We start from the raw sequence: 144,179 nt of genomic DNA, 5'->3' as shown, positions 1-144,179 counted from the left end.
ATCATGTTGTAATAGAAATATCGACTTGCACGTCGATGGTACGGCAACCGGCAGGAGCCATAGGGTTGTCTTTATACTAACGTTTGTGCTTGCAGATGCGTTTACTATTTTGCTAGGAAGTAGCTTTGGTAGTAATAGCATGAGTAGCACGACAACCCCGATGGCAACACGTTGATGGATGATCATGGTGTGGCGCCGGTGACAAGAAGATCGTGCCGGTGCTTTGGTGATGGAGATCAAGAAGCACGTGATGATGGCCATATCATGTCACTTATGAATTGCATGTGATGTTAATCCTTTTATGCACCTTATTTTGCTTAGAACGACGGTAGCATTATGAGGTGATCTCTCACTAAAATTTCAAGGCGAAATTGTGTTCTCCCCGACTGTGCACCGTTGCTACAGTTCGTCGTTTCGAGACACCACGTGATGATCGGGTGTGATAAACTCAACGTTCACATACAACGGGTGCAAAACAGTTGCGCACGCGGAACACTCGGGTTAAGCTTGACGAGCCTAGCATGTGCAGACATGGCCTCGGAACACATGAGACCGAAAGGTCGAGCATGAATCGTATAGTTGATATGATTAGCATAGAGATGCTTACCACTGAAACTATTCTCGACTCACGTGATGATCGGACTTGAGATAGTGGATTTGGATCATGTACCACTCAAATGACTAGAGAGATGTACTTTTTGAGTGGGAGTTCTTAAGTAATATGATTAATTGAACTAATTGTCATGAACATAGTCTAATGGTCTTTGCGAATTACGATGTAGCTTGCGCTATATCTCTACTGTTTTTATATGTTCCTAGAGAAAATTTAGTTGAAAATTGATAGTAGCAAAACTTTGCAGACTGGGTCTGTAAAACCGAGGATTGTCCTCGTTGCTGCGCAGAAGGATTATGTCCTTAATGCACCACTCGGTGTGCTGCACCTCGAGCGTCGTCTGTGGATGCTATGAACATCCGACATACACGTTTCTGATGACTACACGATAGTTCAGTACAAAATACTTAATGGCTTAGAAGCAAGGCGCCGAAAACGTTGTAAAACGTCAAGGAACATAAGTGATGTTCTAAAGATATGAAATTGTGATTTCATACTTGTGCCCTTGTTAAGAGGTACGAGACCTCCAACAAAATTCTTTGTCCACAAAGTAAAGGAGAAAGGCTCAATCGTTGAGCATGTGCTCAGATTGTCTGAGGACGACAATCGCTTGAATCAAGTGGGAGTTAATCTTCCAGATGAGATAGTGATAGTTCTCCAAAGTCACTGCCACCAAGCTGTGAGAGCTTCGTGATGAACTATAACATATCAAGGATACATACAATGATCCTTGAGCGATTCGCGATGTTTGACACTGCGAAAGTAGAAATCAAGAAGGAGCATCAATAGTTGATGGTTTGTAAAACCACTAAGTTTCAAGAAGGGCAAGGGCTAGAAGGGATACTTCGTGAAACGGCAAAACAGTTGCTGCACTAATGAAGAGACCCAAGATTAAACCCAAACCCGAGACTAAGTGCTTCTGTAAGGAGGGGAACAGTCACTGAGGCGGAGCAACTCTAGATACTTGGTAGATAAGAAGGCTGGCAAAAGTCGAAAAAAGTGTATTTGATATACATGATGTTGATGTGTACTTTACTAGTACTCCTAGTAGCATGTGGGTATTGGATACCAGTTCGGTTGCTGAGTGATTAGTAACACGAAATATAAGCTACGGCATAAACGGAGACTAGCTAAAGGCGAGGTGACGATACGTGTTGGAAGTGTTTCCAAGGTTGATATGATCAAACGTCGCACGCTCCCTCTACCATCGGGATTGGTGTTAAACCTAAATAATTGTTATTTGGTGCTTGCGTTAAGCATGAACATGATTGGATCGTGTTTATTGCAATATGATTATTCATTTAAAGAGAATAATGGTTACTCTATTTTCTTGAATAATCACCTTCAATGGTTTATTGAATCTCGATCGTAGTGTTACACATGTTCATAATATTGGTGCCAAAAGATACGAGTTGATGATGATAGTACCACTTACTTGTGGCACTGCCGCTTGAGTCATGTTAGTATAAATTGCATGAAGAGGCTCCATGCTGATGGATCTTTGTACTCACCTGATTTCGAATCACTAGTGACATGCAAATCATACCACATGAGCAAGGCCTTGTTTTCATTGAGATGAAATAAGATAGTAACTTGTTGGAAGTGATACATTTTGATGTATGCAGTCCAATGGGTGCTGAGGCACGCAGTGGATATCATTATGTTCTTACTTCACTGACAATCTGAGTAGATACAGGAGTATTTACTTAATGAATCACAAGTCTGAAATGTTGAAAAGTTCAAATTCTGTTTCAGAGTGAAGTTCGTCGTAACAAGAGGATAAACTGTCTACGATATGATCATGGAAATGAATATCTGAGTTACAAGTTTTGGTACACAGTTAAGGCAATGTGGAAATTGTTTCGCAGTTCATGCCACCTGGAACATCATAGTGTGATGATGTGTCTGAACGTCATAGCCACGCACTATTTGGTATGGTGCATACTATGATGTCTCTTATCGAATTACCACTATCGTTTATGGGTTATGCATTAGAGACAACCGCACTCACTTTAAATAGGGCACCGCATATTTCCGTTGAGATGACACAGTATAGACTAAGGTTTAGAGAAATCTAAACTGTCGTTTCTTGAAAGTTTGGGGCTTCGACACTTATGTGGAAAAGTTTCAGTCTGATAAGCTCGAACCCAAAGCGGATAAATGCATCTTCATAGGATATCCAAAACAGTTGGGTACATCTCCTATCTCAGATCCGAAAGCAAAGTGTTTGTTTCTAGAAACGGATCCTTTCTCGAGGAAAGCTTTCTCTCGAAAGAATTGAGTGGGAGGGTAGTAGAACTTGATGAGATTATTGAACCATCACTTCAACCAGTGTGTAGCAGGGCGCAGGAAGTTGTTCATGTGGCGCCTACACCAATTGAAGTGGAAGCTGATGATGATGATCATTGAGCTTCAAATCAAGTTACTACAAACCTCGTAGGTCGACAAGTTCGCGTACTGCTGCAGAGTAGTACGGTAACCCTGTCTTGGAGGTCATGTTGTTGAGCAACAGTGAACCTATGAGTTATGGAGAAAGCGATGGTGGGCCCAGATTCCGACAAATGGCTGGAAGCCATGAAATCTGAGAGAGGGTCCATGTGTGAAAACAAAGTGTAGGCTTTGGTAGAACTACTTGATGTTCATAGGACTATTGAGTAAAAATGGATCTTTAAAAGAAGACAGACGATGATGGTGATAAGTCACTATTAAGAAAAGCTCGACTTGTCGCAAAGATGCTTTCGACAAGATCAAACAGTTGACTATGATGAGACTTTCTCACTCGTAGCGATGCTAAAGGTCTGTTAGAATTATGTTAGTTGTTGATGCATTATTTATGAAATATTGCACGTAGGATGTCAAAACATTGTTTTCTCGACGGTTTCCTTGAGCAAACATTGTATGTGATACAACCAGAAGGTTTTGTCGATCCTAAAGATACTAGCAAGTATGCAAGCTCCAGTGATCCTTCAATGGACTGGTGCAAGCATCTCGGAGTTGGAATATACACTTTGATGAGATGATCAAAGATTTAGGGTTTGTACAAGGTTTATGAGAAACTTGTATTTCCAAAGAAGTGAGTGGGAGCACTATAGAATTTCTGATAGGTATATGTGGTTGACATATTGTGGATCAGAAGTAATGTAGAATTTCTGTAAAGCATACAAGGTTGTTTGAAAGAAGTTTTCAAAGGAGTACCTAGATTACGCTACTTGAACGTTGAGCATCAAAGATCTATGGAGATGGATCGAAAGCGCTTAATAGAAGTTTCAACAAGATGCGTGCCTTGACAAGTTTTTGAAAGAGTTCAAAATAGATCAGCGAAGAAGGAGTTCTTGGTTGCATTGTGAGGTGTGAATTTGAGTAAGACTCAAAACCCGACCACGGTAGAATAGACGAAGGTCGTCTTCTATGCCTTAGCCGTAGAATCTGAAGTATGCCATGCTGTGTACCGCACCTGATGTGTGCCTTGACTCAAAATATGTTGAGAGGTACAGAGAGTGATCCATGATTGAATCACTAGCAGCGGTCGAAATTTGTCCTTAGTAACTAATGGACTAAGGAATTTTTCTCGATTATGGAGGTGGTTAAAGAGTTTGTCGTAAAGGGTTACGTCAATGCAAGCTTTGACACTAATGCGAATAACTATGAGTAGTGAAACGGATTCGTATAGTAGAGTAAATATTTGGAGTATTTCCGAATAGCACGTAGTAGCAGCATCTATAAGATGACATAAAAGATTTGTAAAGAACGCACGGATCTGAAAGTTTCAGAACTATTGACTAAAACCTCTCTCACGAGCAAGACGTGATCAGACCCCATAACTATATGGGTGTTGGATTCGCTGGAATCACATGGTGATGTGAACTAGATTATTGACTCTAGTGCAAGTGGGAGACTGTTGGAAATATGCCCTAGAGGCAATAATAAATTAGTTATTATTATATTTCTTAGTTCATGATAATCGTTTATTATCCATGCTATAATTGTATTGATTGGAAACACAATACTTGTGTGGATACATAGACAAAACACCGTCCCTAGTAAGCCTCTAGTTGACTAGCTCGTTGATCAAAGATGGTCAAGGTTTCCTGGCCATAGGCAAGTGTTGTCACTTGATAACGGGATCACATCATTAGGAGAATCATGTGATGGACTAGACCCAAACTAATAGACGTAGCATGTTGATCGTGTCATTTTGTTGCTACTGTTTTCTGCGTGTCAAGTATTTGTTCCTATGACCATGAGATCATATAACTCACTGACACCGGAGGAATACTTTGTGTGTATCAAACGTCGCAACGTAACTGGGTGACTATAAAGATGCTCTACAGGTATCTCCGAAGGTGTTAGTTGAGTTAGTATGGATCAAGACTGGGATTTGTCACTCCGTGTGACGGAGAGGTATCTCGGGGCCCACTCGGTAATACAACATCACACACAAGCCTTGCAAGCAATGTAACTTAATGTAAGTTGCGGGATCTTGTATTACGGAACGAGTAAAGAGACTTGCCGGTAAACGAGATTGAAATAGGTATGCGGATACTGACGATCGAATCTCGGGCAAGTAACATACCGAAGGACAAAGGGAATGACATACGGGATTATACGAATCCTTGGCACTGAGGTTCAAACGATAAGATCTTCGTAGAATATGTAGGATCCAATATGGGCATCCAGGTCCCGCTATTGGATATTGACCGAGGAGTCTCTCGGGTCATGTCTACATAGTTCTCGAACCCGCAGGGTCTGCACACTTAAGGTTCGACGTTGTTTTATGCGTATTTGAGTTATATGGTTGGTTACCGAATGTTGTTCGGAGTCCCGGATGAGATCACGGACGTCACGAGGGTTTCCGGAATGGTCCGGAAACGAAGATTGATATATAGGATGACCTCATTTGATTACCGGAAGGTTTTCGGAGTTACCGGGAATGTACCGGGAATGACGAATGGGTTCCGGGAGTTCACGGGGGGGGGGGCAACCCACCCCGGGGCAGCCCAGAGGCCTTGGGGGAGACACACCAGCCCTTAGTGGGCTGGTGGGACAGCCCACAAGTGCCCTATGCGCCAAGGAGAAGAAAATCAAGAGAGAAAGAAAAAAAAAGGAGGAGGTGGGAAGGAAGGGGGACTCCCTCCCACCAAACCTAGTCCAACTCGGTTTGGGGGGGGAGTCCTCCCCCTTGGCTCGGCCGACCCCCTTGAGGATCCTTGGATCCCAAGGCAAGGCCCCCTCCCTCCCACCTATATATATGGAGGTTTTAGGGCTGATTTGAGACGATTTTTCCACGGCAGCCCGACCACATACCTCCACGGTTTTTCCTCTAGATCGCGTTTCTGCGGAGCTCGGGCGGAGCCGTGCTGAGAGAAGGTCATCACCAACCTCCGGAGCGCCGTCACGCTGCCGGAGAACTCTTCTACCTCTCTGTCTCTCTTGCTGGATCAAGAAGGCCGAGATCATCGTTGAGCTGTACGTGTGCTCAACGCGGAGGTGCCGTCCGTTCGGCACTAGATCGTGGGACTGATCGCGGGATTGTTCGCGGGGCGGATCGAGGGACGTGAGGACGTTCCACTACATCAACCGCGTTCTCCAACGCTTCTGCTGTACGGTCTACGAGGGTACGTAGATCACTCATCCTCTCTCGTAGATGGACATCACCATGATAGGTCTTCGTGCGCGTAGGAAAATTTTTGTTTCCCATGCGACGTTCCCCAACAAAGGGTATGTAGATTCACTCTCCCCTCTCGTAGATGATCATCACCATGGATAGGTATTACGTGACGTAGGAATTTTTTTGTTCCCATGCAACGTTCCCCATCAGTGGCATCATGAGCTAGGTCTATGCGTAGATGACATTTCGAGTAGAACACAAAGGATTTTGTGGGTGTTGATGTTCAATTTTCTACCCTCCTTAGTATTTTCTTGATTCGGCGGTATTGTTGGATTGAAGCGGACTGGACCAACATTATTCATACGCTTACGAGAGTCTGGTTTCATCGACTAACATGCAACTTGTTGCATAAGATGACTGGCGGGTGTGTGTTTCTGTAACTTTAGTTGAATCGGATTTGACCGAGGCGGTCCTTGGAGAAGGTTAAATAGCTATTTACATATGATCGTTGTGGATTTGCGTAAGTAAGATGCGATCATACTAGATACCCATAGCAGCCACGTAAAATTTGCAACAACAAATTAGAGGACGTCTAACTTGTTTTTGTAGGGTATACATGTGATCTGATATGGCCAAAGACATGATATGATATATTGGATGTATGAGATGATCATGTTGTAATAGTTAAATATCGACTTGCACGTTGATGCTACAGCAACCGGCAGGAGCCATAGGGTTGTCTTTAATTATTTTGTGCTTGGTGATGCTTTGCTTTATCGCTAGTAGTAGCTTTAGTAGTAACAACATAGTTAGTGTGACAACCTCGATGGCAGCACAATGATGGAGATCATGATGATGGAGATTATGGTGTGGCGCCGGTGACGATGGAGCATGCCGATGCTCTGGTGATGGCGATCAAGAAGCACAAGTTCATGGCCATATCATGTCACTTATGATTTGCATGTGATGTTAATCCTTTTATGCACCTTATTTTGCTTAGAACAACGATAGCATTATAACGTGATCTCTCACTAAAATTTCAATATAAAATTGTGTTCTCCCCAACTGTGCACCGCTGCGACAGATCATCGTTTCGGGACACCACCTGATGATTGGGTGTGATAGACTCAATGTTCACATACAACGGGCGCAAAACAGTTGCACACGCGGAACACTCGGGTTAAACTTGATGAGCCTAGCATGTACAAACATGGCCTCGAAACACAAGAGACCGAAGGGTCGAGCATGAATCATATAGTTGATATGATCAACATGGAGATATTCACCTTTGAAACTATACTCAACTCACGTGATGATCAGACTTGAGTTAGTGAATTTGGATCATGCGACACTCAAATGACTAGAGGGATGTCAATTTGAGTGGGAGTTTATTAGTAATATGATTAGCTAAACTCAATTATCATGAACATAGTTAAAATGTCTTTGCAAATTATGTTGTAGCTTGCGCAGTAGCTCTACTGTTTTTGATATGTTCCTAGAGAAAACATAGTTGAAAGATGATAGTAGCAATTATGCGGACTAGGTCCATAAACTGAGGATTGTCCTCATTGCTGCGCAGAAGGCTTATGTCCTTAATGCACCGCTCGGTGTGCTGAACCCCGAGCGCCGTCTGTGGATGTTGCAAACATCTGACATACACGTTTTTGATGACTACGTGATAGTTCAGTGCGTAATGCTTATTGGCTTAGAATTGAGGCGCCGACGACGTTTTGAACATCACGGAACATGTGACATGTTCTAAGAGCTGAAATTGGGATTTCAAGGTCGTGCCCGCATTGAGAGGTATGATACCTCTGACAAGATTCTTGGTCTACGAAGGATGGGAGAAAAGCTCAATCGTTGAGCATGTGCTTAGATTGTGTGAGTACTACAATCGCTTGAATCGAGTGGGAGTTGATCTCCCAGATAAGATAGTGATTGACATAGTTCTCCATAGTCACTGCCACCAAGCTACCGAGCTTCGCGATGAACTATAACATGTTAGGGATAAAGCGGATGATCCCTGAGTTATTCGTGATGTTTGACACCGCGAAAGTAGAAATCAAGTAGGAACATCAATTGTTGATGGATTGTGAAACCACTAGTTTGAGGAAGGGCAAGGGTTAAAAGGGATACTTCATGAAATGGAAAGCCAGTTGCCACTCTAGTAAGTAAACCCAAGGTTGAACCCATACCTGGGACTAAGTGCTTCTGTTATGAGGGGAATGGTCACTGAAGCGAAACTACCCTAGTTACTTGGTAGATTAGTAGGTTGGCAAAGTCGACAAAAGTATATTAGATATAAATGATATTGATGTGTACTTTACTAGTGCTCCTAGTAGCGTCGGGATATTAGATACCGGTTCGCTTGCTAAGTGTTAGTACCTCGAAATAATAGCTACGGAATAAACAGAAACTAGCTCAAGGCGAGGTGACGATGTGTGTTGGAAGTGTTTGGTTGATTTGATCACCATCGCACGCTTACTCTACTTGCGAGATTAGTGTTGTACCTAAATGTTGTTTGGTGTTTGCGTTGAGCATGAACATGATTGGATTGTGTTTATTGCAATCATTTAAAGAGAATAATGGTTTTCTATTTACTTGAATAATACCTTCAATGGTCATGCACCTAATATGAATGGTTTATTGAATCTTGATCGTAGTATTACACATGTTCATAATATTTGATGCCAAAAGATACAAAGTAGTAATCATAGTACCACTTACTTGTGACACTGCCGCTTGAGTATATTGGTATAACACGGATCAAGAAGTTCCATGCTGATGGATCTTTGGACTCACTCGTTTTTGAGTCGTTTGAGACATGCGAACCATGCCTATTGGTGTAAACGCATGAAGAAACTTCATGCAGATGGATCGTTTGGAATCACCTGATTTTGAATCACTTGAGACATGCAAATCATGGGCAAGATGACTGAAGGCCTCGTTTCTAGTGAGATGGAACGAGCAAGTGACTTGTTAGGAATAATACATTTTGATGTATGCAGTCATGTTGAGACACGCAGTGGATATCGTTATGTTCTTACTTCACTGATGATTTGAGTACATACCAGAGTATTTGCTTAATGAATCACAAAAGTCTAAAATATTCAAAGGTTCAAGCTATTTTAGATTGAAGTTGAAGATCGTCATGACAAGAGGATAATATCTCTACGATGTTATCGTGGAGGAAAATATATCTGAGTTGCGAGTTTGGTAAACATTGAAGACAATGTGAAAATTGTTTCACAACTCATGCCACCAGGAACACCATAGTGTGATGGTGTGTCCGAACGTAGTAGCAGCGGCCTATTGGATATGGTGCATATGTTGGGGAACGTTGCATGGGAAACAAAAATTCTCCTACGCACACGAAGACCTATCATGGTGATGTCCTCTACGAGAGGAGATTTGGATCTACGTACCCTTGTAGATCGCACAACACGAAGCGTTAAGAGATGCGGTTGATGTAGTGGAACGTCCTCATGTCCCTCGATCCACCCCGCGAACCGTCCCATGAACCGTCCCGCGTTCCGTCCGACGATCCATTCTGATCTAGTGCCGAACGGACGGCACCTCCGCGTTCAGCACACGTACAACTCGACGATGATCTCGGACTTCTTGATCCAGCAAGAAATACGGAGAAGTAGATGAGTTCTCCGGCAGCGCGACGGTGCTCCGGTGGTGGTGAAGGATCTACTCCTGCAGGGCTCCGCCCGAGCTCCGCAGAAATATGATCTAGAGGTAAAACTATGGTGTCTAGATCTAAGTTGCACGTGGCAAAAGTTATCTCAAATCATCCCTAAATCACCACTATATATAGGAGGGAGGGGGAGGAGGCTTGCCTTGAGGGCCAAGCCCTCAAGGGTGCGCTGGCCAAGGGAGAGGAGGAGTCCTACTCCAATCCTAGTCCAACTAGGATTGGAAAGTGGAGTCCTTCTCTTCCTTCCCACCTCCCTTTTTTCTTTCGTTTTCTTCTTATGGCGCATAGGCCCTCTTGGGCTGTCCCACCAGCTCAGTAAGGGCTGGTGCGCCACCCTAGGGCCATTGGGCTTCCCCCGGGTGGGTTGCCCCCCTCCCGGTGAACTTCCGGAACCCATTCGTCACTCCCGGTACAATCCCGGTAATGCCCAAAAACCTTCCGGTAACCAAATAAACTCATCCTATATATCAATATTCGTTTCCTGATCATTCCGGAAACCCTCGTGACGTACGTGATCTCATCTGGGACTCCGAACAACATTCGGCAACCACACATATAACTCAACTATACTAAAACATCGCCGAACCTTAAGTGTGCAGACCCTGTGGGTTAGAGAACTATGTAGACATGTCCCGAGGCACTCCTCGGTTAATATCCAATAGCGGGACCTGTATGCCCATATTGGATCCTACATATTCTCCGAAGATCTTATCGGTTGAACCTCAGTGTCAAGGATTCATATAATCCCGTATGTCATTCCCTTTGTCCTTCGGTATGTTACTTGCCCAATATTCGATCGTCGGTATCCGCATACCTATTTCAATCTCGTTACCGGAAAGTCTCTTTACTCGTTCCGTAATACAAGATCCCATGACTTACACTTAATCACATTGCTTGCAAGGTTTGTGTGTGAAGTTGTATTACCGAGTGGGCCCCGAGATACCTCTCCGTCACACGGAGTGACAAATCCCAGTCTTGATCCATACTAACTCAACGGACACCTTCAGAGATACCTGTAGAGCACCTTTATAGTCACCCAGTTACGTTGTGACGTTTGATACACACAAGGCATTCCTCCGGTGCCAGTGAGTTATATGATCTCATGGTTATAGGAATAAATATTGACACACATAAAACAATAGCAATAAAACGACATGGTCAATATAATACGTTCATAGTTTGGGTCTAGTCCATCACATGATTCTCCTAATGATGTGATCCAGTTATCAAGTGACAACACTTGCACATAGTCAGAAAACCTTGACTATCATTGATCAACTGGCTAGCCAACTAGAGGCTTGCTAGGGACATTGTTTTTTCTATGTACCCACACATGTATCTATGTTCTATTCAATACAATTATAGAATGGATAATAAACGATTATATTTAAACAAGAAATATAATAATAACTATTTATCATTGCCTCTAGGGCATATTTCCAACAGTCTCCCACTTGCACTAGAGTCAATAATCTAGTCCTCACATCACCATCGATTTACATTGTAATGAATCGAATACCCATACAGTTCTGGTGTTGTTCATGTTTTGCCCGTGGAAGAGGTTTAGTCAGCGGGTCTGCTACATTCAGATCCGTGTGCACTTTGCAAATATTCACGTCCTCTCCTTCGACGTAGTCGCGGATGAGGTTGAAGCGTCGTTTGATGTGTCTGGTCTTCTTGTGAAACCTTGGTTCCTTTGCTAAGGCAATGGCACCAATGTTGTCACATAAAAGAGTTAATGGATCTAGTGCGCTCGGCACAACTCCAAGATCTGTCATGAACTGCTTCATCGAGACACCCTCCTTTGCTGCCTCCGAGGCAGCCATGTACTCCGCTTCACATGTCGAATCTACTACGACGCTCTGCTTGGAACTGCACCAGCTTATTGCACCCCTATTAAGAATAAATACGTATCTGGTTTGCGATTTAGAGTCATCCAGATCGGTGTCAAAACTCGCATCGACGTAACCTTTTACGACGAGCTCTTTGTCACCTCCATAACGAGAAACATTTCCTTAGTCCTTTTCAGGTACTTCATAATATTCTTGACCGCCGTCCAGTGATCCACTCCTGGATTACTCTGAAACCTGCCTGCCATACTTATGGCCAAGCTGACGTGTGGTCTAGTGCACATAACTGTATACATGATAGAACCTACGGCTGAAGCGTAGGGGATGGAACTCATTTGTTCTCTATCTTCCGTAGTTGCTGGGCTCTGAGTCTTACTCAATTTAATACCTTGTAATACTGGCAAGAACCCTTTCTTGGACTGATCCATTTTGAACTTCTTCAAAACTTTATCAAGGTATGTGCTTTGTGAAAGTCCTATCAGGCGTCTCGATCTATCCCTATAGATCTTAATGCCTAGAATGTAAGCAGCTTCTCCCAGGTCCTTCATAGATAAACTTTTATTCAAGTAATCATTTATGCTCTCCAAAAGCTCCATGTTGTTTCCAATCAGCAATATGTCATCCACATATAATATTAGAAACGCCACAGAGCTCCGACTCACTTTCTTGTAAATACAAGATTCTCCAACCACTTGTATAAACCCCAAATGCTTTGATCACCTCATCAAAGCGCATATTCGAACTCCGAGATGCTTGCACTAGTCCATAAATGGATCACTGGAGCTTGCATACTTTTTTAGCATTCTTTGGATCAACAAAACCTTCGGGTTGCATCATATACAAATCTTCCTTAAAAAATTTGTTAAGGAACGCCATTTTGACATCCATCTACCAAATTTCATAATCGTAAAAGGCAGCTATTGCTAACATGATTCAGACGGACTTAAGCATCGCTACCGGTGATAAAGTCCCATCGTAGTCAACTCCTTGAACTTGTGAAAAACCCTTTGCCACAAGTCGAGCTTTATAAACGGTCACATTACCGTGTGCGTCCGTCTTCTTCTTATAGATCCATTTGTTCTAAATAGCCTTGCGGCCTTCAGGTAGTACTTCCAAAGTCCACACTTTGTTCTCGTACATGGATCCTATCTCGGACTTCATGGCCTCCAGCCATTTGTTGGAATCCGGGCCCACCATTGCTTCTTCATAATTTGCAGGTTCATTGTTGTCCAACAACATAATCGTTAAGACAGGATTACCGTACCACTCTGGAGCAGTACGTGATCTTGTCGACCTGCGAGGTCCGATAGCAACTTGATCCGAAGTTTCATGATCATCATCATCAACTTGCTCCTCAACCGGCGCCGCAGCAATAGGGGTTTCCCCTTGCCCTGTGCCACCATCTAGAGGGATTAGAGGTTCGACAACTGCTACTGCGACAACAGACCTTCCCTGGCAACGGCGCCAGGAATCCTTCTGTCACGGGCTACGCCTATAGGGACTTCCTTGGCAAATATGCAAAGGATTTCCCCGCGGCCGTGGAGCCTTGTGTTGGTGTTCCCTTGAAGAGGAAAGGGTGATGTAGCACAACGGCGGTAAGTATTTCCCTCAGTTTGAGAACCAAGGTATCGATCCAGTGGGAGGCTCGCGCCAAGTCACAAGTACCTGCACAAACACAAAGAGCTTGCACCCAACGCTATGAAGGGGTTGTCAATCCCTTATAGATTGTTTGCAAAGTGAGATCTGAAAGCAAAAAAGTAAACAAAGCAAAGTAAAAGTGAAAGTGGAAACGATAGTTGTGAATAGACCCCGGGGCCGTAGTGTTCACTAGTGGCTTCTCTCATGAAAGCAAGTAGACGGTGGGTGAACGAATTACTGTCGAGAAATTGATAGAACCGCGCAAAGTCATGACGTTATCTAAGGCAATGATTATATCTATAGGCATCACGTCCAAAACAAGTAGACCGATACTTTGTGCATCTACTACTATTACTCCACACGTCGACCGCTATCCAGCATGCATCTGGTGTATTAAGTTCATAAGAACACAGTAACGCCTTAAGCAAGATGACATGATGTAGATGGACAATCTCATATCTATGATAAAAGCCCATCTTGTTACCCTTGATGGCGACAACACGATGCGTGCCTTGCTGCCCCTTCTGTCACTGGGAAAGGTCACCACATAGTATGAACCCAAAACCAAGCACTTCTCCCATTGCAAGAATCATAGATCTAGTTGGCCAAACAAAACCCAAGACTCGGAGAGACTTACAAGGATATCAAATCATGCATATAAGAAATCAGCAAAGAATCAAATATAATTCATAGATAATCTGATCACAAATCCACAATTCATCGGATCTCGACAAACACACCGCCAAAGAGGATTACATCGAATAGATCCACATGAAGATCATGGAGAACTTTGTATTGAAGATCCAAGAGAGAGAAGAAGCCATCTAGCTACTAACTACGAACCCGTAGGTCTGAAGTGGACTACTCATGAGTCACTGGAGAGGCGATGATTTTGATGTAGAAGCCCTCCAACTCCAAAGTCCCCTCCCGCAGGGCACCGGGAAGGGTCTCGAGATGAGATATTGCGGAAACGGAAGCTTGCGGCGGTAGAAAAGTGGTTTCGTGGACGCCCCTATTTTTTCTGGGATTTTAGGGAATATATAAGCAAAAGAGCTAGGGCAGGGGAACTCCAGGGAGGCCACAAGCCTGGTAGCTGCGGCCCCCCTGGCCGCGGCTACAAGGCTTGTGGGCTCCCTATGGGCCTCCTACCTTCGCCCTCAAGTCCCCCGATCTTCTTCTGTTCTGGAAAAATTCATTTCGGGGATTTTATTCCGTTTGGACTCCGTTCCAAAATCAGATCTGAAAAGAGTCAAAAACACAGAAAAAACAGGAACTGGCACTTGGCACTGAATTAATAAGTTAGTCCCAAAAAAGATATAAAAGGTAGATAAAACATCCAAAGTTGACAAGAGAACAACATGAAACAGCTACTGCAACAAAAGACCTTCCAACGGCGCTAGAAATAGGAGTGTTGCTTGATACTCCTGAGCAACAGCACCAAGAATCCTTCAGCTGCAGCTACGCCTTAAAGGACTTCCTAGGCAAGTAGGCAAAGGATTTCCCCTGTCGCCTTGGAGCCTTGCGTTGGTGTTCCCTCAAAGCAGAAAGGGTGATGTAACGTAGCGGTGGTAAGTATTTCCCTCAGTTTGAGAACCAAGGTACCAATCCAGTGGAGGAGTATCTCAAGATCCTACACAAACACAAAAGCTTGCTCCCAACGCTATGAAGGGGTTGTCAATCCCTTATAGATTGTTTGCCAAGTGAGAACTGAAAGCAACAAAGTAACAAAGCAAAGTAAAAGCGGAGGTATAAACGATGGATGTGAATAGACCCGGGGGCCGTAGTGTTTACTAGTGGCTTCTCTCATGAAAGCAAGTAGACGGTGGGTGAACAAATTACTGTCGAGCAATTGATAGAACTGTGCAAAGTCGTGACGATATCTAAGGCAATGATTATATCTATAGGCATCACGTCCAAAACAAGTAGACCGATACTTTCTGCATCTACTACTATTACTCCACACGTCGACCGCTATCCAGCATGTATCTAGTGTATTAAGTCCAAAAGAACAGAGTAACGCCTTAAGCAAGATAACATGATGTAGAGGGATAATCTCAAACCAATGATGAAAACCCCATCTTTTTACCCTTGATGGCAACTACTTAATGTGTGCCTTGCTACCCCTACTGTCACTGGGAAAGGTCACCACATGGTAGAACCCAAAACCAAGAACTTCTCCCATTGCAAGAATCATAGATCTAGTTGGCCAAACAAAACCCAAGACTCGGAGAGACTTACAAGGATATCAAATCATGCATATAAGAAATCAGCAAAGACTCAAATATATATCATAGATAATCTGATCACAAATCCACAATTCATCGGATCTCGACAAACACACCGCCAAAGAAGATTACATCAGATAGATCTCCATGAAGATCATGGAGAACTTTGTATTGAAGATCCAAGAGAGAGAAGAAGCCATCTAGCTACTAACTACGGACCCGTAGGTCTGAAGTGAACTACTCACGAGTCATTGGAGGGGAGATGATGATGATGAAGAAGCCCTCCAACTCCAAAGTCCCCTCAGGCAGGGCACCGGGAAGGGTCTCCAGATGAGATCTGGCGGAAACGGAAGCTTGTGGCGGTGGAAAAGTATTTTCGAGGCTCCCCTGATTTTTTGCTGAATTTTTGGGAATATATAGGCCAAGGATCTAGGTCAGGGGGCGGCCAGGGAGGCCACAAGTCCTGACACCGCCGCCTCCCCCCTGGTGGCGGAGTGGGAGCTTGTGGGCCCCCTGGAGCCCACCTGGCTTGGCCCAGAGGCCCCCTGATCTTCTTCCGTTCGGGAAAAAATCATTTCAGGGTTTATATTCCGTTTGGACTCCGTTCCAAAACAGATCTGAAAAGAGTCAAAAACACAGAAAAAACAGGAACTGACACTTGGCACTGAATTAATAAGTTAGTCCCAAAAAAGATATAAAAGGTACATAAAACATCCAAAGAAGACAAGATAACAGCGTGAAACCATCAAAAATTATAGATACGTTTGAGACGTATCAAGCATCCCCAAGCTTAACTCCTGCTCGTCCTCGAGTAGGGAAGTGATAAAGAATGAATTTTTGATGCTTACATGCTACCTAGCATAGGTGTCCTTTGTAATTCCTCTTATGTGACGTGAATGTTCAGATTCATTAGATTCAAAACAATAGTTTGCTATTGACATGGAAACAATAATAATTCAAGCAAACTAGCAAGGTAATCATGAACTTTCAAAATAACAAGGCCAAAAGAAAGTTATCCCTACAAAAGCATATAGTTTGGCTATGCTCTATCATCATTGCACAACGAATTTAAATCATGCACAACCCCGGTATTGGCCAAGTAATTGTTTCACACCTTTACTTTCTCAAACCTTTTCAACTCTCACGCAATACATGAGCGTGAGCCATGGTTATAGCACTATAGATGGTGTGGAGTATGGTGGAGGTTGCAAGACAAAAAGGAGAAGATAGTCACATTAACTAGTCATATCAATGAGCTGTGGAGATGCTCATCAATAGATATCAACGTGAATAAGTAGGGATTGCCATACAAATGATGCACTAGAGCTACGAGTATGTGAAAGCTCTTAAAGAAATCTAGTGGGTATGCATCCAACTTGCTTGCTCACGAAGACCTAAGGCAATTTTGAGGAAGCCTATCATTGGAATATACAAGCCAAGTTATATAATGAAAATTTCCCACTAACTATATGGTGGTGACAAAACGAGAGACTCTCAATCATGAAGATCATGGTGCTTAATATGCACAAGTGTGGAAAAAGTGGTAGCATTGTCCCTTCTCTCTTTTTCTCTTATTTTTTTTATTTGGTGGGCTCTTTGGCCTTTTTTTTTGGTGGGCTTCTTTGGCCTCTTTTATTTCCTCACATGGGACAATGATCCATTGATGATGATCATCACACTTTCAACTCAAAACTTAGAGCAACTATGACTCTATATGGAATGCCTTCGGTAGTGTACCGTGGCAAAGATCTAGCATGGCATAGACATCAATGGAAACATCATGCTAGCTATCTTACGATCATGCAATGGAAATGTAGACGTGGTGGCACATGTCATGGTGGTAGTTGGATGGCAATATATCTCGAATGATTTTGAAAAAGCCATAGTAGGTAGGTATGGTGGCTGTTTTGAGCGAGGCTAATGGTGGGTTTTGTGCACCGGCGAAAGTTGCACAGCACTAAGAAGATAGTGATGGTGGAAGGTGAAAGTGCATCTAAACCATGGACTCAACATTAGTCATGAAGAACTCATATACTTGTTGCAAAAGTTTTATTAGTAATCGAAACAAAGCATTCAACGCATACTCCTAGGGGAAGGGTTGGTAGGTATAAACCATCGCGCGATCCCGACCGCCACGCAAAGGATGACAATCAATATACTAATCATGCTCAAATTTCATCACATAGCGGTTCACCATACGTGTAGGCTACGGGAATCACTAACTTCAACACAAGTATTTCTAGATCCACAACACCTTACTAGCATGACTTCAATATTACCATAACCACAACTCAAAACTAATTGAGATGAATCAAACTTCTCTAACTATTCAATGCACATGAAGGTGGAAGTTTTCGTATCCCTTTGGATAACTACCCCTTTTGAGACTACTTTCAAAGCATAGATCAACTACCAAGCCACGCACCGCTGTGCTCTAAAAGATATAAGTGAAGCACATAGAGCAAAAGTATCTAGCTCAAAAGATATAAGTGAACCAGATGTGAGCTGAATTGTCTACCAAAAGATATAAGTGAAGCTCGACAAAATCACGGTGAGTGCATGTCTCTCTCTCTAGGTGTGCAGCAAGGATTATTGTGACACAATAAAAATAAAAGACTCCTACGATATAAGACGCTCCAAGCAAAAACACATAACATGTGGTGAATAAAAATATAGCCCCAAGTAACGTTACCGATGGATTGAAGATGGGAGAGGGGATGCCTTCCCGGGGCATCCCCAAGCTTAGGCTTTTACGGCATCCTTGAATCTCTTGGGGTGCCTTGGGAATCCCCAAGCTTGAGCTCTTGCCACTCTTTATCTTTTTGTCCATAAGAACTTCACCCAAAACTTGAAAACTTCACAACACGAAACTTAAACAGAAACTCGTGATAACATTAGTATGAGAAAGCAAACCACCACTTCCTTAGGTACTGTAGCAAACTTAAATTCTACTTATGCTGATGCTGGGTTACTGTATTTTCAATCTTCCATGGCTAATACCCCCCGATACTATCCATAGTTTCATCAAAATAAGCAACCAACAGAACAAAAACAGAATCTATTAACAGCAGACCAGTCTGTAGCAATCTGTATATTTCGTATACTTCTGGTACTCCAAAATTTCTGAAACATTACTACAGTCTGAAGAATTTGCGTCGCAATCAGAAGCAAAAAGAATCAAATCAAAAGAACTTACAGAAAAAAAATGAAAATTCTTTTCGTGAGCAGAAAGTTTCTGTCTTTTCCAGCATGACCAAACGATCATCCTCAAGACTAATCATAACGGTTTTGCTTGGCACAAATGCAAAAAGAAACACAAAAAACACAATCATAACAGAATTATGAAAGTGTTAAGAACACAAAACAGAAAGAAAAAGGATAGATTGGTTGGGTTGCCTCCCAACAAGCGCTTTTGTTTAACGCCCTTAGCTAGGCGAAAGGTGATGAAATCACGTATAGTCATGTTTGGTGCTCAAACCATAGGTAGCCCTCATCATAGATTCATAAGGAAATCTTATTTTCTTTCTAGGAAAGTTCTCCATGACCTTCTTTAAACGAAATTAAAATCTAATATTCCCTTCCTTCATATCGATGATAGCACCAATAGTCTTTAGGAAAGGTCTACCAAGAATAATGGGACATGAAGGATTGCAATCTATGTCAAGTACAATGAAATCCACGGGTACATAGTTCTTATTTGCAACAATAAGAACATCATCGATCCTTCCCATGGGTTTCTTGACAATAGAATCCGCAAGATGCAAATTAAGAGAACACTCTTCAATCTCATGAAAACCAAGAATATCACATAAGGACTTTGGAATCGCGGAAACACTAGCACCCAAATCACACAAAGCATTGCACTCATAATTTTTGATCTTGATTTTGATAGTAGGTTCCCACTCATCATGAAGTTTTCTAGGTATGGAGACTTCTAGTTCGAGCTTCTCTTGAAGAGATTTCATCATAGCATCTACGATATGCGCGGTAAAGGCTTTGCTTTGGCTATAAGCATGTGGAGAGTTTGCATTGGGTTGCATCAAATAAATGCATTCAAACAAGGAGCAATTATCATAATTTAATTCCTTGAAATCCAAAGTGGGAGTTTCGTTACGACCCCAAATTTTGACTTATTCTACTCCACTCTCCACACCTTTATCATCAAGATAGGTGGACTCCGAATCATTGGGGCGTTTTTCAACCAAAGTGGATTCATATCCAGCCCCTCCATAAATAGGTGTGACATGAGAAAACAAAGATTCAAGAGGAGACACACCAAGAACTTTAATATCTTCGTGATTTGCATCACTAGAACGCACCCTTTTAAACCATTCATTCCTAGCGCGAATTTGGGCAGTTCTTTCTTTGCTCTCATTCATGGAGACACGCATAGCTTTCAAAGTTTCATCCAAGTTGACCTTGGGAGGATCACATCTAACTTTCAAAGCATCAATATCACAAGACATCCTATCAACGCTCTTAGCCAAATCGTCTATTTTGAGTGGTTTTTCCTCTACGGACGCATTGAAAATCTTTTGAGAGTTGATGAACTCTTTGATATTACTCTCTAAATCAGAGGGTAATTTGTTGTGATTTCCATAAGTGTTTCCATAGGAATTGCCATAATTGTTAGAGGAGTTACTAGGAAAAGGCCTAGGAACATAGTTTCCTCTAAAAGCATTGTTGTTGCCAAAATTGTTCCTACCAACAAAATTCACGTCCAAACTAGTGTTGCTACTCTCAATCAAAGAAGATAGTGGCATGTCATTAGGATCTACGGTAGCGTTTCTACTAGAAACCAAATTCATCAACTCGTCCATCTTAGCACTAAGCGAGTTAATCTCTTCTATAACGTGCACCTTTTTGCTAGTAGGCGACCTTTCAGTGTGCCACTGAGAGTAGTTGGTCATGATATTGTCTAGGAGTTTTGTAGCGTCTCCTAACGTGATTTCCTTGAACGTTCCACCTGAGGCGGAGTCCAAGATATTGCGAGAAGAAAAATTCAAGCCAGCGTAAAAGATTTGTATAATCATCCACAAACTCAAGCCATAAGCGGGACAATTTCTAATCATAAGCTTCATCCTCTCCCAAGATTGTGCAACGTGTTCATGATCAAGTTGCTTGAAATTCATGATATCGTTACCTAAGGAGATGATCTTAGCCGGCGGAAAATACTTGAATATGTAAGCATCTTTGCACTTATCCCAAGAATCGATACTATTTTTAGGCAAAGAAGAAAACCAAGTTTTTGCGCGATCTCGCAACAAGAAAGGAAAAAGTTTCAACTTAATCACGTCATTATCCACATATCTTTTCTATGGCATATCACAAAGCTCAATGAAGGTATTGAGATGGGATGCGGCATCTTCACTAGGAAGGCCAGAGAATTGCTCTTTCATAACAAGATTCAGCAAAGTTACGTTGATTTCATACGATTCCGCACTAGTGGTGGGAGCAATCGGAGTACTAATAAAATCATTATTATTAGTGCTCGAGAAGTCGCAAAGTTTGGTGTTTTCAGCCATGATGACTTCAACAAACAAACAAGCACACAAGCAAGCAAGAAAACCGGCATAGGGAAACGGCAAAGGCAAAAGAAAACAGCGAAGGAGAAAGGCAAATGAAAACGGCAAATGTGAAGTGGGGGAGAGGAAAACGAGAGGCAACTGGCAACAAAAGTAAACGCAGGAGATGAGTTTGTGAGACCTACTTGGATAGATCTTGATCTCTCCTCCCCGGCAACGGCGCCAAAAATACTTCTGCTACTGCAACAAAATACATTCCAACGGCGCCAGAAATAGGAGTCTTGCTTGATACTCCTCAGCAACGGCACCAGGAATCCTTAAGTTGCGGCTACGCCTTAAGGGACTTCCTAGGAAAGTATGCAAAGGATTTCCCCCGTGGCCTTGGAGACTTGCGTTGGTGTTCCCTCGAAGCGGAAAGGGTGATGTAGCGTAGCGGTGGTAAGTATTTCCCTCAGTTTGAGAACCAAGGTATCAATCTAGTGGAGGAGTATCTCAAGATCCTGCACAAACACAAAAGCTTGCTCCCAACGCTATGAAGGGGTTGTCAATACCTTATAGATTGTATGCCATGTGAGAACTGAAAGCAACAAAATAACAAAGCAAAGTAAAAGCGTAGGTGTAAACGATGGATGTGAATAGACCCGGGGGCCATAGTGTTTACTAATGGCTTCTCTCATGAAAGCAAGTAGACGGTGGGTGAACAAATTGCTGTCGAGCAATTGATAGAACCGTGCAAAGTCGTGACGATATCTAAGGCAATGATTATATCTATAGGCATCATGTGCAAAACAAATAGACCGATACTTTCTGCATCTACTACTATTACTCCACACGTCGACCGCTATCCAGCATGCATCTAGTGTATTAAGCCAAAAGAACAGAGTAACGCCTTAAGCAAGATGACATGATGTAGAGGGATAATCTGAAACCAATGACGAAAACCCCATCTTTTTACCCTTGATGGCAACTACTTAATGTGTGCCTTGCTGCCCCTACTGTCACTGGGAAAGGTCACCACATGGTAGAACCCAAAACCAAGCACTTCTCCCATTGCAAGAATCATAGATCTAGTTGGCCAAACAAAACCCAAGACTCGGAGAGACTTACAAGGATATCAAATCATGCATATAAGAAATCAGCAAAGACTCAAATATATATCATAGATAATCTGATCACAAATGCACAATTCCTCGGATCTCGACAAACACACCGCCAAAGAAGATTACATCGGATAGATCTCCATGAAGATCATGGAGAACTTTGTATTGAAGATCCAAGAGAGAGAAGAAGCCATCTAGCTACTAACTACGGACCCGTAGGTCTGAAGTGAACTACTCACGAGTCATTGGAGGGGCGATGATGATGAAGAAGAAGCTCTCCAACTCCAAAGTCCCCTCCGGCAGGGCGCCGGGAAGGGTCTCCAGATGAGATCTCGCGGAAACGGAAGATTACGGCGGCGAAATAGTATTTTCGAGGCTCCCCTGATTTTTTGCTAAATTTTTGGGAATATATAGGCCAAGGATCTAGGTCAGGGGGCGGCCAGGGAGGCCACAAGCCCTGACACCGCCGCCTCCCCCTGGTGGCGGAGTGGGAGCTTGTGGGCTCCCTGGAGCCCACCTAGCTTGGCCCAAAGGCCCCCTGATCTTCTTCCGTTCGGGAAAAAAATCATTTCGGTGTTTTTATTCCGTTTGGACTCCGTTCCAAAATCAGATCTGAAAGGAGTCAAAACACAGAAAATACAGGAACTGGCACTTGGCACTGAATTAATAAGTTAGTCCTAAAAAGATATAAAAGGTACATAAAACATCCAAAGAAGACAAGATAACAACGTGAAACCATCAAAAATTATAGATACGTTTGAGACGTATCAGTAACCATCAAAAATTATAGATACGTTTGAGACGTATCAGTTACCACGCCACACGCCGAGTTGCCCCGGTAGCTTTAATAAGCTGCTCTATTTTGGACCAGCACCATCAGCACTAGCCCTCCCTGTAATATGTTGAATTACTCCTCGGGTTCATGACGCCCTATGTTTTTCAGTATTAAAAGAATTATTATGTTGGGCAAATATAATACCAATGTTGGACCTTGCCAGACGAGCTTTATCCCAAAACGAGAATCTAGGGGGTCCCCATAACAACCCCAAGCATGTTAGGAGCGCTCATTTATGGAACATAACACCGGTAGCCGAAACTAAGACGACAAAGGTGGAACAAAACACCAGGCTAGAAAGGCCAAGCCTTCCACATTTTACGAAGTATATGGTGATATAACAAGGAACCCATGTTGACACATGGAAGCAACTACACCAGCAACTAGCAACGCTATCCAATGGTTAAGCTAGCGGTAACATAGTCAATCAGTGGTTTGCTAGGTTGTAGATAGGTTGAAGGTTTTCATGGCAATGTTGGGAGGTTGATATTTAATAGGTGGTAAGCAGCGAGACATAACGATAGAAACGAAACAACTAGCATGGAAATGATAGTAATGGTATCTAGGGAAATGACCATCTTGCCTGAGATCCCGCTTGGAAGAAGAACGACTCCGTGAAGCAGACGAAGCGACGTAGTCGAACGGGTCCTCACATTCCGACATGCTTGCGGAACTCTATTGAGACAAAACAAACCAGAAACAAGAATCAACAAACAATAACCACCACGACACATGCACGACATTATGCACAACCTAATATGATGCATGTCTAGTTTAAATATGCAAGGCAGGGCATGCAATTCACAACAGTCAAACGCTACACATTAAGTGAAGCTCAATATGCAACGAGTTGCATATTGACGAAACTCCACATTTAATTATTTGGTTCACTCCCTTTTATTAACACGGCAATATTAAAATATTGTTAACATGGCAAGGGGGTGAAGCACAAATTAAATTACCTATCTAGGCATTTGAAATGAGGCCAGAAACGACATATAACTTCTCCAAACTAACCCATGTGTTAAATTCTAAATCTATCTAGATTTTTCCTACTCACATTTTATGTTCGTTAAATGTCAAAACAAAGTGGTTCACGTGATTCTCCTCGTCCTTCTAGTCCATTTACATATATGGCTCATCTCCAACGGAGCTACGGTTATTTAACTACGACCTAAACCGTTTTGACACGTTGACATGCAAGCCGATGCAAACAGCACAGCTAACAGCCTTAGACATGCATGAGAGTTGGAAAATCATAATCTACGTGAAATTCTAGCCAAGTTTCATATCTAAATTGTCGCGATCCGACGCACGAATTTAAAACTACGGCGGTTTGAAAATATTGCATTTTACTGAAATTAAAGAAAATCACAAGTGCTTAAAAAACACTACTGGGCCTAATCTGCCCTACACGGGCCTAACAGGGCATGGCGCAAGTTAATAAAAATGCGCACGAGTGGGGAATAGGGCTCGGTGCTCACCTCGGCCCAGAGGTCGGATCTGGAGGGGACGAGGCCGAGCTGGGCCGCTCGGGAAGATGGGTCGGCGAGCGCCTCGGCTAGGCAGGGGCGAAGCGAAGCCGGTGGAGCTGGAAGCGGCCCATGGGCGAGGCATGCTAGGACGGTTGACGGGGCGGTGTTGGGGCTTCGGTCGTCCTCCACCTCCCGAGTAGGAGGCCATGGCTTGCCTCCATGGAACAGGGCGGCGGCGCAAGCCTCCCTAGAGGCCGAAACAACATGGGGGCGGGGGGAAACGGGTGGATCTCGGGTCGGCAACTCAGATACGGCGGCGACACGGCAAACAGGTTAGATCTGGCGGCAACTCCGGCGGTTCCTGCACATCCAACGGGGAGAGAGAACTGATGAGATAGGGATAGAGAAGTACGAGGAGGGAGAAGCGGGGGCGAGTGAGGAGCTGCCGGTCCTGGGGTGGCTTGTCACCGGAGATGGCCGCTCTGATGGACGACGAGGTGGGTAAGATCGAGAGGCTCGCGATCGGGAGCTGCGGGGCTCCAGCGCGGCTGCGGGTGGTGGCGCGGTTTCGGGCTCGGGCGGGCCCCGGATGGGCTCGACGGGCCATGGCGGCTGGGAGGGAAGAGGCTGCGCGGCAAGGACGGCTGGCTGGGGGTGGCTGTGCGCGGATCGAGGAGAGAGCTAGGGTTAGGTCCAAAATGGCAAGGGTAGGCTGTTTAAATAAGAAATGGGTCTAGGGATGGGTGTTTTTTGCTTCGATTTCGAACATGCGATCGCTATCGGACAGTCTCGGACGCGGGGATGGCTAGGTGGGTTGGTTGGGCCGTGTAGAGTGGTGGTGATCTAGGATGAGAGGGAAATGAGCAGCCCGTGACACGAATTTTATAAACCGAAAACGTCCGATGAAAAACTGAAGACGGTGCCACTACGGTCGACCATTCGGTTATCAAACGAACTTCGATTGCGACGAAAATTGACAGGCGGTCTACCTACACTATATTAAGACTGCATGCCATGTTTCAACCCAATCCGATAATGTTTTTCAGACACCTTTAAAAACAATAATTTATCGACGTCGCGGGCGCGTGCATGTGTGGTCGGGCTCGAAACGGTCAACGGCAAAACATTGAGAACAGGCAACTACTAACGGATGCAGGTTTTGAAAACAGACGACAACGGAGTGCCGATGCAATGCGGATGATGCGAGTGATGCTAAGATGAATCTGTCAAACAATCTAATCACACGACGGCAACGAAATAAAAAAGGGAATCTTCTGGAGCGTCGACCTCGGGCTGTCACATCTTGTTAGGAGGTTTATTGATGGGAAATATGATCCTAGTGGAAGTCTTTGAGATCATATTATGAAGAAGTGCAACATGGTTGCCAAACCTAAGATAATGGAAATGGAAAGTTTTGGAGGTTTCGTCATCCATTTCATTATGTCATCTTTTCCTCAAGAATTTTCATGAACAACTATAATGTAACAGATTTAAATTGGGGCACTGATGAAATGCTAAAGGCCGACAAAATTTAGCATATCAATCAATTCAAGCATTCACAAAAGAAGAGATGTCAAAAAATTGAGAATGAATATATGAAGCCAAGCTTAATCAGTTTGAAGCTTAAGGCCAATATTCAAAATATTCTCATCAAAATATGCGTGAAAAGGCTCCCAATGAAGAAGAGAAAGAGCCCGATGGATGCCACTTTTGTGGAAAAGGTGGACATAAGCCAACAATATGCATTGGCATTTTGAGATGGCTGAACAAGAAAGGTACTAGCGTTACTACTTTATCGAAGAACCCCTTTATGTTAATTATGCCACAAATACTTGGTGAACTGATTCGGGTGCAATGTTTCATATTGCAAATTTGTGGCAGGGATTCGATAGGAGGAGGACCCTAAAAAGAGGGGACAGAACCATTAGAGTAGTTAATGACGTTGAAGGTGATGCTAAGTCGCTTGGGGACTTCACTCTTATACTCCATACTGGTTTTAAGATTTAATTGTGTAATGTCCTTTGTGTAACCCCGAGGAAACGGAACTTAGTTTATGTTTCACATTTAGATGACGATGGATATGATTGTCACTTTGGGAATAAGCGTTATATAATTATGCATGACAATAATAATTTTAGTCTTGCCTTCAGACAAGACAAACTTTATGTAAATTCTCTTTGTGATTTCGTAAATAATGTGGGTTCTACCTCAAATATGATTGTTCTTCTAAATCATGGCACTATCGTTTGGGCATACTTCGAGGAGGGGGGGGGGGGGGTTGAGCGTCCCATCAAAGATCAAATCCTTGATCTCTTGATTTCTCAGATGCGGATGTCGATCATTGTATGGATTGTATGAATATAAAACTATTCCTAGAACATTAAGTAAGGTGCAAATTGAAGCACATGAGTTTTCGAAATAATCCACAAAGACGTATGTGGTACGTTAAATGTGAGATCGGTGGATGGTTTTAATTCATTCATAACATTCACCGATGATGTATCCCGGTATGGATATATTTGTCCTATCAAAAAAAGAGCAGAGGCATTATTCGCATGTCGTGCATGCGTGCAGGTATAGACGCATGAGTCCTCCTATATGTTGCATGTAGTGTCATATAGCTGAGGCTACACCTAGTGGGAGTCTTGGGCCAAATGATCCATTTCTCTCGCGATGCTTTTCGACCTAGTGTTGTATCTGGAGGAAGGGGGCTTCCTATCCTAAAATGAGCGTTGTACTTTGTTTTCAACCTTTGAAGGACTTTTTTTCAGTTTGCTTGGTTTTCTTAGGAAAAAAGCAAATCCTAGTTATAAAAGTATGAACAATAAGTTAGTTACATACTTTTATAAAGTGTGTGAACACGAATATTGCTTTTGGCTCCCGAGCTCACTGGAGGCCTTTAAATTCAAACTTCAAATTCAGTGAAAATTTGTATTTTAATGTTTCAAAAAATTCGGAAAAAAATTATGTAGATAAATGAAGGTATAATACACAAGTGTGTAAATTTTCAGAACAAAATACGTTGAAATGAGGGCTGTGCAAAAAAGACAAATCTGAGGCTGTTTAACACATGTTACTATTCATCATTTCAGACCATGAATTTGTCTTTTTTGTATAGATCACGTTTTAAAGTATTTTGACCTGAAATTTTACACACATGTCGGTTACATCCTTACATACATGCATATTTCTTTTCAGAATTTTTTAAACCATAAAAATTTGAATTTGAATTTTTCAAAAATAAAGGCCTTCATGGCTCCCGGGAGCCAAAACGCCATTCTCGTGTGAACATACTTTCAAAGTTCATTGTGTACTGAACAAGTGTATAACACATATTAAAAAGAATCAAAGTGTATTAAAAAAAGTTCAATGCATATCTTAAAAATTGTTTAATGTTTATTAAAAGATATTCATAGTGTATTTGAAAATTGTTCATTGGGTATTAAAAATAGTCACCATCTTTTGTAAAAACATTTCACCATATATTTGTAAAAGTTCCATGTAAAAAATGCCGTCAAAATAATTAAATGGAAATAAAAAGTGGCTACCGTGTTTCAGAATTGTTTAATATATTTTAAAAGTATATTTTTAAAACTAACAAACAATATGCATTGGGAAAAAAGAGCATAAGGAGAAAACCAAAAACCTGGAACAAAAAACAACTCGGAAACAAGAAAAACAATATTTGTTTTTAGGGAATACAAGAACACGTACACTGCAGAAGCTCAGCGAACAGACACTGCGGGCAGGGGGTGAAGCCCCCGACTGGGGCGGCTAGATTTACATCACTGTAGGCGTCTGTGTATAAACAAAAGGTAGGAATTGCGTGGACGTAGAGCACACATGGGTGCACGTTCGAGGCTTCGAGCACGTGAACGGAGCGACAGTATTTGGGTAGGTTTGTGTTTGTGATTTGATCCTGATATGGACCCACTTCTCCAGCTACATGAAATCAATCATCCATGATATCCTACAATACAATATACCCGGCCGCAGGCAGCACCACAACCTCATCTCGCCTTGCTCGCCTCACCATCGTCTATATAATACTAGTCCAGCTCCGGCCAAGGATACCCCCAAGCACAGCGAACAGGTTGAGATCCAGAGAGAGAGGAGACTAGAGATACATACTGAGAGAAAATGCCGCTGACTGGTGAGGTGAAGTGGTTCAACGAGTCCAAGGGATTCGGCTTCATCACCCCCGACGACGGCAGCAAGGACGTCTTCGTCCACTTCTCGGCAATCACTGACAACGCCTTCAAGACCCTCGCCGAGGGCCAGCGTGTCGAATTCATCATCGAAAGCGGCGCAAAAGGCCCATCCGCCGTCAAAGTCAAGGCCATATAGTATTAGTAGGTGGAGGAGTATCGGCATCCTTTTGTAATTCTCTCCATCCATCCACGGAAGGGAGGAGAGGTAGCCTTCTTCGGCCGAGTTCAAGAATATGCAGATTTCCGAAGGACTGCTATTTGTTTGTGCTCAGTTCTCACCGGTGCACTAAAAATCTGTACTGTTTCTTTCTTTTATTTTTGCGTCAAATCTACATGGGTTAACTACTATTCCGTTCGGGTTTGCAAGGAATATGGATTTTGTTTAAGTCAAATCTTTGAACTTTCTTCACATCTTTTTAAATCTTCGAACTTTACATGGCTTAACTACTGTTCCGTTTCGTTGATGCATCTAGTATCGTCGGAGGACGTATGAAGGTGTGTCACTGTCGGATCTCATGAGATTTTGTTAGTGCTGGTCTTTAGTGGATCTATTTGGATTCAATTCTCATTCATCTTTGTTTGTGTGGTTACGGGTTTTATCTTTCTGATCTACGACTCTCATCATCGGTGATGGTTGTTGCTTTGTTGTGATGGACTTTTGGGACCTTAAATCATCTCCAAGGCGGACCCTCAAACCCTCCGCATATGTTCTTACCATGTTGTTCGAACACAGTTTGTCATTCAATGCGAGCCTGTATCGACCTGCCAAGCGTATTTTCTGGACAAATCCGAGACAAACGTGAAAAATATTTGTGGGAGTCCGGATATCCACATAACGAACCAAAAACCGCCGCTATCCTCTCCTCTCCGCCGGGATGGCGGTTGAAGGTCGCTGGCTGTAGTGTTTAGTGGAAGTGTTGGCGGAAGTCTATTATCAGCATGGTTCGTTTGACGCTGCATGTTTTTTATGCATAATCTAGTAATAATACTAGTAATATGGATGCATGTTTTGGCGGAAGGTGCGTGCATCTGTTGGCAGAAGCTAGCCTAATCCAGCATTAGTAATTACAGTTTGGCGGAAGGTGTGTCAAGTGTTCAAGTATTGTGTTTGGCCGAAACTAGGTAGTTGTTAGCAGTATAATTAGCCATGTCCTAGTTAGCCTTAGGCGCGTTTGTGTTTGATCAAATGCTATTTTTTAAGATAATAAAAACGGGCATATGTATCTAGCGTTGGATGGCGGTCTCCATGGATTGATTCCCTCTCTTCGCGAACGGATGCAGAAGGAAATTTATGGATTATCGTTAGAGATGTACTTAGCACGAGGACTTTTCGAACGTTTACTATAATAAGGTTTGTCTGGTTTCGATGAGAAAGGGATGTTGAAGACGGTGCGCCTTCAACTCACTTTAGTGTTTGTAGTCATCGCTAGATGGTCCATTGACCTAGTTATAATTTTATCACGTCTAGTCTTCTTTGTATTGCCATAATTGATTATAAATAGAACACAAAGTTCTTTTGCAACCAAAATTGTGAAATATGCTCTTGCTATGTATTTTCGGGATATTGTAGATGTTTTAAACAAGGAAAACGTTTTGAGCTGGAGTGCCGTCTGGAACTTCCGCCAACCTCACGAGACTCGTCCGATCAGGGACGATCGAAAGCTCCGCCCTTTCGCGTGGCCCACACACCACCCGACCCCCCTCTTCATTATCTTCTTCCTCCCGTATCCGACTCCCTCTCCCTTATCTTCTTCCTCCCACATCTTTTCTTCCTTATTTTCCTCATCTCTGATCCCTCGTGCGACGCGGGCAAGCATGCACTACCCTGGACACTCATCTCCTCCTCCTCCTCCTTCCCCTCCACCCACCCTCTCCCTCACCCCTCCTTCCCCTTCGCCCACCCTCTCCCTCACCCTTCCTCCCCTGACGGCGGAGCTGCTATATAGGGGGCAAACGGCAACCATGAGCACCGGTGGCGATGGAACCAGCCTTCAATTTTGCTGCAACGAGCTTGGAAATGAGCTGGAATCCGCCAACTTTTTCGTTGTGATGCAGTCTCCAACATGTAAGCTAGCTGGAACCGGCACTTGGGTTTGCTGGAACTAGCAATATTTTTTGCTACCACTAGCCGATGATGGAGCTACTACCAACACAGGCTTCTGTTACAACCGGTGAAGACCGAGCTGGAACCGATAGAGTTTTTTGCTACAACCGGCAAAACCCCGAGCTGGGACCGGCAATTATTTTTGTTGCATGAATTGGGGAGTTTCTACGGCAACGACGGTGAGCCCTGATTTTTGTTGCAACCGACCACAAAAAAGCTTCCACACACAAGATTATTTGCTACCATGGGGGAAGGTGCATCCGCGTGATATGTTTCCTTGACGGGGATCACAAGGACGACTTTTTTAGCTTACGTGGTGCTAGAACCGGGCCAGCGTTGGTGTTGCAACCGGGCCAGCGCCGGTGCTCTAACCGTCATCGGTGGAAGCTTTTTCATAGCGAGTTGCGGCCTCGTGCTATAACCCTTAAATATTTCCCCATGGGAAAAAGCTACAACCAGCCATGGCGAGTTGCGAACTCGCGCGCAGCGCTACAACCAACGAGGGTAGGGTGGGGGGAGGGGGAGTACTATGCCGGCATGCGGGGGCGACGAGCTGCAAGCGGGAGGCTGCGAGGGACATCAAGCAAGCAAGGCTGTAGGAGGGAACTTGCATGAATAAGAACTTGTATGTAAGAGCTAGGCGACAACTTAATCGGATAGTTAAGCACGTCGTATCGTGCGGGTGCGGCGGCACCTAGCAGTGGCCTATAAATAACTACTTTTATTCTAAAAACAATCCTTTTCGGATGGTTGCTAACTATTTCTATAAGCTCGGTCCACTACTATGGAAACTAGTCTCTAGATACCCCTCATTCCACACGGTTTGGATCAAACTTGATGCGAGTGACTCCATGAACAACAGGATGTGTAGCGTTGAAAATTTTCACTTGTGATTACATATTAAATCAAGTTGTCTTTGAGAAAATGATAGCACATCTGCATTGACGTTGGACTCTCACACGGTTGCGCTAACATGCGATCATGCGGTGTGCTAGGCAATTTTTTGTGTGTGACGTGGCTATTATCACAAATGGATACAGAAATCTAGCATTTGGAATACTTCTCGGCATATAGTTGTCCTATTTACGGGTGAAATGCAAAATCTAGAAAGCCTAGACCTACACAATTGTCCCCTTGCCATGCCTCTCCCCCAAATCTCCATCTCCCCCTCCGCTGAAATCCTCGTTAGGATATCAAGTAACACATATGTATACCAACAATGTGGCAACTACCAACTATATCAAACTATCATCATCATCATTTGTGTTCATCATAGTATCTATAGCCGGGCACCCCACCCCCTCAAACGCCCGGGCGGAAGGCCCGGTCAGTGATCGGTAAAGAAACAACATAGAAGGATGTTGGGAACGTCGCATGGGAAACAAAAAATTTCCTACGCGCACGAAGACCTATCATGGTGATGTCCATCTACGAGAGGGGATTTCCGATCTACGTACCCTTGTAGATCGCACAGCAGAAGCGTTAGTGAACGCGGTTGATGTAGTGGAACGTCCTCACGTCCCTCGATCCACCCCGCGAACCGTCCCACGAACCGTCCCGCGATCCGTCCCACGATCTAGTGCCGAACGGACGGCACCTCCGCGTTCAGCACACGTACAGCTCGACGATGATCTCGGCCTTCTTGATCCAGCAAGAGAGACAGAAAGGTAGATGAGTTCTCCGGCAGCGTGACAGCGCTTCGGAGGTTGGTGGTGATCTAATCTCAGCAAGGCTCCGCCCGAGCTCTGCAGAAACGCGATCTAGAGGTAAAACCGTGGAGGTATGTGGTCGGGCTGCCGTGGCAAAAGTTGTCTCAAATCAGTCCTAAAACCCCACTATATATAGGAGGGAGGGAGGGGAGGAGGAAAAACCTAAAGGTTTGGCCGAAATTGGAGGTGGAGGAGTCCTACTCCAATCCTACTTGGAGTAGGATTCCACCTTCCCACTTGGAAACTCTTTCCACCTTGTGTTTTTTCCTTCTCGAGCCTTATGGGCCTTAGTGGGAACTTATTCCAGCCCACTAGGGGCTGGTTTATCTCTTCCCATAGCTCATGAGACCCCTTGGGGCGTGACACCCCTCCTGATGGTCCCCGGCACCCCTCCCGGCACTCCCAGTACACTACCGATGAGCCCGAAACTTTTCCGGTAATGCACGAAAACCTTCCGGTAACCAAATGAGGTCATCCTATATATCAATCTTCGTTTCCGGACCATTCCGGAAACCCTCGTGACGTCCGTGATCTCATCCGGAACTCCGAACAACATTCGGTAACCAACCATATAACTCAAATACGCATAAAACAACGTCGAACCTTAAGTGTGCAGACCCTGCGGGTTCGAGAACTATGTAGACATGACGCGAGAGACTCCTCGGTCAATATCCAATAGCGGGACCTGGATGCCCATATTGGATCCTACATATTCTACGAAGATCTTATCGTTTGAACCTCAGTGCTAGGGATTCATATAATCCCGTATGTCATTCCCTTTGTCCTTCGGTATGTTACTTGCCCAAGATTCGATCGTCAGTATCCGCATACCTATTTCAATCTCATTTACCGGCAAGTCTCTTTACTCGTTCCGTAATACAAGATCCCGCAACTTACACTAAGTCACATTGCTTGCAAGGCTTGTGTGTGATGTTGTATTACCGAGTGGGCCCCGAGATACCTCTCCGTCACACGGAGTGACAAATCCCAGTCTCGATCCATACTAACTCAACAAACACCTTCGGAGATACCTGTAGAGCATCTTTATAGTCACCCAGTTACATTGCGACGTTTGATACACACAAAGCATTCCTCCGGTGTCAGTGAGTTATATGATCTCATGGTCATAGGAACAAATACTTGACACGCAGAAAACAGTAGCAACAAAATGACACGATCAACATGCTACATCTATTAGTTTGGGTCTAGTCCATCACATGATTCTCCTAATGATGTGATCCCGTTATCAAGTGACAACACTTGCCTATGGTCAGGAAACCTTGACCATCTTTGATCAACGACCTAGTCAACTAGAGGCTTACTAGGGACAGTGTTTTGTCTATGTATCCACACAAGTATTGTGTTTCCAATCAATACAATTATAGCATGGACAATAAACGATTATCATGAACAAAGAAATATAATAATAACTAATTTATTATTGCCTCTAGGGTATATTTCCAACAGTCTCCCACTTGCACTAGAGTCAATAATCTAGTTCACATCACCATGTGATTCCAACGAATCCAACACCCATATAGTTATGGGGTCTGATCACGTCTTGCTCGTGAGAGAGGTTTTAGTCAACGGTTTTGAAACTTTCAGATCCGTTCGTTCTTTACAAATCTTTATGTCATCTTATAGATGCTGCTACTACGTGCTATTCGGAAATGCTCCAAATATCTACTCTACTATACGAATCCGTTTCACTACTCATAGTTATTCGGATTAGTGTCAAAGCTTGCATCGACGTAACCCTTTACGACGAACTCTTTAACCACCTCCATAATCGAGAAAAATTCCTTAGTCTATTTAGTTACTAAGGATAACTTTGACCGCTGATCAGTGATTCAATCCTGGATCACTCTGTGTACCTCTTAACAGACTTGCTGCAAGGCACACATCAGGTGCGGTACTCAGCATGGCATACTTTAGAGTCTACGGCTAAGGCATAGAAGACGACCTTCGTCTATTCTCTTTATTCTGCCGTGGTCAGGTTTTGAGTCTTACTCAAATTCACACCTTACAACACAGTCAAGAACTCCTTCTTTGCTGATCTATTTCGAATTCCTTCAAAAACTTGTCAAGGCATGCATCTTGTTGAAACTTCTATTAAGCGTTTTGATCTATCTCCATAGATCTTGATGCTCAACGTTCAAGTAGCTCAATCCAGGTATTCCTTTGAAAAACTCCTTTCAAACAACCTTTTATGCTTCACAGAAATTCTACATTACTTCTGATCAACAATATGTCAACCACATATACTTATCAGAAATTCTATAGTGCTCCCACTCACTTCTTTGGAAATACAAGTTTCTCATAAACCTTGTACAAACCCAAAATCTTTGATCATCTCATCAAAGTGTATATTCCAACTCTGAGATGCTTGCACCAGTCCATTGAAGGATCGCTGGAGCTTGCATCCTTGCTAGTATCTTTAGGATCGACAAAACCTCCTGGTTGTATCACATACAATGTTTGCTCAAGGAAACTGTCGAGCAAACAATGTTTTGACATCCTATGTGCAATATTTCATAAATAATGCAGCAACTACTAACATAATTCTAACAGACTTTTAGCATTATTACGAGTGAGAAAGTCTCATCATAGTCAACTGTTTGATCTTGTCGGAAACATCTTTGCGACAAGTCGAGCTTTTATTAATAGTGACTTATCACCATCATCGTCTGTCTTCCTTTTAAAGATCCATCTTTACTCAATAGTCCTATGAGCATCAAGTAGTTCTTCCAAAGTCTGCACTTTGTTTTCATACATGGATCCTCTCTCGGATTTCATGGCTTCCAGCCATTTGTCGGAATCCGGGCCCACCATTGCTTTCTCCATAACTCGTAGGTTCACTGTTGCTCAACAACATGACCTCCAAGACAGGGTTACCGTACCACTCTGCAGTAGTACGTGCCCTTGTCAACCTACGAGGCTTGTAGTAACTTGATCCGATGCTCGATGATCACCATCATCAGCTTTCACTTCAATTGGTGTAGGCGCCACAGGAACAACTTGATGCGCCCTGCTACACACTGGTTGAAGTGATGGTTCAATAACCTCATCAAGTTCTACCACCCTCCCACTCAATTCTTTCGAGAGAAACCTTTCCTCGAGAAAGGATCCGTTTCTAGAAACAAACACTTTGCTTTCGGATCTGAGATAGGAGATGTACCCAACTGTTTTGAATATCCTATGAAGATGCATTTATCCGCTTTGGGTTCGAGCTTATTAGACTGAAACTTTTTCACATAAGTGTCGAAGCCCCAAACTTTCAAGAAACGACAGTTTAGATTTCTCTAAACCTCAGTCTATACTGTGTCATCTCAACGGAAATACGCGGTGCCCTATTTAAAGTGAATGCGGTTGTATCTAATGCATAACCCAGAAACGATAGTGGTAATTCGATAACAGACATCATAGCATGCACCATACCAAATAGTGCGTGGCTATGACGTTCAGACACATCATCACACTATGATGTTCCAGGTGGCATGAACTGCGAAACAATTTCCACATTGTCTTAACTACGTACCAAAACTCGTAACTCAGATATTCATTTCTATGATCATATCGTAGACAGTTTATCCTCTTGTTACGACGAACTTCACTCCTGAAACAGAATTGAACCTTTCAATATTTCAGACTTCTGATTCATTAAGTAAATACTCTTGTATCTGTTCAAATTGTCATTGAAGTAAGAACATAATGATATCCACTGCGTGCGTCAGCACCCATTGGACTGCATACATCAAAATGTATCACTTCCAACAAGTTACTATCTTGTTTCATCTCAATGAAAACAAGGCCTTGCTCATGTGGTATGATTTTCATGTAACTAGTGATTCAAAAACAAGTGAGTATAAAGATCCATCAGCATGGAGCCTCTTCATGCAATTTATACCAACATGACTCAAGCGGCAGTGCCACAAGTAAGTGGTACTATCATCATTACCTCGTATCTTTTGGCACCAATATCATGAACATGTGTAACACCACGATCGAGATTCAATAAACCATTGAAGGTGATTATTCAAGCAAATAGAGTAACCATTATTCTCTTTAAATGAATAATCGTATTGCAATAAACACGATCCAATCATGTTCATGCTTAACGCAAGCACCAAATAATAATTATTTAGGTTTAACACCAATTCCGATGGTAGAGGGAGTGTGCGGCGTTTGATCATATCAACCTTGGAAACACTTCCAACACGTATCGTCACCTCGCCTTTAGCTAGTCTCCGTTTACGCCGTAGCTTTCATTTCGTGTTACTAATCACTTAGCAACCAAACCGGTATCCAATACCCTCGTGCTACTAGGAGTACTAGTAAAGTACACATCAACATCATGTATATCAAATATACTTCTTTCGACTTTTGCCAGCCTTCTTATCTACCAAGTGTCTAGAGTTGCTCCGCCTCAGTGACCGTTCCCCTCATAACAGAATCACTTAGTCCCGGGCTTGGGTTTAATCTGGGGTCTCTTCATTAGTGCAGCAACTGCTTTGCCGTTTCACGAAGTATTCCTTCTAGCCCTTGCCTTTCTCGAAACTTAGTGGTTTTACTAACCATCAACTATTGATGCTCCTTCTTGATTTCTACTTTCATAGTGTCAAACATCGCGAATCGCTCAAGGATCATTGTATCTATCCTTGATATGTTATAGTTCATCACGAAGCTCTCACAGCTTGGTGGCAGTGACTTTGGAGAACCATCACTATCTTATCTGGAAGATCAACTCCCACTTGATTCAAGCGATTGTCGCACTCAGATAATCTGAGCACACGCTCAACGATTGAGCTTTTCTCCTTTACTTCGTGGACAAAGAATCTTGTCGAAGGTCTCATACCTCTTAACAAGGGCACAAGCATGAAATCACAATTTCATCTCTTTAGAACATCTCTTATGTTCCGTGACATTTCAAAACGTCTTCGGCGCCTTGCTTCTAAGCCATTAAGTATTTTGTACTGAACTATCGTGTAGTCATCAGAAACGTGTATGTCGGATGTTCACAACATCTACAGACGACGCTCGAGGTGCAGCACACCGAGTGGTGCATTAAGGACATAAGCCTTCTGCGCAGCAACAAGGACAATCCTCGGTTTGATAGACTCAGTCTGCAAAGTTTGCTACTATCAACTTTCAATTAAATTTTCTCTAGGAACATATAAAAACAGTAGAGCTATAGCGCAAGCTACATCGTAATTCGCAAAGACCATTAGACTATGTTCATGACAATTAGTTCAATTAATCATATTACTTAAGAACTCCCACTCAAAAAGTACATCTCTCTAGTCATTTGAGTGGTACATGATCCAAATCCACTATCTCAAGTCCGATCATCACGTGAGTCGAGAATAGTTTCAGTGGTAAGCATCTCTATGCTAATCATATCAACTATACGATTCATGCTCGAACTTTCGGTATCATGTGTTCCGAGGCCATGTCTGCACATGCTAGGCTCGTCAAGCTTAACCCGAGTGTTCCGCGTGTGCAACTGTTTTGCACCCGTTGTATGTGAACGTTGAGTCTATCACACCCGATCATCACGTGGTGTCTCGAAACGAAGAACTGTCGCAACGGTGCACAGTCGGGGAGAACACAATTTCGTCTTGAAACTTTAGTGAGAGATCACCTCATAATTCTACCGTCGTTCTAAGCAAGATAAGGTGCATAAAGGATTAACATCACATGCAATTCATAAGTGACATGATATGGCCATCATCATGTGCTTCTTGATCTCCATCACCAAAGCACCGGCACGATCTTCTTTTCACCGGCGTCACACCATGATCTCCATCATCATGATTTCCATCAACGTGTCGCCATCGGCATTGTCGTGCTACTCATGCTATTACTACTAAAGCTACATCCTAGCAATATAGTAAACACATCTGCAAGCACAAACGTTAGTTTAAAGACAACCCTATGGCTCCTGTCGGTTGCCGTACCATCGACGTGCAAGTTGATATTAACTATTACAACATGATCATCTCATACATCCAATATATCACATCACATCGTTGGCCATATCACATCACAAGCATACCCTGCAAAAACAAGTTAGACGTCCTCTAATTGTTGTTGCATGTTTTACGTGGTGACCATGGGTATCTAGTAGGATCGCATCTTACTTACGCAAACACCACAACGGAGATATATGAATTGCTATTTAACCTCATCCAAGGACCTCCTCGGTCAAATCCGATTCAACTAAAGTTGGAGAAACCGACACTCGCCGGTCATCTTTGAGCAACAGAGTTACTCGTAGCGATGAAACCAGTCTCTCGTAAGCGTACGAGTAATGTCGGTCCGAGCCGCTTCGATCCAACAATACCGCAGAATCAAGAAAAGACTAAGGAGGGCAGCAAAACGCAAATCACCGCCCACAAAAACTTTTGTGTTCTACTAGAGATTACATCTGCACATGAACCTAGCTCATGATGCCACTATTGGGAACGTCGCACGGGAAACAAAAATTTTCCTACGCGCACGAAGACCTATCATGGTGATGTCCATCTACGAGAGGGGATTTCTGATCTACGTACCCTTGTAGATCGCACAGCAGAAACGTTAGTGAACGCGGTTGATGTAGTGGAACGTCCTCATGTCCCTCGACCTGCCCCGCGAACCGTCCCACGAACCGTCCCGCGATCCGTCCCACGATCTAGTGCCGAACGGACGGCACCTCCGCGTTCAGCACACGTACAGCTCGACGATGATCTCGGCCTTCTTGATCTAGCAAGAGAGACGGAGAGGTAGATGAGTTCTCCGGCAGCGTGACGGCGCTCCGGAGGTTGGTGGTGATCTAATCTCAGCAAGGCTCCGCCTGAGCTCCGCAGAAACGCGATCTAGAGATAAAACCGTGGAGGTATGTGGTCGGGCTGCCGTGGCAAAAGTTGTCTCAAATCAGCCCTAAAACCCCACTATATATAGGAGGGAGGGAGGGGAGGAGGAAAAACCTAAAGGTTTGGCCGAAATTGGAGGTGGAGGAGTCCTACTCCAATCCTACTTGGAGTAGGATTCCACCTTCCCACTTGGAAACTCTTTCCACCTTGTGTTTTTTCCTTCTCGAGCCTTATGGGCCTTAGTGGGAACTTATTCCAGCCCACTAGGGGCTGGTTTATCTCTTCCCATAGCCCATGAGACCCCTTGGGGCGTGACACCCCTCCTGATGGTCCCCGGCACCCCTCCCGGCACTCCCAGTACACTACCGATGAGCCCGAAACTTTTCCGGTAATGCACGAAAACCTTCCGGTAACCAAATGAGGTCATCCTATATATCAATCTTCGTTTCCGGACCATTCCGGAAACCCTCGTGACGTCCGTGATCTCATCCGGGACTCCGAACAACATTCGGTAACCAACAATATAACTCAAATACGCATAAAACAACGTCGAACCTTAAGTGTGCAGACCCTGCGGGTTCGGGAACTATGTAGACATGATCCGAGAGACTCCTCGGTCAATATCCAATAGCGGGACCTGTATTCCCATATTGGATCCTACATATTCTACGAAGATCTTATCGTTTGAAACTCAGTGCTAGGGATTCATATAATCCCGTATGTCATTCCCTTTGTCCTTCGGTATGTTACTTGCCCGAGATTCGATCGTCGGTATCCGCATACCTATTTCAATCTCATTTACCGGCAAGTCTCTTTACTCGTTCCATAATACAAGATCCCGCAACTTACACTAAGTCACATTGCTTGCAAGGCTTGTGTGTGATGTTGTATTACCGAGTGGGCCCCGAGATACCTCTCCGTCACACGGAGTGACAAATCCCAGCCTCGATCCATACTAACTCAACGAACACCTTCGGAGATACCTGTAGAGCATCTTTATAGTCACCCAGTTATGTTGCAACGTTTGATACACACAAAGTATTCCTCCGGTGTCAGTGAGTTATATGATCTCATGGTCATAGGAACAAATACTTGACACGCAGAAAACAGTAGCAACAAAATGACACGATCAACATGCTACGTCTATTAGTTTGGGTCTAGTCCATCACATGATTCTCCTAATGATGTGATCCCGTTATCAAGTGACAACACTTGCCTATGGTCAGGAAACCTTGACCATCTTTGATCAACGAGCTAGTCAACTAGAGGCTTACTAGGGACAGTGTTTTGTCTATGTATCCACACAAGTATTGTGTTTCCAATCAATACAATTATAGCATGGATAATAAACGATTATCATGAACAAAGAAATATAATAATAACTAATTTATTATTGCCTCTAGGGCATATTTCCAACAAAGGACGCCTCAAGCGGGCCACAAACTTCCGGATTGATCGATACCCCTCATATCGAGCACAAATATGTGGCAGATATGAGGATGTAGAGGCGCATTGTAATGTTGGGGAACGTCGCATGGGAAACAAAAAATTTCCTACGCGCACGAAGACCTATCATGGAGATGTCCATCTACGAGAGGGGATGAGTGATCTACGTACCCTTGTAGATCGCACAGCAGAAGCGTTACAGAACGCGGTTGATGTAGTGGAACGTCCTCACGTCCCTCGATCCGCCCCGCGAACTATCCCGCGATCAGTCCCACGATCTAGTACCGAACGGACGGCACCTCCGCGTTCAGCACACGTACAGCTCGACGATGATCTCGGCCTTCTTGATCCAGCAAGAGAGACGGAGAGGTAGAAGAGTTGTCCGGCAGCGTGATGACGCTCCAGAGGTTGGTGATGACCTTGTCTCAGCAGGGCTCCGCCCGAGCTCCGCAGAAACGCGATCTAGAGGAAAAACCGTGGAGGTATGTGGTCGGGCTGCCGTGGAAAAGTCGTCTCAAATCAGCCCTAACCTCCGTATATATAGGTGGGAGGGAGGGGACCTTGCCTTGGGGCTCAAGGAGCCCCAAGGGGGTCGGCCGAGTCCAAGTGGGAGGACTCTCCCCCCCCCCAAACCGAGTTGGACTAGGTTTGGTGGGAGGGAGTCCCCCTTCCTTCCCACCTCCTCCTTTTTTTTCTTTCTCTCTTGATTTTCTTCTCTTTGGCGCATAGGGCACTTGTGGGCTGTCCCACCAGCCCACTAAGGGCTGGTGTGTCTCCCCCAAGGCCTATGGGCTTCCCCGGGGTGGGTTGCCCCCCCCCCCCCGGTGAACTCCCGGAACCCATTCGTCATTCCCGGTACATTCCCGGTAACTCCGAAAACCTTCCGGTAATCAAATGAGGTCATCCTATATATCAATCTTCGTTTCCGGACCATTCCGAAAACCCTCGTGACGTCCGTGATCTCATCCGGGACTCCGAACAACATTCGGTAACCAACCATATAACTCAAATACGCATAAAACAACGTCGAACCTTAAGTGTGCAGACCCTGCGGGTTCGAGAACTATGTAGACATGACCCGAGAGACTCCTCGGTCAATATCCAATAGCGGGACCTGGATGCCCATATTGGATCCTACATATTCTACGAAGATCTCATCGTTTGAACTTCAGTGCCAAGGATTCGTATAATCCCGTATGTCATTCCCTTTGTCCTTCGGTATGTTACTTGCCCGAGATTCGATCGTCAGTATCCACATACCTATTTCAATCTCGTTTACCGGCAAGACTCTTTACTCGTTCCGTAATACAAGATCCCGCAACTTACACTAAGTTACAATGCTTGCAAGGCTTGTGTGTGATGTTGTATTACCGAGTGGGCCCCGAGATACCTCTCCGTCACACGGAGTGAGAAATCCCAGTCTTGATCCATACTAACTCAACTAACACCTTCGGAGATACCTGTAGAGCACCTTTATAGGCACCCAGTTACGTTGCGACGTTTGATACACACAAAGCATTCCTCCGGTGTCAGTGAGTTATATGATCTCATGGTCATAGGAACAAATACTTGACACGCAGAAAAACAGTAGCAACAAAATGACACGATCAACATGCTACGTCTATTAGTTTGGGTCTAGTCCATCACGTGATTCTCCTAATGACGTGATCCAGTTATCAAGCAACAACACCTTGTTCATAATCAGAAGACACTGACTATCATCGATCAACTGGCTAGCCAACTAGAGGCATGCTAGGGACGGTGTTTTGTCTATGTATCCACACATGTAAATGAGTCTTCATTCAATACAATTATAGCATGGATAATAAACTATTATCTTGATACAGGAATTATAATAATAACTATATTTATTATTGCCTCTAGGGCATAATTCCAACAGTCTCCCACTTGCACTAGAGTCAATAATCTAGCCCTCACATCACCATGTGAATTACATCGTAATAAATCTAACACCCATACAGTTCTGGTGTCGATCATGTTTTGGCCGTGGAAGAGGTTTATTCAGCGGGTCTGCTACATTCAGATCCGTGTGCACTTTGCATATATTTACGTCCTCTTCCTCGACGTAGTCGCGGATGAGGTTGAAGCGTCGTTTGATGTGTCTGGTCTTCTTGTGAAACCGTGGTTCCTTTGCTAAGGCAATGGCACCAGTGTTGTCACAGAACAAGGTGATTGGATTCAGTGCGCTTGGCACCACTCCAAGATCCGTCATGAACTGCTTCATCCAGACACCCTCCTTAGCCGCCTCCGAGGCAGCCATGTACTCCGCTTCACATGTAGAATCTGCTACGACGCTTTGCTTGGAACTGCACCAGCTTACTGCACCCCCATTAAGAATAAATACGTATCCGGTTTGTGACTTAGAGTCGTCCGGATCTGTGTCAAAGCTTGCATCGACGTAACCTTTTACGGCGAGCTCTTCGTCACCTCCATATACGAGAAACATCTCCTTAGTCCTTTTCAGGTACTTCAGGATATTCTTGACCGCTGTCCAGTGATCCACTCTTGGATTACTCTGGAACCTACGTGCCATACTTATGGCCAGGTTAACATCCGGTCTGGTGCACAGCATCGCATACATGATAGAACCTATGGCTGAAGCATAGGGGACGGAGCGCATATGCTCTCTATCTTCATCAGTTGCTGGGCACTGAGTCTTACTCAATCTCGTACCTTGTAAAACTGGCAAGAACCCTTTCTTGGACTGTTCCATTTTGAACCTTTTCAAAACTTTATCAAGGTATGTGCTTTGTGAAAGTCCTATCAGGCGTTTTGATCTATCCCTATAGATCTTAATGCCTAGAATGTAAGCAGCTTCTCCTAGGTCCTTCATAGAGAAACTTTTATTCAAGTAACCTTTTATGCTCTCCAAAAGCTCTACGTTGTTTCCAATCAGTAATATGTCATCCACATATAATATTAGAAACGCCACAGAGCTCCCACTCACTTTCTTGTAAATACAAGATTCTCCAACCACTTGTATAAACCCAAATGCTTTGATCACCTCATCAAAGCGTTTGTTCCAACTCCGAGATGCTTGCACCAGTCCATAAATGGATCGCTGGAGCTTGCACACCTTGTTAGCATTTTTAGGATCGACAAAACCTTCGGGTTGCATCATATACAACTCTTCCTTAAGGAAACCGTTAAGGAACGCCGTTTTGACATCCATCTGCCAGATTTCATAATCGAAAAATGCAGCTATTGCTAACATGATTCTGACGGACTTAAGCATCGCTACGGGTGAGAAAGTCTCATCGTAGTCAACTCCTGGAACTTGTGAAAAACCCTTTGCCACAAGTCGAGCTTTATAAACGGTCACATTACCGTCAGCGTCCGTCTTCTTCTTAAAGATCCATTTGTTCTGAATAGCCTTGCGGCCCTCAGGTAGTATCTCCAAAGTCCACACTTTGTTCTCATACATGGATCCTATCTCGGACTTCATGGCTTCTAGCCATTTGTTGGAATCTGGGCCCACCATTGCTTCTTCATAATTTGCAGGTTCATTGTTGTCTAACAACATGATTGATAAGACGGGATTACCGTACCACTCTGGAGCAGCGCGTGATCTCGTTGACCTGCGTGGTTCAACAGAAACTTGAACTGGAGTTTCATGATCATCATCATTAACTTCCTCCTCAACCGGCGTCGCAACGACAGAAGTTTCCCCTTGACCTGCGCCACCATCCAGAGGGATGAGAGGTTCTACAACCTCGTCAAGTTCTATCTTCCTCCCACTCAATTCTCTCGAGAGAAACTCCTTCTCGAGAAAAGCTCCGTTTTTAGCAACAAACACTTTGCCCTCGGATTTGAGATAGAAGGTGTACCCAACTGTCTCTTTTGGGTAACCTATGAACACACACTTTTCCGCTTTGGGTTCCAGCTTTTCAGGCTGAAGCTTTTTGACATAAGCATCACATCCCCAAACTTTAAGAAACGACAACTTTGGCCTTTTGCCATACCACAGTTCGTATGGTGTCGTCTCAACGGATTTTGATGGTGCCCTATTTAAAGTGAATGCAGCTATTTCTAATGCATAACCCCAAAATGATAACGGCAAATCAGTAAGAGACATCATAGATCGCACCATCTCTAACAAAGTACGATTACGACGTTCGGACACACCATTACGCTGTGGTGTTCCAGGCGGTGTTAACTGTGAAACAATTCCACATTGTCTTAAGTGAGAACCAAACTCGAAACTCAGATATTCACCCCCACGATCAGACCGTAGGAACTTGATCTTCTTGTTACGATGATTTTCCACTTCACTCTGAAATTGCTTGAACTTTTCAAATGTTTCAGACATGTGCTTCATCAAGTAGACATAACCATATCTACTTAAATCGTCAGTGAAGGTGAGAAAATAACGATATCCGCCACGTGCCTCCACGCTCATCGGACCACACACATCGGTATGTATGATTTCCAACAAGTCACTTGCACGCTCCATTGTTCCGGAGAACGGAGTTTTAGTCATCTTGCCCATGAGGCATGGTTCGCACGTGTCAAGTGAATCAAAGTCAAGTGACTCCAAAAGTCCATCAGCATGGAGTTTCTTCATGCGCTTTACACCAATATGACCTAAGCGGCAGTGCCACAAAAATATGGCGCTATCATTGTTAACTCTAAATCTTTTGGTCTCAATGTTATGTATATGCGTATCGCTATCAAGATTCAATATGAACAATCCTCTCACATTCGGTGCATGACCATAAAAGATGTTACTCATAGAAATAGAACAACCTTTATTCTCTGACTTAAAAGAGTAACCGTCTCGCAATAAACAAGATCCAGATATAATGTTCATGCTCAACGCAGGTACTAAATAACAATGATTTAAGTTCATCACTAATCCCGACGGTAGCTGAAGTGACACTGTGCCGACGGCGATTGCATCAACCTTGGAACCATTTCCTACGCGCATCGTCACTTCATCTTTCGCCAGCCTTCGTCTATTCCGCAGTTCCTGTTTCGAGTTGCAAATATGAGCAACAGAACCGGTATCGAATACCCAGGCACTACTACGAGAGCCGGTTAAGTACACATCAATAACATGTATATCAAATATACCTGATTTTTCTTTGCCCGCTTTCTTATCTGCCAGATTCTTGGGGCAATTGCGCTTCCAATGACCCATACCCTTGCAATAGTAGCACTCCGTTTCAGGCTTAGGTCCAGCCTTGGGTTTCTTCGGCGGATTGGCAACAGGCTTGCCGCTCTTCTTCGAATTGCCCTTCTTGCCTTTGCCGTTTCTCTTGAAACTAGTGGTCTTATTCACCATCAACACTTGATGCTCTTTACGGAGTTCAGACTCTGCGACTTTCAGCATCGCAAACAACTCGCCGGGAGACTTGTTCATCCCTTGCATGTTGTAGTTCAACACAAAGCTTTTAGAGCTTGGCGGCAGTGATTGAAGGATTCTGTCAGTGATAGCTTCTTGCGGGAGTTCAATCCCCAGCTCAGCTAGACGGTTTGAGTACCCAGACATTTTGAGCACATGTTCACTGACAGACGAGTTTTCCTCCATCTTGCAAGCATAGAATTTATCGGAGGTCTGATACCTCTCGATCCGGGCGTTCTTCTGAAAGATAAACTCCAACTCCTGGAACATCTCAAATGCTCCATGACGCTCAAACCGACGTTGAAGTCCCGGTTCTAAGCCATACAAGACTGCACATTGAACTATTGAGTAGTCCTCCTTACGTGCTAACCAAGCGTTCTTAACATCCTGATCAGCCGTAGCGGGTGGTTCATCTCCTAGCGCAGCATTAAGGACATAATCCTTCTTCCCAGCTTGTAAGATTAGCTTAAGATTACGAGCCCAGTCTACAAAGTTGCTTCCATCATCTTTCAACTTAGCTTTCTCTAGGAACGTATTAAAATTCAGGATGACTATTGCGTGAGCCATGATCTACAACACAAATATATTCAAAGTGGACTTAGACTATGTTCAAGATAACTAGAGTTCAACTTAATCAAATTATATGCTAAACTCCCACTCAAAAAGTACATCTCCCTAGTCATTCGAGTGGTTCATGATCCACTTACACTATCCCAAGTCCGATCATCACGTGAGTTGAGTATAGTTTCAGTGATAAGCATCCCTATGCTAATCATATCAACTATATGATTCATGATCGACCTTTCGGTCTCATGTGTTCCGAGGCCATGTCTGCACATGCTAGGCTCGTCAAGCTTAACCCGAGTGTTCCGCGTGCGCAACTGTTTTGCACCCGTTGTATGTGAACGTTGAGTCTATCACACCCGATCATCACGTGGTGTCTCGAAACGACGAACTGTAGCAACGGTGCACAGTCGGGGAGAACACAATTTTGTCTTGAAATTTTAGTGAGAGATCACCTCATAATGCTACCGTCGTTCTAAGCAAAATAAGGTGCATAAAAGGATTAACATCACATGCAATTCATAAGTGACATGATATGGCCATCATCACGTGCTTCTTGATCTCCATCACCAAAGCACCGGCACGATCTTCTTGTCACCGGCGCCACACCATGATCATCCATCAACGTGTTGCCATCGGGGTTGTCGTGCTACTCATGCCATTACTACTAAAGCTACATCCTAGCAAAATAGTAAGAGCATCTGCAAGCACAAACGTTAGTATAAAGACAACCCTATGGCTCCTGCCGGTTGCCGTACCATCGACGTGCAAGTCGATATTTCTATTACAACATGATCATCTCATACATCCAATACATCCAACATGATCATCTCATACATCCAATATATCAACTCGTTCCGTAATACAAGATCCCGCAACTTACACTAAGTTACATTGCTTGCAAGGCTTGTGTGTGATGTTGTATTACCGAGTGGGCCCCGAGATACCTCTCCGTCACACGGAGTGACAAATCCCAGTCTTGATCCATACTAACTCAACTAACACCTTCGGAGATACCTGTAGAGCACCTTTATAGTCACCCAGTTACGTTGCGACCTTTGATACACACAAAGCATTCCTCCGGTGTCAGTGAGTTATATGATCTCATGGTCATAGGAACAAATACTTGACACACAGAAAAACAGTAGCAACAAAATGACACGATCAACATGCTACGTCTATTAGTTTGGGTCTAGTCCATCACGTGATTCTCCTAATGACGTGATCCAGTTATCAAGCAACAACACCTTGTTCATAATCAGAAGACACTGACTATCATCGATCAACTGGCTAGCCAACTAGAGGCATGCTAGGGACGGTGTTTTGTCTATGTATCCACACATGTAAATGAGTCTTCATTCAATACAATTATAGCATGGATAATAAACTATTATCTTGATACATGAATTATAATAATAACTATATTTATTATTGCCTCTAGGGCATAATTCCAACATGTAATGCCCCAAGTGTAGAACCTTCCCTTTTTGGACCTACATCATGTGGGACCACCTTGTCAAAGATTATGATGTTAAGTTGGTTCCATGATTTCATGTGTGTTCCTTGCTATTTCCTTCTCATGCATGCATGCATAGCATATCATTGCATGCCCATGTGCTCTTGTTGTTGCAAAGTGGCCATTGGATTACATGTGGTATTTGTGGTCATGATGTTGGATGTGATCTTGTGATAACATGTGATGATGGTGTGTAGAAATAGTGGTTGCTTGGGATTCCAAAGCTCTTTGCAACTTTCAAACCCTTTCCCTTTCCTATTTTCTTTTGTTCAAGATTCCATCTTTACAAGAGCTGTTTTAAAATGTCTTGTATTTAGAGGTTATTGTGGGGATGATGATGTGATGATGTGGAGTTTTTATTGTGGTCTTGAGGGTGTTTATAAATCACAAAACAGTATACTTAGTGTTGTTTTGTATTTATATAAATGCCGTATAAAATTCCTTTTGCATTTTATTTTAAAAGCTTAGGTATTTTTAGGCCCAGGGATATTTTTGTTTTGATTTTTATTTCAGCAGTAGTCCTGAGGTTTTTTTTTTCTTTCTCTGGTTTTGTTACCTAATTAGAAATAAACTCCAGGTTGGTTTCCTTTTCTTTCCCTTCTCTGGTGGGATCACTCCCACCCAGGGAGGCCCAGTATTTCCTCCCTGGCCCTTACCTTTCGCGCAGGAGTCCAGCCCGCGGCCTCCCTCCTCCACCTGCTAACGCCGTCCCCCTCGCTGCACCTTTCCGTCAGAACGAGAGAGAGAGAGGAGGTTGACGGTGCCGTGGCACAAACGTCGAGGGTCCCCTATTTAGCTGGGCGTCCGAGCCTTCCCCTCGGCCTAGGGTTCCTCTCCTTCCCTATCCCGCCGCCGCCACCTCTCTTCTTCCCCCTCCATCTCTCTTCGTTCTCCTTTCCTGGTAAGTTCCTGTAGGGTAGCAGAGAGAAACAGGGAGCTCCACGCCGCGTCTACGCCGACGTGCTCCGTCGAGCGGCAAGGCCGCCATGTCCGGGGGCTCGGGGTGGTACCCGGCGCTCCATTCCCGCCGTCGCTGAGGACGAGGAGCGTCCTCACCGACGAGCACGAGTCCGTCTACGGCTCGGCCCCGGTGGTCTCTCCGTCCTGCTTCGGTTCGACAGGGCAGGAACTTCCCCGAGAACCTTCTTCCTCTCCGGTCTTCCTGCTCCTCCGATCGGTTCTCCTTCCGTTCCCAAGGTGAGCAGATGACCTCCCCTTCCTTCTTCCTCCTCGGTTCTGTCTTGGATTCGCCGTGGTGGTGCGCCGTTCTTCTGTGTCAGGTAGCGGTAGCAGGTGCAGTAGCTGGGCGATGTTGTGTGTGTGTGTGTGTGTGTTCGTAGCAGGGTTCTTCCCAGCGTAGCAGTAGATCAGCAGCAGATCGAGTAGGAGTCGAGGTGCCTCAGTATCGCAACAGGGAGCCACGATGTCTTCTCTGTGCCGGCGAGCAGCAGTTTTCGCGCAGGTGCATAGCAAGTCAGTTGGGAGTGTTAGCTTACCTGTTTCAGTTTCCCCCCTCTACCAGTATCCGTTTCGTAGCCCAGTGGTGTGTGTGTGTGGTGCCTGTAGGAGGGCGTGGGTTCGAATCCCCCCTCGGCACTTTCTTTTTTAGGTTGTTTTGTTTGCGGTTTAGAGAACTGCAGGGAGACCTTACCCTGCTTGTTCCACCTCCCTCGTCAACAGCCGTAGCAGCAGCGCAGTGGAGTTGTCTGTGGGTGTGGAACCAGGGGCTCTGGGGTTCGAATCCCAGAGAGACCCAATTCTTTTTCCTATTTCTTTCTTGCTGTTTTTTTGTTGTTTTCCCTTGCCTTGTGTGCTACTCCATGCCTAGTTCAATGGGGTTCCAATGCCTTATTTTTTTTAACTCCCTGTTGTTTGATGGAGGTGTGAGAGAGGGCATGTATGTAGGGTTTGTGTGGTGGTAGTAGTGGTGTGGATCTAGGTGCTTGTGAGTTGGTGCTGAGGTTGAGTGTGTGTGCAAGTGTGTGTGTAACCCTACACACATGCTTGTGCAATTGCACAAGCCTTGAAGTTTAAGCTTTGGTGGAAGTAGTTTGTGATGTGTGTGTATTAGCATGTGGTTGCACTAGTATAGATATGATGTGAGTGTGTTTCCCTTATGCTTGGAGTTGGGTTCTTGCTCCAAGTGATGCTAGTGTGTTTGATGTGTGTGAGAGCCTCACCCATGACAAGGCATGAAGTGCATTGATGTGCACATGAGTAAACAGTGTGTGATGGTGTTGGATTCATGATGGGAGTGTAGCTATTGTATGTTCTAACTAGATTGAGTAGGACTAGCTTTATGTTATGCTAGATATTTGTGTGTGTGTGGACCTTCCCACCTTTGCAAGTGGTGCACCTCCTCATGTTTAATATGAGAGAGAGCATGTTGTGTGTGTGGGGTTGGCTTGTGATAAGCATTGGTGTTGTTTATGTGCATGACACAAACATGGGGTTCAAACCCCCATGTCACTTTGTCATTGTGCACGTGAACTCTACCTTGTAAGTGGTTGTCTTAGTAGGGTGTTTTATGGAGTTGCATATTCAGTTTTGTTGCAAGTTTGATCTTTGATTCCATGGAATAGGTGGAGCCCAAGGGCATGAGTTTTTGTGTGATAGTAGTAGGGGTTTTCTCTACACCATAGTGGTGTCAATTACCTCTTGGTGTTATGTGTGTGCAAACTATGCCTAGACAAAGTGGGCATGTGGCTGAAAAATTCCAGATTAGGGAACTCTGAAATTTCACTAAGTCTGGGATTCTGGAAACATTTTCTTCCCCTATAGATGAGGATGTGCTGGTCATTCTGTTGAGAACTAGCCTTAGTTCAGTGCTAGGATTTTGAACCTGGTATGTTTGTGAAAGTCCCTGTCAAATTTAAAGTCATTTGGAGTCCAGTAGGTTGTGTTGTGATTGCTGTCAAACATCTTCAGAACAGAGACAGAAACTCAGGTGGAGGAATTTTCACCAAGTCCCTGAGATCTGATGGTTTTGGGAAAGTTTGTGGCCTTGTATCTTCTAGAGTTTAATTCCTTTTGCTGTGATTCTTGCTGGTGCTTGTAGTGTTCTTGGTTGGCAACAACCACATATATTATTTTTCATGTTTGAAGACCTGTAGCTATGTTGCATGTAGCTCCCAAATAGCTAAGATGCAGATTATGACAGATTGAGTAGTTTTGTCATTTTGAGCAAAGTATGTGCTCAATTGATGTTGTGGTGTTCTACCTTGCTCCAATTCATTCATGTTGGGTTGTTACATGTCTTGGCAACCTGGGAATACCAGATTTGTGCCAATTGTGAGTGTGGTGTTGAATCTTTCACCTAGAGCTTCATATCTTGTTCCGTTGATTCCCGTTGATCCATAGCTCCGTTTGCAATGTTCTTTATATGGTTTTGCACCGTTTTCACGAGCCGCATCTGTTCGTGTCATTCTCATGCATGTCAAAATAGCTTAGTGTGCAGTTCTGTCCAGAAACTTGCAGTAGTAATTTTTTCTTGTGCTAGTGGTAGAAGTAGTGGTGCATGCTCATTTTTCATCTCATGCATCATGTGATTGTTGCATCTTGTGGTGCTGCTGTTCATTGGTTGTTATTCTTATGTTGGGTAGCACCGGGATCGGAGAACGAATACGTGGAGTCAGGAGAGTACGTGCAGGACGAACCAGAACCACTCCAAGCTGAGGATATCACAGGCAAGATGATATGACCTTGATTCCATTTCTAGACTTGTTATGCTAGTTTCGTTTCCATGTCATATTGCTTGCTGCCTACCACTGAATTTAAATTGCCTCTTCATATGCCATGAGCCCAAACACCGTACTCCTTCCTAGCAAACTTGTATGGCTAAGTAGGCTTGCACAGCTTCTAATGTTAGCGTTGCCAGTTGCAGGTGTTTTGACTCATGTGATACCATGAGCTTGATATCATTATGTTTAATTAAGTTATTTATTTAATGCACCTATATACTTGGTAAATGACGGGAGGCCTAGCCTTTTGCCGGGTGCTTTGTTCCGTTATTGCCGCCTTAGTTACCGGTTACCGGTGTTTGATTCCATAATGATCGCTCCTAACACGTTCGGGGTTGTTATGGGGACCCCCTTGATAAATCGCGTAGTGCTAAGGCTTGTCCGGCAGGACCCAACATTGGTGTTAATTTGCTAATAACTTAATAATAATCTGCATAGGGAGTAGCTACCCCAAAGATCTTTAATCAACAAACCCGAGCCAGTGCTCCTCATGAGTGTTGGTCCAAACTGGTCTGCCTGCGGGGCCACCACAAGGAAACTTGAGGTTTGGTACCTGTAGCTAGTTCCATCCGGCGTGTCTTGAGACTGAGATACGCGGCTCTTATCGGCGTCGTCGACACGTCGGGAGGTCCTCTAGCCTTGTCTTACCTTAGCGGTATATCTTGCGTATAGGAATCCGAGTGAAGCTTTGGGTTCCCCCAGAGTTGAGGTTTTCCTCTAAGGAATCCGACGAGATCACGAGATTCGTGATAGAGGATGCCTTTGCGGCCTGTGTTCGTTTATGATGGACTAGTTGGAGCACCCCTGCAGGGTTAATCTTTCGGAAAGCCGTGCCCGCGGTTATGTGGCAACTTGGAATATTTTGTTAACATCCGGTATTAGGGAACTTGAACATAAATTAATAAAACTGCCAACTGTGTGCGTAACCGTGATTGTTCCTTCGAAGATCCCTCTTCGATCGGTAACATGGTGGTGTTATGAATGTCGTAGGTAGGTGTACAGGATCACCTCGTGATCAAGTAAATCCGACCACTAGTGTAGACCACCTTTACTTCTATTTTGCGTAAGTTAGCCACCTTATCAAGCATAGGTTGCTGCAGCCTGATACACTTCATCCTTACCCTACCTAATAACATGACTAGTCCTGGCACCAAGGTCTTAGATTGCTGAGTCCCCGTGGCTCACGGATTCCTCCGAAACTACCAGCAGGTACAGGTATCCCAGAGACAGATGATCCCGACGTCACCCAGCTGGCGTGGCAGTACGACGAGGAGACAGACCGCCTCTACGTGAACTATCCAGAGGACTGAGGCGTGGTCGTGATCGTGGGCCTGCAGCAGGGTAGCATAGCATTTTCCATGTTTTGTAGTCCGTAGCGGAACTACCTTGATTGTATCTGTGTTGTACTCTGAGTTTAATAAGAAGACAGTTGAATCCCGAATTGTCTACTTTTATTATCATTTGTGCTATGTTACTTGCTTGCGAAACGCTTAGATGCGCTTCTTTCCTATTCAGGGGCCTCGACCCCCAGATCGGAAAGGACCGCATCTTGGTCGTTACACGCATCCAACATGTGAGACCCGATAGTTCTACCCCACCAAAAATTGCACCAAATCCACCCCTCGATCTACCGTACGCAATGGCCATCTCCTCTCTTCTTTGTCCTCCGTGCCAGATGTCTTGTAGCTCCACTGCCACACTTGCTTTGCAGCCGTTCTGAGCCTCATCATTGCGAGCTGGCACAGTAATCATTTCTCCCGTGCTCCCCTCCACAGACATCAACGCGAGCCCATATGCCACCATTGTACGTCTGAGAACTCTCGGGCTGCCCCTTGCACTCTATGTGTTCGACAAAATCCGACCCATTTTTGTATGATTTATTTGTAGGGAAACCGATGAATTTTGATGCTTCATTAGACGAGGAGTATGGATGATGGAGTTTGGTAAAATGATTGAAGATGAGCTATTCGATTCGTCAGATTCGGATGAAGAAGTGGACATGATCATGCTCATGAGCATGAAAGAGGAAATGGACCTGAAGATGGAGCATACTCTAAACTTCAAGATCTCAATCAAAGGGAAAGAGTGATCATTTGGGTTAGGATCTTCGGAACACGACTACTGCACAAGGACTACTTTGCTCCGGACCCAATTTTTCCGGATGATCCATGGTTTCGTCGTTGTTTTTGTATGTGCAAGCCATTATTTTTGTGCATTGTGGAGGGAATAGAGGTACATGATGACTAATTTAATCTCATAAGGGATTCTTTCTACGGTAAGCATAAAAGCACACCTTCCCTAAAGATGTTTGCACTTGGTACGGCCATAGATGTCAGTGTTGAGATGGTACACATGGGGGAGAGCACATGTGTGGAGACTACTGTCAGGTTTGTAAGCGCCATGGTGTAGGTGTTTGGAGTAGAGTATTTAAGAATACTAAATGTGCAGGACGTGGAAAAGTTATTGGCTATTGGAAAGGCTAGAGGGTTTTCACGAAATCTCGGATCAATTGATTGCATGCATTGGAATGGAAGAACTACCCGAAGGGGTTGCAGAGAATACATCAAGGTCACACTAAAGAGGCCACATCATACTGGAAGCATGTGTTTGGCATGCTTTCTTTGGAATTTTGGGTTCTCACAACAACATCAACGTGCTTCAACGATCTCATGTGTCAAGGAGGCTTTGTAATGGGAACCGCCATCGTGCAACTAAACTGTCAACAGTCACGACTACAACATGGGATATTTTCTTGCTGATGGCATCTATCCTAAGTGGGTGGCGTTTGTGAAGACCATATTTGAACCACAACACAACAAATAAATCCACTTTGCAACAATGCATGAAGCAACTGGGAAGGATGTTCAGAGGGCATTCTGAGTGTTTCAGACTCATTGGGGAATTGTTCATGGAGTTGCAATGATGTGAGAATCAAAAACTCTATGGCACCTGAAGATATGTTGTGCTATTCTTCACAATACGATTGTCGAGGATGAGGATGATGGTGTAGCCCAAACCAATGATTTTGAAGCGCTTGGAGAACAAATTCAAATCCTGAAAGATCAAGATGCAAATAATCTTACAAACTTTTTGTAGATGCGTCAGAAACTTTGAGATCATTAGGTGCACGCTCAGCTACTCAGTGATCTATTGAAGAATATGTGGACCCATAATGAAAACCAAAGAGCTAATGTTTGAGTTGTGCACTTAAAAAAATTATGTAAGAACTATGTATTTTCGGTACCAACATTTATTATTTACATGTGACATTGGAGCGTATGATGGATGTGCATTGATTTGCATGTATTTGAGAGTCCATATTTTAGATATATGAATGACAGGTATGATATACGAGGGATGATATGACTGCATCCACGCGCGTGCTCAGACGCGTCCGCGAACATGATTTTCCAATTCCGGTTGTAGATGCTCTTGTTCATGCTACGCATGCATGAAGTTGTTTGGCGGCAATTCCTTTGCAACAAATACCTACGCTCAAAGTTTTTTTTCTAGGTGGTGACTAAACCAAGAGATTTTCCCTTTTGAAACTGTCTAATGAGAGTAACTGGTTTAGTCAAGGAGATTTTGTAGTTGGAAACAACCAAACTACTCCCTCCATCCATTTTTGGAGGGCCAAAATTTTGAATATCTCAAACCGAGGTACTCCATGAAATCTAGAAAAAAATTAGGGATTCACGTGTCATCGAAACTTTCATTAATTGTGCAAATACCTTCCTCTTTCCTCATATTAATTTTTCTCCTGTAATTGTGCTCCAAGTTCAATTTTATTCTCCCATGGATCAAATTTGACATGCATTGGCTTAGATTCCAACATAAAACGGTCCGGATGCATGTATGTCATTAAGTTCCTCTATTCTTAATGCCCAATCGTTCTTTACGTGAGAGGATTAAAGGTTGCATGCATGGGTTAGCTCATTTGGCCTTGTATAGATAAAAAAAAAGATTTGGGGTTAGGCCTTGTAAAAATGGATGGAGGGAGTACACACCCTTTAGTACAAGTGCATTTTTTGATATACGAGGTGTCGAGTTTCAGTGGCATTGGCACAAGTGTATTTTTGTTGTATATGAATAACCTTTTCTCACTTTTATTTGTCCTTTTGTTATCTTTTTAACACAGGTGTCTTTTTGTCGTGTAAAAAGGGCGTTTTTCACTTTTCTCGGTCTTTTTTCCTTGCCTTTTAGGCATAATTGCATGTTTGCTTGCCTAGCTAGTTCAAAACAACGATATTTTTGCTATATAGTTATTTTTCATATTTTAATATAATTTATCAAATTAATTAGATATAAAAATTAGAGCCATGTGTAGCTACCACCATGGGTAGCAAATTATTTCTGATTTTAGAAAAATACTTGGCTAGAATATGCTCAGTTAGGCCTAGAATAACCAAACTGTTATACTCCCACCCTCCATTTTTTACACGGCTAAACTTTTGAATATCTCATATTAAGGCACTCTATGAAAGGTTGAGAAAATTTAGGGATTCACGCGTCATCAAAGCATTCAATAATTTTGCTCCTATCATTGTGCTCCATGTGCTTCATTTTTATTCTTTCATGGATCAAATTTGACATTCATTGGCGTAGCATGCCAACAGAAAACGGCTCAGATGCATGTATGACACTAAGTGCTGCTACTTGTAAACTATGTTGGGTTTTTCTTCAAAGAGGAGAGGAGATATAGCATAGTAGAGATAAGTATTTCCCTTAATGAGAACCAAGATTATCGAACCAATAGTAGAATCACGAAAACTCTCGTCGGCAACACCTACACACAAGAAATGAAATGCTTGCACTCAACACGGGCAAAAGGGTGTCAAGCCCCTTGAACTCGTTGCTTGTAAGGATAAAATACAGATAGATATATAATATAAATATAAAACTTAAATGTAAATAATAAAAGGAAGCGAGGTATTTTTATTTTTTTATATTTATGTTTAAGTAGACCTAGGGTTCATAATGTTCGCTAGAGGCTTCTCTCTCGAAGATAGCATGCGGCGGGTAACATCTGTATTTATGTTGTAATGTTGCTGTTCTCCTTGGTACCTGCACATATATTTTTAGGGTATGGTAGATCGTTGTTCAAATGGTTTGCAAAAAGAAAGAAATATACTTGCTGTATGAGGCGCTGATTTATACATGGCAATATTGTTAACACTGACTACTACTGTTCGTATGCATATGGACATGAGATTGGTATCTTCTACATCATGTGTACACAGACATTTTTTACAGTCACCTATCCTGAATCTCCTAGGCTCCTATCACATTAGCCTAATCTTAATCTTTGTTAGTTTAGGTGATGTTATTATTGATTTTGTTCTGCATTTTGAGAGTTATCTATTTCACTTTTTTATTGTCAAGATGAAAGTGATGGCGCGGCTTTAAAATATCGTTGCATTTAAACAATGAATTCGAACTAACATGAGGTTGTTTAAACTTTTAAATTAGTTTTCACATAAATATCTGAAACTTGCATGAAATTAGACGTATTTCTGTTTTTGGGTAAAGTATTAAGCATGCCTCTGCTTTCTTCAGGTGCTTCCGTAGTTTGTTTATTTGTCCACATTTTTATATTTAGAACATAGTATCCTAAGTTTCCTGGCTCAAATGCTTTTATCATTTTCTCATATTGATATTGATTTGCTTGATATATTATACACCTGAGTACGGAGCTGCTAGGTGGTTATGTGCCAAGATCCAATGTAGCGAGGATTGGGTGGCGAGGCTGGCACGACGGCTCATGGACCGGTTGGTCAGGATGCTGGTGGACGTCACTGACGAGGACATAACCTGGACGACAGGTACAAGAAGCATCAAATCTCAAGTTTTTTGTTCTCTAGCTTCTTACACACTTTTAAGGTTTAACAAGTCGCCATCTATGAGGAGACCAAAAATTCAGTTAGCTATAGTGCTCTAAATTCATCATCACTATCCACTGGCAGCCAAACTCCAGATCCCCTCGACCCCTCCGTCTTTGCTTCTCCTCGCACACACGGGTACGGTGGCGGTTCCGCGCAAGACTTTGATCTACGATGCAGAGCACATCGATGTGGAGCGGCACGACGTACCAGAGCACTGTTGTGGGCCTGGTTGCATCACAAACTAAGTAATTTACACCCCGAGAATCGCGGTCTGGCTATCTGGGGCGACCTCGCTGGTGACTGGTGGTGCAAGGCCCGACGACGGCCTTGCCCGCCGGCCGGGAGGGGATCTAATCGACGCGACAACCTGGTTCCCAGCCCGGGAATGGGATCGTCTCCAGCCATCAAAACTGGGGGTCGATTCTGGTCACTGTCTAATGACGAATCTGAAGAGGAGGAGGTGCAGACGAACGCGGCGGCTTCTCCAACTCCATCTGATATAGTCTGCGAATCAATTCTTGTCGGATACTCCGAAGATCAAATCGCTAGAGGCATTGACGGTCTTGTTCCATTGGCTGACGAAGCCTGGAAGGGCTTTGGTGACACTGAAGAGGACAAAGTCGAGGTAGTCCGACGGGTTATCCATTGACGCACATCGCAGAACGCCATTAAGCCATGGAAAGGACCTCTACCAAAGGTGCGTTTACCAGCCATAACTCTAGTGGATTGCTTTCTAAAGTGCAAAAATGAGCCTATTAGAGGTAAACACGGGCGACCGGCGGTCAAAGGACGGCAGCCGGCGGTCACCGCGATCCGATCGGATTGCCAGATCCGAGAGGGAAAAGCAGATCGTTTGAATTTTTTGTTGCGCCAAGATGGGCCAGAAAAGACGGGTCTTGGACAAGTGGCGGCTGGGTATAAGGCCCAGTTTGCTATGGTACATGTTCAACCGGAGGATCGATCGGTGTCCTCGGTTGATAAATTCCAGAAGGCAACGTTGGGATAGGATATGGATCGGCCAGGGTTTTGCCTGGAGTCTTATCTCGTCCAAAGCCAGGATTCCCGTCTCGATCTGGGAAGGCTCGACGTATCCCGTCCTTGCTATCGATGGCGGCGCCTCGTCCTAATGCTCCTGCTTTGGCGCAGGCAGAACAGGAGACGACGTCTTCCATCGCTGCAGCTATGGGAGCAGGAGGACTTGGGTCTGCGGGTGTGAGAGAAGGACAGTGGCCTCCTGATGCTGCTGACCAGCGGGAGCACCAGGGTAGGGTCTCAAACCTGCTCGTAGAGGAGGGCCTGGTGCTGCTCATCAGGGACGTGGCTACAATCAGACTGGCAGAGGCGGTCCTGCAGCCATGGGAAACAGAGGTGGCAGTGGGCATCAGGGGTACATGAATTACCCTAATCAATGGAATGATTTCAACAGCCGCTCGAACTGGAATGCAAGAGGGGGTCATGGTGGAGGAGGAAACCAGTGGCATCGCCCTTTTCAACCCCCGGAAGGGAATTTTGTTGAAGGTGCTAGAGGGGAAAACTTTCGGCAACGAGGTGGTGCCGGAGTTCGTAACTACGGTCGAAATAATTCAGGTCTGATATGGAAGGAAGTCTTACCACTACAAGAAATATGCCCGTTTATGACAAAAATATATTGACCGTGCTCAATTGGTCATAGATCTATGACCAAAAAATACCAAATGGTCATGCGGTATCCAAGGGAGTCCAAACTGTACACCTTTGTGACCATTTCTGTCAAAAAGGTCAAAGTATTATCTATGTCAATAGGTCATAAAGCATATAACACTATCCATGGCCTTATTTTGGGTCCAACTTGACCAAATTAATAAGGTCATAGGCTTGAATAAGGGTGATTGGACAAACAACTCTATAATTTCACATATGTCATGCATGCGTGCAGTAATGTTGTCTATGTGTCACACATACTTGTCAAATCAACCTATCCGTGGGGTGAAGAGAGTATACGAGGAATACAATTGTCTTTGGAAGGATCAAGATATGACACTGTGGCCAACCGACATGTGGGACGTGCTAGCATGTAGGGCTCACCCACGATAAAGCCTTGGAGGTAGCGCCTCCCCACTCGAGAGATCAGCGTCAATTTTGGCTTTTTCCAATTCTTCTTCCCTTGGACAACACAAATCTAGGGCGCACAATGAGCTTTTGAGGTTACGAGAGATTAAAGAGCGATAAAAAAATCGAGGTCACACTCCGGCCGCCACTCAATCAACATACTCCAACTGCCGCTACCTTCCCTCGCCACGGTCATCTCAAATATGCCCCCTGTGCACCCGCCACTCTCAATTTGCTTCTTTGACGTGCGTTTCACACCTGTGGCTGTTTGTTTGGGACATATGCCATGGTCTCATTAAAAAAGACTGTTAATCCATGATGGATTAATGATGAAATTATTGGAAGGCATCATAGATTAGTCAAAATATGTGAACGTTTCATAATTTCAATCACAACGAACTGCTCTCATAGGAAACTGAAATAGGGCCACTGACACCCACCCACTGGCAAAAAAAATGAAGTCCAAAACTAGCTGAAGAAATGCGCGCGGAGAAGGAAAATTTGGAGTAAGTTGCGCGGGGAGACCAAATTTTTAGTGCGAGCCCATAATTCCAAAAGCCCACACGGCCACACCCGGGCGCCTCTATCCCGAAACCCTAGCAAGTTCCAGCCGCCATCGTCCCCATGTTCCAGCCGCCTCCATCTCTCCCGATCATTCCCCACCCCGTCCAAACCCAATCCACATGTTCCAGCCGCCATCGTCCCCACTTCGGATCCAGAAGGCAGGCCATGGCGGCGGCTAGATCCGTGCCGGGACAGGATCTACATGAGCAGTTTGCGGTCGGAGGGCCTGGTCGGCCGGCGATGGATGCCGGCGACGGAGGTCTCCTCTCCACGGATCTTTGATGGAGCGGGTGCTTATTTTCCTCTCCACGGATCAAGGTGCCTCCTGACTCCCATCCCTCCTCCCTACGATTCATTTCGTTCTCCTCATGCCCTGTTCCTCTTTTTATGTTCGTGTTGCAGGCATATCCACTGGATCCATGCGCTCAGTGATTCCTGAGGAGAACTCGGCCATGGCGGAGGAAGACCGGCGGAACAGGCGCGGGCTCGTCCGGCGGGAGGCGGAGGAAGACCTCCTCCAGGAGCTCGTCCGGCAGCGACGGTCCCGTCGTCGATGGCGGCGGCGGCGGTGGCATGGAGGCTAGGGTTTCTGGTGGGGTGGGGGATTCATCAGAGGAGAAAGGAGCCTCGCTCACGGATTCTTCTCGGTTCAACCAGCGAACACTCCGACAGGTGCGGCCACAGCGACAGTGAGAGTGCGCTGCTCCTGCTGTTACTCCGTTTTGTGTAGGTCGGCCTATTCTTCATGGCCCAGCTTTCAGATTTTGACATGTCACACACACTCACACTGTCACACACACGTTGCACCATAAGCATTACACGATTCTTGCACCTGCTTGCGACTTTGAGATGATTTGCCAAAGTTATAGTCAACACATGGTTGCATTATAACCGATGAGTTAGGTCTACTGCCATAGGTTCGCTTTCCTAATTGCAGATGTACATGCATAAACGGCTCCATTACTATGATATGGTAATAGTTTGAGTGAGCTGACAAATATTTTATCATGGTTAAATTCGATGTTCCTTGCATAACAGCTCTGCTCGTCTTCTTGACGTCGTCGGTTACACAAACAAAAAAAATTGTTACTCCGATATGGATACATCATGTGTCATATACCAGTAAAAAATGTATCTCTAAGTAAGTATATTTGCCCAAAGTATACATGCGCAGTTATCATGCAGTTGATGTGAAATGTTAGATAAATAAAAACATTGCTGCCTTACTTACCTATTGACTTGCTTGCTTGCTTTGTGCCACAACATTTCAGTGCAACCTACTGAGTTATATTTGACTTGCTGCTACTACTATGGTTTGCCGGTAATTAGAAGCATTTGTATTATTCAGTGCCAAAATGTAAGTAGGAGTATTTGTATTATTCAGTACTAGTATCCAGTGTGAAGAAATTCTACTCAGTGTTGGTCTACTACTATGGTTTGCTGGTAATTAAAGATCTATCTAGGTACTTTCTGCGTGGGTCATGCATGCTCTGTACTTTCTTTGTTAGTATTACCAAATCCATTATTCATAACAGCCCCCTCATAGGCAACTTATGCCTTTTTTGTAGTACTACACACTCATTTACACATGTTTGATGTTTCCATCCAGTGACCCGAAAGAGCACACAAGAAGAGCACACAAGAAAAAGCGCTCGCCCAATCAAACAACACAAGTCTATATTGTAGGTTTCTCTCGTGATGATGGCAGCGCCTCTACTGTGTCCGCCAATATTTCAATCGCATGTGTAGGAGGAGAAGGCTTGACGCGCCGTCGGCACTGACTCTAGCGCCCATGGATCTGGCCACCAGCTCATCTGAGGCAAGCACCAAGGCTTCGTAATTTAATTTAGTATGATTGATAACGTAAGGATGTTTCTCTCTTTGTAGTATTTATAATAGTTGTCAGCTAGCTATCACTATCTTTGTTCGCTCTATTAGTTATATTTCTACACTGATTGGCAACTTAGTCCCCCCTAGCACAATATGTGAAATAGATTAAGCAAAGTTTCAGACTTGTCAGAAAAGAAATTATGGTAGTAAAATTTGAGCATATCACTGATTACATTTTGTTTTCTGTTTCATATTTTGCCATCCATGTACTATTTCTGCAACATTCAGACTGGATTGTAGGGGAGAACAAACTTGTCACATTCACACTGATTATGTTATGTTGTATCTAAATGTGGTCTAGATTGTAAAAACTTACGTGAATATATCTAAATGGTTGAGATGATGTTATAGAATTTAAACGTTTTTACTAACCTTGAGAATGGGCAGGAAATGTTATTTGTTATTTGTCAAAATAATAAAATTAGTGACTTGATTGTTTTTCCCTCAATAAATTAGATGACTTGATTGTTTTACTAACGTTGTGCATCCGTTGCGGCCGCTGCAGCTTCCACCTGCAGAAGAGCACCTGCTCCTCGTGCGGCTACCCCGCCGACCGCATCCGGAAGTGTAAGTCCATCCCACCCCCAGATCCCGCGGTTACTCTGCGCATATGTGAATCAACCTCGCGAATCCGTATGTATTTCACCTCCACTTCTGGCTCCTCTCCTCTTTTGTACACTCACACATCAAGGCTCTCGCCTGTTTAAAAAGGTGCCCTGAAGAAATCATGAACGAGTCAGATTCTTTCTTCAAATCCATCGCTTTGGATATTCTTGATCAACGGGCTGTCTGAGCAATATAAGTATTTTTTAGGATGTATAAAATCTTCATGTATGATGACTATGTACAATATACATAGCTTCCTTTAAAGAAAATATCTAGATTTGGCCCACATGTTATTACTGTTTGAATTGTTACTAGAGACGCAGAACAAAATTTGAGGAGTACTTGTTATTGCTATTTGAATCTGAGGGAGTACTTGTTATTACTGCTTTAGGATGTATAAAATATCTATGTACAATCTGAGGGAGTACTTGTTATTACTGTTTGAATTGTTACTAGAGACGCAGAACAAAATTTGAGGGAGTACTTGTTATTACTGTTTGAATCTGAGGGAGTACTTGTTATTACTGCTTTAGGATGTATAAAATATCTATGTACAATCTGAGGGAGTACTTGTTATTACTGTTTGAATTGATTTACACACTACTTCTCTAGCATCCTAGATAATCCTAGATGTTCAGTAAACTAAAAGTGTTTTCTCTATTCTCTGAGATGCACTTCCTTGCATCATTCCAGAAAGCACAGGAGGAGAAGCTATTCTTCCTCAGAATCTGATAGTGAATCAGAGAGCGACAGTGACCGTAAACACACGAAGAGGAAGGACCGCAAAAGGCACAGGAAACATGGCCACTCTGACTCTTGATGGTGCTAGGAGGCGCAAGCATAGGTCAAAGAAGAGGTATTCAGACTCTAGTGATGAGAGTGACAACAACAACTACAATAGTGAATCTGAAGAAAATATACATTGTATTGTATATGCTACTGAAATAAAATATACATTTTATTTGCAATCAATAGATGACTATGCAGGATGATGTATTGTATTTGATGTGATATGCTACTGAAATAAAATATACATTTTATTTGTAATCTTTTATTCTGTTGTACTTATTTTTAATGGGCCTATCCTGAGATATGCGTGCTTCTAGCAAAAAAAAATTGCTTCAACCCAAACAAACCAGACATTTTCAATAGTAAAATAGGTATTGAGCCAGGCCCATGTAGCTAGATTGGTGGACAGGGATCTGAAATTTATGATGATTCCATTTGGTCACTACCAATGCCACGTCAGATCCTACGTGGCTCACACAAATAAGTAATGACCAAATCAAAATTATAGTCGATAGAGACCCGCGACCAAAATTTTAAAAAAGGTCATGTTTGTTCATTCTTGACGGCCAACTGTTGACGTTGTAAATTTGGTCAAAAAAGGTCAATAAACGACAACAATGACGAATCAATGACCAATATAGGGAGTCATAATTGACATTATTTCTTGTAGTGTACCTTCCGGCGGAGGGGAGGTGCAGAAAAATAATACTTCCACTGAGTCTTCGCATCATAAAAATTCCGAGGACAGGGAATTGGCGAGAGCAAATAAGGCTGCTCGCAAGAAGGAGAAACTTACGTGCTATAGATGTGGGGTGTCGGGGCACTTTGTGGTGGATTGCACAACTATCTTATGTGACATTTGTTTGAAGCCTGGACATACGGATGGATCATGTCCCTTGCTTCTAGCTCCCAAGCCAATTATGAACATCTATGGGGTTTGTCATAGCAAACTAATGTTCTTTGAGATGCCAGGATCTTCTTCTGTCCTTGCTCCTCCTCATCTTGAGAGTTCAAGGACGGGCATGGTAAAAGTTACTAATGGTGAGTTTTCTGCCGAACAAGTTTCTCAAGAGATGAAAAGACTTGTTTCTAAGACATATAGTTGGGATCCGATAAGGGTAGATAATAATTCCTATCAGGTGGAGTTTCCTAGAAGAGAAGACCTACAACGCTTACTCACATTTGGTGTTAGTAAGGTCAGTGGGAGCAAATGCCTACTTGAGTTTGAGGAATGTATTAAACTTGCACCACAGGGTACTCGGTTACAGAAGAGGTGGATCAGGTTTTCAAGTATTCCAGAGATACTTCTCAATGACTTCCTTATCATATGGAGCTTGGGTTCTTTGATTGGGAAGACTGAGAAGGTGGATATGCCATTTACTCATAAAGGGGGATTGCCAGATTGCTTGTGATGGTGCTTGACGTTGAGCAGATACCAGATTTTGCTCCATGGTCATATGATGGGGTGCACTATGATCTCGATGTGGAGGTCGAGGTGGTCCATCAGGAATCACATGATGGCGATGTACACATGGCTGATGGCGAGGATAGAGATAGAGATCGTGGTGATGCTAATTAGGATAAGAATCCAGAGGCACCTACGGATAACATCAGCCCATCCTTGCCTAAAACTGATAAACCAACTGTCACAGGAGGTGCTCCGTCCTCTTCTCACTTGCATATGGCTGAACTAAGGTTTGGGTCATTCCAGGTAATGTCAAGCTTAGGAGAGGAGGTTGGTGCAAAGGTTTTGGATCAGCCTATTGTTGAGGAGGGATCTGTTGCCCTCGGTACCTCACATGCGAGGGGCTCCACTATGCAGATTCCTAATGAGAAGGATATTATGCAGTTTAGTGCAACCACAACGAAAGTGGATTCCAACTTGTCTATTACTGCTGATCTGAAGGAGAAGCACATGGATGATGCAGCCACACCGAGACTGGATTCAACTTTGTATACCCCTACTGTTCTGAAGGAAAAGCATATGATGTCGGCCATGAGGGCTGATTCTTTGCCGGAGCAGGAGTGCTCAAAGGAGGCAACTCCTCTCCCCTCTCCTAATAGTGTTACTGATGGGCCAACGTCTTGGTGCAAGGACAATCGCTCTTCAAACAGTAAGCAACAAATATACTCTGTTATATCTGATAATCCTATCTTTGATTCCCCTCTTGATCAGCATTATGTTGAAAATGCGACAACAGGGAAGGTTAACAATGAGTTTTCCAAAGAGGATGTGATCTCTTTTGGTGGGATTCCTGATCCGTCTGCGGATGATAGACGCTTCAGTCAGCAGATTCACGAGAAGCCTGATGCAGATGATATGTCGATGGGGCATGCTATGAGGGCTGCCAAGATGCGAGACGTTGAGATGACTACAGGTATGGTTATTGAAAATGCTCCTTCAATTCTAAAATTATCTGATTTAGAGATATTGAACAAGGCTAGCGACATGGAATTTCTCTGGGTTCATCGAGTAAAAACATAGCTAAATCCATCAATGACATGCTTGATTTAGAGACTCATAGAAACATTGAGTTTATTAAAAATATAGCTGCGTTGAAACAAATGACTGAATCGGATATTAATGATTTAGGAGGGGTACAGCTCCAGAATATATGTGATTCATTATTACATGAAGAGGGCGAAGAAAACGAAGTGGATAATATGGATTTGGAGGGGTATATGGCCTCTTCGAATGACGATGTTTATCCACAACCAATAATACCTTTTGAGGATACCAACTGTATTCAGGGAAAACCAAACAGACCTTGGAAAAGGAAGGTTTTTCCTGTATCAGCGGTAAGGAGAAGTGCGAGAGTGAAGCAAAAGAAAAAAAATTCTATGATGAAATATGAAAGGAATTTTTTGGAATAGTCGAGGTCTTGCGGACTTGGCTAAAAAAGATTCCTTAGGGAGGCATCTCTAGAATATAAGCTAGATTTTATGGCTATACAAGAAACTGGAAGAGATAATTTCACACCTCAATTTTTAAATTCTTTATTAGGAGGGGTCGAGTTTGATTGGCATTGTTTGCCACCAAGGGGATGATCCGGTGGGATCTTACTTGGGGTCAAGTGTGAGACTCTAGAGGTGATGAACGTGGTATATGGGGAGTTCACCGTCAAATTTCGTGTGAGGTCGAAAGTTGATGGTTTCAAATGGGCTCTGGTCGCTGTATATGGGGCGGCACAACCACAACTAAAACCTGATTTTCTAGCAGATCTGGTTAGAATTTGTGGGGACGAAACGCTGCCAATTTTAGTGGGAGGAGATTTTAATATCATCCGAAGGTAGGATGAAAAAAACAACGATAATTTTGACACTAGATGGTCAATGATGTTTAATATGGTTATTGAGAGCCTAAATCTGAGAGAGATTGAGCTTACTGGTAGACAATTCACATGGGCTAACTCATTACCTGTGCCAACATATGAAAAGTTGGATTCTCTAGTGTTGAGTGGGAGCAGAAGTACCCACTTGTTAATGTGCAGGCTTTACAGAGAGCTATTTCAGATCACACGCCTCTTTTGGTTGACTCAGGGGAGCCCAACCATATGGGCAATAAGAATTCTTTCTCATTTGAGCTAAGCTGGTTCGAAAAAGAAGGGTTCATGGATCTCATAGCTAACGAATGGGCTAGAGATTTAGGAGGTGCTACCAATGTAGAAATTTGGCAAAACAAAATCAGAAATTTACGCCAATTTCTTAGAGGGTGGGCGAAAAATCAGAGTGGTATTTATAAAAAAGAGAAAGAAAGACTCACCACTCTCATTGAGGATTTAGACATTAAGGCTGAGTCAGTTCAGCTAAGTATGTTTGAAAGAAATATTAAGATTGACGCTGAGATCAAACTACAAAAACTTTTGAGAGAGGAAGAGCTCAAATGGGCTAGTAGAGCTAAGGTGATGAACGTCGCCTATGGGGACGATAACATTAAATTCTTTCATATGATTGCAAATGGCAAACATCAAAAGAATAAAATTATCTAGTTAGAACAAGATGAAGGAACAATTATAGGTCATGAGAATTTAAAATCATATATCTCTGAATATTATAAGAGTCTTTTTAGTGCGCCTGTGGAGTCGATGATCTCCTTAGATGAAAACAAGGTTAACGATATACCTCAACTCAATGTACAGGAGAATGAGGTTTTATCAGCCCCGTTTACAGAAAAAAGGTGTATGAAGCAATTACTAACATGAAACAAAATACTGCCTCGGGACCTGATGGGTTTCCTGCAGATTTTTATAAAAAGTGTTGGCATCTCATCAAGGGGGATCTCATGCCTATGTTCCAAGATTTATTCAATGGACAATTGCAGTTATTCCACCTTAATTTTGGAACAATTACGCTGTTGCCAAAAAAGGCGGACGCTATGCGTATTCAACAGTTTAGACCAATTTGCTTACTTAATGTCAGTTTCAATATTTTCACAAAGGTGGCCACTAATAGATTAACGAAGATAGAAGATTCTGTGGTTCAGCCAACACAGTCCGCGTTTATGCCAGGGAGACACATCTTGGAGGGTGGGTTGTCTTGCATGAAACGGTTCACGAAATCCACACAAAGAAACTAGACTAGGTTATTTTTAAAGTGGACTTCGAGAAAGCGTATGATAAAGTCAAGTGGTCTTTCCTGCAACAAGCCTTACGGATGAAAGGATTCAATGAAAGATGGAGAAAGCAGGTCGATACTTTCATCCATAAAGGTAGTGAAGGAGTGAAGGTTAATGATGATGTTGGTCACTACTTTCAAACGCAAAAGGGGTTAAGACAGGGTGATTCAATGTCTCATGTGTTGTTTAACATAGTAGCAGATATGTTGACAATACTGATTGATAGGGCCAAACAAATGGGCCAAGTAGGTGGTTTAATTCCACATTTGATTGATGGGGGTATTTCCATTTTACAATATGCAGATGATACAATTATTTTCATGGAGCATGATATGCAGAAAGCGATTAATATGAAATTGGTCTTACGTTTATTTGAACAACTGTCGGGATTGAAAATAAACTTTAACAAAAGCAAACTCATTTGCTTTGGAAAAGCAAAAGAGGAATAGGATGCTTATAGACAGTTATTTGGATGTCAAATAGGAGCACTTCCATTTAACTACCTTGGCATTCCTATTCATCATAGGCGATTAACAATTAAAGAATGGAAATGTATTGAAGAACGATTTAAAAAGAAATTAAGCTGCTGGAAGGGTAAGCTTATGTCCTATGGAGGAAGGCTTGTTTTAATAAATTCGGTGTTAACAAGCCTACCCATATTCTTATTGTCTTTCTTTGAGATACCCATAGGGGTACGAAAAAGATTACATTTTTACAGATCTCGGTTCTTTTGTGTAATGACTAAGATGCGGTCCTTACCGATCTGGGGATCAAGGCCCCGAATTGGAAAGGAGCGCATCTAAGCGTCTCGCAAACAAGGTATCATAGCACATACATAATAATAACAGATTGACAATCAGGGGTTCAATTGGCATCTCATAAATATATCAGAGTACATCACGCATACAATCAAAGTAGTTCCGCTACGGACTACAAAACAAGGGAAATGACTATGCTACCCTGCGTGCTGGCCCACGATCACGACCACGCCTCAATCTTCTGGATAGTTCACGTACAGGCGGTCGTTCTCCTCATCGTACTGCCACGCGAGCTGCGTGCCGTCGGGATCACCTATCTCTGGGGTACCTGAACCTGTTGGTGTTGTGAAGGAATCTGTGAGCCACGGGGACTCAGCAATCTATGACCTCGGTGCCAGAACTAGTCAAGTTATTAGGTTGGGTAGGTGGAGTATTTAGGTTGCAGCGTCCTAAGCTTGATTTGGTGGCTAACTTACGTAGAACTTGCATGAAGGTGGTCTATACTAGCGGTCGATTATACTTGATCACTAAGTGATCCTAAACACCTACCTACGTCAATCATAACCCCACCGTGTTCCCGATCGAAGAGAGATCTTCGAGGGGACAGTCACGGTCACGCACACAGTTGGAAATTTTATTAGCTTATGTTTAAGTTATCTAATACCGGATGTTAACAAAATATTCCAAGTTGCCACATGACCGCGGGCACGGCTTTCCGAAAGGTTGAACCCTGCAGGGGTGCTCCAACTAGTCCATCACAAACGTACACAGGCCACAAAGTAATCCTCTATCACGAATCTCGTGATCTCGTCGTATTCCTTAGAGGAAAACCTCAACTCTGGGGAGAACCAAAGCTTCACCGGGATTCCTATACGCAAGATATATCGCTAAGGTAAGACAAGACTAGCAGGACCTCCCGACGTGTCGACGACCCTGATAAGAGCCGCGTATCTCAGTCTCAGGACACGTCGGATGAGCTACACGCACGATGGCCTGATAGAAATCACTCAAGTTGCCCTGAGTTGGACCCGAGCAGTGCCCAGTTTGGACCAACACTCATGAGGAGCACTGGCCCGGGTTGTTGATTAAATTCCTCGGGGTAGCTATTCCCTATGCAGATTATTATTAAGTGATTAGCAAATTAACACCAATGTTGGGTCCTGCCGGACAAGTCTTATCTCTACGCGATTTATCGAGGGGGTCCCCATAACAACCCCGAACGTGTTAGGAGCGATCAATATGGAATCAAACACCGGTAGCCGGTAACTATGGCGGCAATAACGGAACAAAGCACCCGACAAAAGGCTAGGCCTTCCCTTATTTACCAAGTATATAGGTGCATTAATTAAATAATAGAATTTAAGATAATGATATCAAGCTCATGTTATCACATGAGGCAAAGCACCTGCATCTAGCAACGCTAACATTAGTAGCTGAGGAAAGCCTACTTAGCCATTCAAGTTTGCTAGGAAGGGATCAATGTTTGGGTTCATGGCATAACAAGAGGAAAATATTTCAGTGGTAGGCATCGAGCATATGACAAGGAAACGTAATCTAGCATAACAAGTCTAGAGATGGAATCAAGGTCATATCATCTTGCATGTGATATCCTCAGCTTGGAATGGTTCTTGTTCGTCCTGCACGTACTCTCCTGAATCCACGTACTCGTTCTCCGATCCCGGTTCTACCCAACATAAGAATAACATCCAATGAACAACAACACCTCAAGATGCAACAAGCACATGATGCATGAGATGAATATGAGCATGCATCACTATTTCTATCAGTAGCACAAGCATAAGGAGTAAATACATGTTCCTAGACATAACTGCATCCTAAGCTATTTTGACATGCATGAGGATGACATGATCAGATGCGTCTCATGAAAACGATGCAAAACCATATAAAGAACATCACAATTGGAGCTACGGGAATCAACGAAACAAGATATGAAGCCCTACGTGTCAAAATCATCACCACACACTCAAATGGCACAACTCTGGTATTTCCAGGTTGCCAATACATAAAAACAAACCATCATGGATGGCGTGGAGCAAATAAGAACACCACAACATCAACTAATCACTCACAAACAACAAAATGTCAAAACTACACAATCTGCCATAAACTGCATCATAGCACTTTGTGAGCTACATGCAAAGCACCTACATCCACCCAAATATGACAAATAATATATGTGGATGTAGCTATCCAAGAATACTACAAGCACAAGCAAGAATCACAGAAAAAGTAATTAAACACAGAAAGTTACAAGGCTGCAAACTTGCCCAAAAATATGAGTTTTCAGGGACTTAGTGAAAATTCCAGATTCTCACTTTCTGTCTATGCTCTGAAGCATTTTGACAGCGGCCAAAACAATATCTACAGGACTCCAAATGGGATGAAATTTTACAGGGGGCTAGACAAACATACCATCTCAAACTTTCCAGTTGAAAGCAAAGGCTAGATCACAACACATTGACCTGCACAACCTCATCAATAGGAGAAGCAAATATAAAAAGATTCTCAGACTTGGTGAAAATCTGATATTTTCACTAATTTGGAGTTTCAGCCACATGCCTACTTTGAGTGGACATAACTTGCACATATGGAATCCTAATCATGAGATGAAACCAATATGAGGTAGAGGGGGTCACCCTCTACTAGCACAACCAAGAAGCAAACCTTTGTGCTCAACAAATCACATGGAACCAAGCTCTAAACATAGAAGAAAAACGAAATATGTCATCTCCAGAAAATGTTTCAATGGCAAAACTGAGTTCACCAATGGATTCCTTGGGAGATTGTACCCCCAAAACATATCTAATATGCATGCACTTACTTGGAGCAAGTGACCACAAACTAGGAAGGAAGAATCTACAAGAAATCATACATGGTGAATAGTGCAACATTTCATGTGCTATTCACTAGATCAACTCCTACATAGCTACTAGTCCTTGTGCACAATGACAATAGTGACATGAGGGTTTTGACCCCATGTATGTGTCATAGCACATCAACACCACAATCTAATCTACCAAGTTGATCACACAAACACAATACATCATGCCCTCTCACATATGGTCATGTGGAGGTGCACAAAGGTTTTGCAAAGGTGGGGCTGATCCACACGCCTACTACCAAGCTCTTGTTCAACACACAAAATGCAAGGCATCTAATTAAGCAAAATGATCATGGAGCATCAACACATATATCTATACATCTATTAATGCCACATGAGCCAAACTCATGTGTGTGTGGTACTCAAATACACACACCACAATAACACATGCACAAATACACAACTACCTACTCTACACAAGTATGTCTAGGCACCTACACCTACATCACATGATAACACCCACATATACACACACAACCATGTATGCATATATCCACACATGCACAAAACACATCTACCAAGTATATGCACAACACACACACATACACTCTGCCACCACCACTACTAGCAGGAAAAAGATATAACCAGGTTTACTTTTAATGCCTATTGGTTAGGCACAAGAAGTAGCAAGATCTAATCAAGGAATAAATAAAGAAGAAGGGAAAAAAATAAGTGGACAGGCCTGGGATTCGAACCCAGGGCCTCTGCCTCACTCCTACAGGGCCCAACCACCACACTACTACCACTCTGTTCGACAAAGTGAGGGGATCCAGCAGGGTAACTTGTCCCTGGTGCTACTGTGCCAAAGCAAATACACAAGTAAAAAGGATGCCGACGGGGGGACTCGAACCCACGCCCTCCTGACAGGCAACAACACACACTACCACTGGACTACGAAGCGGCTACTGATAGAAGGAGGGGATCTAACTAGGCATACAAGCAAAACACCTGGTACTCTGCTTTGCACGCCGACGACAGGGAGGACGCCGTAGCAGAACTGCTGCTGCTGCTGCCCACGACGGGTTACACTACCTATCCAATGAAGCACTACGAGGGGGAAGGAACCCCTGCTACACCACACACACAGGCATGAGCCCATCCTACCTACTGCATCACAACATCAAGGCCCTGCTGCCGAACTACTACAGACAGGAAGGCACGGCGAGCGCCATGGAGGATCTAGCCCGAACCAAGAGAAGAAGAAAGGGGGCGATGCTCCTCACCTTGGGGAAGGAAGGAGAGGAACCGATCGGAGGAGAGGGCGATGGAGAGGAAGAAGATCGGCGACGAAGACGCTCCTGGATGTAGAACCGAAGCAGAACGAAGGGGCTCCGGGTCCGTGATGTCAGTTGTGCTTCCCTTGCAACGGCGCCAGGAATAGTCGTGTCGACGGCACCGGGAATCCTTCTGCTGCGGCTACGCCTTAAGGGACTTCCTAGGCAAATATGCAAAGGATTTCCCCCGTGGCCTTGGAGCCTTGCGTTGGTGTTCCCTCGAAGCGGAAAGGGTGATGTAGCATAGCGGTGGTAAGTATTTCCCTCAGTTTGAAAAACCAAGGTATCGATCCAGTGGAGGAGTATCACAAGAGCCTGCACAAACAGAAAGAACCTGCTCCCAACTCTATGAAGGGGTTGTCAATCCCTTATAGATTGTTCGCCAAGTGAGAACTGAAAGCAACAAAGTAACAAAGCAAAGTAAAAGCGGAGGTGTAAACGATGGATGTGAATAGACCCGGAGGCCGCAGTGTTTACTAGTGGCTTCTCTAATGAAAGCAGGTAGACGATGGGTGAACAAATTACTGTCGAGCAATTGATAGAACCGCGCAAAGTCTTGACGTCATCTATGGCAATGATTATATCTATAGGCATCACGTCCAAAACAAGTAGACGGATACTGTCTGCATCTACTACTATTACTCCACACGTCGACCGCTATCCAGCATGCATCTAGTGTATTAAGTCCAAAAGAACAGAGTAACGCCTTAAGCAAGATGACATGATGTAGATGGACAATCTCATATCAACGACAGAGCCCACCTTGTTACCCTTGATGGCAACTACTTAATGTGTGCCTTGCTGCCCCTACTGTCACTGGGAAAGGTCACCACATGGTAGAACCCAACACCAAGCACTTCTCCCATTGCAAGAATCATAGATCTAGTTGGCCAAATAAAACCCAAGACTCGGAGAGACTTACAAGGATATCGAATCATGCATATTAGAAATCAGCAAAGACTCAAATATATATCATAGATAATATGATCACAAATCCACAATTCATCGGATCTTGACAAACACATCACCAAAGAAGATTACATCAGATAGATCTCCATGAAGATCATGGAGAACTTTGTATTGAAGATCCAAGAGAGAGAAGAAGCCATCTAGCTACTAACTACGGACCCATAGTGTCACGCCCAAGATGCGACCCTATCCTCAATTTGGCACGAAGGCCTCGTCAGGGATAGAAGCGCATCTCGTCGTGTCGCAAGAATGGATATCGTTACAATTACATGTACTGAAAAGAAGAGATATATATACAGAGTTGGCTTACACTCGCCACAAGCTACATCAGAGTCACATCAGTACATTACATAATCATCCAGAGTAAGAGCAGGGTCCGACTACGGACGAAAACAAACGAGAAAAAGAAGAACGACGTCCATCCTTGCTATCCCAGGCTGCCGGCCTGGAACCCATCCTAGATCGAAGAAAAAGAAGAAGAAGAAGCAACTCCAAATGAACAATCAACGCGCTCACATCAAGTAACCTTTACCTATACCTGCAACTGGTGTTGTAGTAATCTGTGAGCCACAGGGGACTCAGCAATCTCATTTCCAAAGGTATCAAGACTAGCAAAGCTTAATGGGTGAGGTATGGTTAAGTGGTGAGGTTGCAGCAGCGGCTAAGCATATATTTGGTGGCTAAACTTACCAGTACAGGAATATAGGGGGAGAAGATCTACGCATAACGGACGTGACTGCTGATGATCAAATGAATGATCCTGAACACATACCTACGTGAGACATAACCCCACCGTGTCCTCGATCGGAGAAAGAACTCACGGACAGTCACGGTTACGCACACAGTTGGCATATTTTAATTACGTTAACTTCAAGTTATCTAGAACTAGTGTTAAACAAAGCTTCCACGTTGCCACATAACCACGGGCACGGCTTTCTGAAAGATTTAACCCTACAGGGGTGCTCCAACTAGTCCATCACAAATTACCACAAGCCGCATAGAAATCCTCAATCACGAAGCTCGCGATCTCGTCGGATTCCCTAGTGGAAAACCTCAACTCTGAGATTACCCAAAGCATCACCGGAATCCCGATGCACAAGATATCTCGTCAAAGGTAATACTAATCCAGCAAGGCCGCCCGGCGTGTCGACGATTCCGATAGGAGCCGCGTATCTCGTTCTCAGGACACGACGGATAAGCGACGCGTACAATTGCCAAACCTCGAGTTTCCTCGCGGTGGCACCGCACAGTGCTCTGTTTTGGACCAGCACCATCAGCACTGGCCCTCCCTGTATTATGTAGAATTACTCCTCGGGTAGCGCTAACTCCCTATGCATCTCAATATTATCAAGTTATTATGTTGGGCAAATAGTACCAATGTTGGGCCTTGCCAGACCAGCTTTAATCTAAAACGAATTATCAAGGGGGTCCCCATAACAACCCCGATCGTGTTAGTGTTGGAATTATGCCCTAGAGGCAATAATAAATATAGTTATTATTATAATTCCTGTATCAAGATAATCGTTTATTATCCATGCTATAATTGTATTGAATGAAGACTCATTTACATGTGTGGATACATAGACAAAACACTGTCCCTAGCAAGCCTCTAGTTGGCTAACCAGTTGATCAAAGATAGTCAGTGTCTTCTGATTATGAACAACGTGTTGTTGCTTGATAACTGGATCACGTCATTAGGAGAATCACGTGATGGACTAGACCCAAACTAATAGACGTAGCATGTTGATCGTGTCATTTTGTTGTTACTGTTTTCTGCGTGTCAAGTATTTGTTCCTATGACCATGAGATCATATAACTCACTAACACCGGAGGAATACTTTGTGTGTATCAAACATCGCAACGTAACTGGGTGACTATAAAGATGCTCTACAGGTATCTCCGAAGGTGTTTATTGAGTTAGTATGGATCGAGTCTGGGATTTGTCACTCCGTGTGACGGAGAGGTATCTCGGGGCCCACTCGGTAATACAACATCACACACAAGCCTTGCAAGCAATGTGACTTAGTGTAAGTTGCGGGATCTTGTATTACGGAACGAGTAAAGAGACTTGCCGGTAAACGAGATTGAAATAGGTATACGGATACTGACGATCGAATCTCGGGCAAGTAACATACCGAAGGACAAAGCGAATGACATACGGGATTATATGAATCCTTGACACTGAGGTTCAAACGATAAGATCTTCGTAGAATATGTAGGATCCAATATGGGCATCCAGGTCCCGCTATTGGATATTGACCGAGGAGTCTCTCGGGTCATGTCTACATAGTTCTCGAACCCGCAGGGTCTGCACACTTAAGGTTCGACGTTGTTTTATGCGTATTTGAGTTATATGGTTGGTTGCCGAATGTTGTTCGGAGTCCCGGATAAGATCACGGACGTCACGAGGGTTTCCGGAATGGTCCGGAAACGAAGATTGATATATAGGATGACCTCATTTGATTACCGGAAGGTTTTCGGAGTTACCGGGAATGTACCAGGAATGACGAATGGGTTCCGGGAGTTCACGGGGGGGGGGGGGGGGGCAACCCACCCCGGGGAAGCCCATAGGCATTGAGGGTGGCGCACCAGCCCTTAGTGGGCTGGTGGGACAGCCCAAAAGAGCCCTATGCGCATCGAAAGAAAAATCAAAGAGAAAATAAAAAAAAGGAGGAGGTGGGAAAGGAAAGAAGGACTCCACCCACCAAACCAAGTAGGACTCGGTTTGGGGGGGGGAACCTTCCCCCCTTGGCTGGGCCGACCCCCTTGGGGCTCCTTGAGCCCCAAGGCAAGGCTCCCCCTCTCCCACCTACATATACGGAGGTTTTAGGGCTGATTTGAGACGACTTTTCCACGCCAGCCCGACCACATACCTCCACGGTTTTACCTCTAGATCGCGTTTCTGCGAAGCTCGGGCGGAGCCCTGCTGAGACGAGATCATCACCAACCTCCGGAGCGCCGTCACGCTGCCGGAGAACTCTTCTACCTCTCCGTCTCTCTTGCTGGATCAAGAAGGCCGAGATCATCGTCGAGCTGTACGTGTGCTGAACGTGGAGGTGCCGTCCGTTCGGCACTAGATCGTGGGACTGTTCGCGGGAGGGTTCGCGGGGCGGATCGAGGGACGTCACGACGTTCCACTACATCAACCGCGTTCACTAACGCTTCTGCTGTACGGTCTACAAGGGTACGTAGATCATGAATCATATAGATGATATGATTAGCATAGGGATGCTTACCACTGAAACTATACTCAACTCACGTGATGATCGGACTTGAGCTAGTGTAAGTGGATCATGAACCACTCAAATGACTAGAGAGATGTACCTTTTGAGTGGGAGTTTAGCGAATAATTTGATTAAGTTAAACTTTAAATTATCTTGAACATAGTCTAAGTCCACTTTGGATATATTTGTGTTGTAGATCATGGCTCACGCGACAGTCACCCTGAATTTTAATACGTTCCTAGAGAAAGCTAAGTTGAAAGATGATGGAAGCAACTTTGTAGACTAGGCTTGTAATCTTAAGATAATCTTACAAGCTGGGAAGAAGGATTATGTCCTTAATGCTGCGCTAGGAGATGAACCACCCGCTACGGCTGATCAGGATGTTAAGAACGCTTGGTTAGCACGTAAGGAGGACTACTCAGTATTTCAATGTGCAGTCTTGTATGGCTTAGAACCGGGACTTCAACGTCTCTTTGAGCGTCATGGAGCATTTGAGATGTTCCAGGAGTTGAATTTTATCTTTCAGAAGAACGCCCGGATCGAGAGGTATGAGACCTCCGATAAATTCTATGCTTGCAAGATGGAGGAGAACTCGTCTGTCGGTGAACATGTGCTCAAAATGTCTGGGTACTCAAACCGTCTAGCTGAGCTGGGGATTGAACTCCCGCAAGAGGCTATCACTGACAGAATCCTTCAATCACTGCCGCCAAGCTAGAAAGGCTTTGTGTTGAACTACAACATGCAAGGGATGAACAAGTCACCCGGCGAGTTGTTTGCGATGCTGAAAGTCGCAGAGTCTGAACTCCGTAAAGAGCATCAAGTGTTGATGGTGAATAAGACCACTAGTTTCAAGAGAAACGGCAAAGGCAAGAAGGGTAATTCAAATAAGAGCGGCAAGCCTGTTGCCAATCCGACGAAGAAACCCAAAGATGGACCTAAGCCTGAAATAGAGTGTTACTATTGCAAGGGTATGGGTCACTGGAAGCGCAATTGCCCCAAATATCTGGCAGATAAGAAGGCGGCCAAAGAAAAATCAGGTATATTTGATATATATGTTATTGATGTGTACTTAACCGGCTCTCGTAGTAGTGCCTGGGTATTCGATACCGGTTCTGTTGCTCATATTTGCAACTCGAAACAGGAACTGCGGAATAGACGAAGGCTGGCGAAAGATGAAGTGACGATGCGCGTAGGAAATGGTTCCAAGGTTGATGCAATCGCCGTCGGCACAGTTTCACTTCAGTTACCATCAGGATTAGTTATGAACTTGAATCATTGTTATTTAGTGCGTGCGTTGAGCATGAACATTATATCTGGATCTTGTTTATTGCGAGACGGTTACTCTTTTAAGTCAGAGAATAATGGTTGTTCTATTTCTATGAGTAACATCTTTTGTAGTCATGCACCCAATGTGAGAGGATTGTTCATATTGAATCTTGATAGCGATACACACATACATAACATTGAGACCAAAAGAGTTAGAGTTAACAATGATAGCGCCATATTTTTGTGGCACTGCCGCTTAGGTCATATTGGTGTAAAGCGCATGAAGAAACTCCATGCCGATGGACTTTTGGAGTCACTTGACTTTGATTCACTTGACACGTGCGAACCATGCCTCATGGGCAAGATGACTAAAACTCCGTTCTCCGGAACAATGGAGCATGCAAGTGACTTGTTGGAAATCATACATACCGATGTGTGTGGTCTGATGAGCGTAGAGGCACGCGGCGGATATCGTTATTTTCTCACCTTCACTGACGATTTGAGTAGATATGGTTATGTCTACTTAATGAAGCACAAGTCTGAAACATTTGAAAAGTTCAAGCAATTTCAGAGTGAAGTTGAAAATCATCGTAACAAGAAGATCAAGTTCCTACGGTCTGATCGTGGGGGTGAATATCTGAGTTTCGAGTTTGGTGCTCACTTAAGACAATGTGGAATTGTTTCACAGTTGACACCGCCTGGAACACCACAGCGTAATGGTGTGTCCGAACATCGTAATCGTACTTTATTAGAGATGGTGCGATCTATGATGTCTCTTACCGATTTGCCGTTATCGTTTTGGGGTTATGCATTAGAAACAGTTGCATTCACTTTAAATAGGGCACCATCAAAATCTGTTGAGATGACACCATACGAAATGTGGTATGGCAAAAGGCCAAAGTTGTCGTTTCTTAAAGTTTGGGGATGTGATGCTTATGTCAAAAAGCTTCAGACTGAAAAGCTGGAACCTAAAGCGGAAAAGTGCATCTCCATAGGTTACCCAAAAGAGACAGTTGGGTACACCTTCTATCTCAAATCCGAGGGCAAAGTGTTTGTTGCTAAAAACAGAGCTTTTCTCGAGAAGGAGTTTCTCTCGAGAGAATTGAGTGGGAGGAAGATAGAACTTGACGAGGTTGTCGAACCTCTCATCCCTCTAGATGGTGGCGCAGGGCAAGGGGAAACCTTTGTCGTTGCGGCGCCGGTTGAGGAGGAAGTTAATGATGATGATCATGAAACTCCGGTTCAAGTTTGTGTCGAACCACGCAAGTCGATGAGACCACGTGCTGCTCCAAAATGGTACGGTAATCCCGTCTTGTCAATCATGTTGTTGGACAACAATGAACCTGCAAATTATGAAGAAGCAATGGTGGGCCCAGATTCCAACAAATGGCTAGAAGCCATGAAGTCCGAGATAGGATCCATGTATGAGAACAAAGTGTGGACTTTGGAGGTACTGCCTGAGGGCCGCAAGGCTATTCAGAACAAATGGATCTTTAAGAGGAAGACGGACGCTGACGGCAATGTGACCGTTTATAAAGCTCGACTTGTGGCAAAGGGTTTTTCACAAGTTCAAGGAGTTGACTACGATGAGACATTCTCACCCGTAGCGATGCTTAAGTCCGTCATGTTAGCGATAGCTGCATTTTTCGATTATGAAATCTGGCAGATGGATGTCAAAACGGCGTTCCTTAACGGTTTCCTTAAGGAAGAATTGTATATGATGCAACCCGAAGGTTTTGTCGATCCTAAGAATGCTAACAAGGTGTGCAAGCTCCAGCGATCCATTTATGGACTGGTGCAAGCATCTCGGAGTTGGAACAAACGCTTTGATGAGGTGATCAAAGCATTTGGGTTTATACAAGTGGTTGGAGAATCTTGTATTTACAAGAAAGTGAGTGGGAGCTCTGTGGCGTTTCTAATATTATATGTGGATGACATATTGTTAATTGGAAACAACGTAGAGTTTTTGGAGAGCATAAAGGATTACTTGAATAAAAGTTTCTCTATGAAGGACCTAGGAGAAGCTGCTTACATTCTAGGCATTAAGATCTATAGGGATAGATCAAAACGCCTGATAGGACTTTCACAAAGCACATACCTTGATAAAGTTTTGAAGAGGTTCAAAATGGAACAGTCCAAGAAGGGGTTCTTGCCATTTTTACAAAGTACGAGATTGAGTAAGACTCAGTCCCCAGCAACTTATGAGGATACAGAGCATATGCGCTCCGTCCCCTATGCTTCAGCCATAGGCTCTATCATGTATGCAATGCTGTGCACTAGACCAGACGTTAGCCTGGCCATAAGTATGGCAGGTAGGTTCGAGAGTAATCTAGGAGTGGATCACTGGACGGCGGTCAAGAATATCCTGAAGTACCTGAAAAGGACTAAGGAGATGTTTCTCGTGTATGGAGGTGACGAAGAGCTCGCCGTAAAAGGTTACGTCGATGCAAGCTTTGACACAGATCCGGACGACTCTAAGTCGTCAAACCGGATACGTATTTATTCTTAATGGGGGTGCGGTATGCTGGTGCAGTTCCAAGCAAAGCGCTGTAGCAGATTCTACATGTGAAGCGGAGTACATGGCTGCCTCGGAGGCAGCTAAGGAGGGTGTCTGGATGAAGCAGTTCATGACGGATCTTGGAGTGGTGCCAAGCGCACTGAATCCAATAACCTTGTTTTGTGACAACACGGGTGCCATTGCCTTAGCAAAGGAACCACGGTTTCACAAGAAGTCCAGACACATCAAACGACGCTTCAACCTCATCCGCGACTACATCGAAGGGGAGAACGTAAATATATGCAAAGTGCACACGGATCTGAATGTAGCAGACCCGCTGACTAAACCTCTTCCACGGCCAAAGCATGATCAACACCAGAACTGTATGGGTGTTAGATTTATTACAATGTAATTCACATGATGATGTGAGGGCTAGATTATTGACTCTAGTGCAAGTGGGAGACTGTTGGAATTATGCCCTAGAGGCAATTATAAATATAGTTATTATTATAATTCCTGTATCAAGATAATCGTTTATTATCCATGCTATAATTGTATTGAATGAAGACTCATTTACATGTGTGGTTACATAGATAAAACACTGTCCCTAGCAAGCCTCTAGCTAGCCAGTTGATCAAAGATAGTCAGTGTCTTCTGATTATGAACAAGATGTTGTTGCTTGATAACTGGATCACGTCATTAGGAGAATCACATGATGGACTAGACCCAAACTAATAGACGTAGCATGTTGATCGTGTCATTTTGTTGCTACTGTTTTCTGCGTGTCAAGTATTTGTTCCTATGACCATGAGATCATATAACTCACTAACACCGGAGGAATACTTTGTGTGTATCAAACGTCGCAACGTAACTGGGTGACTATAAAGATGCTCTACAGGTATCTCTGAAGGTGTTCGTTGAGTTAGTATTGATCAAGACTGGGATTTGTCACTCCGTGTGGAGACTGGGATTTGTCACTCCGTGTGACGGAGAGGTATCTCGGGCCCACTCGGTAATACAACATCACACACAAGCCTTGCAAGCAATGTAACTTAGTGTAAGTTGCGGGATCTTGTATTACGGAACGAGTAAAGAGACTTGCCGGTGAACGAGATTGAAATAGGTATGCGGATACTGACGATCGAATCTCGGGCAAGTAATATACCGAAGGACAAAGGGAATGACATACGGGATTATATGAATCCTTGGCACTGAGGTTCAAAGATAAGATCTTCGTAGAATATGTAGGATCCAATATGGGCATCCAGGTCCCGCTATTGGATATTGACCGAGGAGTCTCTCGGGTCATGTCTACATAGTTCTCGAACCCGCACGGTCTGCACACTTAAGGTTCGACGTTGTTTTATGCGTATTTGAGTTATATGGTTGGTTACCGAATGTTGTTCGGAGTCCCGGATGAGATTACGGATGTCACGACGGTTTCCGGAATGGTCCGGAAACGAAGATTGATATGTAGGATGACCTCATTTGATTACCGGAAGGTTTTCGGAGTTACCGGGAATGTGCCGGGAATGACGAATGGGTTTCGGGAGTTCACCGGGGGGGCAACCCACCCCGGCGAAGCCCATAGGAATTAATGAGACACTCCGGAATAATGAAGAATGAAAGGTCTAGCCAACTATGAGAATTAATTCGAATAGATCTTGAAGAAGGAATATAACTGATGAAAATCATACTTACGTCATAGTTGAAAAGAATTAAGGATCTCCGGAAAAGATTAAAGAGCCAGGTAAGATCCTGGGAAAACCTGTGGGTTATGGGCCCACTCAAAGAAACCACCGTTGGAAAAGATTGCTTAGAAGAGAGATATTGCACCGGTATAAGAGAACTTGATGAGGTTAGCACCTCGAAAAAATTAAAAGAATTGAAAACGAGAAACTACTGAAATATCATCAACGCTCCGGATGAAAAGAGAGCAATGAATAGCAAGAAGACTGATAAGAATTTCCAACATGGGAAAGAATTACAAGGACGAAAAGGATATGATGAATACGGACAATTGCATTGAGTTCACCGGAAAAGACAACAAGACTGAATAAGGATGAACATGAAGCTCGTGAGAATCTTCACAATGAATCACCGGATAGGACACAGAAGAAAAGATAGCGGAAGCACAAGAAAGAAAACCCTTGGATGAAAATTGAATCACTGAGAAAAAGGGTGGGAGGGTCGGGAAAAACAAAGACAACTAGAGACATATGAGATGAACTCCGGAAAGAATTGAGAGAATGATGTGCAAAAAATTAGAGAGGATTGAATCCACTTGGAGAGAAACACACCGGTTGAAAAGACTCGACATAATAACTCCGGTTGACAAAATTGATGAGACAATTGAACGAACACAAGAATTTGCATTCTCACATAAAAAATATGAGAACACCTATTAGGAAAGATCTGTAACCACCACTTGACATCGAAGCAACTTGAATTACCATAGTTCAACAAAACAAAGGGTCTGGCTTATGAAACAAGCCAGAACAAACTCATGAGGAAGATTTCATCCGATATTTTCGTGGACAGGATCGCACGGGCATGATTTACAGTAGCCATCAAGTGCAAGGCAGTGCACCTGACATACGAAGCGTCCCCGAGTCATAGCAAGCTACAAGGACTCTTTAAGACACAACGTGTACCGCTGTAAGTCGACCGTGAACAAACGAATCCACTAGATGTCGAACCCCAACCTAACATCAAGCATTTGTTGGAAGATTGTCCTATAAGCAACTATTTGAATTCCCACCTATGAATTCCCAAAATATCTGGTCATGCAATCTGGTACACGAATACAAGGAGTAATAATCACACAACTCCTATACTAACCCGTCACCTGTATCACATCCGTCAACACACAACCAGAATCTCGGACCTTCATCTACTACAGACCCTCGTGATCACAACGATACAAAGTATGGCAGTACTCCCGAACAATCTGCACCAGTACTGGGGACATCGGGGTTATCTCGCCACTACTAGTATTGAAGCAATTACGAACATCCTTCGTCCTGAGATACTAAGAAATCTGAATGATAACGATGTGCTCAAGAATCCCCTGGAGCTCAACTCCCCGAAAGAAAATCAAGTCAGACATGAGGCACCAAGACAGAACTCCGTCACATCAGCATCATATAGATTCCAAAAATATCCGTGTGATCCTAAAAAAAATTGAGTGGCAAGAGGAGTAGAGTAAATTATTACGTCAAGATTCCTCACCAGAGCATAGAAGAGGAGAAAAAAGAGTCCTACTCTCCGATATATAACTAAGACTCAAATAGTTTTTCACTAGACTCGACTCGGCCAAGTTCGATCAATCAAGGGGGCTCCTAGGTCGGTCCTTGCTCTGATACCAACTTGTCACGCCCAAGATGCGACCCTATCCTCAATTTGGCACGAGGGCCTCGTCAGGGATAGAAGCGCATCTCGTCGTGTCGCAAGAATGGATATCGTCACAAGTACATGTACTGAAAAGAAGAGATATATATAGAGTTGGCTTACACTCGCCACAAGCTACATCAGAGTCACATCAGTACATTACATTATCCTCAATAGTAAGAGCAGGGTACGACTACGGACGAAAACAAACGAGAAAAAGAAGAACGACGTCCATCCTTGCTATCCCAGGCTGCCGGCCTGGAACCCATCCTAGATCGATGAAGAAGAAGAAGAAGCAACTCCAAATGAACAATCAACGCGCTCGCGTCAAGTAACCTTTACCTGTACCTGCAACTGGTGTTGTAGTAATCTGTGAGCCACAGGGGACTCAGCAATCTCATTTCCAAAGGTATCAAGACTAGCAAAGCTTTATGGGTGAGTCATGGTTAAGTGGTGAGGTTGCAGTAGCGGCTAAGCATATATTTGGTGGCTAAGCTTACGAGTACAAGAATTAGAGGGGGAAAGATCTACGCATAACGGACGAGAGGTACTAATGATCAAATGAATGATCCTGAACACCTACCTACGTCAGACATAACCCCACCGTGTCCTCGATCGGAGAAGGAACTCACGAAAGAGACAGTCACGGTTACGCACACAGTTGGCATGTTTTAATTAAGTTAACTTCAAGTTATCTAGAACCAGTGTTAAACAAAGTTTCCACGTTGCCACATAACCGCGGGCACGGCTTTCCAAAAGATTTAACCCTGCAGGGGTGCTCCAACTAGTCCATCACAAATTACCACAAGCCGCATAGAAATCCTCAATCACGAAGCTCGCGATCTCGTCGGATTCCCTAGTGGAAAACCTCAACTCTGAGATTACCCAAAGCATCACCGGAATCCCGATGCACAAGATATCTCGTCAAAGGTAAAACTAATCCAGCAAGGCCGCCCAACGTGTCGACGATCCCGATAGGAGTCACATACCTCGTTCTCAGGACACGGCGGATGAGATAGATGTCGGGATCGCTAAACCTCCGGGTGACCAGAGGGGTGACGGACATCGCTCAGGTGGGGCCAACACCTGCAGATGACAACTCTCTACGAGTCATTCCTCAAGGGCCCAGAAATGATCATGACCCTGACCAGTGATCATGATTACCCGAAAATCCTGAAAGACATGATGAAGCACATTTGTCTTGAAGGAGATGCAGTCTACAAAGGCTACCCATTCATGGAAAGTGGAGTAGAACTTTGGCACGTGGAAGTACACCTCCACCATGTGAAAGGAGTTTGTCCAAAGACTATGGGGCAATACTTTTTTATTTCACGTGTAACACAAGCAACCTTCTTTGATGCTGTTCGTGAAGCTGCCATGGAAGCCATACGTCAGACCGGAGAAATACTTGAAACAAGACTCCGTCATACCCAGGAATACCTAAGTGAAGTACGTGCGGAGATGATGGAGATGAAGCTCATGACCACCGTGATGAAGCAAAAGATGGATGATTTCAAGGAGCACCTCGGAAAGTTCCAGTGGAACTAAAGTACCTCCAAGAGAGGCAGATGAATAAAGTTGGCAGAAATGCTCGACCATACCGAACAAAGTGGATGGCAGCATTTGTAATAGAGTACTTTTGAATTGGAGTTTTTGATAAGAAAATTAAGGATGTAATAAAGGATTGATTGTGAAATGCATATGATTTATGGAAGAAGCTATGATGGATCAGCAAACGTTTTCTTAGGAGCATACGAAAACCTGAGAGTTGTGAAGATACGATAGATGTTTCGTTCAGCTTGCAGAACCAATGGATTATCCGAACTTCGTTCATGGACAAGAGAAATTCTGCAACGCTTGTGAGGATGCCCAAGTGTTAGAATGCGAGATTCGCTAAACCTTATACAGAGAAATGATTTGGGTGCGGAATGGATTGATCACCATGACGACTTACTCTTATCATTTATCTTGCTATTCGGAATGGTAAATGTGAGAGACTTACCCATAGTGAGAGACGACGTTCTTTGAAGCTTTTGTTTAAGCCTTAGAATGGTATGATGAACGCCCCAAGTACATGGCATTTGTTGTCACGCGTAGGAAATTTTACGGTGAGGATGAAACCAAGACCCCTCTCTCTGCAGGATAACCACAAATGGTAGACCACCATGAGAACCATCGATATGTTATTTAGAATTGACCACGAGACTGTCAGTTAAGAAGACCCAGTGACGGAAGAAGCTTATATCAACGGAAGATATGAAGACTGTGTGATGTCAGTTGCCAAAAACCCCAGAGGATCGTTAAAGCATTTTGAGGGACCAGTACCTCTCATTTTAAGTGTGGTAGCATCCCACCTTGCCGGAGATTGGATTTGTTAGAAGACCCCCGAACCCTAGCCTTTCTTTCTAGCCTCTTCGACTCTCGAGGACGAGATTCATTTTAAGTGTGGTAGTTTGTAACATCCCAAAATTATAAATTTTGGAATGTTAATATAATTATTAGATTGATTGCTTGTTTGTTTGCTGAGTGATTGAAACTCGTGTGAAATTTGAAACTTTTGAAAACTTTTGAATGAGAGGGAATAAAATGACTTTCCCCTTCTCCGATGAATTCAAATTAAAGCTTTTAAAAGCAACGAGAGAAGATGACATGACTTCTTCAATTATACGGAATTTGAACGGAGACATTTGCATTTGAATTCTTTGCATTTCCATTCGTTTTTCTTCGTGCAACGAAATGTCGGGAAACGCATTCTGTCAAACAGAAAAGAGCGGAGGAACATGACCCTCAAATACCCGGGCAATTTGAATGTTATTTGCAACCTCAAACTTAGAGGATCATTTGAGAATTATTTGCAAAAATAAATAATACTTTTAGGGATTTTGGAAAAATAATTTTTTCTAAAGTTTTTATTTTGACTTTAAAAAAAATGTTATTCGGAAAGAGACTTATTTTCTGATTTTTTGGGTATATAATACCATATATGGATATATTGATTTATTTTTCCTTTTAGCCTTTATATTTTTTTTCTGTTTTGGCTAGGTTTAAAATAAAACTTTTCTTTAACCGCCACTGGCCCGAGCCCCTTTTCCGTGGGATCAAATCCCAAGCCCACAACCGACCCGACCCCTCTCCCCCACGTCTCTTTCTTTCCTCCTCCTCTCCTCTCTTTTTTTTCTCCCCGTCACTTTCCTTCTCCTCTCCCCTCGTCTCTTCCTTCTTTCTCTGCACCACCGCAGCCCTCCCAGGAACCACGGGATCCTCTCCCCGAGTACTCCCTCCCTTTCCTTCTACCCCAAGCCCCATGGCCTATATAAGCTGCACCCCTCCACCCCGTTCCCACCCTACCCCGCCGCCTCCCCTCTCCCCTGCCGCCACCAGCCCCAGCACCACCCTGCCGTCGCTGCACCACCGCCACCAGCGCCCCCTTGCCACCCGAGCCGCTGCACCCCTCCACCACCCTGCCATCGCTGCACCACCCGAGCCGCTGCACCCCTCCACCGCCGTCCCTTGCCACCCCCCGCCGCCCCTTGCCACCCCCGCCACCCCTCCACCACCCTGTCGTCGCTGCACCACGAGCTGCAGCCACTGCACCCTTCGGCCTCGCCTCCAGGAACAACACCAGCACCCCGAGCCCTCTCTCCCCGAGCCGCCCGACGCCTCCCCGCGGCGGAGAAGGACACCGTCGCCGCCTCCCCAACGCCACTGCCGCCCTGGAGCTCCCCCTCTCCCTCGCCGGCGACGCCATCTTCCTCCACCCCCGGTGCAACACTGCCCAGCAGGTAGTTTCTCTCTCTCTCTCTCTGTTTTTTCTTTTGATCCTTTCTTAGCCATTAGATCTTCATGCAACGGTTCAGATTAGAACTTTTGTACCTCTTCGGTTTAACCCAGAAAACCAGTGGGTTTTATTTTCACTTAGGAATTAAGCAGCACCTTTGTTAGAGCTTGGCCGTTTGCCCGAAGCGTAGAAACAAACACCCCTCCGCAGCTTGCCACGTGTTAGTACTAGTAGCAGCAATTGTTTTTCTGTTTTGACTGCAAAAACAACAACTTTCAATCTTGTTTTGGCCACAACTTTTGATCCCGAAGTCCAATGAATTTGATTCTTTTTCCAGTAGCTCACAAATTTCCTGTAGGTTTTAAAAACATATAATTCGTCTATGTTTGAATTTTGTAAATATAAGTTAGAGAAGATTTAGTTTAAAGCTTGTTCTGCCTATTCCAGGAGTTTAAAAATAGATTTTTATTTGATTCCTTTTGGTACTGATCACTAGTGATCTTATGTATCAGTGGTAAAAATTTCAGATTTGTTTGAGTATTTTAACTCATTATTTCATGTGAAACAATTTCTGTTTCACCGCTTTTAGGATTTCGGCTAATTCGTTTTATACTTTTGTTTTAAAATATTTTCTTTATTATTTCAGAAACATTATTATTGTTTTGGTTATGTTAGTTAACAGTAGTTTTGCAACAAGTCTTTATTTTATGTTTATTTGTTTTAATGAAATCAATTATAGCTCTGTACTAACGTGCAATTGTTTTCACCATTGTTTCAAATCCCGTTTGGGAATACTTTCAAAAAGTTTTGTGAAAAATACTTTATTTTATCTTAGTTAAACTTATATCTTAGTTCCTTGTTAATATTTTTCTGTTGAACAAAAATCATTTAGTGTTTGACGTAGTAGAAGACTCCCTAGTCTTATTTGAAGTTTCTTTCAGAATTCCTATTCGCTCTCTCTTTTGTTTTGATTGCTAGAATGATTGCTAGTATGAGTGCTTATGTGGATGATATGTTTGTTATATAGATCTCATCGGAGAGTGATGAGTAGTCTATCAAGTTATTTTCTCGAGAAATTCTTCTTTGTCAATATCACAGGCAAGTCACTTTGATCATACTTTCACCTATGTTTTATGCATCGTAGTTCTACCATCCTATACCCAATTGCATGCTGCCTAGGTACTTGGAAACTTTAGTATAGTTGTAGTATCATGTGGTAGGAACACAACTACCCCGACACTTGGCCCCGGGACGACAATTTCTTAAAGCTATGCTTGAGTAGACGGGTTATCGGTTGAGTGTATACCACGAGTGATGCGAAATTGATATAATAATCAAGACCGGACTAAGACAAGATTTTCAAGACCTCGGACGCAATGCAACACTGGGTGAAGGACGGTTGATCGGCTCCCTGGAAAACCCAGTGGATGCCCGGGATGCTCGAGAGGCCATGTGATCCTGCGGAAAGCTTCACCCAGGCTCAAAGAGACGGACGGATATTTTCAAGACCCAAGGCTTACCTGCACAGCCACAAGTCATTATGGGCTCTGGCTTGGTTGGACATCGCGGCGACTCTGGACAGGCAGTGCTAGCAGATGTAGTCGAACGGTAGGAATGGATGGGCACCGACAGGGATTCAGAGGGACCCGTTGAAAGACCATGTTTTGATCATCCGGTCTTCAAACACCCTGAAGTGCGAGGACATACACGGAGGCGATCAAATCTTGTGGGGAACGTGTGCAAAACTCTACAGAGTACTCAAACCTAATCGATTAGCCGTGTCCACGGTCATGGACAACTTGAGCCAAAGGAACTGAAGTTATCTGGATTTCTCAACACCATTATATATACTTGATGAGGGTAATTATTGACAACTCGGGTACGAGAACTGGTTGGCGGAACCATCTCGTTAACAACCAACCTTGTAGTAACATTTTGCTTTCAACCCCTCTTGTTGTAGGATAAAACTTGCTTTGAGTCGGGTCGCTACAACCTGCAACTAGCAACGCTAACACAGGGTTAAGCAAGCGGTAACATAGCCAAACAGTGGTTTGCTAGGTTGAACAGGTTGAGGGTAATCATGGCATTGTTGGGAGGCTGATATTTAACATGTGGTAGGCAACGAGACATAAACGATAGAAGCGATAAACTAGCATGGCAATGATAGTAATGGTATCTGGGGAAATGATCATCTTGCCTGAGATCCCGCTTGGAAGAAGAATGCCTCCGTGAAGCAGACGAACCGACGTAGTCGAACGAGTCCTCACATCCGACACGCTTGCGGAACTCTATCGAGACGGGGAAACCGGAAACAAGCATCAACACACGATATTCACCACACGATGCACAGCACATATGATGCATGAGCTACTGAATACATACAAGTCACGGCAAGACAATCCACACAATCAAACACTACACATTAAGTGAAGTTCAATATGCAACGAGTTGCATATTGACGAAACTCCACGTTAATTATTTAGTTCACTCTCGGTTATCTACACGGCAATATTAATGTTGTCAAACATGCAAGATGTGAAGCGGATATTAAACTACCTATCTAGGCATTTTAAGTGAGGTCGGAAATGTCATATAGCACCTCTGAAACAACCTCACATGTTTATTTACAATTCTGTCCAGATCTGAGTTAACACCTTTAATTAGTTGTTAAACAGAAAAACAAATAGGTTCACGTGGTTCTACGCGTCATGGCAAGCAAACTACACATAAGGAACATCTCCAACGGAGCTACGGATCAAAAGTTACAAGCACCGCAAGATATGATGGCATGAATGCAAAATGTGTGCAACGGCAGCTACGAGCACTTCAAAACATGCAACCAGCAATATAAAATGAAACTACATGAGTTTCTAAGCAAGTTTCATGTAGGACACGATCAAAACGGAGCTACGGTTCGAAAACTACGAGCAAAACAAGAGATGACTACAATCTGCCAAAATCAGCCACATAGCATATTCTACGCCCCACAACTACGGCTACACAACTCCGGTATGCTCAAGCAAGGCATGGCACGAAAGAGGGCAAGAAGAACTACTACAAACAACTAACAACAACTAGCATGGCAGCAAGGAACACTAGGGAAATAAGTCACAAAGTGGCTTCCCACACACTATTTCAGACTTAGTGAAAATTACACCTCATGAAAGTGCAGTTTTCGATCTGAAGCAATATTGACAGCAGCAAAATCCTAAGCTACAGGTCTCCAAATGGCATGAAAATTCACAGCATTCTATAGAAACATAAGGGGTACAACTAACTCCATTGGACCAACCTCAAAAGAGCTACAGATCACAAGATCAAAGCAAGACAAGACAGCAACAAAATATAACAGATTCCAGACTTAGAAATATTTCAGCTCCTCCAAATCAGCACTATTTCTAGCAACTTGAGAGCAAGCAAACAACACCTAAACATGCATTTCTATTGCAACTAAAAATACCAGGGGCTAAACAAAACATCTAAGAAGAACTCCCTAGTTGACAACTCCGTCAAACGAAGAACGGATTAAATCCTACGAATTAAACAAAAGGGCATCACGGCAAAATACCGCGCGAACTAACTTCCTCAAAAGCTAAAAATAATTGCACAGAAAAATCCATGGGATTTTTCTACCCCGAATACATATAAAATATGTGGGGTTTGCAACACAAAATAAAGCCACACATTAATGCGAGAAAAACACCTAGATACGGGAAAATAAACTACCGGCAATCCTTACACGCAAAAATACAAATGACTGGTCTAAAATACACGGAAAAATAGACCCAAAAACGTAGGCATTTTATCTAAGGCATACGGGCTATCCGGACACGCGCGAGAAATATATACGAGACGTATCCTATTAAAACAGCACGTTGTTCTAGGCATCCGACATGCCAAACGACGTCAAACTATTATGCATGTTTCAAATTCGTATTCTACGCGCGAAACTACCACAAAACCATATATAATACGCTTCGTTCCGAGTTACGGATTAAAAGATACGCGCGTTTTAATATCCGACTATTTACTAGAATTACTTAATTCCTAAAAACATCCTAAATTACCTAATGGGCCGAGCTGTGGTGCAACATAGCAAAACAGCGCACGGGACGAAAGTCAGAAGGGGCTTGGCGTCTCACCGTTGGGCCTTTCGGCCTGCTCGGAGGAGTAGCCCGGCTAGGCCGGTCGGGCCCCGAGGCTAGGCGCAGGAGATGGGCCGACTCGGGCCAGGGAGGCTGGCCAGCTAGGCCGGGACGGAGGAGGCCCACGGGGCGAGCGACGTGCTTGTCTCCTCCCGTGCCCGAGGGCACGAGGACAGGACATGGTAGCGGCGGTCTCCGCCGGCAAGGGGAGCTCGGCCCCGGACGGATCGAGGCCAAAGCGGGGCGGCGCGGTGGGATCCGGCGGCGGGGGGGCGCAGAACTGGCCGGCGAGGTCCTCGCGGCGGCAGGGCGAAGCCACGCGAGGGATGCGGCGCTGAGGAAAGCTCTGGTGGCCGGCAGTAGGGATGCAGCGAGATCCCGGCGGGCGGCGGCCTTGGCCGGCGGCTGGAGGCGCAAGGCGGCGGGGGCTGGCAAGGGAAGGCAAGGCAAGGGCCGGTGGCGGCGGCCGAACTGAGGCCGGAGGCGGGAGGAGGAGGTTGCAGGGAGCTCGGAGGCGCACGCGAGCGGCGACGGCGGATCTGGGCCCGGCGGGCCTTGGATGGGCTCGGCGGGCCCGCGACGGCTGGTGGGGGGAGAGAGGAGAGAGAGAGGCGGCTAGGGTTAGGGGAGGCACGGTTTTCGAGGCAGAGGGGGTTGGCTGCCTAAAATTTAGGAGGGGGTCTATATATAGACAAACGGGGGGCTCGGTTAACCGGAATGGCGCTCCGGATCCAACCGCGGGGTCGGATTCGGATGATTCCGAACGCGAGTATGGGTACACGGCCGTGTAGAGGGAATATCCAGAGACGAGAGGGAGAACGGGCGGCGCGGCACGAATTTTAAAACACCAACAAACGTGCGACGAATAACCGAAGACGGTGCCGCTACGGGCAACCGTTCGGGTACGAGACGGTCTCCGATCGCGACGAAATTCGATAGGCGGCCTCGCTATAACTAATCACGACCGCACGTCAAATCTCAACCCGATCAGAGAAAGTTTTTCGCTCACTTTTAAAAACAGGGCTATGACGGTGCCGCGGGCGCGTGCGAGTGCAGTCGGACTCAGAACGGACAACGACGAGAACCGGCAACTAACAACGGATTCATGTTTTGAAAACTGGCGGCACAAAGATGCCGATGCAATACAGATGATGCGCGTGATGCGATGATGATGCGACAACAGAATATAGACACACGACGAAAACGGAAAGAAAAGGGGAATCTTCTGGAACGTCGGCATCGGGCTGTCACAACTCTCCTACACTACAAGAAGATCTCGCCCTGAGATCCAAGAATGAAAGGGGAGAGGATGAGAAGGAACAAGAGGTAAAAACTTAGTCACTTCTTTGACAAACGAGTGAAACCAATGATCCTTGAAGGTTGCAAGGAGATGAGGAATGACATGAGAAAGAAGCAAGAATTCACGGAAAATTACGGCAGCACTTCGGTAGGAAAATGGGACAAAAAAATCGATAAGATGGAAGAAATAGACAATATTCACAACAAACAAGTAAATAGAACAAGGGAACACCATGATCTTGATAGAACAAGATAATAGACCCAAAAGAGCAACAACACAATGCCTCCGGAACAAGAGAATATGAACTAGCTCATACGGAAGAAGAGTATGAAGAAAAGAATGACAACTACTAACTCCAATGAACTTGGCAAGTATCCTTGCAAGAAGAATTGGACGAAGTTGTTGGAAAAACAACAATGAAAAGAACAAGATAGTAGTGCGCTTGTGAAAATCATCTCAACAAATATGAGGTGACAGCCAACCACAAAAGAAACAATGATAGATTGGGACCAACAAGATATGAACACTTACTTACACCAAGAGGATACAATGAGAACTGGGACTAATGACAAGCACCATGATAGCAACAATCCATATGAAAAGCTTTAGGTGATATCCAAACCAAAATAGCTGAATGAAGAAATCATGGGTTGAAATATTTCATGATCATAGAATTGGTGGATTTAATTATCTCATTCTTGAAAGGAAAACTCTTCGAGGCTCCTACACTAACAAGAATGCTATAATACCACCTCAAAGGACAAAGGAAGAACAATTTGCACATAGAAATGCAAGAGAAAGGATACTTGAGGTTCTCCAACAAGAATCTTGAAGAACACTTAAGAAGGAATGAAATCTTGATGAACCACCATGAAGGACCACCGTATACGAATGAATGATGCAAAATTATGAAGGTAGAAAAGAATAAGATTATGAACTGCCAAGATTTGGATGAAGCCTCACAAAGAGATACTTGATAAAACTTGGAACTCCGGAAAAGAAAAGATAAGAACACTTGAGAAAAGAATCGATATCATTAGCCACTCCGGAAGAAGAATTCAAATCATTTGATGAAACAAGAAGAAGAATTATGTTAAGCTAATCCTTCATCAAGTTAAATTGACGACAATCAACGGATTTAGCATACAACTTATTCCTCTTGAAAGAATCTTGAAGAGACACAGAGATAAATAAAGCACAAAATAGAAGAAATCTTGAAAGAGGCACCGGTGAGGATTGAAATAAATGAGGCAACCACGAATTAATGGAGATGCAAGAGAATGAAGAGATCATGAACCACCTGAGAGAAAAACTAGAACAAGGCATCGGATAATCGAGAGACGAACGAAGAGGCAGCAGCTAGGAAGATTTGAGGATGAAAGCTGAAAGCTGAGAACGAAAAATCTTCTAAAATGATGGCCTTCGGAGGAACGAGAAATAAAACAACTCAGAAATGCACCGAATAGCAAGAAAATGACTTTGATTCTTTTTCCAGTGGCTCACAAATTTCCTGTAGTTATTAAAAACATATAATTTGTCTATGTTTGAATTTTTTAAATGTAAGTTAGAGCAGATTTAGTTTAAAGCTCGTTCTGCCTATTCCAGGAGTTTCAAAATAGATTTTTATTTGATTCCTTTTGGTACTGATCACTAGTGACCTTATGTATCAGTGGTAAAAATTGCAGATTTGTTTGAGTATTTGAACTCATTATTTCATGTGAAACAATTTCTGTTTCATCGCTTTTTGGATTTCGGCTAATTCGTTTTATACTTTTGTTTTAAAATATTTTCTTTATTATTTCAGAAACATTATTATTGTTTTGGTTATGTTAGTTAACAGTAGTTTTGCAAAAAGTCTTTATTTTATGTTTATTTGTTTTAATGAAATCAATTCTAGCTCCGTAGTAACGTGCAATTGTTTTCACCATTGTTTCAAATCCCGTTTGGGAATACTTTCAAAAAGTTTTGTGAAAAATACTTTATTTTATCTTAGTTAAACTTATATCTTAGTTCCTAGTTAATATTTTTCTGTTGAACAAAAATCATTTAGTGTTTGACGTAGTAGAAGACTCCCTAGTCTTATTTGAAGTTTCTTTCAGAATTCCTATTCGCTCTCTCTTTTGTTTTGATTGCTAGAATGATTGCTAGTATGAGTGCTTATGTGGATGACATGTTTGTTATATAGATCTCATCGGAGAGTGACGATTAGTCTATGAAGTTATTTTCTCGAGAAATTCTTCTTCGTCAATATCACAGGCAAGTCACTTTGATCATACTTTCACCTATGTTTTATGCATCGTAGTTCTACCATCCTATACCCAATTGCATGCTGCCTAGGTACTTGGAAACTTTAGTATAGTTGTAGTATCATGTGGTAGGAACACAACAACCCCGACACTTGGCCCCGGGACGACAATTTCTTAAAGCTATGCTTGAGTAGACGGGTTATCGGTTGAGTGTATACCACGAGTGATGCGAGATTGATATAATAATCAAGACCGGACTAAGACAAGATTTTCAAGACCTCGGACGCAATGCAACACTGGGTGAAGGACGGTTGATCGGCTCCCTGGAAAACCCAGTGGATGCCCGGGATGCTCGAGAGGCCATGTCATCCTGCGGAAAGCTTCACCCAGGCTCAAAGAGACGGACGGATATTTTCAAGACCCAAGGCTTACCTGCACAGCCACAAGTCATTATGGGCTTTGGCTTGGTTGGACAACGCGGCGACTCTGGACAGGCAGTGCTAGCAGATGTAGTCGAACGGTAGGAATGGATGGGCACCGACAGGGATTCAGAGGGACCCGTTGAAAGACCATGTTTTGATCATCCGGTCTTCAAACACCCTGAAGTGCGAGGACATACACGGAGGCGATCAAATCTTGTGGGGAACGTGTGCAAAACTCTGCAGAGTACTCAAACCTAATCGATTAGCCGTGTCCACGGTCATGGACAACTTGAGCCAAAGGAACTGAAGTTATCTGGATTTCTCAACACCATTATATATACTTGATGAGGGTAATTATTGACAACTCGGGTACGAGAACTGGTTGGCGGAACCATCTCGTTAACAACCAACCTTGTAGTAACATTTTTCTTTCAACCCCTCTTGTTGTAGGATAAAACTGGCTTTATGAAAAACTTAGCTCTACCGACCAAATATGCATGTAGAGATAGTTGATTATTATTTTACCCCCTCTCTTATGTGACTTGCCGGCATATTCAATATGATGACCTACACGGCTGCAACGTCTCATGTTGCAGATATTTCTCTTCGACGAGTAAGAGTATGATTCAGGGTTACGGTCTACACTCAACTTGCCGTTGGTGTTTATTGGGACTCCACTCCCTTGACTGCTTCCGCTGAGATATTTAAGGTATATATCAGTTTTACGCCATTTACATGTGATTGCACTTTGATATATACATTGATGTACTGTGTGTGCCAGCATACTGATCCAGGGATGGCACAGAAACACAGAGGCTTGACCCGTTTTGAGTCAGGTCGCTACAGAGATGGTATCAGAGCACATGTTGACTGTAGGACGTCACCCTAGAAACTGGAAATTTCTTAGGAAAGGATCTCTCAAAAATTTTATTTTCAAAGAACACCTTTCACTCCTCATCTTTTTTGATTTCATAAAACGTTCCCTCTCACCTCAAATAGTTAGACAATACCCTTACCCCTTCGACCTCATGAAGAATCAACGGAGTTCTACTTCAAAGTAAAGAGGATTTCACCATGCATTTGAAGAGTTGAAGCTGCACCAATTGAAGACTCTCAAGACCTGAAGAATTCGAGGACCCTGAAGCGTTTGAATATTTATATGACCATTAGAAGTCCAAACCCCTTTTATGTACCCACGGTAGATACGATGAATTGTGAGCCGTCATTGGTGTGTGTTTTCCGACGGCCACAAATAAAACCCATTCTCAAAAATATTGTTTGTATTGTGTGTATGTCCCTCTCTTACCCGTCTCATCCCGAAAACCTCAACCCTACCAGATGGAGTATGAAGCTGGACTTGTAGTCTCTGGACCAATGACCCAGTCGGAGGCTGAAATATGGATTCAGAACATGGAGAACCACTTCGGGAGCAACTTGATCTCAAGGAAGTATGAAGTGGAACACGCTCTCCAGTACTTTACACAAAGTGCTGCAATCTGGTGGAAAATGCATCATGCCATACAAGGATTTAGTGGAGCGGAAAGTTGGGACGAATTCAAGAACACTCTATTAAGATCCCGTCTCATTCGGAAGTGCTATGATAATCCGAAGGAGAAGACTTGTGCATGCAAGATATGTGGAGAAATGGGACACACCCAGAAGAACACAAGGATGGATGCACTCATTGTGAAGAAAATCACCCAGTTGAGGAGTGCCCAACTAGTCAGGTGACTTGTTTCTTGTGTGAAGGAACCACCCACTACCCAGCTCAGTGTCACATTTACCCCAAGGTGCAACAAGTTGTCAAGCAGCAGAAAGAAGTAGTGAAGGAAATCCTCAAGAAGAAGATTCTAGAAGGACAGGTGATGATTGAAAATATTGAAGACCCTGATGGACAAGGTCTGGCCAGATTTTTCTCCAATGCATGCTACTCATGTGGAGAAGAAGGACATTATTCACAGGACTGCACGAAGAGAAGCCAAGAGTATCTGGGATACTTCCCGACGGAAGAAGTGGAGTTTGATCCACTCGAAATAGAAGAACTGGCCAAAATGAAGGAGTCCGGAAAGAAGAAAAAGTACCCTCGGAAGAACCAAATCTCTGCAGACATAGACCTGAGTCATGTCAGATGTTAGAAGTGTATGAAATTTGGCCACCACAAATACATGTGCTCAGGAAGGAAGCCGGAAACCCAAGGAGCAAAAGCAAACACTAAGAAGCCTCGAGACTTGTCAGAACTCATTTGCTTTTGTTGCCGGGAAGCAGGACATTTTGATAGCGATTGTCCACAAAGGAAGAAAGCTAGAACGGAGTAGTTCAGTTTTGACCATGGCAATAAGTGTAAAAGCACTCTTGTTTTTCATGAGAGCATGGAGTGAAATTTTTGTAACAAAAGTCCCTGAGATTGTAATAACATCATGAATAAATGGAATTTATTATCTCATGATTGTCTATGTTGAAACTGTATGCGTTGTCTCTCTACGAGCAAAGATCTCTGCACAATTATGAGGATATGAGAAAATATGGTTTATGCAGGCATGAGGATAATTCATTTAAGTGTGGTAGTAATCGGTAAAACCACAGGATCCATTGAGTAGGAGTGTACCGTGATTACCAAGGAGACATATACATTCCTCTGAGTACCTATTTACTGACACCTGCAGATGACAACTCTCTACGAGTCATTCCTCAAGGGCCCAGAAACGATCATGACCCTGACCAGTGATCATGATTACCCGAAAATCCTGAAGGACATGATGAAGCACATTTGTCTTGAAGGAGATGCAGTCTACAAACGCTACCCATTCATGGAAAGTGGAGTAGAACTTTGGCACGTGGAAGTACACCTCCACCATGTGAAAGGAGTTTGTCCAAAGACTATTGGGCAATACTTTTTCATTTCACGTGTACCACAAGCAACCTTCTTTGATGCTGTTCGTGAAGCTGCCATGGAAGCCATACGTCAGATCGGAGAAATACTTGAAGCAAGACTCCGTCATACCCAGGAATACCTGAGTGAAGTACGTGCGGAGATAATGGAGATGAAGCTCATGACCACCGTGATGAAGCAAAAGATGGATGATTTCAAGGAGCACCTCGGAAAGTTCCAGTGGAACTAAAGTACCTCCAAGAGAGGCAGATGAATAAAGTTGGCAGAAATGCTCGACCATACCGAACAATGTGGATGGCAGCATTTGTAATAGAGTACTTTTGAATTGGAGTTTTTGATAAGAAAATTAAGGATGTAATAAAGGATTGATTGTGAAATGCATATGATTTATGGAAGAAGCTATGATGGATCAGCAAACGTTTTCTTAGGAGCATACGAAAACCTGAGAGTTGTGAAGATACGATAGATGTTTCGTTCAGCTTGCAGAACCAATGGATTATCCGAACTTCGTTCATGGACAAGAGAAATTCTGCAACGCTTGTGAGGATGCCCAAGTGTTAGAATGCGAGATTCGCTAAACCTTATACAGAGAAATGATTTGGGTGCGGAATGGATTGATCACCTTGACGACTTACTCTTATCATTTATCTTGCTATTCGGAATGGTAAATCTGAGAGACTTGCCCATAGTGAGAGACGACGTTCTTTGAAGCTTTTGTTTAAGCCTTAGAATGGTATGATGAACGCCCCAAGTACATGGCATTTGTTGTCACGCGTAGGAAATTTTACGGTGAGGATGAAACCAAGACCCCTCTCTCTGCAGGATAACCACAAATGGTAGACCACCATGAGAACCATCGATATGTTATTTAGAATTGACCACGAGACTGTCAGTTAAGAAGACCCAGTGACGGAAGAAGCTTATATCAACGGAAGATATGAAGACTGTGTGATGTCAGTTGCCAAAAACCCCAGAGGATCGTTAAAGCATTTTGAGGGACCAGTACCTCTCATTTTAAGTGTGGTAGCATCCCACCTTGCCGGAGATTGGATTTGTTAGAAGACCCCCGAACCCTAACCTTTCTTTCTAGCCTCTTCGAATCTCGAGGACGAGATTCATTTTAAGTGTGGTAGTTTGTAACATCCCAAAATTATAAATTTTGGAATGTTAATATAATTATTAGATTGATTTCTTGTTTGTTTGCTGAGTGATTGAAACTCGTGTGAAATGTGAAACTTTTCAAAACTTTTGAATGAGAGGGAATAAAATGACTTTCCCCTTCTCCGATGAATTCAAATTAAAGCTTTTAAAAGCAACGAGAGAAGATGACATGACTTCTTCAATTATACGGAATTTGAACGGAGATATTTGCATTTGAATTCTTTGCATTTCCATTCGTTTTTCTTCGTGCAACAAAATGCCGGGAAACGCATTCTGTCAAACAGAAAAGAGCGGAGGAACATGACCCTCAAATACCCGGGCATTTTGAATGTTATTTTCAACCTCAAACTTAGAGGATCATTTGAAAATTATTTGCAAAAAGAAATAATACTTTTAGGGATTTTGGAAAAATAATTTTTTCTAAAGTTTTTATTTTGACTTAAAAAAAAATGTTATTCGGAAAGAGATTTATTTTCTGATTTTTTGGGTATATAATACCATATATGGATATATTGATTTATTTTTCCTTTTAGCCTTTATATTTTTTTTCTGTTTTGGCTAGGTTTAAAAAAAAACTTTTCTTTAACTGCCACTGGCCCGAGCCCCTTTTCCCTGGGATCAAATCCCATGCCCACAACCGACCCGACCCCTCTCCCCCACGTCTCTTTCTTTCCTCCTCCTCTCCTCTCTTTTTTTCTCCCCATCACTTTCCTTCTCCTCTCCCCTTGTCTCTTCCTTCTTTTTCTGCACCACCGCAGCCCTCCCAGGAACCACGGGATCCTCTCCCCGAGTACTCCCTCCCTTTCCTTCTACCCCAAGCCCCATGGCCTATATAAGCTGCACCCCTCCACCCCGTTCCCACCCTACCCCGCCGCCTCCCCTCTCCCCTGCCGCCACCAACCCCAGCACCACCCTGCCGTCGTTGCACCACCGCCACCAGCGCCCCCTTGCCACCCGAGCCGCTGCACCCCTCCACCACCCTGCCGTCGCTGCACCACCCGAGCCGCTGCACCCCTCCACCGCCGCCCCTTGCCACCCCCGCCGCCCCTTGCCACCCCCGCCACCCCTCCACCACCCTGCCGTCGCTGCACCACGAGCTGCAGCCACTGCACCCTTCGGCCTCGCCTCCAGGAACAACACCAGCACCCCGAGCCCTCTCTCCCCGAGCCACCCGACGCCTCCCCGCGGAGGAGAAGGACACCGTCGCCGCCTCCCCAACGCCACTGCCGCCCCGGAGCTCCCCCTCTCCCTCGCCGGCGACGCCATCTTCCTCCATCGCCGGTGCAACACTGCCCAGCAGGTAGTTTCTCTCTCTCTCTCTCTCTGTTTTTTCTTTTGATCCTTTCTTAGCAATTAGATCTTCATGCAACGGTTCAGATTAGAACTTTTGTACCTCTTCGGTTTAACCCAGAAAACCAGTGGGTTTTATTTTCACTTGGGAATTAACCAGCACCTTTGTTAGAGCTTGGCCGTTTGCCCGAAGCGTAGAAACAAACACCCCTCCGCAGCTTGCCACGTGTTAGTACTAGTAGCAGCAGTTGTTTTTCTGTTTTGACTGCAAAAACAGCAACTTTCAATCTTGTTTTGGCCACAACTTTTGATCCCGAAGTCCAATGACTTTGATTCTTTTTCCAATGGCTCACAAATTTCCTGTAGTGTTTAAAAACATATAATTTGTCTATGTTTGAATTTTGTAAATGTAAGTTAGAGCAGATTTAGTTTAAAGCTTGTTCTGCCTATTCCAGGAGTTTAAAAATAGATTTTTATTTGATTCCTTTTGTTACTGATCACTAGTGACCTTATGTATCAGTGGTAAAAAGTTCAGATTTGTTTGAGTATATGAACTCATTATTTCATGTGAAACAATTTCTGTTTCACCGCTTTTAGGATTTCGGCTAATTCGTTTTATACTTTTGTTTTAAAATATTTTATTTATTATTTCAGAAACATTATTATTGTTTTGGTTATGTTAGTTAACAGTAGTTTTGCAACAAGTATTTATTTTGTGTTTATTTGTTTTAATGAAATCAATTCTAGCTCCGTACTAACGTGCAATTGTTTTCACCATTGTTTCAAATCCCGTTTGGGAATACTTTAAAAAAGTTTTGTGAAAAATACTTTATTTTATCTTAGTTAAACTTATATCTTAGTTCCTTGTTAATATTTTTCTGTTGAACAAAAATCATTTAGTGTTTGACGTAGTAGAAGACTCCCTAGTCTTATTTGAAGTTTCTTTCGGAATTCCTATTCACTCTCTCTTTTGTTTTGATTGCTAGAATGATTGCTAGTATGAGTGCTTATGTGGATGATATGTTTGTTATATAGATCTCATCGGAGAGTGACGAGTAGTCTATCAAGTTATTTTCTCAAGAAATTCTTCTTCGTCAATATCACAGGCAAGTCACTTTGATCATACTTTCACCTATGTTTTATGCATCGTAGTTCTACCATCCTATACCCAATTGCATGCTGCCTAGGTACTTGGAAACTTTAGTATAGTTGTAGTATCATGTGGTAGGAACACAACAACCCCGACACTTGGCCCCGGGACGACAATTTCTTAAAGCTATGCTTGAGTAGACGGGTTATCGGTTGAGTGTATACCACGAGTGATGCGAGATTGATATAATAATCAAGACCGGACTAAGACAAGATTTTCAAGACCTCGGACGCAATGCAACACTGGGTGAAGGACGGTTGATCGGCTCCCTGGAAAACCCAGTGGATGCCCGGGATGCTCGAGAGGCCATGTCATCCTGCGGAAAGCTTCACCCAGGCTCAAAGAGACGGACGGATATTTTCAAGACCCAAGGCTTACCTGCACAGCCACAAGTCATTATGGGCTCTGGCTTGGTTGGACAACGCGGCGACTCTGGAGAGGCAGTGCTAGCAGATGTAGTCGAACGGTAGGAATGGATGGGCACCGACAGGGATTCAGAGGGACCCGTTGAAAGACCATGTTTTGATCATCCGGTCTTCAAACACCCTGAAGTGCGAGGACATACACGGAGGCGATCAAATCTTGTGGGGAACGTGTGCAAAACTCTGCAGAGTACTCAAACCTAATCGATTAGCCGTGTTCACGGTCATGGACAACTTGAGCCAAAGGAACTGAAGTTATCTGGATTTCTCAACACCATTATATATACTTGATGAGGGTAATTATTGACAACTCGGGTACGAGAACTGGTTGGCGGAACCATCTCGTTAACAACCAACCTTGTAGTAACATTTTTCTTTCAACCCCTCTTGTTGTAGGATAAAACTGGCTTTATGAAAAACTTAGCTCTACCGACCAAATATGCATGTAGAGATAGTTGATTATTATTTTACCCCCTCTCTTATGTGACTTGCCGGCATATTCAATATGATGACCTACACGGCTGCAACGTCTCATGTTGCAGATATTTCTCTTCGACGAGTAAGAGTATGATTCAGGGTTACGGTCTACACTCAACTTGCCGTTGGTGTTTATTGGGACTCCACTCCCTTGACTGCTTCCGCTGAGATATTTAAGGTATATATCAGTTTTACGCCATTTACATGTGATTGCACTTTGATATATACATTGATGTACTGTGTGTGCCAGCATACTGATCCAGGGATGGCACAGAAACACAGAGGCTTGACCCGTTTTGAGTCAGGTCGCTACAGAGATGGTATCAGAGCACATGTTGACTGTAGGACGTCACCCTAGAAACTGGAAATTTCTTAGGAAAGGATCTCTCAAAAATTTTATTTTCAAAGAACACCTTTCACTCCTCATCTTTTTTGATTTCATAAAACGTTCCCTCTCACCTCAAATAGTTAGACAATACCCTTACCCCTTCGACCTCATGAAGAATCAACGGAGTTCTACTTCAAAGTAAAGAGGATTTCACCATGCATTTGAAGAGTTGAAGCTGCACCAATTGAAGACTCTCAAGACCTGAAGAATTCGAGGACCCTGAAGCGTTTGAATATTTATATGACCATTAGAAGTCCAAACCCCTTTTATGTACCCACGGTAGATACGATGAATTGTGAGCCGTCATTGGTGTGTGTTTTCCGACGGCCACAAATAAAACCCATTCTCAAAAATATTGTTTGTATTGTGTGTATGTCCCTCTCTTACCCGTCTCATCCCGAAAACCTCAACCCTACCAGATGGAGTATGAAGCTGGACTTGTAGTCTCTGGACCAATGACCCAGTCGGAGGCTGAAATATGGATTCAGAACATGGAGAACCACTTCGGGAGCAACTTGATCTCAAGGAAGTATGAAGTGGAACACGCTCTCCAGTACTTTACACAAAGTGCTGCAATCTGGTGGAAAATGCATCATGCCATACAAGGATTTAGTGGAGCGGAAAGTTGGGACGAATTCAAGAACACTCTATTAAGATCCCGTCTCATTCGGAAGTGCTATGATAATCCGAAGGAGAAGACTTGTGCATGCAAGATATGTGGAGAAATGGGACACACCCAGAAGAACACAAGGATGGATGCACTCATTGTGAAGAAAATCACCCAGTTGAGGAGTGCCCAACTAGTCAGGTGACTTGTTTCTTGTGTGAAGGAACCACCCACTACCCAGCTCAGTGTCACATTTACCCCAAGGTGCAACAAGTTGTCAAGCAGCAGAAAGAAGTAGTGAAGGAAATCCTCAAGAAGAAGATTCTAGAAGGACCGGTGATGATTGAAAATATTGAAGACCCTGATGGACAAGGTCTGGCCAGATTTTTCTCCAATGCATGCTACTCATGTGGAGAAGAAGGACATTATTCACAGGACTGCACGAAGAGAAGCCAAGAGTATCTGGGATACTTCCCGACGGAAGAAGTGGAGTTTGATCCACTCGAAATAGAAGAACTGGCCAAAATGAAGGAGTCCGGAAAGAAGAAAAAGTACCCTCGGAAGAACCAAATCTCTGCAGACATAGACCTGAGTCATGTCAGATGTTAGAAGTGTATGAAATTTGGCCACCACAAATACATGTGCTCAGGAAGGAAGCCGGAAACCCAAGGAGCAAAAGCAAACACTAAGAAGCCTCGAGACTTGTCAGAACTCATTTGCTTTTGTTGCCGGGAAGCAGGACATTTTGATAGCGATTGTCCACAAAGGAAGAAAGCTAGAACGGAGTAGTTCAGTTTTGACCATGGCAATAAGTGTAAAAGCACTCTTGTTTTTCATGAGAGCATGGAGTGAAATTTTTGTAACAAAAGTCCCTGAGATTGTAATAACATCATGAATAAATGGAATTTATTATCTCATGATTGTCTATGTTGAAACTGTATGCGTTGTCTCTCTACGAGCAAAGATCTCTGCACAATTATGAGGATATGAGAAAATATGGTTTATGCAGGCATGAGGATAATTCATTTAAGTGTGGTAGTAATCGGTAAAACCACAGGATCCATTGAGTAGGAGTGTACCGTGATTACCAAGGAGACATATACATTCCTCTGAGTACCTATTTACTGACACCTGCAGATGACAACTCTCTACGAGTCATTCCTCAAGGGCCCAGAAACGATCATGACCCTGACCAGTGATCATGATTACCCGAAAATCCTGAAGGACATGATGAAGCACATTTGTCTTGAAGGAGATGCAGTCTACAAACGCTACCCATTCATGGAAAGTGGAGTAGAACTTTGGCACGTGGAAGTACACCTCCACCATGTGAAAGGAGTTTGTCCAAAGACTATTGGGCAATACTTTTTCATTTCACGTGTACCACAAGCAACCTTCTTTGATGCTGTTCGTGAAGCTGCCATGGAAGCCATACGTCAGATCGGAGAAATACTTGAAGCAAGACTCCGTCATACCCAGGAATACCTGAGTGAAGTACGTGCGGAGATAATGGAGATGAAGCTCATGACCACCGTGATGAAGCAAAAGATGGATGATTTCAAGGAGCACCTCGGAAAGTTCCAGTGGAACTAAAGTACCTCCAAGAGAGGCAGATGAATAAAGTTGGCAGAAATGCTCGACCATACCGAACAATGTGGATGGCAGCATTTGTAATAGAGTACTTTTGAATTGGAGTTTTTGATAAGAAAATTAAGGATGTAATAAAGGATTGATTGTGAAATGCATATGATTTATGGAAGAAGCTATGATGGATCAGCAAACGTTTTCTTAGGAGCATACGAAAACCTGAGAGTTGTGAAGATACGATAGATGTTTCGTTCAGCTTGCAGAACCAATGGATTATCCGAACTTCGTTCATGGACAAGAGAAATTCTGCAACGCTTGTGAGGATGCCCAAGTGTTAGAATGCGAGATTCGCTAAACCTTATACAGAGAAATGATTTGGGTGCGGAATGGATTGATCACCTTGACGACTTACTCTTATCATTTATCTTGCTATTCGGAATGGTAAATCTGAGAGACTTGCCCATAGTGAGAGACGACGTTCTTTGAAGCTTTTGTTTAAGCCTTAGAATGGTATGATGAACGCCCCAAGTACATGGCATTTGTTGTCACGCGTAGGAAATTTTACGGTGAGGATGAAACCAAGACCCCTCTCTCTGCAGGATAACCACAAATGGTAGACCACCATGAGAACCATCGATATGTTATTTAGAATTGACCACGAGACTGTCAGTTAAGAAGACCCAGTGACGGAAGAAGCTTATATCAACGGAAGATATGAAGACTGTGTGATGTCAGTTGCCAAAAACCCCAGAGGATCGTTAAAGCATTTTGAGGGACCAGTACCTCTCATTTTAAGTGTGGTAGCATCCCACCTTGCCGGAGATTGGATTTGTTAGAAGACCCCCGAACCCTAACCTTTCTTTCTAGCCTCTTCGAATCTCGAGGACGAGATTCATTTTAAGTGTGGTAGTTTGTAACATCCCAAAATTATAAATTTTGGAATGTTAATATAATTATTAGATTGATTTCTTGTTTGTTTGCTGAGTGATTGAAACTCGTGTGAAATTTGAAACTTTTCAAAACTTTTGAATGAGAGGGAATAAAATGACTTTCCCCTTCTCCGATGAATTCAAATTAAAGCTTTTAAAAGCAACGAGAGAAGATGACATGACTTCTTCAATTATACGGAATTTGAACGGAGATATTTGCATTTGAATTCTTTGCATTTCCATTCGTTTTTCTTCGTGCAACAAAATGCCGGGAAACGCATTCTGTCAAACAGAAAAGAGCGGAGGAACATGACCCTCAAATACCCGGGCATTTTGAATGTTATTTTCAACCTCAAACTTAGAGGATCATTTGAAAATTATTTGCAAAAAGAAATAATACTTTTAGGGATTTTGGAAAAATAATTTTTTCTAAAGTTTTTATTTTGACTTTAAAAAAAATGTTATTCGGAAAGAGATTTATTTTATGATTTTTTGGGTATATAATACCATATATGGATATATTGATTTATTTTTCCTTTTAGCCTTTATATTTTTTTTCTGTTTTGGCTAGGTTTAAAAAAAAACTTTTCTTTAACTGCCACTGGCCCGAGCCCCTTTTCCCTGGGATGAAATCCCATGCCCACAACCGACCCGACCCCTCTCCCCCACGTCTCTTTCTTTCCTCCTCCTCTCCTCTCTTTTTTTTCTCCCCATCACTTTCCTTCTCCTCTCCCCTCGTCTCTTCCTTCTTTCTCTGCACCACCGCAGCCCTCCCAGGAACCACGGGATCGTCTCCCCGAGTACTCCCTCCCTTTCCTTCTACCCCAAGCCCCATGGCCTATATAAGCTGCACCCCTCCACCCCGTTCCCACCCTACCCCGCCGCCTCCCCTCTCCCCTGCCGCCACCAACCCCAGCACCACCCTGCCGTCGTTGCACCACCGCCACCAGCGCCCCCTTGCCACCCGAGCCGCTGCACCCCTCCACCACCCTGCCGTCGCTGCACCACCCGAGCCGCTGCACCCCTCCATCGCCGCCCCTTGCCACCCCCGCCGCCCCTTGCCACCCCCGCCACCCCTCCACCACCCTGCCATCGCTGCACCACGAGCTGCAGCCACTGCACCCTTCGGCCTCGCCTCCAGGAACAACACCAGCACCCCGAGCCCTCTCTCCCCGAGCCACCCGACGCCTCCCCGCGGAGGAGAAGGACACCGTCGCCGCCTCCCCAACGCCACTGCCGCCCCGGAGCTCCCCCTCTCCCTCGCCGGCGACGCCATCTTCCTGGAGGCGAGGCTAATTCGTTTTATACTTTTGTTTTAAAATATTTTCTTTATTATTTCAGAAACATTATTATTGTTTTGGTTATGTTAGTTAACAGTAGTTTTGCAACAAGTCTTTATTTTGTGTTTATTTGTTTTAATGAAATCAATTCTAGCTCCGTACTAACGTGCAATTGTTTTCACCATTGTTTCAAATCCCGTTTGGGAATACTTTCAAAAAGTTTTGTGACAAATACTTTATTTTATCTTAGTTAAACTTATATCTTAGTTCCTTGTTAATATTTTTCTGTTGAACAAAAATCATTTAGTGTTTGACGTAGTAGAAGACTCCCTAGTCTTATTTGAAGTTTCTTTCGGAATTCCTATTCACTCTCTCTTTTGTTTTGATTGCTAGAATGATTGCTAGTATGAGTGCTTATGTGGATGATATGTTTGTTATATAGATCTCATCGGAGAGTGACGAGTAGTCTATCAAGTTATTTTCTCGAGAAATTCTTCTTCGTCAATATCACAGGCAAGTCACTTTGATCATACTTTCACCTATGTTTTATGCATCGTAGTTCTACCATCCTATACCCAATTGCATGCTGCCTAGGTACTTGGAAACTTTAGTATAGTTGTAGTATCATGTGGTAGGAACACAACAACCCCGACACTTGGCCCCGGGACGACAATTTCTTAAAGCTATGCTTGAGTAGACGGGTTATCGGTTGAGTGTATACCACGAGTGATGCGAGATTGATATAATAATCAAGACCGTACTAAGACAAGATTTTCAAGACCTCGGACACAATGCAACACTGGGTGAAGGACGGTTGATCGGCTCCCTGGAAAACCCAGTGGATGCCCGGGATGCTCGAGAGGCCATGTGATCCTGCGGAAAGCTTCACCCAGGCTCAAAGAGACGGACGGATATTTTCAAGACCCAAGGCTTACCTGCACAGCCACAAGTCATTATGGGCTCTGGCTTGGTTGGACAACGCGGCGACTCTGGACAGGCAGTGCTAGCAGATGTAGTCGAACGGTAGGAATGGATGGGCACCGACAGGGATTCAGAGGGACCCGTTGAAAGACCATGTTTTGATCATCCGGTCTTCAAACACCCTGAAGTGCGAGGACATACACGGAGGCGATCAAATCTTGTGGGGAACGTGTGCAAAACTCTGCAGAGTACTCAAACCTAATCGATTAGCCGTGTCCTTGGTCATGGACAACTTGAGCCAAAGGAACTGAAGTTATCTGGATTTCTCAACACCATTATATATACTTGATGAGGGTAATTATTGACAACTCGGGTACGAGAACTGGTTGGCGGAACCATCTCGTTAACAACCAACCTTGTAGTAACATTTTGCTTTCAACCCCTCTTGTTGTAGGATAAAACTTGTTTTGAGTCGGGTCGCTACAACCTGCAACTAGCAACGCTAACACAGGGTTAAGCAAGCGGTAACATAGCCAAACAGTGGTTTGCTAGGTTGAACAGGTTGAGGGTAATCATGGCATTGTTGGGAGGCTGATATTTAACATGTGGTAGGCAACGAGACATAAACGATAGAAGCGATAAACTAGCATGGCAATGATAGTAATGGTATCTGGGGAAATGATCATCTTGCCTGAGATCCCGCTTGGAAGAAGAATGCCTCCGTGAAGCAGACGAACCGACGTAGTCGAACGAGTCCTCACATCCGACACGCTTGCGGAACTCTATCGAGACGGGGAAACCGGAAACAAGCATCAACACACGATATTCACCACACGATGCACAGCACATATGATGCATGAGCTACTGAATACATACAAGTCACGGCAAGACAATCCACACAATCAAACACTACACATTAAGTGAAGTTCAATATGCAACGAGTTGCATATTGACGAAACTCCATGTTAATTATTTAGTTCACTCTCGGTTATCTACACGGCAATATTAATGTTGTCAAACATGCAAGATGTGAAGCGGATATTAAACTACCTATCTAGGCATTTTAAGTGAGGTCGGAAATGTCATATAGCACCTCTGAAACAACCTCACATGTTAATTTACAATTCTGTCCAGATCTGAGTTAACACCTTTAATTAGTTGTTAAACAGCAAAACAAATAGGTTCACGTGGTTCTACGCGTCATGGCAAGCAAACTACACATAAGGAACATCTCCAACGGAGCTACGGATCAAAAGTTACAAGCACCGCAAGATATGATGGCATGAATGCAAAATGTGTGCAACGGCGGCTACGAGCACTTCAAAACATGCAACCAGCAAGATAAAATGAAACTACATGAGTTTCTAAGCAAGTTTCATGTAGGACACGATCAAAACGGAGCTACGGTTCGAAAACTACGAGCAAAACAAGAAATGACTACAATCTGCCAAAATCAGCCACATAGCATATTCTACGCCCCACAACTACGGCTACACAACTCCGGTATGCTCAAGCAAGGCATGGCACGAAACATGGCAAGAAGAACTACTACAAACAACTAACAACAACTAGCATGGCAGCAAGGAACACTAGGGAAAGAAGTCACAAAGTGGCTTCCCACACACTATTTCAGACTTAGTGAAAATTACACCTCATGAAAGTGCGGTTTTCGATCTCAAACAATATTGACAGAAGCAAAATCCTAAGCTACAGGTCTCCAAATGGCATGAAACTTCACAGCATTCTATAGAAACATAAGGGGTACAACTAACTCCATTGGACCAACCTCAAAAGAGCTACAGATCACAAGATGCAAGCAAGACAAGACAACAACAAAATATAACAGATTCCAGACTTAGAAATATTTCAGCTCCTCCAAATCAGCACTATTTCTAGCAACTTGAGAGCAAGCAAACAACACCTAAACATGCATTTCTATTGCAACTAAAAATACCAGGGGCTAAACAAAACATCTAAGAAGAACTCCCTAGTTGACAACTCCGTCAAACGAAGAACGGATTAAATCTTACGAATTAAACAAAAGGGCATCACGGCAAAATACCGCGCGAACTAACTTCCCCAAAAGCTAAAACTAATTGCATAGAAAAATCCATGGGATTTTTCTACCCCGGATACATATAAAATATGTGGGGTTTGCAACACAAAATAAAGCCACACATTAATGCGAGAAAAACACCTAGATACGGGAAAATAAACTACCGGCAATCCTTACACGCAAAAATACAAATGACTGGTCTAAAATACACGGAAAAATAGACCCAAAAACGTAGGCATTTTATCTAAGGCATACGGGCTATCCGGACACGCGCGAGAAATATATACGAGACGTATCCTATTAAAACAGCACGTTGTTCTAGGCATCCGACATGCCAAACGACGTCAAACTATTATGCATGTTTAAAATTCGTATTCTACGCGCGAAACTACCACAAAACCATATATAATACGCTTCGTTCCGAGTTACGGATTAAAAGATACGCGCGTTTTAATATCCGACTATTTACTAGAATTACTTAATTCCTAAAAACATCCTAAATTACCTAATGGGCCGAGCTGTGGTGCAACATAGCAAAACAGCGCACGGGACGAAAGTCAGAAGGGGCTTGGCGTCTCACCGTTGGGCCTTTCGGCCTGCTCGGAGGAGTAGCCCGGCTAGGCCGATCGGGCCCCGAGGCCAGGCGCAGGAGATGGGCCGACTCGGGCCAGGGAGGCTGGCCAGCTGGGCCGGGACGGAGGAGGCCCACGGGGCGAGCGACGGGCTTGTCTCCTCCCGTGCCCGAGGGCACGAGGACAGGACATGGCAGCAGCGGTCTCCGCCGGCAAGGGGAGCTCGGCCCCGGCCGGATCGAGGCCAAAGCGGGGCGGCGCGGTGGGATCCGGCGGCGGGGGGGCGCAGAACTGGCCGGCGAGGTCCTCGCGGCGGCAGGGCGAAGCCACGCGAGGGATGCGGCGCTGAGGAAAGCTCTGGTGGCCGGCAGTAGGGATGCAGCGAGATCCCGGCGGGCGGCGGCCGTGGCCGGCGGCTGGAGGCGCAAGGCGGCGGGGGCTGGCAAGGGAAGGCAAGGCAAGGGCCGGTGGCGGCGGCCGACCTGAGGCCGGAGGCGGGAGGAGGAGGTTGCAGGGAGCTTGGAGGCGCACGCGAGCGGCGACGGCGGATCTGGGCCCGGCGGGCCTTGGATGGGCTCGGCGGGCCCGCGACGGCTGGTAGGGGGAGAGAGGAGAGAGAGAGGCGGCTAGGGTTAGGGGAGGCACGGTTTTCGAGGCAGAGGGGGTTGGCTGCCTAAAATTTAGGAGGGGGTCTATATATAGACAAACGGGGGGCTCGGTTAACCGGAATGGCGCTCCGGATCCAACCGCGGGGTCGCTTTCGGACAATTCCGAACGCGGGTATGGGTACGCGGCCGTGTAGAGGGAATATCCAGAGACGAGAGGGAGAACGGGCGGCGCGGCACGAATTTTAAAACACCGACAAACGTGCGACGAATAACCGAAGACGGTGCCGCTACGGGCGATCGTTCGGGTACCAGACGGTCTCCGATCGCGACGAAATTCGACAGGCGGCCTCGCTATAACTAATCACGACCGCATGTTCAAATCTCAACCTGATCAGAGAAAGTTTTACGCTCACTTTTAAAAACAGGGCTATGACGGTGCCGCGGGCGCGTGCGAGTGCGGTCGGACTCAGAACGGACAACGACGAGAACCGGTAACTAACAACGGATTCATGTTTTGAAAACTGGCGGCACAAAGATGCCGATGCAATACAGATGATGCGCGTGATGCGATGATGATGCGACAACAGAATATAGACACACGACGAAAACGGAAAGAAAAGGGGAATCTTTTGGAACGTCGGCATCGGGCTGTCACAACTCTCCTACACTACAAGAAGATCTCGCCCCGAGATCCAAGAATGAAAGGGGGAGAGGATGAGAAGGAACAAGAGGTAAAAACGTAGTCACTTCTTTGACAAACGAGTGAAACCAATGATCCTTGAAGGTTGCAAGGAGATGAGGAATGACATGAGAAAGAAGCAAGAATTCACGGAAAATTACGGCAGCACTTCGGTAGGAAAATGGGACAAAAAAATCGATAAGATGGAAGAAATAGACAATATTCACAACAAACAAGTAAATAGAACAAGGGAACACCATGATCTTGATAGAACAAGATAATAGACCCAAAAGAGCAACAACACAATGCCTCCGGAACAAGAGAATATGAACTAGCTCATACGGAAGAAGAGTATGAAGAAAAGAATGACAACTACTAACTCCAATGAACTTGGCAAGTATCCTTGCAAGAAGAATTGGACGAAGTTGTTGGAAAAACAACAATGAAAAGAACAAGATAGTAGTGCGCTTGTGAAAATCATCTCAACAAATATGAGGTGACAACCAACCACTAAAAGAAACAATGATAGATTGGGAGCAACAAGATATGAACACTTACTTACACCAAGAGGATACAATGAGAACTGGGACTAATGACAAGCACCATGATAGCAACAATCCATATGAAAAGCTTTAGGTGATATCCAAACCAAAATAGCTGAATGAAGAAATCATGGGTTGAAATATCTCATGATCATAGAATTGGTGGATTTAATTATCTCATTCTTGAAAGGAAAACTCTTCGAGGCTCCTACACTAACAAGAATGCTATAATACCACCTCAAAGGACAAAGGAAGAACAATTTGCACATAGAAATGCAAGAGAAAGGATACTTGAGGTTCTCCAACAAGAATCTTGAACAACACTTAAGAAGGAATGAAATCTTGATGAACCACCATGAAGGACCACCGTATACGAATGAATGATGCAAAATTATGAAGGTATAAAAGAATAAGATTATGAACTGCCAAGATTTAGATGAAGCCTCACAAAGAGATACTTGATAAAACTTGGAACTCCGGAAAAGAAAAGATAAGAACACTTGAGAAAAGAATTGATATCATTAGCCACTCCGGAAGAAGAATTCAAATCATTTGATGAAACAAGAATAAGAATTATGTTAAGCTAATCCTTCATCAAGTTAAATTGACGACAATCAACGGATTTAGCATACAACTTATTCCTCTTGAAAGAATCTTGAAGAGACAGAGAGATAAATAAAGCACAAAATAGAAGAAATCTTGAAAGAGGCACCGGTGAGGATTGAAATAAATGAGGCAACCACGAATTAATGGAGATGCAAGAGAATGAAGAGATCATGAACCACCTGAGAGAAAAAATAGAACAAGGCATCGGATAATCGAGAGACGAATGAAGAGGCAGCAGCTAGGAAGATTTGAGGATGAAAGCTGAAAGCTGAGAACGAAAAATCTTCTAAAATGATGGCCTTCGGAGGAACGAGAAATAAAACAACTCAGAAATGCACCGAATAGCAAGAAAAGGGATTACTCAAGATTGGAATAAATAAGATGATGACACCAAGCTAAGATGACAATCTTCACAAGAATGGCGCAAGATTTGATAGAAACACTCCTTCGAATAGCAAGCTGAGAATGATGACGAGGAACACACGAAGAATTAATGAGACACTCCGGAATAATGAAGAATGAAAGGTTGAGCCAACTATGAGAATTAATTCGAATAGATCTTGAAGAAGGAATATAACTGATGAAAATCATACGTACGTCATAGTTGAAAAGAATTAAGGATCTCTGGAAAAGATTGAAGAGCCAGGTAAGATCCTGGGAAAACCTGTGGGTTATGGGCCCACTCAAAGAAACCACCGTTGGAAAAGATTGCTTAGAAGAGAGATATTGCACTGGTATAAGAGAACTAGATGAGGTTAGCACCTCGAAATAATTAAAAGAATTGAAAACGAGAAACTACTGAAATATCATCAACGCTCCGGATGAAAAGAGAGGAATGAATAGCAAGAAGACTGATAAGAATTTCCAACATGGGAAAGAATTACAAGGACGAAAAGGATCTGATGAATACGGACAATTGCATTGAGTTCACCGGAAAAGACAACAAGACTGAATAAGGATGAACATGAAGCTCCTGAGAATCTTCACAATGAATCACCGGATAGGACACAGAAGAAAAGATAGCGGAAGCACAAGAAAGAAAACCCTTGGATGAAAATTGAATCACTGAGAAAAAGGGTGGGAGGGTGGGGAAAAACAAAGACAACTTGAGACAGATGAGATGAACTCCGGAAAGAATTGAGAGAATGATGTGCAAAAAATTAGAGAGGATTGAATCCACTTGGAGAGAAACACACCGGTTGAAAAGACTTGACATAACAACTCCGGTTGACAAAATTGATGAGACAATTGAACGAACACAAGAATTTGCATTCTCACATAAAAATATGAGAACACCTATTAGGAAAGAACTGTAACCACCACTTGACATCGAAGCAACTTGAATTACCATAGTTCAACAAAACAAAGGGTGTGGCTTACGAAACAAGCCAGAACAAACTCATGAGAAAGATTTCGTCCGATATTTTCGTGGACAGGATCGCACGGGCACGATTTACAGTAGCCATCAAGTGCAAGGCAGTGCACCTGACATACGAAGCGTCCCCGAGTCGTAGCAAGCTACAAGGACTCTTTAAGACACAACGTGTACCGCTGTAAGTCGACCGTGAACAAACAAATCCACTAGATGCCGAACCCCAACCTAACATCAAGCATTTGTTGGAAGATTGTCCTATAAGCAACTATTTGAATTCCCACCTATGAATTCCCGAAATATCTGGTCATGCAATTTGGTACACGGATACAAGGAGTAATAATCACACAACTCCTATACTAACTCGTCACCTGTATCACATCCGTCAACACACGACCAGAATCTCGGACCTTCATCTACTACAGACCCTCGTGATCACAACGATACAAAGTATGGCAGTACTCCCGAACAATCTGCACCAGTACTGGGGACATCGGGGTTATCTCGCCACTACTAGTATTGAAGCAATTACGAACATCCTTCGTCCTGAGATACTAAGAAATCTGAATGATAACGATGTGCTCAAGAATCCCCTGGAGCTCAACTCCCCGGAAGAAAATCAAGTCAGACGGGAGGCACCAAGACAGAACTCCGTCACATCGGCATCATATATATTCCAAAAATATCCGCGTGATCCTAAAAAAAATTGAGTGGGAAGAGGAGTAGAGTAAATTATTACGTCAAGATTCCTCACCAGAGCATAGAAGAGGAAAAAAAAGAGTCCTACTCTCCGATATATAACTAAGACTCAAATAGTTTTTCACTAGACTCGACTCGGCCAAGTTCGATCAATCAAGGGGGCTCCTAGGTCGGTCCTTGCTCTGATACCAACTTGTCACGCCCAAGATGCGACCCTATCCTCAATTTGGTACGAGGGCCTCGTCAGGGATAGAAGCGCATCTCGTCGTGTCGCAAGAATGGATATCGTCACAAGTACATGTACTGAAAAGAAGAGATATATATAGAGTTGGCTTACACTCGCCACAAGCTACATCAGAGTCACATCAGTACATTACATGATCCTCAATAGTAAGAGCAGGGTCCGACTACGGACGAAAACAAACGAGAAAAATAAGAACGACGTCCATCCTTGCTATCCCAGGCTGCCAGCCTGGAACCCATCCTAGAACGATGAAGAAGAAGAAGAAGCAACTCCAAATGAACAATCAACGCGCTCGCGTCAAGTAACCTTTACCTGTACCTGCAACTGGTGTTGTAGTAATCTGTGAGCCACAGGGGACTCAGCAATCTCATTTCCAAAGGTATCAAGACTAGCAAAGCTTTATGGGTGAGTCATGGTTAAGTGGTGAGGTTGCAGCAGCGGCTAAGCATATATTTGGTGGCTAAACTTACGAGTACAAGAATTAGAGGGGGAAAGATCTACGCATAACGGACGAGAGCTACTAATGATCAAATGAATGATCCTGAACACCTACCTACGTCAGACATAACCCCACCGTGTCCTCGATCGGAGAAGGAACTCACGAAAGAGACAGTCACGGTTACGCACACAGTTGGCATGTTTTAATTAAGTTAACTTCAAGTTATCTAGAACCAGTGTTAAACAAAGTTTCCACATTGCCACATAACCGCGGGCACGGCTTTCCGAAAATATTTAACCCTGCAGGGATGCTCCAACTAGTCCATCACAAATTACCACAAGCCGCATAGAAATCCTCAATCACGAAGCTCGCGATCTCGTCGGATTCCCTAGTGGAAAACCTCAACTCTGAGATTACCCAAAGCATCACCGGAATCCCGATGCACAAGATATCTCGTCAAAGGTAAAACTAATCCAACAAGGCCGCCCGATGTGTCGACGATCCCGATAGGAGTCGCGTACCTCGTTCTCAAGACACGGCGGATGAGCTAGACGTCGGGATCGCTAAAGCTCCGGGTGACCAGAGGGGCGCCGGACATCGCTCAGGTGGGGCCAACACTCATGAGGAGCACTGGCCCGGGGGTTGATTAAATTATCCTCGGGGTCCGAAAAGTCCCTATGCAATTTTATTAGGTGTTTAGGCAAATGTTGTACCAAAGTTGGGCCTTGCCAGACCAGCTTTAATCTAAAACGAATTATCAAGGGGGTCCCCATAACAACCCCGATCGTGTTAGGAGCGCTCAATTATGGAACATAACACCGGTAGCCGGTAACTAAAGGGGCAAAGGTGGAACAAAACACTAGGCTAGAAAGGCCGAGCCTTCCACCTTTTACCAAGTATATAGGTCCATTAATTTAAATAGCATTTAATATGGTGATATAACAAGGAACCCATGTTTTCACATGGAAGCAACTGCACCTGCAACTAGCAACGCTAACACAGGGTTAAGCAAGCGGTAACATAGCCAAACAGTGGTTTGCTAGGTTGAACAGGTTGAGGGTAATCATGGCATTGTTGAGAGGCTGATATTTAACATGTGGTAGGCAACGAGACATAAATGATAGAAGCGATAAACTAGCATGGAAATGATAGTAATGGTATCTGGGGAAATGATCATCTTGCCTGAGATCCCGCTTGGAAGAAGAATGTCTCCGTGAAGCAGACGAACCAACGTAGTCGAACGAGTCCTCACATCCGACACGCTTGCGGAACTCTATCGAGACGGGGAAACCAGAAACAAGCATCAACACACGATATTCACTACAAGATGCACAGCACATATGATGCATGAGCTACTGAATACATGCAAGTCACGGCAAGACAATCCACACAATCAAACACTACACATTAAGTGAAGTTCAATATGCAACGAGTTGCATATTGACGAAACTCCACGTTAATTATTTAGTTCACTCCCGGTTATCTACACGGCAATATTCATGTTGTCAAACATGCAAGATGTGAAGCGGAAATTAAACTACCTATCTAGGAATTTTAAGTGAGGTCGGAAATGTCATATAGCACCTCCGAAACAACCTCACATGTTAATTTACAATTCTGTCCAGATCTGAGTTAACACCTTTAATTAGTTGTTAAACAGCAAAACAAATAGGTTCACATGGTTCTACGCGTCATGGCAAGCAAACTACACATAAGGAACATCTCCAACGGCGCTACGGATCAAAAGTTACAAGCACCGCAAGATATGATGGCATGAATGCAAAATGTGTACAACGGCGGCTACGAGCACTTCAAAACATGCAACCAGCAAGATAAAATGAAACTACATGAGTTTCTAAGCAAGTTTAATGTAGGACACGATCAAAACGGAGCTACGGTTCGAAAACTACGAGCAAAACAAGAAATGACTACAATCTGCCAAAATCAGCCACATAGCATATTCTACGCCCCACAACTACGGCTACACAACTCCGGTATGCTCAAGCAAGGCATGGCACGAAAGAGGGCAAGAAGCACTACTACAAACAACTAACAACAACTATCATGGCAGCAAGGAACACTAGGGAAAGAAGTCACAAAGTGGCTTCCCACACACTATTTCAGACTTAGTGAAAATTACACCTCATGAAAGTGCGGTTTTCGATCCGAAGCAATATTGACAGAAGCAAAATCCTAAGCTACATGTCTCCAAATGGCATGAAACTTCACAGCATGCTAGAGAAACATAAGGGGTACAACTAACTACATTGGACCAACCTCAAAAGAGCTACAGATCACAAGATGCAAGCAAGACAAGATAGCAACAAAATATAACAGATTCCAGACTTAGAAATATTTCAGCTCCTCCAAATCAGCACTATTTCTAGCAACTTGAGAGCAAGCAAACAACACCTAAACATGAATTTCTATTGCAACTAAAAATACCAGGGGCTAAACAAAACATCTAAGAAGAACTCCCTAGTTGACAACTCCGTCAAACGAAGAACGGATTAAATCCTACGAATTAAACAAAAGGGCATCACGGCAAAATACCGCGCGAACTAACTTCCTCAAAAGCTAAAACTAATTGCACATAAAAATCCATGGGATTTTTCTACCCCGGATACATATAAAATATGTGGGGTTTGCAACACAAAATAAAGCCACACATTAATGCGAGAAAAACACCTAGATACGGGAAAATAAACTATCGGCAATCCTTACACGCAAAAATACAAATGACTGGTCTAAAATACACGGAAAAATAGACCCAAAAACGTAGGCATTTTATCTTAGGCATACGGGCTATCCGGACACGCGCGAGAAATATATACGAGACGTATCCTATTAAAACAGCACGTTGTTCTAGGCATCCGACATGCCAAACGACGTCAAACTATTATGCATGTTTCAAATTCGTATTCTACGCGCGAAACTAACACAAAACCATATGTAATACGCTTCGTTCCGACTTACGGATTAAAAGATACGCGCGTTTTAATATCCGACTATTTACTGGAATTACTTAATTCCTAAAAACATCCTAAATTACCTAATGGGCCGAGCTGTGGTGCAACATAGCAAAACAGCGCACGGGGCGAAAGTCAGAAGGGGCTTGGCGTCTCACCGTTGGGCCTTTCGGCCTGCTCGGAGGAGTAGCCCGGTTAGGCCGGTCGGGCCCCGAGGCCAGGCGCAGGAGACGGGCCGACTCGGGCCGGGGAGGCTGGCCAGCTGGGCCGGGACGGAGGAGGCCCACGGGGTGAGCGACGTGCTCATCTCCTCCCGTGCCCGAGGGCACGAGGACAGGACATGGCGGCGGCAGTCTCCGGCGGCAAGGGGAGCTCAGCCCTGGCCAGATCGAGGCCAAAGCGGGGCGGCGCGGTGGGATCCGGCGGCGGGGGGCGCAGAACCGGCCGGCGAGGTCCTCGCGGCGGCGGGGCGAAGCCACGCGAGGGATGCGGCGCTGAGGAATGCTCTCGTGGCCGGCAGTAGGGATGCAGCGAGATCCCGACGGGCGGCGGCCGTGGCCGGCGGCTGGAGGCACAAGGCGGCGGGGGCTGGCAAGGCAAGGCAAGGGCCGGCGGCGGCGGCCGAACTGAGGCCGGAGGCGGTGCTCGGGAGGAGGAGGTTGCAGGGAGCTCGGAGGCGCACGCGAGCGGCGGCGGCGGATCTGGGCCCGGCAGGCCTCGGGTGGGCTCGGCGGGCCCGCGACGACTGGTGGGGGGGAGAGAGGAGAGAGAGAGGCGGCTAGGGTTAGGGGAGGCACGGTTTTCGAGGCAGAGGAGGTTGGCTGCCTAAAATTTAGGAGGGGGTCTATATATAGACAAACGGGGGGCTCGGTTAACCGGAATCGCGCTCCGGATCCAACCGCGGGGTCGGATTCGGACGATTCCGAACGCGGGTATGGGTACGCCGCCGTGTAGAGGGAATATCCGGAGACGAGAGGGAGAACGTGCGGCGCGGCACGAATTTTAAAACACCGACAGACGTCCGACGAATAACCGAAGAAGGTGCCGCTACGGGCGATCGTTCGGGTACCAGACGGTCTCTGATCGCAACGAAATTCGACAGGCGGCCTCGCTATAACTAATCACGACCGCACGTCAAATCTCAACCCGATCAGAGAAAGTTTTACGCTCACTTTTAAAAACAGGGCTACGACGGTGCCGCGGGCGCGTGCGAGTGCGGTCGGACTCAGAACGGACAACGACGAGAACCGGCAACTAACAACGGATGCAAGTTTTGAAAACTGGCGGCACACAGATGTCGATGCAATGCAGATGATGCTCATGATGCGATGATGATGCGACAACAGAATATAGACACACGACGAAAACGGAAAGAAAAGGGGAATCTTCTGGAACGTCGGCATCGGGCTGTCACAATAACATTGAGACCAAAAGAGTTAGAGTTAACAATGATAGCGCCATATTTTTGTGGCACTGCCGCTTAGGTCATATTGGTATAAAGCGCATGAAGAAACTCTATGCCGATGGAATTTTGGAGTCACTTGACTTTGATTCACTTGACACGTGCGAACCATGCCTCATGGGCAAGATGACTAAAACTCCGTTCTCCGGAACAATGGAGGGTGCAAGTGACTTGTTGGAAATCATACATACCGATGTGTGTGGTCCGATGAGCATAGAGGCACGCGGCGGATATCGTTATTTTCTCACCTTCAGTGACGATTTGAGTAGATATGGTTATGTGTACTTAATGAAGCACAAGTCTGAAACATTTGAAAAGTTCAAGCAATTTCAGAGTGAAGTTGGAAATCATCGTAACAAGAAGATCAAGTTCCTACGGTCTGATCGTGGGGGTGAATATCTGAGTTTCGAGTTTGGTGCTCACTTAAGACAATGTGGAATTGTTTCACAGTTGACACCGCCTGGAACACCACAGCGTAATGGTGTGTCCGAACGTCGTAATCGTACTTTATTAGAGATGGTGCGATCTATGATGTCTCTTACCGATTTGCCATTATCATTTTGGGGTTATGCATTAGAAACAGCTGCATTCACTTTAAATAGGGCACCATCAAAATCCGTTGAGACGACACCATACGAACTGTGGTATGGCAAAAGGCCAAAGTTGTCGTTTCTTAAAGTTTGGGGATGTGATGCTTATGTCAAAAAGCTTCAGCCTGAAAAGCTGGAACCCCAAGCGGAAAAGTGCATCTCCATAGGTTACCCAAAAGAGACAGTTGGGTACACCTTCTATCTCAAATCCGAGGGCAAAGTGTTTGTTGCTAAAAACGGAGCTTTTCTCGAGAAGGAGTTTCTCTCGAGTGAATTGAGTGGGAGGAAGATAGAACTTGACGAGGTTGTCGAACCTCTCATCCCTCTGGATGGTGGCGCAGGGCAAGGGGAAACCTCTGTCGTTGCGACGCCGGTTGAGGAGGAAGTTAATGATGATGATCATGAAACTCCGGTTTAAGTTTCTGTCGAACCACGCAGGTCGACGAGACCACGTGCTGCTCCAGAGTGGTACGGTAATCCCGTCTTATCAATCATGTTGTTGGACAACAATGAACCTGCAAATTATGAAGAAGCAATGGTGGGCCCAGATTCCAACAAATGGCTAGAAGCCATGAAGTCCGAGATAGGATCCATGTATGAGAACAAATTGTGGACTTTGGAAGTACTGCCTGAGGGCCGCAAGGCTATTCAGAACAAATGGATCTTTAAGAGGAAGACGGACGCTGACGGCAATGTGACCGTTTATAAAGCTCGACTTGTGGCAAAGGGTTTTTCACAAGTTCAAGGAGTTGCCTACGATGAGACATTCTCACCCGTAGCGATGCTTAAATCCGTCAGAATCATGTTAGCAATAGCTGCATTTTTCGATTATGAAATCTGGCAGATGGATGTCAAAACGGCGTTCCTTAACGGTTTTCTTAAGGAAGAGTTGTATATGATGCAACCCGAAGGTTTTGTCGATCCTAAGAATGCTGACAAGGTGTGCAAGCTCCAGCGATCCATTTATGGACTGGTGCAAGCATCCCGGAGTTGGAACAAACGCTTTGATGAGGTGATCAAAGCATTTGGGTTTATACAAGTGGTTGGAGAATCTTGTATTTACAAGAAAGTGAGTGGGAGCTTTGTGGCGTTTCTAATATTATATGTGGATGACATATTGCTGATTGGAAACAACGTAGAGTTTTTGGAGAGCATAAAGGATTACTTGAATAAAAGTTTCTCTATGAAGGACCTAGGAGAAGCTGCTTACATTCTAGGCATTAAGATCTACAGGGATAGATCAAAACGCCTGATAGGACTTTCACAAAGCACATACCTTGATAAAGTTTTGAAGAGGTTCAAAATGGAACAGTCCAAGAAAGGGTTCTTGCCAGTTTTGCAAGGTACGAGATTGAGTAAGACTCAATGCCCAGCAACTGATGAAGATAAAGAGCATATGCGCTCCGTCCCCTATGCTTCAGCCATAGGTTCTATCATGTATGCGATGCTGTGCACTAGACCGGACGTTAGCCTGGCCATAAGTATGGAAGGTAGGTTCCAGAGTCATCCAGGAGTGGATCACTGGACAGCGGTCAAGAATATCCTGAAGTACCTGAAAAGGACTAAGGAGATGTTTCTCGTGTATGGAGGTGACGAAGAGCTCGCCGTAAAAGGTTACGTCGATGCAAGCTTTGACACAGATCCGGACGACTCTAAGTCGCAAACCGGATACGTATTTATTCTTAATGGGGGTGCGGTAAGCTGGTGCAGTTCCAAGCAGAGCGTCATAGCAGATTCTACATGTGAAGCGGAGTACATGGCTGCCTCGGAGGCGGCTAAGGAGGGTGTCTGGGTGAAGCAATTCATGACGGATCTTGGAGTGGTGCCAAGCGCACTAAATCCAATAACCTTGTTCTGTGACAACACGGGTGCCATTGCCTTAGCGAAGGAACCACGGTTTCACAAGAAGTCCACACACATCAAACGACGCTTCCACCTCATCCGCGACTACGTCGAAGGAGAGGACGTAAATATATGCAAAGTGCACACGGATCTGAATGTAGTAGACCCGCTGACTAAACCTCTTCCACGGCCAAAGCATGACCAACACCAGAACTGTATGGGTGTTAGATTTATTACAATGTAATTCGCATGATGATGTGAGGGCTAGATTATTGACTCTAGTGCAAGTGGGAGACTGTTGGAATTATGCCCTAGAGGCAATAATAAATATAGTTATTATTATAATTCCTGTATCAAGATAATCGTTTATTATCCATGCTATAATTGTATTGAATGAAGACTCATTTACATGTGTGGATACATAGACAAAACACTGTCCCTAGCAAGCCTCTAGTTGGCTAGCCAGTTGATCAAAGATAGTCAGTGTCTTCTGATTATGAACAAGGTGTTGTTGCTTGATAACTGGATCACGTCATTAGGAGAATCACGTGATGGACTAGACCCAAACTAATAGACGTAGCATGTTGACCGTGTCAAGTATTTGTTCCTATGACCATGAGATCATATAACTCACTAACACCGGAGGAATACTTTGTGTGTATCAAACGTCGCAACGTAACTGGGTGACTATAAAGATGCTCTAAAGGTATCTCCGAAGGTGTTCGTTGAGTTAGTATGGATCGAGACTGGGATTTGTCACTCCGTGTGACGGAGAGGTATCTCGGGGCCCACTCGGTAATACAACATCACACACAAGCCTTGCAAGCAATGTGACTTAGTGTAAGTTGCGGATCTTGTATTACGGAACGAGTAAAGAGACTTGCCGGTAAACGAGATTGAAATAGGTATACGGATACTGACGATCGAATCTCGGGCAAGTAACATACCGAAGGACAAAGGGAATGACATACGGGATTATATGAATCCTTGATACTTAGGTTCAAACGATAAGATCTTCGTAGAATATGTAGGATCCAATATGGGCATCCATGAGGTTCAATATTGACTGAGGAGTCTCTCAGGTCATGTCTACATAGTTCTCGAACCCGCAGGGTCTGCACACTTAAGGTTCGACGTTGTTTTATGCGTATTTGAGTTATATGGATGGTTGCCGAATGTTGTTCGGAGTCCCGGATAAGATCACGGACGTCACGAGGGTTTCCGGAATGGTCCGGAAACGAATATTGATATATAGGATGACCTCATTTGATTACAGGAAGGTTTTCGGAGTTACCGGGAATGTACCGGGAATGACGAATGGGTTCCGGGAGTTCACCGGGGGGGCAACCCACCCCGAGGAAGCCCATAGGCATTGAGGGTGGCGCACCAGCCCTTAGTGGGCTGGTGGGACGGCCCAAAAGAGCCCTATGCGCACTGAAAGAAAAATCAAAGAGAAAAGAAAAAAAAAAGGAGGAGGTGGGAAAGGAAAGAAGGACTCCATCCACCAAACCAAGTAGGACTCGGTTTGGGGGGGAGACCTTCCCCCCTTGGCTCGGCCGACCCCCTTGGGGCTCCTTGAGCCCCAAGGCAGGGCTCCCCCTCTCCCACCTATATATACGGAGGTTTTAGGGCTGATTTGAGACGACTTTTCCACGGCAGCCCGACCACATACCTCCATGGTTTTACCTCTAGATCGCGTTTCTGCGGAGCTCGGGCGGATCCCTGCTGAGACGAGATCATCACCAACCTTCGGAGCGCCGTCACGCTGCCGGAGAACTCTTCTACCTCTCCGTCTCTCTTGCTGGATCAAGAAGGTCGAGATCATCGTCGAGCTGTACGTGTGCTGAACGCGGAGGTGCCGTCCGTTCGGCACTAGATCGTGGGACTGTTCGCGGGACGGTTCGCGGGGCGGATCGAGGTACGTGAGGACATTCCAGTACATCAACCGCGTTCACTAACGCTTCTGCTGTACGGTCTACAAGGGTACGTAGATCACACATCCCCTCTCGTAGATGGACATCACCATGATAGGTCTTCGTGCGCGTAGGAAATTTTTTGTTTCCCATGCGACGTTCCCCAACAGTTAGGAGCGCTCATTTATGGAACATAACACCGGTAGCCGAAACTAAGGGGGCAAAGGTGCAACAAAACACCAGGCTAGAAAGGCCGAGCCTTCCACCTTTTACCAAGTATATAAGTGCATTAAATTAAATAACATTTAATAGGGTGATATAACAAGGAACCCATGTTATCACATGGAAGCAACCACACCTGCAACTAGCAACGCTAACAACATGGTTAAGCAAGCGGTAACATAGCCAATTAGTGGTTTGCTAGGTCGAACAGGTTGAAGGTAATCATGGCATTGTTGAGAGGCTGATATTTAACATGTGGTAGGCAACGAGACATAATCGATAGAAGCGATAAAACTAGCATGGCAATGATAGTAATGGTATCTAAGGAAATGGTCATCTTGCATGAGATCCCGCTTGGAAGAAGATTGCCTCCGTGAAGCAGACGAACCGACGTAGTCGAACGGGTCCTCACAATCCGGCAAGCTGCAGAACTCTATCGAGACGAAGCAAACCGGAAACATAATTCAACACACGGAATTCACCACACGATGCACAACACATATGATGCATGAGAAGTTGAATACATGCAAGTCACGGCATGACAATTCACACAATCAAACATTACACATTTAGTGAAGTTCAATATGCAACGGGTTGCATATTGACGAAACTCCACATATGAATTATTTAGTTCACTCCCGGTTATTTACACGGCAATATTAATGTTGTCAAACATGCAAGAGGTGAAGCGAAAATTAAACTACCTATCTAGACATTTTAAATGAGGTCGGAAATGACATATAGCACCTCCGAGACGACCTCACATGTTAATTTACAATTCTGTCCAGATCTGAACTAACACATTTAATTGGTTGTTAAACAGCAAAAAAGAATAGGTTCACGTGATTCTACGCGTCATTTCAAGCAATCTACGCATAAAGAACATCTCCAACGGAGCTACGGATCAAAAGTTACGAGCAACGCAAGATATGATGGCATGAATGCAATATGTGTGCAACGACGGTCACGAGCACTTCAAATCAAACAAACAGCAAGAGAAAATTAAACTACACGAGATTCTAAGCAAGTTTCATGTAGGACACGATCAAATCGGAGCTACGGTTCAACAACTACGAGCAAGACAACAAAACACTACAATCTGCCAAAATCAGCCACATAGCATATTCTACGCCCCACAACTACGAGCTACACAACTCCGATATGCTCAAGCAAGGCATGGCACGGAAGAGGGCAAGAAGCACTACTACAATCAACTAACAACAACTAGCATGACATCATGGATCACTAGGAAATGAAGACACAAAAATGGCTTCTCACACACTATTTCAGACTTAGTGAAAATAACACCTCATGAAAGTGCAGTTTTCAGTCTGAAGGCATATTGACAGCAGCAAAACCAATAGCTACAGGATTTCAAATGGCATGAAACTTTACAGCATGCTATAGAAACACAAGGGGTACAACTAACTCCATTGGACCAACCTCAAAATAGCTACAGATCACAAGATGCAAGCAACACAACACAGCAACAAAATATAACAGATTCCAGACTTAGAAATATTTCAGCTCCTCTAAAACAGCACTATTTCTAGCAACTTGAGAGCAAGCAAAACATACCTAATAAATGTATTCCTATTGCAACTAAAAATACGAGAGGCTAGACAAAACATCCAAGATCAAATCTTTAGTTGACAACTTAATCAAACGGAGCACGGAATAAATCCTACGAATTAAACAAAAGGGCATCACGGCAAAATATCGCGCGAGCTAACTTGCTCAAAAGCTAAAACTAATTGCACAGAAAAATCCCATGGATTTTTCTACCCCGAAAACATATAAAATTTGTGGGGTTGCACAACAATATAATGCCACACGAAAAATGCGAGAAAAATAACCTATTCATGGGAAAATAAACTACAGGCAATCTCTACACGCAAAAATATCAATGACCGCTCTAAAATACATGGGAAAATGGTCCCTAAAACATGGACATTTAATCTACGGTATACGGGCAGTCCGGGCACGCGCGAAAAAAATAATACGGGACGCATACATAATAGGACAGCACGTTAATCCATGCACACGGCACGCTAAATATCGTCAAACATTTATGCAAGTTGGATAATCGGATTCTACGCGAAAATCTACACGAAAACCATATACTACATGTTCCGATCCGACTAACGGAATAAAAGTTACGGGCGTTTTAATATGCGGTTATTTTTCTGGAATTTAATATAATTCCAAAAATTCCTAATATACTACACGGGCCGAAACTAATCCGAATGGGCTACACAGATCCTGGGCGCAGCATAATATCGTGCGCCTGCGACGCATTATAGAAGCCTGGGGGGAACTCACCTTGGGCTGCCTGGAGCTCGCTTGGGCCGGAGATTCATGGGCCGGAGGGGAGGCAGCGCAGTGGCCAGCTGGGCCTGGCTCGGGCGCCACCTGGGCCGCGTGGGGAGGCAGCGCTGGCCACGGCGTCGTGCTCCTCACGACCGGTCCTCTCGGGACGAGCCAGGGGCGGCGGCTGCTGGCCGACCCAAGCGACGGCGGCCGAAGCGCTCCGGGCGGCGGAGGCGGCAGATCCGGCCTGCCCGACCTGATCCCGGCGACTGCTTCGCAGATCCGGCACTCGAGGCCATGGGGGCTCCTGCGAGGGACCTTGAACTAGAGACGAGGAGGTGAGAGGAGGTAGACGGGAGAAGACCAGAGCGGGATTGGGCGAGGGGCGACCTGGTCAGCAGCGGGAGGCGCTCCGGCGAGTTGCAAGGGCGCGGCGGCGCATGGCGGTGCGGAGGCCGGAGACGGGGCCGACGAGGGCTGACTGGAGGCGCTAGCGGGAGACACGGGAGCAGGGGCTCGGGGTTGCTCGGGCACTGCGGTCACCCGGACGTGTCCGGTTTGACCGCGGACATGTCCGGTAGGTGGGGATTTGGGGCTAGGCACGAATTTTGAGGGAGAGAGAGAGGGTTTGTCTAAATAATGGCATGGGGGTCTATATATAGACATATGGGGGGCTAGGTTAACCGGAATTATGTTCCGGATCCAACCGTGGGGTCAGATTCGAACGATTCCGCACGCGGGAATGGGTACGTGGCCGTGTAGTTTAGATATCCGGAGACGAGAGGGGAAACGGACGACGGGGCAGCGATTTTAAAAACACCGATAATCGTCCGACGGTAGACCGAATACGGTGCCGCTACGGTCGACCGTTCGGGTACGGTCGACCGTTCGGGTACCAGACGGACTCCGATTGCGACGAAACTCGACATGTGTCCTAGCTATAACTAATCACGACCGCATGCCAAGTTTCACCCCGATCATTGAAAGTTTTACGCACACTTTTTTAAAACAGGGTTTGACGATGCCGCGGGCGCGTGCATGTGCGGTCGGGCTCAGAACGGACAACGACGCGAACCGGCAACTAACAACGGATGCAAGTTTTGAAAACGGGCGGCAACGGGATGCCGATGCAATGCTAATGATGCGCATGATGCGATGATGATGCAACAAATTAAAATAACCACACGACGAAAACGGAATAAAGGGGGAAACTTCTAGGGCGTCGGCATCGGGCTGTCACACGTAGGTCTGAAGTGAACTACTCATGAGTCATTGGAGGGGCGATGATGATGATGAGGAAGCCCTCCAAATCCAAAGTCTCCTCCGGCAAGGCGCCGGGAAGGGTCTCCAGATGAGATCTCGCGGAAACGGAAGCTTGCGGCGGCGGAAAAGTATTTTCGAGGCTCCCCTGATTTTTTGCTGTATTTTAGGGAATATATAGGCCAAAGATCTAGGTCAGGGGGCGGCCAGGGAGGCCACAAGCCCTGCCACCGCCGCCTCCCCCTGGTGGCGGAGTGGGGGCTTGTGGGCTCCTTGGAGCCCTCCTGGCTTGGCCCACAAGCCCCCTGATCTTCTTCCGTTCGGGGAAAAAATCATTTCGGGGATTTTATTCCGTTTGGACTCCGTTCCAAAATCAGATCTGAAAAGAGCCAAAAACACACAAAAAACAGGAACTGGAACTTGGCACTGGATTAATAAGTTAGTCCCAAAAAAGATATAAAAGGTACATAAAACATCCAAAATGACAAGATAACAGCATGAAACCATCAAAAATTATAGATACGTTTGAGACGTATCAAGCATCCCCAAGCTTAACTCCTGCTCGTCCTCGAGTAGGGAAGTGATAAAGAATGAATTTTTGATGCTTTCATGCTACCTAGCATAGATGTCCTTTGTAACTCCTCTTATGTGACGTGAATGTTCACATCCATTAGATTCAAAACAATGGTTCGCTATTGACGTGGAAACAATAATAATTCAAGCAAACTAGCAAGGTAATCATGAACTTTCAAAATAACAAGGCCAAAAGAAAGTTATCCCTACAAAATCATATAGTCTGGCTATGCTCTATCATCATTGCACAACGAATTTAAATCATGCACAACCCCGGTATTGGTCAAGTAATTGTTTCACACCTTTACTTTCTCAAACCTTTTCAACTCTCATGGAATACATGAGCGTGAGGCATGGTTTTAGCACTATAGATGTGGTGGAGTGTGGTGGAGGTTGCAAGACAAAAAAGGAGAAAATAGTCACATTAACTAGGCATATCAATGAGCTGTGGAGATGCTCATCAATAGATATCAATGTGAATGAGTAGGGATTGCCATAAAAATGATGCACTAGAGCTATGAGTAAGTGAAAGCTCTTAAAGAAAACTAGTGGGTGTGCATCCAACTTGCTTGCTCACGAAGACCTAAGGCAATTTTGAGGAAGCCTATCATTGGAATATACAAGCCAAGTTATATAATGAAAATTTCCCACTAGTTATATGGTGGTGACAAAACGAGAGACTCTCAATCATGAAGATCATGGTGCTTAATATGCACAAGTGTGGAAAAAGTGATAGCATTGTCCCTTCTCTCTTTTTCTCTCATTTTTTTATTTTATTTTTTTGGTTGGCTCTTTGGCCTCTTTTTTTTATTTTGGTGGGCTTCTTTGGCCGCTTTTATTTCCTCACATGGGACAATGCTCCATTAATGATTATCATCATACTTTCAACTCAAAACTTAGAGCAACTATGACTCTATATGGAATGCCTTCGGTAGTGTACCGTGGCAATGATCTAGCATGGCATAGACATCAATGGAAACATCATGCTAGCTATCTTACGATCATGCAATGGAAATGTAGACGTGGTGGCACATGTCATGGTGGTAGTTGCATGGCAATATATCTCGGAATGACTTTGAAAAAGCCATAGTAGGTAGGTATGGTGGCTGTTTTGAGGGAGGCTAATGGTGGGTTTTGTGCACCGGCGAAAGTTGCACGGCACTAAGAAGATAGTGATGGTGGAAGGTGAAAGCGCATCTAAACCATGGACTCAACATTAGTCATGAAGAACTCATATACTTGTTGCAAAAGCTTTATTAGTAATCGAAACAAAGCATTCAACGCATACTCCTAGGGGAAGGGTTGGTAGGTATAAACCATAGCGCGATCCCGACCGCCACGGAAAGGATGACAATCAATAGACTAATCCTGCTCAGATTTCATCACATAGCGGTTCACCATACGTGCATGCTATGGGAATCACTAACTTCAACACAAGTATTTCTAGATCCACAACACCTTACTAGCATAACTTCAATATTACCAAAACCACAACTCAAAACTAATTGAGATGAATCAAACTTCTCTAACTATTCAATGCACATAAAGGTGGAAGTTTTCGTATCCCTTTGGATAACTACCCCTTTTGAGAGTACTTTCAAAGCATAGATCAACTACCAAGCCAGGCACCGCTGTGCTCTAAAAGATATAAGTGAAGCACACAGAACAAAAGTATCTAGCTCAAAAGATATAAGTGAAGCACATGTGAGCTGAATTGTCTACCAAAAGATATAAGTGAAGCTCGACAAAATCACGGTGAGTGCATGTCTCTCTCTCTAGGTGTGCAGCAAGGATGATTGTGACACAACAGAAATAAAAGACTCCTACGATACAAGACACTCCAAGCAAAAACACATAACATGTGGTGAATAAAAATATAGCCCCAAGTAACGTTACCGATGGATTGAAGACGAGAGAGGGGATGCCTTCCCAGGGCATCCCCAAGCTTAGGCTTTTAAGGCATCCTTGAATCTCTTGGGGTGCCTTGGGCATCCCCAAGCTTGAGCTCTTGCCACTCTTTATCTCTTTGTAAGAACTTCACCCAAAACTTGAAAACTTCACAACACGAAACTTAAACAGAAACTCGTGATAACATTAGTATGAGAAAGCAAACCGCCACTTCCTTAGGTACTGTAGCAAACTTAAATTCTACTTGTGCTGATGTTGGGTTACTGTATTTTCAATCTTCCATGGCTAATACCCCCGATACTATCCATAGTTTCATCAAAATAAGCAACCAACACAACAAAAACAGAATCTGTTAACAGCAGACTAGTCTGTAGCAATCTGTATATTTTGTATACCTCTAGTACTTCAAAACTTCTGAAACATTATGACAGTCTAAAGACTTTGCGTAGAAATCAGCAGCAAAAAGAATCAACTCAGAAGCTCTTACAGAAAAAAATGAAAATTCTTTTCGTGAGCAGAAAGTTTCTGTCTTTTCCAGCATGACCAAACGATCATCCCCAAGACTAATCATAACGGTTTTGCTTGGCATAAACGCAAAAAGAAACACAAAAAAACACAATCATAACATAATTATGAAAGTGTGGAAAACACAAAACAGAAATAAAAAGGATAGATTCGTTGGGTTGCCTCCCAACAAGCGCTTTTGTTTAACGCCCTTAGCTAGGCATTCAATGATGCTCTCACAAAAGACAAGAATTGAAGCACAACGAGAGCATCCTAAAGCATGTGAAAATCACATTTAAGTCTAACATACTTCCTATGCATAGGTGTTTTATAGGAAAACAAATTGGCAAGACAACCAATAGTTGCCATATGCAAGGAAGAAGAAAGAGACAATACCAATCTCAACATAACGAGAGGTGATTTGGTAACATGAAAGTCTCTACCAAAATATTTTCCTCTCTCATAGCAATTACATGTGGGATCATATTCAAATTCAACAATATAGCTATCACAAAGGATATTCTTTTTGTGATCCACATGTATGCAAAGTTGACACTCATCAAAAATAGTGGGATTATCATCAACTAAAGTCATGACTTCTCCAAACCCACTTTCAGTAATATTGCAAATATCTTATTCATCATGAGGCTTAAACAAATTTTCAAGATCATAAGAAAAATCATCGCCCCACTCATGATCATTGCCACAAGCAGTGGTCATAGCAAAACTAGCATCCCCAAGCTTAGGGTTTTGAATATTTTTAGCATGATTGTCACTAATAGAATTTATAGTGAAACCATTGCAATCGTGCTTTTCATCCAAGGAGCCCTCGTGAATTACTTCATTAATTTCTTCCTCGCGATTTTCAGATTCACGAATCTCAAGCAAAACTCCATAGAGAAAGTCAAGTGCACTCAACTCACTAGCAATTCGTTCCACATAAGTGGGTCTCTTAAAGAGATTAGCTAGTGGGTGAGGATCCATATAAATGGATTTTCAGCAAGCAAAGATGCAAGCTAAAAGAAGGCACATGGTAACACAAGCAAACAGAAAGCGAGCGGAAGAAGGGCGAATGAAAAAGGCAAACGAAAACGGCAAATGTGAAGTGGGGGAGAGGAAAACGAGAGGCAACTGGCAAAAAGGTAAATGCAAGAGATGAGTTTGTGAGACCTACTTGGATAGATCTTGATCTCTCCTCCCCGGCAACGGCGCCAGAAATACTTCTCATGTCAGTTGTGCTTCCCTTGCAACGGCGCCAGGAATAGTCGTGTCGACGGCACCGGGAATCCTTCTACTGCGGCTACGCCTTAAGGGACTTCCTAGGCAAATATGCAAAGGATTTCCCACGTGGCCTTGGAGCCTTGCGTTGGTGTTCCCTCGAAGCGGAAAGGGTGATGTAGCACAGCGGTGGTAAGTATTTCCCTCAGTTTGAGAACCAACATATCGATCCACTGGAGGAGTATCACAAGAGCCTGCACAAACACAAAGAACCTGCTCCCAACGCTATGAAGGGGTTGTCAATCCCTTATAGATTGTTCGCCAAGTGAGAACTGAAAGCAACAAAGTAACAAAGCAAAGTAAAAGCGGAGGTGTAAACAATAGATGTGAATAGACCCGGGGACCGTAGTGTTTACTAGTGGCTTCTCTCATGAAAGCAAGTAGACGGTGGGTGAACAAATTATTGTCGAGCAATTGATAGAACCGCGCAAAGTCGTGACGTCATCTATGGCAATGATTATATCTATAGGCATCACATCCAAAACAAGTAGACTGATACTGTCTGCATCTACTACTATTACTCCACACGTCGACCGCTATCCAGCATGCATCTAGTGTATTAAGTCCAAAAGAACAGAGTAACGCCTTAAGCAAGATGACATGATGTAGATGGACAATCTCATATCAACAAGAGAGCCCACCTTGTTACCCTTAATGGCAACTACTTAATGTGTGCCTTGCTGCCCCTACTGTCACTGGGAAAGGTCACCACAAGGTAGAACCCAAAACCAAGCACTTCTCCCATTGCAAGAATCATAGATCGAGTTGGCCAAACAAAACCCAAGACTCGGAGAGACTTACAAGGATATCAAATCATGCATATAAGAAATCAGCAAAGACTCAAATATATATCATAGATAATCTGATCACAAATCCACAATTCATCAGATCTCGACAAACACACCGCCAAAGAAGATTACATCGGATAGATCTCCATGAAGATCATGGAGAACTTTGTATTGAAGATCCAAGAGAGAGAAGATGCCATCTAGCTACTAACTGCGGACCCGTAGGTCTGAAGTGAACTACTCACAAGTCATTGGAGGGGCGATGATGATGATGAAGAAGCCCTCCGACTCCAAAGTCCCCTCCGGCAGGGCGCCGGGAAGGGTCTCCAGATGAGATCTCGCGGGAAACGGAAGGTTGTGGCGGCGGAAAAGTATTTTCGAGGCTCCCCTGATTTTTTGTTGTATTTTAGGGAATATATAGGCCAAAGATATAGGTCAGGGGGCGGCCAGGGAGGCCACAAGCCCTGCCACCGCCGCCTCCCCCCGTGGTGGCGGAGTGGGGGCTTGTGGGCTCCCTGGAGCCCTCCTGGCTTGGCCCACAGGCCCCGTGATCTTCTTCCGTTCGGGAAAAAAATATTTCGGGGATTTTGTTCCGTTTGGACTCCGTTCCAAAATCAGATCTGAAAAGAGCCAAAAACACAGAAAAACACGAACTGGCACTTGGCACTGAATTAATAAGTTAGTCCAAAAAAGATATGAAAGTTACATAAAACATCCAAAGATGACAAGATAACAGCATGAAACCATCAAAAATTATAGATACGTTTGAGACGTATTAGTCCGCGGCGAAGACGAGCTCCTAGTCGACGGTGAGGACGCTCCTCGACCTCATCGAGGACAAAAATGGGGCGCGGGCACCATCCCCGTGCCCCTGGACATGGCTGCTGGCGCTGTACGACGAAGAGGACGACGATCGACGGCGGGGAACTTCTATGTCCTAACTACAGAGCTTACCAGGAGGGGGAAAGAGAGAGGAGGAAGATGGCGGCGGCGCTGGAGAGGAAGATGTTGGAAATATGCCCTAGAGGCAATAATAAATTAGTTATTATTATATTTCTTAGTTCATGATAATCGTTTATTATCCATGCTATAATTGTATTGATTGGAAACACAATACTTGTGTGGATACATAGACAAAACACTGTCCCTAGTAAGCCTCTAGTTGACTAGCTCGTTGATCAAAGATGGTCAAGGTTTCTTCGCCATAGGCAAGTGTTGTCACTTGATAATGGGATCACATCATTAGGAGAATCATGTGATGGACTAGACCCAAACTAATAGACGTAGCATGTTGATCGTGTCATTTTGTTGCTACTGTTTTCTGCGTGTCAAGTATTTGTTCCTATGACCATGAGATCATATAACTCACGGACATCGGAGGAATGCTTTTTGTGTATCAAACGCCGCAGCGTAACTGGGTGACTATAAAGATGCTCTACAGGTATCTCCAAAGGTGTTAGTTGAGTTAGTATGGATAGAGACTGGGATTTGTCACTCCGTGTGACGGAGAGGTATCTCGGGGCCCACTCGGTAATACAACATCACACACAAGCCTTGCAAGCAATGTGACTTAGTGTAAGTTGCGGGATCTTGTATTACGGAACGAGTAAAGAGACTTGCCGGTAAACGAGATTGAAATAGGTATGCGGATACTGACGATCGAATCTCGGGCAAGTAACATACCGAAGGACAAAGGGAATGACATACGGGATTATATGAATCCTTGGCACTAAGGTTCAAACAATAAGATCTTCGTACAATATGTAGGATCCAATATGGGCATCCAGGTCCTGCTATTGGATATTGACCGAGGAGTCTCTCGGGTCATGTCTACATAGTTCTCGAACCCGCAGGGTCTGCACACTTAAGGTTCGACGTTGTTTTATGCGTATTTGAGTTATCTGGTTGGTTAACGAATGTTGTTCGGAGTCCCGGATGAGATCACGGACGTCACGAGGGTTTCCGAAATGGTCCGGAAACGAAGATTGATATATAGGATGACCTCATTTGATTACCAGGAGGTTTTCGGAGTTACCGGGAATGTACCGGGAATGACGAATGGGTTCCGGGAGTTCACCGGGGTGGCAACCCACCCTGGGGAAGCCCATAGGCTTTGAGGGTGACACACCAGCCCTTAGTGGGCTGGTGGGGCAGCCCAAGAGGCCCCTATGCGCCTAGAGAAGAAAATCAAAGAGAAAAGAAAAAAAAAGAGGAGGTGGGAAGGGAAGGAAGGACTCCCTCCCACCAAACCAAGTCCAACTCGGTTTGAGGGGGGAACCTTCCCCCTTGGACTCGGCCGACCCCCTTGGGGCTCCTTGAGCCCCAAGGCAAGGTCCCCTCCCTCCCACCTATATACACGGAGGTTTTAGGGCTGATTTGAGACGACTTTTCCACGGCAGCCCGACCACATACCTCCACGGTTTTTCCTCTAGATCGCGTTTCTGTGGAGCTCGGGCGGAGCCCTGCTCAGACAAGGTCATCACCAACCTCCGGAGCGCCGTCACGCTGCCGGAGAACTCTTCTACCTCTCCGTCTCTCTTGCTGGATCAAGAAGGCCGAGATCATCGTCGAGCTGTACGTGTGCTGAACGCGGAGGTGTCGTCCGTTCGGTACTAGATCGTGGGACTGATCACGGGATTGTTCGCGGGGCGGATCGAGGGACGTGAGGACGTTCCACTACATCAACCGCGTTCACTAACGCTTCTGCTGTACGGTCTACAAGGGTACGTAGATCACTCATCCCCTCTCGTAGATGGACATCACCATGATAGGTCTTCGTGCGCGTAGGAAAATTTTTGTTTCCCATGCGACGTTCCCCAACAGTGGCATCATGAGCTAGGTTCATGCGTAGATGTCTTCTCGAGTAGAACACAAAAGTTTTTGTGGGCGGTGATGTGCGTTTTGCTGCCCTCCTTAGTCTTTTCTTGATTCCGCGGTATTGTTGGATCGAAGCGGCTCGGACCGACATTACTCGTACGCTTACGAGAGACTGGTTTCATCGCTACGAGTAACTCAGTTGCTCAAAGATGACTCGCGGGTGTCAGTTTCTCCAACTTTAGTTGAATCGGAATTGACCGAGGAGGTCGTTGGATGAGGTTAAATAGCAACTCATATATCTCCGTTGTGGTGTTTGCGTAAGTAAGATGCGATCCTACTAGATACCCATGGTCACCACGTAAAACTTGCAACAACAAAATTAGAGGACGTCTAACTTGTTTTTGCAGGGTATGCTTGTGATGTGATATGGCCAACGATGTGATGTGATATATTGGATTTATGAGATGATCATGTTGTAATAGTTAATATCGACATGCACGTCGATGGTACGGCAACCGGCAGGAGCCATAGGGTTGTCTTTATAACTAACGTTTGTGCTTGCAGATGCGTTTACTATTTTGCTAGGATGTAGCTTTAGTAGTAATAGCATGAGTAGCACGACAACCCCGATGGCGACACGTTGATGGAGATCATGATGATGGAGATCATGGTGTGACGCCGGTGACAAGAAGATCGTGACGGTGCTTTGGTGATGGAGATCAAGAAGCACGTGATGATGGCCATATCATGTCACTTATGAATTGCATGTGATGTTAATCCTTTTATGCACCTTATTTTGCTTAGAATGACGGTAGCATTATGAGGTGATCTCTCACTAAAATTTCAAGACGAAATTGTGTTCTCCCCGACTGTGCACCGTTGCTACAGTTCGTCGTTTCGAGACACCACGTGATGATCGGGTGTGATAGACTCAACGTTCACATACAACGGGTGCAAAACAGTTGCGCACGCGGAACACTCGGGTTAAGCTTGACGAGCCTAGCATGTGCAAACATGGCCTAGGAACACATGGGACCGAAAGGTCGAGCATGAATCGTATAGTTGATATGATTAGCATAGAGATGCTTACCACTGAAACTATTCTCGACTCACGTGATGATCGGACTTGAGATAGCGGATTTGGATCATGTACCACTCAAATGACTAGAGAGATGTACTTTTTGAGTGGGAGTTCTTAAGTAATATGATTAATTGAACTAATTGTCTTGAACATAGTCTAATGGTCTTTGCGAATTACGATGTAGCTTGCGCTATAGCTCTACTGTTTTTAAATGTTCCTAGAGAAAATTTAGTTGAAAGTTGATAGCAGCGAACTTTGTAGATTGAGTCTGTAAAACCGAGGATTGTCCTCGTTGCTGCACAGAAGGCTTATGTCCTTAATGCACCACTCGGTGTGCTGCACCTCGAGCGTCGTCTGTGGATGCTATGAACATCCTACATACACGTTGCTGATGACTACACGATAAGTTCAGTGCAAAATACTTAAAGGCTTAGAAGCAAGGCGCCGAAAACGTTGTAAAACATCACGGAACATAAGTGATGTTCTAAAGAGATGAAATTGTTATTTCATGCTTGTGCCCTTGTTAAGAGGTGCGAGAGCTCCAACAAGATTCTTTGTCCACAAAGTAAAGGAGAAAAGCTCAATCGTTGAGCGTGTGCTAAGATTGTCTGAGTACGACAATCACTTGATTCAAGTGGGAGTTAATCTTCCAGATGAGATAGTGATGGTTCTCCAAAGTCACTGCCACCAAGCTGTGAGAGCTTCGTGATGAACTATAACATATCAAGGATAGATAAAATAATCCTTGAGCGATTCGCGATGTTTGACACTGCAAAAGTAGAAATCAAGAAGGAGCGTCAATAGTTGATGGTTTGTAAAACCACTGAGTTTCAAGAAAGGCAAGGGCTAGAAGGGATACTTCTTGAAACGGCAAAACAGTTGCTGCACTAATGAAGAGACCCAAGATTAAACCCGAACCCGAGACTAAGTGCTTCTGTAATGAGGGGAACAGTCACTGAGGCGGAGCAACTCTAGATACTTGGTAGATAAGAAGGCTGGCAAAAGTCAAAGAAGTGTATTTGATATACATGATGTTGATGTGTACTTTACTAGTACTCCTAGTAGCATCAGGGTATTGGATACCGGTTCGGTTGCTAAGTGATTAGTAACACGAAATGAAAGCTACGGCATAAACGGAGACTAGCTAAAGGCGAGGTGACGATACTTGTTGGAAGTGTTTCCAAGGTTGATATGATCAAACGTCGCACGCTCCCTCTACCATCGGGATTGGTGTTAAACCTAAATAATTGTTATTTGGTGCTTGCGTTAAGCATGAACATGATTGGATCGAGTTTATTGCAATACGATTATTCATTTAAGGAGAATAATGGTTACTCTATTTTCTTGAATATTCACCTTCAATGGTATATTGAATCTCGATCGTAGTGTTACACATGTTCATGATATTGGTGCCAAAAGATACGAGTTAATGATGATAGTACCACTTACTTGTGGCACTGCCGCTTGAGTCATGTTAGTATAAATTGCATGAAGAGGCTCCATGCTGATGGATCTTTGTACTCACCTGATTTCGAATCACTAGTGACATGCAAATCGTACCACATGAGCAAGACCTTGTTTTCATTGAGATGAAATAAGATAGTAACTTGTTGGAAGTGATACATTTTGATGTATGCAGTCCAATGGGTGCTGAGGCACGTAGTGGATATCATTATGTTCTTACTTCACTGACGATTTGAGTAGATACAGGAGTATTTACTTAATGAATCACAAATCTGAAATGTTGAAAAGTTCAATTCCGTTTCAGAGTGAAGCTCGTCCTAACAAGAGGATAAACTGTCTACGATATGATCATGGAAATGAATATCTGAGTTACGAGTTTTGGTACGCAGTTAAGACAATGTGGAAATTGTTTCGCAGTTCATGCCACCTGGAACATCATAGTGTGATGATGTGTCTGAACGTCATAGCCACGCGCTATTTGGTATGGTGCATACTATGATGTCTCTTATCGAATTACCACTATCGTTTATGGGTTATGCATTAGAGACAACCGCGCTCACTTTAAATAGGGCACCGCGTATTTCCGTTGAGATGACACAGTATAGACTGAGGTTTAGAAAAATCTAAACTGTCGTTTCTTGAAAGTTTGGGGCTTCAACACTTATGTGAAAACGTTACAGTCTGATAAGCTCGAACCCAAAGCGGATAAATGCATCTTCATAGGATATCCAAAACAGTTGGGTACATCTCCTATCTCAGATCCGAAAGCAAAGTGTTTGTTTCTAGAAACGGATCCTTTCTCGAGGAAAGGTTTCTCTCGAAAGAATTGAGTGGGAGGGTAGTAGAGCTTGATGAGGTTATTGAACCATCACTTCGACCAGTGTGTAGCAGGGCGCAGGAAGTTGTTCCTGTGGCGCCTACACCAATTGAAGTAAAAGCTGAGGATGGTGATCATCGAGCATCAGATCAAGTTACTACAAGCCTCGTAGGTTGACAAGGTCGCGTACTACTACAGAGTGGTACGGTAACCCTGTCTTGGGGGTCATGTTGTTGAGCAACAGTGAACCTACGAGTTATGGAGAAAGCGATGGTGGGCCCAGATTCCGACAAATGGCTGGAAGCCATGAAATCCGAGAGAGGATCCATGTATGAAAACAAAGTGTAGACTTTGGAAGAACTACTTGATGGTCAGAGGACTATTGAGTAAAGATGGGTCTTTAAAAGAAAGACAAACGATGATGGTGATAAGTCACTATTAAGAAAAGCTCGACTTGTCGCAAAGATGTTTCCGACAAGATCAAACTGTTGACTATGATGAGTCTTTCTCACTCATAGCGATGCTAAAGGTCTGTTAGAATTATGTTAGTTGTTGATGCATTATTTATGAAATATTGCACGTAGGATGTCAAAACATTGTTTTCTCGACAGTTTCCTTGAGCAAGCATTGTATGTGATACAACCAGAAGGTTTTGTCGATCCTAAAGATACTAGCAAGTATGCAAGCTCCAGTGATCCTTCAATGGACTGGTGCAAGCATCTCGGAGTTGGAATATACACTTTGATGAGATGATCAAAGATTTTGGGTTTGTACAAGGTTCATGAGAAACTTGTATTTCCAAAGAAGTGAGTGGGAGCACTATAGAATTTCTGATAAGTATATGTGGTTGACATATTGTGGATCAGAAGTAATGTAGAATTTCTGTAAAACATACAAGGTTGTTTGAAAGGAGTTTTCAAAGGAATACCTGGATTGAGCTACTTGAATGTTGAGCATCAAAGATCTATGGAGATAGATCGAAAGCGCTTAATGGAAGTTTCAACAAGATGCATGCCTTGACAAGTTTTTGAAGGAGTTCAAAATAGATCAGCAAAGAAGGAGTTCTTGGTTGCGTTGTGAGGTGTGAATTTGAGTAAGACTCAAAACCCGACCCCGGCAGAATGAAGAGAATAGACGAAGGTCGTCTTCTATGCCTTAGCCGTAGAATCTAAAGTATGCCATGTTGTGTACCGCCCCTGATGTGTGCCTTGAATCAAAGTATGTTGAGAGGTACAGAGAGTGATCCATGATTGAATCACTAGCAGCGGTCAAAATTTATCCTTAGTAACTAATGGACTAAGGAATTTTTCTCGATTATGGAGGTGGTTAAAGAGTTCGTCGTAAAGGGTTACGTCGATGCAAGCTTTGACACTAATCTGAATAACTATGAGTAGTGAAACAAATTCGTATAGTAGAGTAGATATTTGGAGCATTTCCGAATAGCACGTAGTAGCAGCATCTATAAGATGACATAAATATTTGTAAAGAACGCACGGATCTGAAAGTTTCAGAACCGTTGACTAAAGCCTCTCTCACGAGCAAGACGTGATCAGACCCCATAACTATATGGGTGTTGGATGTGTTGGAATCACATGGTGATGTGAACTAGATTATTGACTCTAGTGCAAGTGGGAGACTGTTGGAAATATGCCCTAGAGGCAATAATAAATTAGTTATTATTATATTTCTTAGTTCATGATAATCGTTTATTATCCATGCTATAATTGTATTGATTGGAAACACAATACTTGTGTGGATACATAGACAAAACACTGTCCCTAGTAAGCCTCTAGTTGACTAGCTCGTTGATCAAAGATGGTCAAGGTTTCCTGGCCATAGGCAAGTGTTGTCACTTGATAATGGGATCACATCATTAGGAGAATCATGTGATGGACTAGACCCAAACTAATAGACGTGGCATGTTGATCGTGTCATTTTGTTGCTACTGTTTTCTGCGTGTCAAGTTTTTGTTCCTATGACCATGAGATCATATAACTCACGGACACCGGAGGAATGCTTTTTGTGTATCAAATGTCGCAACGTAACTGGGTGACTATAAAGATGCTCTACAGGTATCTCCGAAGGTGTTAGTTGAGTTAGTATGGATCGAGACTGGGATTTGTCACTCCGTGTGACGGAGAGGTATCTCGGGGCCCACTCGGTAATACAACATCACACACAAGCCTTGCAAGCAATGTGACTTAGTGTAAGTTGCGGGATCTTGTATTACGGAACGAGTAAAGAGACTTGCCGGTAAACGAGATTGAAATAGGTATGCGGATACTGACGATCAAATCTCGGGCAAGTAACATACCGAAGGACAAAGGGAATGACATACGGGATTATATGAATCCTTGGCACTAAGGTTCAAACGATAAGATCTTCGTAGAATATGTAGGATCCAATATGGGCATCCAGGTCCCGCTATTGGATATTGACCGAGGAGTCTCTCGGGTCATGTCTACATAGTTCTCGAACCCGCAGGGTCTGCACACTTAAGGTTCGACGTTGTTTTATGCGTATTTGAGTTATATGGTTGGCTACCGAATGTTGTTCGGAGTCCCGTATGAGATCACGGACGTCACGAGGGTTTCCGGAATGGTCCGGAAACGAAGATTGATATATAGGATGACCTCATTTGATTACCGGAAGGTTTTCGGAGTTATCGGGAATGTACCGGGAATGACGAATGGGTTCCGAGAGTTCACCGGGGGGGCGACCCACCCTGGGGAAGCCCATAGTCTTTGAGGGTGACACACCAGCCCTTAGTTGGCTG

The sequence above is a fragment of the Hordeum vulgare genome, chromosome 2H (genome assembly GCF_904849725.1).
Source record: "Hordeum vulgare subsp. vulgare chromosome 2H, MorexV3_pseudomolecules_assembly, whole genome shotgun sequence".
Taxonomy (NCBI): Eukaryota; Viridiplantae; Streptophyta; class Magnoliopsida; order Poales; family Poaceae; genus Hordeum; species Hordeum vulgare.
Note: the sequence above shows the minus strand (reverse complement) of the source record.